This window comes from Myotis myotis, unplaced genomic scaffold, assembly GCF_014108235.1.
Source record: "Myotis myotis isolate mMyoMyo1 unplaced genomic scaffold, mMyoMyo1.p scaffold_m19_p_6, whole genome shotgun sequence".
Taxonomy (NCBI): Eukaryota; Metazoa; Chordata; class Mammalia; order Chiroptera; family Vespertilionidae; genus Myotis; species Myotis myotis.
In genome coordinates, this window is record NW_023416368.1 from 98,096,770 (window position 1) to 98,239,426 (window position 142,657).

The 142,657-nt window shown below is 47.6% G+C and overlaps 3 protein-coding genes and 2 pseudogenes across 21 annotated transcripts; 2 read left to right on the forward strand and 3 right to left on the reverse strand.

Annotated features, from left to right (window-relative positions):
• The first annotated feature begins 6,140 nt into the window (after positions 1-6,140).
• Positions 6,141-61,863, forward strand: RUFY1 (RUN and FYVE domain containing 1). 2 transcript variants are annotated; one of them, XM_036313266.1, is made up of 18 exons: positions 6,141-6,418; positions 14,183-14,356; positions 15,855-15,972; positions 18,463-18,564; positions 20,113-20,236; positions 26,820-26,881; positions 30,885-30,950; positions 33,410-33,479; positions 36,544-36,645; positions 38,538-38,654; positions 40,363-40,530; positions 47,512-47,609; positions 51,390-51,509; positions 51,994-52,123; positions 55,764-55,858; positions 58,462-58,510; positions 59,603-59,680; positions 61,335-61,863. In XM_036313266.1, exons 1-18 carry the CDS (start codon positions 6,154-6,156, stop codon positions 61,479-61,481), a joined length of 2,085 nt encoding a protein of 694 aa, XP_036169159.1. In that variant the 5' UTR covers positions 6,141-6,153; the 3' UTR covers positions 61,482-61,863. The 2 variants fall into 2 exon arrangements, with proteins under 2 accessions (XP_036169159.1, XP_036169160.1); XM_036313267.1 differs by lacking the exon at positions 51,390-51,509 and having other exon boundaries at positions 6,142-6,418.
• Positions 61,864-67,998: 6,135 nt separating this feature from the next.
• Positions 67,999-77,241, reverse strand: HNRNPH1 (heterogeneous nuclear ribonucleoprotein H1). 18 transcript variants are annotated; one of them, XM_036312441.1, is made up of 14 exons: positions 77,105-77,240; positions 76,514-76,642; positions 74,912-75,067; positions 74,564-74,707; positions 72,962-73,100; positions 71,848-72,026; positions 71,698-71,769; positions 71,509-71,621; positions 71,227-71,362; positions 70,773-70,832; positions 70,590-70,679; positions 69,843-69,935; positions 69,342-69,391; positions 67,999-68,758 (listed from the first exon to the last, which is right to left on the reverse strand). In XM_036312441.1, the coding sequence occupies exons 2-13, from the start codon at positions 76,608-76,610 to the stop codon at positions 69,342-69,344; spliced, it is 1,329 nt and encodes a 442-aa protein (XP_036168334.1). In that variant the 5' UTR covers positions 76,611-76,642; positions 77,105-77,240; the 3' UTR covers positions 67,999-68,758. The 18 variants fall into 18 exon arrangements, with proteins under 18 accessions (XP_036168334.1, XP_036168336.1, XP_036168332.1 ...); XM_036312443.1 differs by having other exon boundaries at positions 70,620-70,679; positions 71,509-71,642; XM_036312439.1 differs by having other exon boundaries at positions 71,509-71,642.
• A 32,661-nt stretch (positions 77,242-109,902) lies between these two features.
• On the forward strand, positions 109,903-110,886 carry LOC118658927 (annotated as a pseudogene).
• A 14,643-nt stretch (positions 110,887-125,529) lies between these two features.
• CBY3 (chibby family member 3) lies at positions 125,530-127,595 on the reverse strand. The gene is made up of 3 exons (XM_036314078.1): positions 127,573-127,595; positions 126,542-127,285; positions 125,530-125,979 (listed from the first exon to the last, which is right to left on the reverse strand). Exons 1-2 carry the CDS (start codon positions 127,593-127,595, stop codon positions 126,658-126,660), a joined length of 651 nt encoding a protein of 216 aa, XP_036169971.1. The 3' UTR covers positions 125,530-125,979; positions 126,542-126,657.
• Positions 127,596-141,288: 13,693 nt separating this feature from the next.
• Positions 141,289-141,457, reverse strand: LOC118657666 (annotated as a pseudogene).
• Positions 141,458-142,657: the final 1,200 nt, after the last annotated feature.

The following is a 142,657-nucleotide window of genomic DNA, read 5'->3' on the forward strand; positions in this document are numbered from 1 at the left end:
TGCATAGAGCGTTGGCCTGCAGACCAAAGGGTCCTGGGTTTGATTGCGGTCAAGGGCATGTACCTCGGTTGCAGGCTCCTCTCTGGCCTGGGCCCTGATTGGGGCTCGTGCAGGAGACAATTAATCGATGTGTTTTTCTCTCATATTAATGTTTCTCTCTGTCTTTCCCTCTCTTCCACTCTCTCTAAAAACTCAATGAAAAAAACATCCTTGTGTGAGGATTAAAAGAAACACACACACACACACACACACACACACACACACACACAAACCCCTACAAAAATAAAAGTAAAATTATATTAAAAGGAAGAAAAGAAACTCTACAGGCCAGAAGGGAATGGCATGAAGTACTCAAGGTAATGGAAAGCAAGGATCTGAAAGCAAGATTACTATATCCAAGCAAGGCTATCAGTCAAAATAGATGGTCAAACAAAGAGCTTCCCAGACCAAAAAAACAAAACAAAAACAAAAAAGGCTAAAGGAGTACATCAGCACCAAGCCAACATTACAAGAAATGCTAAAGGGACTACTGTAATAAGAAGACGAAAGAGAGAGAGAAACCTAGCCATACAGAATTAAAATGGCAATCAACAAGTACCTATCAATAGTAAACTAAATGTCAATGGATTAAATGTTTCAATCAAAAGACATAGCGTAGCTGAATGGATACCAAAAAAAATGACCCAACTATATGCTGTCTACAAGAGACCTACCTCAGAACAAGAAGATACACACAGGATGAGAGTGAAGGGAAAAGAAAAAAAAAGCTGGAGTAGCAATACTCATATCTGGCAAAATAGACTTTCAACTTAGGAGCACCTAAATATATTTTTAAAACTTCTAGAAGACTTTAACGGAGAGATCAACAACAATACATAGTAGGGTTTTTTAACACCTCGCTGACTTCACTGGATAGATCTTCCAGACAAAAAATTAACAAGGAAACAGTGACTCTAAAGGACACACTGGATCAGATGGATTTCATTGACATTTATAGAACATTTCAGCCCAAAGCAGCAGAATATACATTCTTCTCAAGTGCACATGGGTCATTCTCAAAGATAGACCACATGTGAGGACACAAAACAAGTCTCTACAAGTTCAAGAAGATTGAAATCATATCAAGCATCTTCTCAGATCACAGTGGAATGAAATTAGAAATCAACTACAATAAAAACACCCCAAAATATTCAAACACATGGAGGTTAAATAGCATGTTATTAAACAATGAATGGGTTACCAATGAGATCAAGAAAGAAATAAAAAACTTCATGGAGCCCTGGCCGGTTTGGCTTAGTGGAGGGAGCATTGGCCTGCGGACTCAGGGGTCCTGGGTTTGATTCCGGTCAAGGGCATGTGCCTTGGTTGTGGGCACATGCCCAGTAGGGAGTGTGCAGGAGGCAGCTGATCGATGTTTCTCTCTCATTGATGTTTCTAACTCTCTATCCCTCTTCCTTCCTCTGTAAAAAAAAAAAATCAATAAAATATATTTTTTAAAAAACTTCCTGGAAACAAATGAAAATGAACACACAACAACCCCACATCTCTGGGACACAGCCAAAGCAGTCCTGAGAGGAAAGTTCATAGCACTATGGGCATACCTCAAAAAAAAAAAAAAGAAAAATCAGTAATAAACTATTTAACCCTACAATTTAAAGAACTAAGAAGAGAACAACAAGAAAATCCCAGTGTAAGTAGAAGGAAGAAAATCCCAGTGGAAGTAGAAGGAAGGAAATAGTAAAGATTAGAGCAGAAATAAATGACATAGAGACTAAAAAGACAATACAAAAAAAAAATCAATGAAACCTAGAGCTGGTTCTTTGAAAAGATAAACAAGATTGATGAACCGTTAGCCAGACTCATCAAGAAGCAAAGAGAGAGGACCCAAATAAAATCAGAAACGAAAGCAGAGATGTAACAACTGACACCACAGAAATACAAAGGATTGTAAGAAAATACTATGAATAACTATTGACAACAAGCTGGACAATGTGGAGGAAATGGACAAATTCCTAGAAAAATACAATCTCCCAAAACTGAATCAGGAAGAATCAGAAAACCTGAATAGGCCAATAACCACTGAGGCAATGGAAGCAGTAATGAAAAAACTCCCAGCAAACAAAAGCCCAGGTCCAGACGGCTTCACAGGGGAGTTTTACCAAACATTCAAAGAAGAAGTAACACCTGTACTCCTCAAACTATTTCAAAAATCAAGAAGGAACACTTCCAAACTCTTTATGAGGCCAGCATTATCCTACTTCCAAAACCAGATAAAGACACTACAAAGAAAGAGAAGGACAGGCCAAGATCCCTGATGAACATAGATGAAAATATTAGCAAATAGGATCCAGCAATATATTAAAAGATCATACACCATGACCACGTGGGATTTATCGAGGGATGCTAGGATGGTACAATATTCACAAATCAATAAACATGATACATCACATACACAAATTGAAAGACAAGAATCACATGATTATATCAATAGACACAGAAAAAGCATTTGACAAAATCTAAATGTGGTGAGAATCCACCAAAAGATTGGAAAGAAAGTCAAGAGTGGCAACGGGCTGAGGGTGGAATCACACGCGGGAGAGTGCAGCGAGCAGATGAAACCCGTAAGAAACAGGGCGCAAGCAGAGAGGAGAACAGAGCTGGGGACAACCACACAGGGAGATGGTATAAAAAAATGTTGGGGGTGGGCTCGGGAAAGGGGGCTTGGCCACATGTTTTTGGGGGAGGAATTTTTATTATAGAACATTTCAAGCATATGGGAAATTACAGAAAATAACATAAATATGTCAGAGTTTCTTCTAAATTTTACTGTTTGGACCTACAGTAAAACACACACATCCTCATTAGAATTGCATGTTTGTTGCCAGGAGAATTAAGATTATTATCAGCACACTCAATTACCTACCTTACCAGGAATACATATTTTATAATGCCCCATTTACAATTATGAAATAAAATTCACAGATAATAAACCTAACAAGTCTTAAAAAAAATTTTTAAAAAATAATCTGTCCTAACTGTAACATAAAAGAGAAATAAGTCTAGAATATGTATTGCAGTATGTAAATGAGTACTGCCACTAAAAGAAATACTGTATCCAGACATTTGCACCTTTATATAAAATCCCCATGATTGTGGCACCACAGGCACTGTCTTAACATCTCAAATACCAAAAGCAAGTGTTGTGGGTGATGAGATGTTCCGAAATGGTTAATCTCTCTCAGTTTCTGAACAAACCAGTTTAGTTGCATTCTGGGAAAATTCGGGCTCACAATACTCACAATTCTCCTTTTCCCAGGCACTCGTGGGGCTTACCCTTCCAACTCCCGTGAAGTTGGAGGTGGCGTGGGACTTGCTCTGGACAGTGGAATGTGTGTAAGTGAAGCCTGTCGCTTAAGTACCGGGGCAGGTAATGCTGCTGTGAAGCTCTGCTCCAAGCGAGGGACCCTCCAAAGCCCAGGGCCTCCAGTGAAGGGCGGTGAGAAGCCAACTTTGGTTATGCTACGCCCGGAGATTTGGGGCTGTTACTCGGTTCTCGCCCCTGCCCCCCAAAAAGAGTTTCTATTTTTATGCAAAATGGAATTAGATGCAGCTCTGGTCATTATAAACAAGCGTTTCACTTATGTGACTGTCCAGGGGCACTGGAGTCCTGATGGGTCCTGGACAAGACTCGGTACCATCCTGTCCATCCCAATCCTCAGCCACGTGACAGCTCCAACACTCCCACCATTTCCCACTCACTCCCCACCCCACTCCGAACACTGGCCTTCTGGAACCAGCCCAACCAGAACCAGCCAGATCTTGAAAACCAGTGAAGGGGCTAGTGTGCTAGGGGCAGGGGCCTGGCAGAGAAGAATTACTGAGTGGGCTGAGGGCAGGGACCATGGCAGAGAAAAATTGCTAATTGTCTCGCTAGAAAAGCAATGTGTTATGATTGAACCCAGCCAGGTGTGACCCTGCTCGTAAATTTTATGTGAGCTTTTTACCCTGCCAGCACCAGGAACGGCCAATGGACCGCTTTGCAGTTTGTTTTTTCTTTTTCTTTTTTTTTGAAATACTTGGTAGTGTTGCAGATAAAAAGCTTTGCTGTACCCTCGGTCAGGACTGCAGTGCAAGGCTCTCCCTATGAGAGGGACGTGCTGTAGTCAGCTGGCCAGCTTAATAAAGGCTCTTAAATTTAAATTCTGAGTCGGTGGTCTATCTCGCTGAGCTAACCCACAACACTAGTACCAGCTTGGCGTGTCAGCATTTTGAAAAACCCTAACTTAACTCTGGTGCCATGTCACATATAGAAATTTTTTGATATTTGCAACCATAGTAAAACAAAGACTTATATTTTTGATATTTATTTTATATATTTAAATGCCATTTAACAAAGAAAAATCAACCAAAAAAAATGAGTTCACGTGTCACCTCTGACACGCGTGTCATAGGTTCGCCATCACTGGTATAAGGGAATAAATGCTGAGAAAAAAATAAGTTACAATTTTAAAAGAAAAAATCAGTTTAAAAAGCCCAAATTTTTATGCAAAATCTCTTAATTTCTAAATATCTGCAACAATTTAAAATATTTGAGTTTAAGGCCCTGACTGGTAGCTCAGTTGGTTAGAGCCTGGCCAAGCACACCAGGGTTGTGGGATCGACCCCCAGACAGGGCACATGCAAGAATTGACCAATGAGTGCATATGGAGCTAGAACAACAAATCCCTTTTTCTCTCTCTAAAAAAATCAACCAATCGATCAATCAGTATTTTAAAGTTTAAGCACTCTGGCAGTCAGACCAAACAGTTCTGGTTTGATGAGGCCACACACAGCACTTTGCAAAAAAAGAAATGTCAAAAGCGAATGAAATTTGGGTTTCTATTTTGTCAACTTTTCTTCGTTTCCAAGTGACAAAATAGTCTAACTTCTTGCACGTGCAGAGCGCCCTGCCCAAGCCTCCTGGTGGGTGACGGTCATCACAATGGCGAACGCCCGCCGGCGCTCCTCCTGCAAAACCGTCTTTAATGAGGAGGTAGGTTCTGTTATTGCCCCACTTAGGTAATTAACAGCAGAACCGGAACCTCCAGATCCCGCCCACCAGTGTGCTCTTCCCCGCCAACCTGCTGTATTTAATTTTTTCTTAAATTCTGTTCCTTGCCTCTCCTCTCCGTGTCCTTTTGAAGCATGGTAGCAATCATCTCAGGTAGAAACTACAGTGTAACTCTAACCCTGCTGTTTGGCTTAACAATAGAGAAGTTATTTTGATTTTCTGAATTGTATAAATCATCCCATTCGATTGAATGCCTTATTGATTGTGATGTGAATAGCCCATTGGTTGTGATCTTACTGGTTTTAGAAAGCACATTCCTCTGTACCTGGGAACCAGGACAGCACAATTATCCCAGGACCTGAGGGTTCCAGGTAATGGTTCCCTGTCAGCTCAGTGGTCCCAAGACCAGGACGCACAATTACTCTAAATTGCCTGGATGGCTCCAGATAATAAGTTCCTGCCAACCCAGTGATCCCAGACCCCAAACTGTAATTAACATGCTCAATTCTGCTTCTGTAAAGGGCTTTTTGGGAACCAGGTTCCGCATTCCAAACCCTGGGATGTAACCAATGCCTGTGTGATCTTTGCCTATATAAGTCTGGTGTTGTGGCCATCTTATCACTATGCGATTTGGGAAATGGCCCCTCAACGGCCCGGATTTGCAATAAATGTGACTCTTTAACTCGACTTCTTGAGGCGTCCTTGTGTGACTCGCGGGGTACATTACAACACTTTCCCGCTTTCTGGGGCTTGTCCTGAGGCTGCTGCAGAAGGATGACCAAGTAGAGAAAGGAAAATAGGAGCTGAAAATAAAGGGGAACCAGCATCACAAAGAAAACCAAGTCCGGGGGCTGCGTTCCCGGCCCGGCGGGCCCCGAGGGGAGGAAGCCCGCGCACCCGGCCCCACGCAACCCCGCGGCGGGAAGGTGGGCGCCGCCTCGGTGATGACGGCCCCCAACCTGCCGGGAGGGGAGCAGGGAGCGAGCAAGACGCCGCCCAGGGAGAGCGGCGGCCAGGGCGCCAACCCTCACGCCCGCCCGCCCGCGGCGCCACCGCGCGCCACGTGACGCGCCCACATGACGCGCCCACGTGACGCGGCCAAGATGGCCGCCAGCAGGGGCGACGGCGGCCCGGCGGAGGGGGGGCCGGGGCCGGAGCCCGGAGAAGAGTTCGAGGTGGTGGACAGGAGCCAGCTGCCAGGCCCGGGGGACCTGCCGAGCTCGGCGAGGCGGCGGGCGGCGGCGGAGGGCTGGTCGGCGCCCATCCTGACCCTGGCGCGCCGGGCCACGGGCAACCTGTCGGCCAGCTTCGGGGGCGCGCTGCGCGCGGCCGAGGGGCCGGACGGCGCGGAGGGCGCGGCGCGCGCAGGTACGTCAGTGGTTGCGCTGCGGGTTCCGACGGGTGGGCCGTGGGTGGGGCGGGGCGGCCGGGCCTGGCTGGGCGCGGTCTCACGTCTGCCGTGTCCTGTTTTCTCTGCGCCGTGGCCGCGCCCGGATGAGCACGTGGGCTTGGGGGGCGGGTGTGGACGCCCCCGTGCGCCCCCCGTCCCCCCCGGTCCCGTGCGCCCCCCCCCGCCCCCGTGCGCCCCCCGTCCCCCCCGGTCCCCGTGCGCCCCCCCCCCGCCCCCGAGCGTCCCCCCGCCCCTCCCTCGTCGTGCGCTCCGCCCCTCGCCCCCGTGCGCTCACTCCCTCCCGCTCCCTGAAGTGTTAGTGCGCCTTGGACTTCCCGAGATTGTGTCCTACCCTCCGCAGCACGGACACCGGAATAGTGTGAGCATCTCAGTGGTTAAGAGAAACCGAGTAAAGTTTAAAATTGGACTTGAGATTCTGGCAACGAAGAGTAGTTCTGGAAGGTAATGAGAAAGCTGTTCGACCCGGATTCTGGTTCCCGCGAGCTTGCCAGCTTCGTGCAGCCCCTGGTGTTGGCGCACCCCACGCCCCGGCGGTCCTGAGAGCCAGGCCCGGGTCTGCCGGGGCCTCTGAGACGGTTCCTGGCGTGTAGTAAGCAAATAAAATTCGTCAGGGCCCAGCACACAGATGCATACAGGGCTGGGGAAAAGTAACTTACAGTTGTTCATACAGAAAATAATACAACGATTAATAAATAATACAAGAATAAACTAGTGTACTCACAACTGTAAACCTACTTTTGCCGCACACTGTATTTGAAAAGTACTTGTTTTCCATTTTTAGTAGGTGAATAATAGCCAACACTTATATTGTGCTTCCTAAGTGGCAGGCTTTATCTTAAATCTCTGCATACATTAATTTTATCTTCACAATACTACCTAATAGCAGGCCTGGCTTCCTGGTGTATAGCCAGTGCAGGCTGTGGTTAGCGTGGTCACCCAGGACTGCGCTCTGAGCAGTGCCCCATGCTTGAAATTCTCAGTAATTATATCTCTGAGTTTGTGTTTCTTAAGTGAAGTCCAGTGGAACAAGGGAGCACGTGGAGAAGCGGGGCCTGGAGGTGGGCTCCTGTGTGGTTCCACCTTCCACTGCCCCCTCGGGACAGGTCCTCAACCTCCCGGGCCACTAAGGACTGCCCTGGGGCTTGTCTCTACCCTCTCTGACGCCACTCCATGACCACTGCGGGGCTGGGATGGGGGTGAGGGGGCTCTGGGCTGGGGTGGGGGTGAGGGGGCTGGAGGTCACACCTTCTGCGGCTCAGGGCAGGGCAGTCAGGCTGGCAGCACCACAGCACACTAGGCAGGCATCTGGGCAGGGGCCTCACACCACCCCAGCCAGATACAGACTGTACCCCTGCAGGAAGTTGTGATGCCTTAGCCAGCCCTGGGCAAACTACAGCCGCGGGCCGGATCCAGCCCGTTTGAAATGAATAAAACTAAAAAAAAAAAAGACCGTATCCTTTTATGTAATGATGTTTACTTTGAATTTATATTAGTTCACACAAACACTCCATCAATGCTTTTGTTCCGGCCCTCCGGTCCAGTTTAAGAACCCATTGTGGCCCTCGAGTCAAAAAGTTTGCCCACCCCTGCTTTAGACCCTACGAAGGGGAGATTGACTTCCTCCTCTCTGCCCTGTAGCCAGCCCCACATAATAGGTACCATTATTCTCCCCATTTTTTAAAGAGACAAACTGAAAGAGAAGTAACTTGACCGGGTTGCTTAGACATGGCAGAGGCAGTACTGGAACCAAGACATCTGCCTCTCGAGACCATGCTCTCAGTCAGATACCTCAATGCCTCGAGGCTTCTAATTTTATAAGTAAATGAGTGGCCCAGTGCACGAATTCATGCACATTGAGAGGAAATTAATTAGAAGAAATATTTTAATATCGCTATTTGCCCTTTCTCTATGATACAAGTGTCAACCAAATTCACGATCAACAATGAGAGATGTGATTGGCGCCAACAAGAGCTTCATATGTATCACACATGCACGAGTCAACTTAGCCTTTTATAGATATAGAATAAACTTGCTTAATTAGACCTACTTTTTAAAAAATATATATTTTATTGATTTTTTAAAAATATATTTTTATTGATTTCAGAGAGGAAGGGAGAGGGAGAGAGAGATGGAAACATCAGTGATGAGAGAGAAACATCAATCAGCTACCTCCTGCACACCCCGTACTGGGGATGTGCCTGCAACCAAGGTGCATGCCCTTGACTGGAATCGAACCCTGGACTTTTCAGTCCACAGGCTGACGCTCTATCCACTGAGTGGAACCGGCTAGGGCTATTTTATTGATTTTTTTACAGAGAAGAAGGGAGAGGGATAGAGAGTTAGAAACATCGATATGAGAGAAACATCAATCAGCTGCCTCCTGCACACCCCCTACTGGGGATGTGCCCGCAACCAAGGTACATGCCCTTGACTGGAATCGAACCTGGGACCCTTCAGTCCACAGGCCGACGTTCTATCCACTGAACCAAACCGGTTAGGGCTAGACCTGCTTTCTGATGTAGCTAAACTTTTTCCAGCCCCGTGAAGCACTCCAACTTCTCTTTCGGGTAATTGACAGCAACACAGCAGTAAATATCAACACAAAGCTGATCATTATTGTAGATCACGCAGGGAGAACAATGGGAAAATTTTTAACTGCAGCAGTGTTTGTATTCTGTGCAGTGAGAAAACCTGAAGTCATTTTCAAGGTCCACCATTTCTTCTTTTCAGTCGGGTCAAGTTTCTAAGCTTTCTAAATCTCTGTTTTCTGGCTAATGAAAAGAAAATAGGATTCCATTGAGTCTCCTATCTACCTACTCCAGGACTCCTGTGAGGATCAAATGAGATGGGGCATGGGAAAACGCTTCACAGACATTTGGTTATAGTGTAAAGTGTTCCTGTGTTCCTGGGCTGCAGAAACTCCAAGGAGGCTAGTCGCTAGGAAGAGGAAGCAGGCATTGCTACGTGATGTCATTACCCAGAGCCCACAGCGACCATTTCCGGGCCGGGCTGGCCTGTGGGCTGCATTTTGCGCCATGGGGTCTTGGCAGCGTTGACTGCGATTTGGTGGGGTGTCACTCTGGGGTGGTGGCGGGCCTGTGTCCCACTTAGGGGAAGCCGAGTATTGGTTTGTGGTGCCGGCCAGTGTGTGTCATGGAAGCTCCTGCATTGAGCGTCTCCCCCCTGGTGGTCAGTGCGTGTCATAGTGAACGGTCGGACACTCAGTATATTAGCCGTAGTATATTAGCCTTTTATATATAGAGACTAGTGACCCGGTGCATGGATTCGTGCACATTGAAAGGAAATTAATTACAAGGTGGCCGGGAGGGCGGGACTGGGTGAGATGGGCTGGACATGCTCTGGAGCCAACCTCCCGCTGTCCCTCCTTGGCCGGCTGCACCTGGGCTGGAACTGTGGCTTGAAAGGCATCTGTGGAGTGAGCAGGAACCCTCTGGCACTTGGGGTCCCTCAGCCTGGCCTGTGGGGGTTGGGCTGAAACTGGCTCTCCGACATTCCCTGAGTGTTCCCAGAGTGCGAAAGGGCACTCTTCAAAGTTGCTGTGGTACAGGGTGTGGAATGCAAATATAAGTGTGCAGTAAACCAGATTTGGGGCCGATAGTGTCCCAGCAACAACATAACCCACGGCCGGAGGTGGAATCACGCGGTCCTGCGAGGAATCAGGTTCCCTCCTCTCTGGTTTCAGGGTGTGTCACCTGAGAACCACCGCTGCCAAGTCACTGCAGTTCAGCAGCTCCTGTGTTAAGTGTCTGCCCCCTGGTGGTCAATGCGTGTCATAACGACTGGTTGGACAGTTGGACACTTAGCATATTAGCCTTTTATATATATACTAGAGGCCCGGTGCACAAAAATTTGTGCACTCAGGGGGGTCCCTCAGCCAGGCCTGTGCCCTCTCGCAGAATGGGACCCCTCGGGGGATGTCCACCTGCTGGCTTAGGCCCGCTCCCTGTGGGGATCGGGCCTAAGCTGGCAGTCAGACATCCCTCTGGCAGCCCGGCAGCCCTCAGGGGATGTCCACTGGCCAGAGGGAACCAGGCCTAAGCTGCAGTCGGACATCCTTAGCGGGAGAGGCTCCCGCCATCACTGCTGTGCTGGCAGCCATCCGCCTGGCTTGTGGCTGAGCAGAGCTCCCCCTGTGGGAGCGCACTGACCACCAGGGGGCAGCTTCTGCATTGAGCGTCTGGCCCCTGGTGATCAGTGTGTGTCATAGCGACCAGTCATTCCCAGTCGTTCTGCTGTTAGGGTCAATTTGCATATTACCCTTTTATTATATGCCTGGTGCATGGGTGGGGGCTGGCTGGTTTGCCCTGAAGGGTGTCCCAGATCAGGGTGGGGGTCCCGCTGGGGTGCCTGGCCAGCCTGGGTGAGGGGCTGAGGACCGTTTTCAGGTTGGCCACACCCCCTTCAGGGAGGGGAGGTCCTGCTGGGGTGCCTGGCCAGCCTGGATGAGGGGCTGAGGGCTGTTTGCAGGCTGGTCAAGCCCCCCAGCAGGGACCCTCACCCCTTGAGGGTGTGGCCAGCCTGGATGAGGGGCTGATGGCTGTTTTCAGGCTGCCAAACCCCCTAGAGGTAGGGGTTCCTGCTGGGGTGCCTGGCCAGCCTGGGTTAGGGGCTGATGGCTGTTTGCAGGCTGGCCATGGCCCCCAGCCACCCAAGTTCCCAGTGGAGGCTGGCTGGAAGCAGGTTTCTGGGATTTATTTAGCTTCTATAATTGAAACTTTGTTGCCTTTAGTGGAGGCCACATCTCGGGCAACCAAGCCTCCTGCTCGCTTCAGCTCTGTGGCTGCTGGCCGCCATCTTGCTTGGGTTAATTTGCATATAGTTGCTCTAATTGGCTGGTGGGCATGGCTTGGGGCATGGCGAAGGTACAATTTGCATGTTTCTCTTACTCTCTACCAGATGTTACAACACACTGGCAGCCCTTTGCGCTGTTTGTGGCTGCTGGTTTGTATTTTTTTCTGTCTTGAAGGTATAAAAGCATTTTTAAAATGTTTTTTAGGCAATTAGCAGGTTTTACATAAAAATTCAGGACCCCAGTTTCTGAAACCTCTACTGACAGCATTCTTCCAGCAAGAGTGTCTGAAGCTCAGCCCCTCTCTGCCGTGCTCATTTAGGTCAAGGCCCGCCCCTCTGAAAGGGTCAAGGTTGAAATCCCTGATCAGACCACTTATTTGGCAATCCCATAAGTGTAGAATTTTGTGACATTCTGTATGTTGTGTTGAATTATTAATAATGAAGCTTAGAGATGTGAAAAGCATGGCCAAGGTCACAAACCTAGTAAAATTGAGAGATAGACCAGGTTGAAGATCCTCCCGCTTGAATTTTCTATAATTCTAAGTCGAGCATGAATGGGAATAGGTGACTCACCAACCAGGGGTGGATGAGTTGGCTGCAGTGCACTGCCCCATTCCCAGCAGCAGTGATGGGAGCCGCTGCCACCCCCAGCTCTGACCACCTAAAACACTAGTCTCCACGTTTTTGGCTCACATGACCTCCTAAAGCAGTGGTTCTCAACCTTCTGGCCCTTTAAATACAGTTCCTCATGTTGTGACCCAACCATAAAATTATTTTCGTTGCTACTTCATAACTGTAATGTTGCTACTGTTATGAATCGTAATGTAAATATCTGATATGCAGGATGGTCTTAGGCGACCCCTGTGAAAGGGTTGTTTGACCGCCAAAGGGGTCGCTACCCACAGGTTGAGAACCGCTGCCCTAAAGAAACTTCAACTTTTTAAAAATTACTTTAGAGAGAGAGAAACATTGATTTGTTGTTCCACTTATTTATTTATTGGTTGTTTCTTGTACATGCCCTGACCCAGGATTGAACCCACAACTTTGGTGTATCAGGATGATGCTGTAACCAACTGAGCTACCCAGTCAGGGCAAGAAACTCCAACTTTTAAAGTTGACATATAAAGTTCTTCATCATAATTTTAAAGTTTAGAATATATTTTCTGGCTCATTATAACTATTACCTTTTTGAAATAAAACTGTTACATCACTTTTAAGTGTGTCGAGTGATATGTAAATACCTTAATGATTTGATAAGCACTAGCATTCATCTTAAAAATAAACATGTTTTTTAATATTTAAAATTTTTACATTTTTCCCTTTTACCCCTTGAACTTGAATTCCCATTCCACTTCCATATGTTTTATAATTTTTTATTGGTCATCATATCATATATCTCAGCCAAAAATACATAAATAAAAAATTTAATAAACTTTTCTTGTGACTAAAGCTAAGTGTATAAAAAAAACCCCTTTCTTTTGGAATGTACCATTAAAAGTATTCGTGATGAATAAGTCGATAAAAGGAATTTAAATATAATTTTATAAGTAATCATACATATATTTTCCATGGAATTGCCTCTCTTTTAAAAAACATACATTTTTATTGATTTCAGAGAGGAAGGGAGAGATAGAAACATCAATGATAAGAGAGAATCATTGATTGGCTGCCTCCTGCACACCCCCTTACTGGGAATGGAGCCCACAACCCAAACATGTGCCCAGACTGGGAATTAAACCATGACCTCCTGGTTCATAGGTGAATGCTTAACAGCTGAGCCACACCAGGTAGGCAGGCGCAGTTGCCTCTGTTAAAATGAGCTAAATGATATTGATTTTTTCATGAGCATGTATCTGTGGATGAATATATATGATTTACTGATAAAATGTGATAGGACTCAGCATCAATTGTATTCCAAATTTTTTGTTTTTATGGATGTAATCCCCGAGAAACCTGGTTCATATAAATAAGAGTTATAGACAGTTTTGTTAGAGCAGTGTTGCTCAAGTCTTTGAACTCGTAAGTTATATGCTCCAAATCACATTGATATACTGTCAATAATTTTTTTTCAAAGCAAATCAAAATCATCTGACTTGCAAGAGAGGATACAACTTGTAAGTGTACCCCCCACCCCCTAGACCGGGTTTCCTTAACTAAGTGCAATAAAGCAGTGAGGGATTGAAAGCTCGTCCTGTTGTTGGTGACCTAATCATCACAGGCGGCTCCACCACCAGGCGGCGTGTGGGACTGTGTGGGGCTGTCTGCACCCAGGCCAGTGCGTGGAGAGGCTGGGGAGTGAACTGACACTCTTCTGTGGGATGGCAGAAGAAAAAGTGCCTGTGAAACAGGTCTGTTCATGGGCTTCCTTATTTTTAAACCTCAAAACAAAGCGACAAGGTTAATGGCATTGAAGTGGAAAGACAGCTGAGTTTCAGGGTTTTGTTAACAAAACTCATAACGGTCCACTCATTGTGGAAGAAAGGTGGGCAACACTTTGAATGTGAGTCTAGAACCGAGTGGCAGGCGCTTCCCAGGAGCAACTCGGATGGCCCCTCGCACCGAGGAGGGGGCTCCCGCGCCCGACCCGTGCGGGCTGTGCGGCTTCGCCCAATAGGCACGTCCGCGGGCGGAGCACGTTCCCAGCTTGGGGCGGGGCTTCCTGCGGTTTGCGCCTGTCGGGTGCGCGGAAAATAGGGCGCTGCGTGCGGAGAGGCCGCGCCTCTGCAGGCTGACCCCGGGCCAGGCGGTCCCGGTGCGGCTGTGACCTCCGGGGTCAGGTGACCGCGCACCGGTTATCCGCGCGTTTGCACCCCGCGCTGACCGCCTGCCGCCCACCCGGCTGGCCTGGCCATTGTTGCCCCGGAGCACACGCAGTCCACGGACAGAGCTGTCCCTGCTTCTGCCCCCAGCTTCCAAGTGCCAGATGATGGAGGAACGCGCCAACCTGATGCACATGATGAAGCTCAGCATCAAGGTCTTGCTGCAGTCCGCTCTGAGCCTGGGCCGCAGCCTGGATGCAGACCACGCCCCCTTGCAGCAGTTTTTCGTGGTGATGGAGCACTGCCTCAAACACGGGCTGAAAGGTGAGCCTGGGCGCCCGGTCACAGCATGTGCTCATCAGTGCGGAACACTGTTCTGGTGCCGGGATGACAGCAGTGTACAAGCACACCGCGTCCTGCCTGCAAGATGCGACTTCCCTGAGCAGTGCTGTCCGATAAAAAGTCATGCAAGCCAGATGGGCAATTTTAAAAATATATATATTTTTATTGATTTCAGAGAGGAAGGGAGAGGGAGAGAGAGCTAGAAACATCAATGATGAAAGGGAATCATTGATCGGCTGCTTCCTGCACGCCCGCCACTGGGGATGGGGCCTGTAACCCAGGCATATGCCTTTGACTGGAATTGAACCCCAGGACCCTTCAGTCTGCAGGCCGAACCAGCCAAACTGAGCCAAACCAGCTAGGGCCAATTTTTAATGTTCTAGTACACATTTTTTTAAATTAAAAGAAACAAGTAAAATTAGTTTTAATGATATATTTTATTGAAATGAATATATCCAAAATATCATCGTGATACATAATCAGTATTTAAAAGCCTTATTAATGAGATATTTTGCCTTCTTTTTTATACTTAGGCTTAAAAATCCGCTGTTTTACATTTATAGCATGCTTCAATTGCACTAGCATTTGAACAAGTGTTCAGTAGCACATGTGACTAGTGATAACCTTGGACAGCACAGTTCCAGACCAGGAGGTGGATGATAAACGCAGCAACAAACCAACATAATTATAAAATGCTACAAATTCAAGGAAGCAAAATGGGTTAAATGATAGAGAATCAAAGAGAAAACCTTTCAGCTGGGGTAAAAGGGGACAGTTTTTCTGGGGAGGTGAAACGTCAACTGAGACATACAGGATGGAGCAGTCAATCATGTAAAGATTAGGGGAAAGCAAAAATCAGAAACAAAAAACAGGTTAAGGGTCCTGCGTGGGACCACCCTTGGCTGGAGGAAGCGGTCAGGTAGCTATGGGTGCTGAGAGGAAAGGAGGACGGCTTGAACATGTAGGCCTTTACGGGTGAAGACCGGGGTTTGTTCTAAGAGGATGTGGAAGACTGTAGTAAGCCCGGGGAAAACATGACCTGACTTCCACTCATAAAAGACCCCAGCAATGTGGAGTGCGGATTGAAGGGTGACAGTATTAGGAGCAGGGAGGCTCATTAGGAGATTTTTGCAGCAGTTCAGGTGAGGCGGGTGGTGATATCCATTCAAAATTAAGTATTGATTTTGGCATCAGGTAGGAAGGAGAAAGGGGAAGGATTTCACAAGGGATCACGTTTTATCTCAAGGGCAGTAAACAACTTGGAGGAAGAGCACAGTAGGTGCATCAGGGAATCCCTGTTTCCAGAGAAGGGAGAGCTCATCTGCTACTTGGCCTCGCCCATCCCCAAGGCTAAATCTGAAGAATTAAGCAGAAGGATTAAATCTGGAGCATTTATTTGGCTTTTGGAAGAGAGACCACAGACCCCTGAAGACATTTTGCCACCTATTCTTATGACTAACACTTTTGTTTTCCCTTTTAGTTAAGAAGAGTTTTATTGGCCAAAATAAATCTTTCTTTGGTCCTTTGGAGCTGGTGGAGAAACTTTGTCCAGAGGCATCAGATATAGCCACTAGTGTCAGAAATCTACCAGAATTAAAGTGAGTAAGAAGTCATTACACTGATTTGATATTTAGAAAAACTTACCCATTTCTCAATTCCTTGATGATAAAACATTTTCTAATTTAAAACAAAGTGCATGAGCCACATTCAGGGACAGTGTCTGGCTGGCATGGCTCAGTGGTTGAGTGTCGACCCATAAACCAGGAGGTCATGGTTGGATTTCCAATCAGGGCACACACCCAGATTGCAGGCTCGATGCCCGGGTGGGGGGGGGAGGGTGGGGAGGGCATGCAGGAGGCAGCCAATCAATCGATGATTCTCATTCATCATTGATGTTTCTCTCTCTCCCTCTTCCTTCCTCTCTCTGAAATCAATTTTAAAAAAAGAAAAGGAAGAAAAATTTAAGTATTAAACTGTACATACTGTTCTGTAGGCTTTTTTCCATTTCATATTAGATTGTAGACCTCTTTCCACGTCAGATCCTCATCCACATCACTTTTGAAATGGGCATAGCTTTATGTTCTCTAGCTCATATGCTTAACGCCCCTTTGGGCTTCGTAGCTGTCTTCCAGTGCTCATTCTCCAAATAGTGCAGTGGTGACCATCCCCAATCATCCCCTTGTACATTCTGGTCACTTCCTGAGGCTGTGTTCCTAGATGTAGGATTTGGGTAGCCAGCCATCACCAAGCTGCCTGCTGGAAGCGTTGTGGCAGTTACACCCCCACTGAGCAGCCTGTGTTAGTGTCCATTTTCCTAACATTAAATCCCAACATTAAATCCCTCCCCCCACATTATTTTCTTTCCTTTTTACTCTGGTTCTTTTTTCCCCTCATCATTTACTTGTGGGGTGGTGGTGGTGGAGTTACGGGGTGTTCAGAGCCTTTTGTATTGATGAAGGGAGATGAGCCCTGAGATCCCTGGGGTGCACAGCCAGGCTGTGGCCCTAAGAGCGCCCTTGGGTGCAAACACTGATGACAGCAGTGCCTCTGTACTCCTGAGTCTGTCACAAATGCACTTACTCTGCTTAAAGAGAATCTCGTTTTCCTTAAACAGTGTGAGGTCTATAGCAGGGAGGCTTTTTTTCCTTCTTTAATGTTTAAAACAGGCCTTTCCAAGTTTGCATCTTTGAGATTGGTTGCACAACAATGTGAATGCACTTAGCATTACCAACCAATACACTTAAAAAGATATATTTTATTTTATATGTTTTCTACCACAATTATTTTTTAAAATATATTTTTATTGATTTCAGAGAGGAAGGGAGAGGGAGAGAGAGATAGAAACGTCAATGATGAGAGAGAATCATCAATTGGCTGCCTCACCCTAGCTAGTTTGAGACAACCAGCCTAACCTAGGGGCCCTCTATGCCCAGCCTAGGCGACCCCTAGCCTAGCCTGAGGACTGAAGGGTTTGGGTTCGATTCAAGGGCACATGCCCGGGTTGTGGGCTTGATCCCCAATGGGGAGCATGTAGGAGGCAGCTGGTCAATGATTCTCTCTCATCATTATTGTTTCTATCTCTCTCTCCCTCTCCCTTCCTCTCTGAAATCAATAAAAATATATTTTTTAAAAAATTGGCTGCCTCCTGCATGCCCCACATGGCGATTGAGCCTACAGCCCAGGCATGTGCACTGACCAGGAATCGAACCGTGACCTCCTAGCTCATAGGTCAACACTCAACCATTGAGCCATGCTGGCCAGGCCAGAAATTATTTTTTAATTGCATCTTTAAGCTAATGCCTCAGAAACCTTGTGAGACTTCAGCACTTTAACAAGCACTGACGATCTTGTGTATTAATCTTTGAAAGAATATTTATCTATTCTACAAAGCCAACCTAATATTTCCTGGTTCCTGTGAAATTTTATCAATATACACAAAGTTTTATCTGATTATATTTGTTTCAGGAATCAAATTTTGTGGCTTAAGATTTTTTTCCTCTTTTGTCAAAATAAAGAAACACACATGCCCATGATACAAAATTCAAACAGCACCCAGAGGTATATAGTGCCTTCCCTGACATTGTGCTCCCTTGACCCCCAAAGCAGCTATTCTTACAGAGTTTTCTGTATTCACAAGCAAGGAATGTGTGTATCTCTTGAGCTAACTTGTCTTTTTGTTTTGTTTTATTGTTATTATCCTATATAATAAAAGGCTAATATGCAAATCAACCAAACTGCAGAACAACCGGTTGCTATGATGCGCGCTGACCACAAGGGGGCAGACGCTGAACACAGGAGCTGCCCCTGGTGGTCAGTGTGCTCCCACAGGGGGAGCACTGCTCAGCCAGAAGCCGGGTTCACAGCTGGTGGTGGCAGGAGCATCTCCCGCCTCCATGGCAGCACGAGGAGCTGGCCTAAGCCATCAGTTGGACATCCCCCAAGGGCTCCCGGGCTGTGAGAGGGCACAGGCCGGGATGAGGGTCCCATTACCCCCGCCTTCCTACCCCCCTTCCCCCACAAGTGCACGAATTTCGTGCACCGGGCCTCTAGTTATGCCATAACAGTTTGATTCTCTGTTTGAATTCTAGGACAGCTGTGGGAAGAGGCAGAGCTTGGCTTTATCTTGCACTCATGCAAAAGAAACTGGCAGATTATCTGAAAGTGCTGATAGACAATAAACATCTCTTAAGGTAGTTCATCACCTATCTTTGCTTGTGTTGCTTAAATTAAAATAAGAGTCTATAATGTGTAGAGCTTTTATTCAAATTATTATTAATCATAAATATTCTCTGACTTAGTTTAAAAATAGTTCTGTTTTATTTTTTTGAGCACTGATATCTGAAAGTTGATATGAATGACTGAAGATTTATATTACTTTTCATTTTTAAAAGTCATTTTAAAGATAATTCTTCAAAAATACCTAAGATTAGGTAGTTGACAGTATATTCCATTAAATTTCAGCAAAATTGTATTTATTAGATTGGATAATAACAGGGAAAAATTACTTTAGAACTAAATGCTTTTTGTAATATCTTACCTATTTTAGGATTCCATATCCAATTTATAAAATTTTATCTCTTAGCATCAGTAAAGACTGACTGGCTATTTCTGAAATTTGACTGTTTCATATATTTTTATATATTTTTTATTGATTTCAGAGAGGAAGGGAGAGGGAGAGAGAGATAGAAACATCAATGATGAGTCAGAATCATTGATTGACTGCCTTCTACCCACTCCCTACTGGGGATCGAGCCTGCAACCCGGATATGTGCCCTTGACTGGAATCGAACCTGGGACCCTTCAGTCTGCAGGCCGATGCTCTATCCACTGAGCCAAACCAAGTAGGGCTGACTGTTTCATATTTGATATTTATAACTAAAAGCAAAAATAATCATTATGAAAAGAATTTTCTCTAGAATATGAGAATTCATAAGGGAAGAATCTCTCTAGAGTTAATTCTCTTATCTAATTGAGATAAAAATTATTTTACAGTATGGCCTGCTACTCCAAATTTTTCATTGTTTTCAAGTCATGGTTTATTGTTGAATATTCTTTACATGATAAATACTGATTTCAAGTATGTCATGTCCTTTGTACTCTGAGCACAGTTACGCTGAGTAACTTTGAGTTACAGATTTTGTCTAAAAAAACTGATTCTTAAGATAGTAAGTTCTCGTGCGCGCGCGCACGCACACACACACACACACACACACACACACACACACACACAATGGTAAATTAGCAGATCAATGATGACCAGAAGCAGTCAGAGACAGGGGCTGAAGTCCCACTGCAAATAGCTGTGGTGGCTGCTGTCAGGAAGTAGGAGCAGCCAGTGTTGCGCCATGGGACATGTGGGAGAGGGAAGAATTTTATTCTTGGGTGCGGGAGTTGTTCTCAGCAATATGGAAAGGAGCCTGTAGGGACAGGGGGCAGAGTGATGGGCAGGAATGTAGGAGCCGAGAGGAGATGAGAAGGGCTGGGGTCCAGGGTCCAAATGGCGGAGTTCACCATAGACCAGAGGCAGGAGGAGCCCTCTCTAAGCCATAAGGGAAGAGAGGCCAGAGGAGAAGCAGCGACTGGCAGCAAGAGAGGGAATGAAAGGTGGAAGGAACTTCACACAAGGGAGCTGCTGGCAGTCAGGCCATGAGCTGAGAGGTGGAAAGGCAGGTTGGGGTGGGGAGAAGGGGTGGTGAGGACGTTCCTGAATGGCTCCCCTGGCCACCAATCTCTTGCAGTGAGTTTTATGAGCCAGAGGCATTAATGATGGAGGAAGAGGGGATGGTGATCGTCGGTCTGCTGGTGGGACTCAATGTTCTTGATGCCAATCTCTGCTTGAAAGGAGAAGACTTGGATTCTCAGGTAAAGCGGGGATTTGGATCCTGACGGAATAACTTCTCTAGGCCAGGGATTGTATGTAGGATCTGCAGATGGTGCTGACCCTCAGACCGGCACAGGGGGTGTCTGACCGAAGGCTGTGCTGGGGTAGGCAGGGAAGCGCTGGGGAAGGTGAAGAGCGCTGGGCTGGGGCTCACAGAAAGCACCCATGTTTGTGAGCAGGACGAGCTCTCCAAGGCTGGAGCCCAGATGCCCACAAGGAGGTGAAGGTGAAGGCTGGGTTCAGATGCTGGGCCACCAGTGCCAGGCTAAAGGCTTTCACGTGGTCCTTTGAGTTTTGAGAAGCTCTTGGAGGTTTTTAGCCAGTGAAATGGTCAGGTCAGAGCTTGAGAACAACCAGTCTCACATCCAGGCCATGAGTTAGAAGTGGCCAAGAAGAGACACAGCGGAACATTGAGCGGACAAGCCTGCAAGTCCCAGAAGGTTGGATGAGGAGTGGGGAGAGAGAGTCAGGAGAGGTTTGGGAAGTCAGGTTAAGAAAATGGGGCACAAATGAAAGTAGTAAGTAAGGTACAGAGAGGCGGGGCAGCCGCTTCGGCTGGGAGCAGGTGACCAGGGCTGAGGACCGGACTCCTGGTGTCTGAGCGGGACAGGCACCCTGGCCCGGCCCGCCCTTGACCCTCTTCAGGGCAAGAAGGGCCTTCGCCCAGCACATGTTTGGACCTGAAGGCTTTACAGCTTCCCTAATCCCTCCACGCCCAGGTCAGCTTTTTTTTCCTCCATATTTTTGTTGTTTTTGCATATTGAACAAATTATTTTAAATGGAGAGGTATATTTTTACCCTAGCTGGTTTGGCTCAGTGGATAGAGCATTGGCCCACAGGCTGCAGGGTCCTGGGTTCGATTCCAGTGAAGATCTGGCCGTGGTCGGGTGGGTGCGGGAGACAGCCTGTCAGTGTGTACCTCTGACATCAGTGTGTCTCTCTCTGGGTCTCTCCCCCTCCCTCCCACTCCTCTAAAAATTAGTGGAAAAATACCCTCAGGTGAGGATTAACAAAAAAATACAATAAATAAATAAATACAGAGGTGTATTTTTTAAAAGAAACTAAATATCGCACATAATCCCATTACTCAGCGATACCTAATTCAGTGTTACATTTTGGTATATATTCTTCCAGTCCCCGAATAAGCAGGATGTGTGTATGTATGTGTGTGTGTATTTTATCAAAATATGGTTATTTAAAGCACACTACGGTAATTTTTTTAAAGAACATATCCCACATAGCCCCCAGTGTCACTGATGATGTAAGGCATTTTAAGTGGCTGCATAGTATTCCATTTTATGATGTACCATATTTATGTAAGCAATGCTTATTAACTTAGGTTGGTTCCATTTTTTAACAATATTATAAACAGCCTCATACCTCTTTGTACTCTTGTCCAATTATTTCCCTAGGATAAATTTGGGGATTGTTTGTCGAAGTATGCACATTTTGGTGTCACGATGAACACCAGCAAAACATTTTTTTAATAAGATTTTCATGTTTCTGGAAGAATTGAATCATGGGCATATATTGAACCAGTGCTACACATTTGGGAATCTATCCATCTATTTTCTTTTTCTTTTTTAAAATATATTTTTATTGATTTTTGAGAGGAAGGAGAGGGAGAGGGATGAGAATGAATCATGTATCAGCTGGCTCCTGCATGCCCCCTACTGGGGATGGGGCCCAAAACCCAAGCATGTGCCCTTGACGGGAATTGAACCCAGCCCGAGTCTGCAAGCCGATGCTCTGTGCACTGAGCCAAACCAGCTTGGTCTTTTTCAATCTGATAGACAAAGCAACTATTCTCAAGTTTACAGTTTTGAGAACTAGGGAGGTCAAGTATTTTTTCTTTTTCTTTTTTTATTGATTGATTTGAGGAGAGAGAGAGAGAGAGAGAGAGAGAGAGAGAGAGAGAGAGAGAGAGAGAGAGATTGATTTGTTGTTCCACTTATTGATGCGTTCATTGGTTGATTCTTGTGTGCGCCCTGACTGGGGACAGAATCCACGGCCTCAGCATCTTGGGGACGACACTCTCACTAACAGTTACCAGGCCAGGTCAAGTATTTTTTTCATGTTTTATTTGCCATTGATGGTTCAGCTTTTGACTACCTGTTTATTTTCTTTTCCCATTTCTCTGAGTTTTTCATCCTTTTTTTCCCCCCAATTTCTCAGAGCGGATTTTCTCTGTAGAAATTTTTGGGGGCAATCAATTTTAATGGACTTTTCCTTTATACTTTTTAAGGTATTGTGCTTAGAAAGTCCTTCCCCACCTAAAAATTATTTTTTAAATCAACTGCGTATTTTTTACATTTAAATAATCTCCTTGTCATTTGTTTTAACATAGTGTGCAGTATGAGTCTAGATTTCTTTACTAGTGGTAAACCAATTTTCTGAATATCATGTATATTATTTTTCTACTAATTTGAAATTCCATGAGGACCAGGATTCTTCACACTTTCAGGGTTTCTTTTTTCCTACAAATTTTGGACCAAAGTTTTCTATTTTTCGTCTGCCTCTTACGGTGGGACAGCAGCCCTCGAGTCTCAGCTGTCTCCTTTACCTTGTGCAGTCCTGCATTCACGGGTGCTAGGGGCTTCTCTCTGCATAGGCCAGACTTCATGCTGGCTGGCCCCGCCCTCTTCTCTGTGCCTGGAACCCTGAGCTTCCATGTCTGGGTGGAGACAAGGGTATAAACATTTATTTTATTTTATTTATTTTTTTAGGGTACAAATATTTATAATTTTTTAAATTTCTTTATTGATTAAGTTATTACATATATGTCCTTATCCCCACATTACCCTCAATTCCCCCCACTTATGCCCTCACCCCCCTGTTGTCTGTGTTAGGCCTATATGCATGCATATAAGTTTACACATTTTTATACGTTACAAGACATGAGGGGCAGCAAATGTAGTTTTTTATGGTGACGTGGATGTATATTTTGATACCAGCTTTTACAGGCTCAGTATTGTTAATGTGGAGGGAAGATGGCACATTCCACTGCCCACCTGATGACTTATAATGTGGAAAGAACTGAATTCCAGTGATTTTATAACAACTTTGCCTTTTCCCCAGGCTTTCTGTTCATGTTGTTGAAGGTAGTTTGGCCAGTCTGTCCTGGATTTTGAATAAACTCTGTATCCTGAAAAAAATAAAATAAAGAAAATCTATCTTTATCATGTGTGAAATATCTAATACACTGAAGTTTATTTCTGGACTCTCTGTTAGTCTCTGGATCTCTTCATTCCTACGCCAGAAGCACAGTCTTTTAACTTCTAGAGCCATATGTGTTGTTGTTGTTGTTTTGCTTTTGGTTTTTATTTTAATCGTCACCTGAGGACGTTTTTCCCGTTGCTTTTCGGAGAGAGTAGAAGGAAGGGATGGAGGAGGGGAGAGAAACATCAACGTGAGAGAGATACACTGACTGGTTGCCTCCTGCTCGTGCCCCAATCTGGGGCAGGGAGTGAACCCGCATCCGGGTTCATGCCCTTGACTGGGAATTGAACCCGCAACCCTCCAGCACACAGGCCAATGCTCTAACCATTGAGCACACCAGCCAGGGCCTACACGGTTTGTTTTATACTCTGGTAGATCACCTCTTGCCCACTTTTTTATACTTTTTTCAATAGAGTTCAGGCTGTCCATTCTGCCAGCTCAACTTGAACATCATTTTGTCAAATTCCAAAATAAAGATTGGGAATTGTATTAAATAATGGATGTGATTGAGCCCCTGCTCTGTTCTTTAACACGGTGCCTCTCATCTGTCACCAGAAAGTGTGAGTGTTTGCTGTTGATGTCTGAGGAGTCCTCCATCTCATGTTTAGAAAGTATTGTTTTATTCTAATTTACTTTGTGTTTTTATGAAAAGTGAACATTAAATGCTAATCAAATACTGTTTTTGCCATCCATTAAAATGTCATATTTGCTTTTAATTCATAAATATAATTGAATTAATTCACTGGTTTCCTGTGTGATATTATGCCTGCTTTCCTAAAATAAGTCTCCATGCATTATTCTCTGAGTATGTTTCTGGATTTCATATGCCTCTGGTTTATTTGGAATTTTTGTGTTTCCAGGTATTAGTGACACTGTTCTGAATTTCCCTTCCTATACTGTCTTTGTCACTGTCCAGGGTAAGGATTGTATTAACCTCATAAATAAGCTAGACAGTCTCCTTTTTCTTGTTTTCTACAGCAGTTTATTAGAGCAGGAATTATTTTTCTCTGAAGGCTTGCTGGTATGACCACTCCTAATACCTTTGTTGGTCCTAGTTCTTTTATCACATTAAGTTTTTTCTTGGCCTTTGGTTAATGTATCGGTTTCTTAACTCTTAGAACTATTTTTTTAGTCATTTACATTTTTCCATCAGTCATTTGTTTCATTCAGATCAATTATTATATGAGCATATTTTCTTACAGCATCATAAAATCCCACCTTCCTCACATGTAATATCGTGCACTTGCCAAATACTGATCATACTTGGTAGAGGTTAGTCTACTTTGTTGAACTCGAAGAAGCAGCTATTGTTTGTATTAATTCTGCTTTGGGAGGAGGATTTTATTTGCTTTCTTATCCATTCATTTCTACTTTGGATATTCTCTCTCATTCTTTCTGTTGGTTTTTTTCATTTGAATATATTTTTTTCAGTTATTTTTTTATTTCAAAAGTACATGCTTCTTGGGAAAAAAAACATTAATTAATACAAAAGCATGAAACGTGAAATTCAAACTGTCCTTCTCCCCTCCATCTCCTACTCTCATCCCACAGTTAACGGTAAAAGTTGGCCGGGGAGGGAGGGGTGTCTTTCTTGAACTTTCTACTTTTTTAATGCACTTCTGTATACATAGGTTTTGGTTCAAATTCAGTCTCTTCTGGTTTTCTCTTTCTGTGTAACAAGTCAACAGGCACATGAACAATAACACCACTGTATCTCACAGCTGGGGGTTTGGGCTCAGCAGGGCCCTTCCTTCTTGGGTGCTGGGCAGGCAGCACGAAGGCTTGCTCTCGCTGGCTGGGAGAGGCCGAGGAGGCGCCACGCGCTGCCTGGGACAGCAGGGCTTCTTGGCCTCTCTGTCCCCAGGTGGTCTTCCCATTTGGTGTGCAGCATGATGGCTTCAGCTTGGCCAGACTTTTCATGGCAGCCCAGAATTCAAAGGTCTGTGCCCCGAGAGAAAGTGCTGGGAAGAAGCTGGTATTGCCCTCAGTAACCTGCTGCAGAAGTCAGAGCCATCGTTTCTGCTGCTTGCTCAAGCACATCATTTTCTTTTTAACCCATGCTCTTCTTCTGCCGTGTGTACGTGCCCTGACCAGGGGTCGAACCTGCAATCTGGGTATGTGCCCTGACCGGGAATCGAACCTGCTGCATTTTGGTCTACAGGACAGTGCTCTAACCAACAGCCACCTCGCCAGGGCCTATTTCTGCTGTTTTCTAACTCATCAAGACCGGCAGGAAGGCTGCCCAGGATCAAGGATCAGGAATATGGATTAGTGGGAGGTGCTACAGAGAAGTTGCAAAAACCATCCTGCATAGCTTTGGCTTTAACACAAGTGGAATTATGAGAAGGAGTTTAATGCTGTACATGTTATTTTTTTAAAAAATATATTTAATTATTATTTTTATAGAGAGGAAGGGAGAGGGATAGAGAGTTAGAAACATCAATGAGAGAGAAACATCCATCAGCTGCCTCCTACATACCCCCAACTGGGGATGTGCCCGCAACCAAGGTACATGCCCTTGACGGGAATCGAACCTGGGACCCTTCAGTCCACAGGCCAATGCTCCATCCACTGAGCCAAACCAGCCAGGGCTACATGTTATTTTTTGACTTAAAATCTTATCCTGGAACTTCCTTTGTGTAAATACATTTCCATCGGCTGCATTCTTTGGTATGGTTGCCTAGGGTTCTGTGATATGGCTATAAAATGACTTTAAACATTTCTCTATCAGTGGACCCAATATTCTTATATTTCAAATAGGAATAGTTTCACATATACTGCAGTGGACGATGGCAGACAAGGACCCTCACTCACTCTCTCTCAGGTGCTTTATTTCTGGACAAAACCCTTGACCTTGAGACATGTGAGGGGTCTTCATCTTCTCTAGGTGCCCGCAGCGGCAGATAATTTTCCTGGAATACCGATGGGCAATTTCCCCACAGTCCCGGAGCAAGGGATCAGAGTCTTAGTGAAGGTCACCGTTTTTGTCTAAAGCCTAGGTCTCTCCCTTTTTTATTACTTGGTACCCAAAGAACTTGGTTGATCTTTTGTCAACAACTTGATTATTGAATAAATACATAAAACTAATCTTAACTGGGTGGTAAAATTTCAGAATATTTCTTTAAATTCTGATTTTTAGTAAGTTTTTCTTCTACAAGGGTGTGGTGGGGTAATTTTTTTTTTACTTGTTTGTTTGATTGATTGCTATTTTATAGAGCTGCTTAACGTAAGTATTTGTAGGAAAGAGACAGGGAAGTAAATACCAGAATTCTAAAGAGTGTAAGGTTTGTGTGGAAAGTGAGAAGGTGATTTTTTACTTAAACGTGTGTGTTTTATTTTGAACAGGTTGGAGTGATCGATTTTTCCCTCTACCTTAAGGATATGCAGGATCTTGATGGTGGCAAAGAGTAAGTACTGGATTGTATGCTGTTGTTCACATTATTAATGAAATCCCAGCAAGAATGCTACACTTGTTTTAGCTTTGTTTGAAATTCTAGTTCTTCTTTGTCTGTTTTGAATTACAGAGGTGATACATTAATTTTCCCTTTGTTTGAGGAATTGTGCACTACAGAATGCAGAGTACCAGTGGAATTTCTCCGCTCCTGCTGCCCCCTGTCTCCCTGCCCTGCCCCTCCCGCTCCCCCTCAGAGGAGTCTGCTCATGTCTCCTGTCAAGCCTTTTATTAATGCCCCACACATACAGCTTTGTTAGTCATGATTTTTTTTTAATACTCACCGAGGAGTGAGGATATCTTTTCCATGGATTTTTAGAGAGAGTGGAAGGGAGGGGAGAAGGGAAGAAAGAGAAACATGGATGTGAGAGAGACACATTGATTGGTTGCCTCACACTGTATCCCAGCTGGGGCCGGCAATTGAACCTATAACCAAGGTATGTGCCATTGACCAGGATTCGAACCTGAAGACTGAACCCGACACTCTATCCACTGAGCAAAACCAGCCAGGGCTGCGTTTATAAAGATTTTTTGTTGGTTTTTAGAGAGAGAGGGAAGGAGAGGGAGAGAGAGAGAAAGCAAGCATCAATTGGCTGTCTCCTACGCACTCTCTACCAGGGATTGAGCCCGCAACCTGGGCATGTGCCTTGACTGGGACTCGAACCAGCAACCTTTCAGTGCTGGGATGAGGCCCACTGAACCACACTGGCTGGTGCTTTGTTTGTTTTTTTAATGGATTTGAGCGAGAGGAAGGGAGATAGAGAGAAACATGGATTTGTTGTTCCGTTTATTTATGCTTTCATTGGATGATTCTTGTATGTGCCCTGATCAGGGCTTGAACCTGCAACCTTGATGTATCCTCACTCCTCGGTGAGTATTAAAAAAAAGTCATGACTAACAAAGCTGTATGTGTGGGGCATTAATAAAAGGCTTGACAGGAGACATGAGCAGACTCCTCTGAGGGGGAGCGGGAGGGGCAGGGCAGGGAGACAGGGGGCAGCAGGAGCGGAGAAATTCCACTGGTACTCTGCATTCTGTAGTGCACAATTCCTCAAACAAAGGGAAAATATCACTTTAACCAACTGAGATACCTGGCCAGGGCCATTGGTCATGTATTTTGCTATGCAGTTTGTTTGAAGGTAAATGGGATGGTACTATTATATAAGGAAGTTGCCCATGGAACTGTTCTTTGATTCTAATGTTATCTTTGATGTCTTTCATGCCATGTGGAACTCTCCCTCATCCTTGTTAACAAAAGCATTCTTCTAAAGAAAGTTATCTTGGCCCAGCTGGTGTGGCTCAGTGGTTGAGCGTCGACCCATGAACCAAGAGGTCACTGGTTTGATTTCCGGTCAGGGCAGACGCCTGGGTTTTCTGGCTTGAACCCCAGTAAGTTTTGTGCAGGAAGCAGCCGATTGATGATATTTTTCTCTCATTGATGTTTCTCTCTATATATCCCTCTTCCTTCCTCTTTCTTCCTCTCTCTAAAAATCAATAAAAATACTTTAAAAAATTACTTTAAAAAGTTATCCTGGACACTCAGCTGGTTTGGCTCAGTGTTTGAACATTGACCTATGAACCAGGAAGTCAGGGTTCAATTCCAGTCAGAGCACATGCCTGGGTTTCGGGCTCCATCTCCAGTGGAGGCCGCACAGGAGGCAGCCAATCAATAAGTCTCTCTCACCATTGATGTTTCTATCTCTCTCTCCTTCTCCCTTACTCTCTGGAATCAATAAAAACATCTGTGTATGTAAAAGCCTAAGCGATCATTACGACAGTCAACCTAATGACTGGTTGACCGGTCGCTATGATGACGCACTGACCACCAGGGGGCAGACGCTCAATGAAGGAGCTGCCCCCCGCCGGTGGTCAGTGCACACCCACAGCCAACCCCCTGCAGCTGGCCAACCTCCTGCGGTTTCTCTTCCGGGCCAGCCAACCTCCCGATTGCTGGCCAGGCCGAGGGACCCCACCCGTGCACGAATTTGTGCACCGGGACTCTAATATATTTTTTAAAAATATATATATTTTTATTGATTTTTTACAGAGAGGAAGGGAGAGAGATAGAGAATTAGAAACATCAATGAGAGAGAAACATCGCTCAGCTGCCTCCTGCACATCTCCCACTGGGGATGTGCCCACAACCAAGGTACATGCCCTTGACCGGAATCGAACCTGGGACCTTTCAGTCCGCAGGCCGACGCTCCATCCACTGAGCCAAACCGGTTTCGGCTCTAATATATTTTTTTAAAAAAGAAGAAGAAAACAAACAACATGTAAAACCTGATACCATTTATGTTATGATAAAAAAGAAAACACTATATATGTTGCACCTCCGTACCCATGGACTGTTCTAGAGTGGCACGTAGACTTGGTAGCCAAGCTGCTGGAGGAAAGAAAACAGAAGGGAGGTACACTGTAAACCCTTGGGTCGTGTTTGACTGTTTTACTATGTGCGTCTGTTACCTGTTATTCAATCTTCTTTCCAACAAAGACACTCCCTCCCCCTATTCTCAGCACCTTGGCCGCACACCTTACCAAGAAAGGGGCCAGAGGGAACCCCATTAATGCTTAATGTACCCTAAATACAAGGATTCACCTACTTTACACTTAAAATATATTCTTTGTATTTTAAAAAACTGGAAATAAACAGGTTATCCATCAGTAAGGGAATAATTGAATGAATGAATTATAGAACATCCATAATATTCCATGAAGACCTAAAAAAATGAGCTACTAGTATAGTTGACTTAGACTGCAGTGGTTCTCAACCTTCCGAATGCCATGACCCTTTAATACAGTTCCTCATGTTGTGGTGGCCCCCAATTTCATTGTTACAAATTGAAGATAATTAAAGTATAGTGATTAATCACAAAACAATATGTAATTATATATGTGTTTTCTGATGGTCTTAGGCGACCCCTGTGAAAGGGTCGTTTGACCCCCAAAGGGGTCGCGACCCACAGGGTGAGAACCGCTGACTTAGAGGGATTTCCACAAGGTATTATTAAGTGAGAAAAGTATGATACTGAGAAGTATATGAATACCATTTTTTAAAATCCCTAGTCCATATTTTATATTTTAATTGCATAGTATACACACACGATCGATAGCTGATTATATGCACATAGTATATATCCCACAGGATTAGGGTAACCTGGGAGAGTTATGTAAAGTGAAGAACGGGTAAAAGGAAAAAAGTGACAGCATTGGAAAACAAACCCAGTCCAGTGGAATGAGCCTGTGTGGAAGGATCCTACTTATGTGCATATGTGTGTATGAATGTAAAGGAATGTGAGGGGCTAACTTTAAAACACTAAAGTTTCTTTAAAATACACTTTTATTGATTTCAGAGAGGCAGGGAGAGGGAGAGGGAGATAGAAATATCAATGATGAGAGAGAATCATTGATTGGCTGCCTCCTGCACGCCCTCTACTGGGGTTGAAGCCCGCAACCCAGACATGTGCCCTTGACCGGGAATCGAGCTGTGACCTCCTGGTTCATAGGTCAGTGCTCAACCTGAGCCATGCCGGCCAGGGAAAGTCTTTTTTTAATGCAGACCCATCAGCTTTGTGTTTCGAAGTCGTGTGGTCTTCTTTTCTAAGCCAGCCTCCTTCCTTCAGCATAGCAAGGTGTCTTCATCTGCCACCGTGGGAGCCATTTGCACGTGGCTATTGGTGTTTCCCAAATACCCAGCCAGTTGCAGGGGCGGTGGGAAGAGTTGGGGGGGTCTGCAGGAGCCTGCTCTCCAGGCGTGTTTCCATGTCTTCCAAGGCCCCAGCTGCTGTCTCCCCCATGGCCTTGCTCTCTGTTCCCTCGGGCCACGTAGACAGCACTAAGCTCTCTCTCTTGGTTTCCTGGTAACATTGTTACCCCAACCAGGTGATTCGAAGGTTGAGGGACAGTTACACAGTGTCAATCCTTAGTAAAAAGAATTTCTTCTTGTGCTCTTTTAAAAGGCATGAAAGAATTACTGATGTCCTTGATCAGAAAAATTATGTGGAAGAACTGAACCGGCACTTAAGGTAAGGCTCACCCCTTCTCAGGGTTACAGTCCGTTCTCAGTGCCCGATAATTGTTTCGTGGAACTTGTTTGAGTTGCCGTGTATTTCTAACTCACTTTCTTTCCACACCAGGAAGAAAGGTTATCGTGCCATGCTCACAGCTACAGGCTGGAGCAGTACGATGTCTTGGTAAAGAGCTTTTGGGGCTTCTTCAGGTCTTCGTTCTGTGCAGTTACACAGTTTAGAGCCAGTAAATAAAACCTTGAGTCTCCACCCCTCCCCACAGCCACTTAGTTGAAAATCGCTGCCCTGGGGGTCAGCACACCTCCCTCAGGTTTGGGAGCAGGAGGAAAAGGATTGCAAACCACTGGGCGAGATCTTCGAGAGCATTCAGTAGCCACTGCCGGCGTCTTTATCTTGATTTTTCATTTTAATTGTAAAGCCGCTGCTGCCTATCTCATGAAACAGCAGTCGCTGGAGGTATTGATGGGAGTGGAGAGGTGGAGCTTCCCCGTGGCCTGTGCTGGGAGAGCGTGCGCAGTCTCACTTCGCAGGGGCGGCCTCCGGCCCAGGGGCAGGTGAGGCAGGCGAAGGAGCTGCCGCATCCCTCAGGATGGACCTGGGGAACTGCTGCTCTAAGCTCACCTGATGCTGGCTGTTACTTTGAAAGAAATTCTTGATCATTTCCTAGTTTATTGAGAGTTTTTTTTAATAAGGAATGGGTGTTGAGTTTTTAGCATCCAATAAGATAATTGTGACTTTTCTCCCTTAACCTGTTGATGTGATCTATTTGATTCATAGATTTCTTCATACTGAGCTATTCCTGGATCATAGAAATAAACTCTTCTTGATCCTAGCTTTAAAATTTAATTGTTCTCTTACCAGGGAACTTGACCTAACTGTCCTATAGTTCTTGCCCTCTCGCCTACCGGTGGTCCACAGACCGCTGGCGGTCCCTGAGTCCGAAAGGTTGGCGACCGCTGCTCTAGCGAGTTAGTGAGGTTGTGCAGCTTCACGAAGCAAACCGGAAGCTCTGCGTTGGCTCTGTGCCTGGGAACTGGACGCCTCCTAGTCCATGAGCGTTAGTTGCTCTCGGATGCTGGAAGCTCAGAGCCTGGACGCAGACAGCACTGTGCCACTGTATCAATTTCCCTTAGTTGGTAGTTCATCTAGGTTTTCTTCTCTGGAGGATGTGTCTGTTTGGGTAATTTATATTTCCTAAGAAAAATGTAAATGTTATTAATATTTTCTAAGCTATATAATCGGTATAGAATTGACAGTTGTCGACTCTTAAACTTTTAGTTCCCTTTATATCATTTGCTTTGTTCCCTTTTCATTTTGTGTCCTTGTATTTTTATTTTTCTTCCACCCAGTTCTTTTTGGGGTGGGGATGAATCAAACCCTTTTATTGGGGGACTTCAGGGGGCGGTCAAAGGGCCAGAAGGACAGTCAGGTCCGCCATCCTCAGCCTGGCGGGATCTCCCCTGCTTCCCTGTTGCTGAAAAGCTCCCTCCCAGTTCTTGAGCCCTGGTTCTCTAGCCTTGTTGGGAGTGTGGCTCGTCCCCGCACAGGCACAAGCAGCAGGTTGGAGTAGGGCCCGTTGTCTACAAGTGCACGCTCTGAGGCCAGACGGCCTGGCTTCAGGCGCGGTGCCCCTTCATAGGGGCATGAACTTGAGTAAGTCTTTATAAAGTTATGGTTTTCTTGTCTGTAAAATAGGTTAATAAAATTTACCTCACACAATTGTGGGAGGATTATATGCATTTAAAGTGCTTATAGCAAACAGGCCTGGCACATTGTCCAAACAGAAAGAAGCTACTATGATTTCTGTGGTGGTTATTAGTATTGTCTATCAGGTCTTCTTTAGCTCTTTACATGTTTTTCAGTAGAAAAGTAGTACATAGTACTTAAAGAATATTTGAAAAATGGGGCAAAGTATTACAAGATTTGCCCGGCCAGCGTGGCTCAGTGGTTGAACGTCAGTCTATGAACCAGGAGATCACAGTTCAGTTCCAGTCAGGGCACTTGCCTGGGTTGTGGGTTTGATCCCCAGTAGGGGGCGTTCTGGAGGCAGCCGATCAATTATTCTTTTTCATCATGGATGTTTCTCTCTCTTTCTCTCCCCCTTCCTGCCTGAAATCAATAAAAATATGTATTTTTTAAGTATTACAATATTTATTATAAATGACCTTTGATCCTACTACCCAAAGTACCAGTGTCTTGTTACAAATATTACATTAGATATATGACTGCCAATGCTTTTAGTTCCCATTTATTGTGTTGGGAAGAAAACATGGGACACTTTTTAGCAAGTGTACAGCACACACACACACGTGTACCTAGAACTGTCACCCAAATTCATTGGAGGCCCTTTGACTCCACTTCCTGCAGGAAATCTAGGAACCTCTGTTCTTGTTCACGGGTTGGGAAGGCAGTCAGCCTTTGTAAGTTCACATTTCTTGATATTGTGTTTCCCATAGCTGCACAGTTGGGGATCTTCAGACCAAGATAGATGGCTTGGAAAAGACTAATTCGAAGCTTCAAGAAGAGGTTGGTAACTTACTGAAATTCTTAAAGCAGAATGGCCTGAGGTTAAGGAAATGGTGTAGTCCGTGCCCCCGACCAGAGCTGCTGGCTGGTGGCACTGAATTGCTGACCTGGGTTGAGCTGCACGTGGGACAGGCATTCTCAGATTTCACATCCTCAGAATGTGCTCTGCCCTGACGGCTCCCGTGAGCCAGTCCTCACAGCACTCGGCCTGGAAAAGCTCAGCTCCTGTGAGCCAGTCCTCACAGCACTCGGCCTGGAAAAGCTCAGCTCCCGTGAGCCAGTCCTCACAGCACTCGGCCTGGAAAAGCTCAGCGCCCGTGAGCCAGTCCTCACAGCACTCGGCCTGGAAAAGCTCAGCTCCCGTGAGCCAGTCCTCACAGCACTCGGCCTGGAAAAGCTCAGCTCCTGTGAGCGGCTCTCCTCCTCTTGCACGTTTCCTGGGATGCGGTTCATCTCCCTGCTGCCCAGCCGGCACGGACCCTTCCGAGATAGACCGCAGCCCGCCCACTCCTGTGTGTCGGCCTCAGAAGCACGGAACCGCCTTCCCACAGTGTGGCCTTTCCCGGCTTTCTCACCAGGAAGAGAGAGGATGAGAGGACAGGACGAAGGAGGGCTGACCGAGGAGGCCAGCTGGCTGCCAACTGCCTGGCAGGCTCCGGGTGGACACACGTCTCCTGTTAGCAGGAGGGGGTGGCTCAGCCTTTCTGAGGCTTCCCACAGGGAGCGTCCCGGCTGCTCCCATGTCCCCACCAGGTCTCCCTGAGGAGGAGCAGGGCTGTGCGGGAGCCGCAGCGCGGACCCCCACACGGTGGAGGCAAGTCACAGCCAAAATGAGAGTCGCAGGCACGCCTTTGCGTGGAGGTCCCAGTGCCAGCTCCGTGGAGACGGGCCAGCTCTCCTGAGGGGCAGCTGAGACCCTTTCAGGGAGCAGCCGTCTGTGAGGGGGAGATCCAAGCGGCCCTCACAGCAGGCCTCGCAGGAGAGACCGGCCGTGCCTGGAACAGGCTCGCCTTCCCCCGGGTGGCTGGGCCTTCGGGCCTCCGCTGCGGGGCAGGTGTGTGAGTTCTCATCGCCACCCTGGAGGGTAATCACACCTCACACTGTGGTACAGAGCACGTTGGATTAACAGCGTGCGAATGTGGCTCCTTCGGCCGCGGCCTGTGGAGGGCACCGGAGACGGTCGCCATAGCACAGCCCAGAGCCGGTCGTTCTCCCAGACGAGGGCCTGCCTGGCAGGACGGTCTGACTTACCTTTTGAAACTAAATGACTGGGTGTGTTTTTTTCAAAGGCAAACAATTGTATTAGAAAATGTCCTTTAGGAAAAGCGTACCTCTCAACATGGTGTGCTCTCTGCATCTTCAGAGAGTGGAACGGGCATCAGCTCATGGCTTTTGCCTGTGTCCTCCCTTCTAGCAACTGGCACCTCCTTCAGAGCCTTAAAGTTTCCCATGTGGGCACAGCCGTTGTGTTTACAAACCCCAGTTCTGGATTTTGAGTCCGAGTGAACTTAGATGCTCTTGACGAAGAGACGAAGAGCTCAGTGCTTCCAGGCCCCCAGGAGTTAATGATGCTAAGAGCACAGCCAAGGACCAAGCGCAGACGCCTCGCTCCTTCTCCTCCAGCCTCACCGCCTCCCTCCAGGCTGTGTTCACACGTTGGATAAGGAGGGCTCCGTGGGTGTACCTCTAAACGCCAAGTCGTTCCAGGCGAGGAAGGTGCCTTCCGCAGGTGTGGCGGTGATGCCTGCCCCCGAGTGCTTTAATCCCCCTCTCATTGGCTAGAGAAACTGAAAAGAACAAAGAATTAGGGAAAAAACTTAATCCCTTGGCTAAGTGACAGCTATTTTTATCATGTGGTATATATATATATATATATATATATATATATATATATATATATATGTATGTATTTTTAACACAGTAGATTTTTTTAATTAAGTGGTGAGAAAATACTGTATGACTTATTTTATTTCCATGTTGGTTTTATAAGTATGTTCTCAAATTATTAACAGCTTTTGTAAACATTTCAGTCATGACATATTTCTACTGTATGCTTCCATTTTAATTTATTAAACTATATCTTTAATGTTCAAACTATTTCTAATGTCTTGTATCCATAAATCTTTGGCCCCATATGCAGTATGCTATTACTTTTATAAAACAAGAAAATTGGGAGAGGGCAGAGATGGCTAGAGGCAGGAGTGGGAGAGATTTTTATCATACATATTTTTATATCTTTGAAATTTTGTACCATGTGAATGTATTACCTATTACCTATTCCAGTGGTTCTCCACCTTCTGGCCCTTTAAATATGGGCCATATTCCTCATGTGACCCAACCATAAAATTATTTTCGTTGCTACTTCATAACTGTAATGTTGCTACTGTTATGAATCGTAATGTAAATATCTGATATGCAGGATGGTCTTAGGCAACCCCTGTGAAAGGGTCATTCGACCGCCAAAGGGGTTGCAACCCACAGGTTGAGAACCACTGACCTATTCAAAATAAGGAAATAAAATAAAAAATAAACGATCAACCCTGGCCGGTGCTATGCAGTGATTAGAGCATCAGCCTGCCGACCGAAGAGTGGCAAGTTCGATTCCCGGTCAAGGACACATACCTGGGTTGCAGGTTCAATCCCAACCCCAATCAGGGCACTTGTGTCTCTCACATCACCATTTCTCTCTCTCTCTCTCCCTCTCTCTCTCTCTCTCTCTCTCTCTCTCCCCTCCCTCTCCCTCTCCCTCTCCCTCTCCCTCTCCCTCTCCCTCTCCCTCTCCCTCTCCCTCTCCCTCTCCCTCTCCCTCTCCCTCTCCCTCTCCCTCTCCCTCTCCCTCTCTCTTCTCCCCCCACCCTCCCTTCCACTCTCTCTGAAAGTCAGTGGAAGAAATATCCTCGGTTGAAGATTAACCAAAAATAGATGATAGATAGATAGATATAGCGATAAAATATCTGATATGTGAAAATAAATTGTCAGTTGTGAAGATGGCAAATGTTAGACTTTAATTTGAACAGTAAGATTCATTTTGATGTTAAGAAATATAAAAATCTTTCTTAATCAGCTTTCAGCTGCAACAGACCGGATTTTTTCACTTCAAGAAGAACAGCAACAGTTAAGAGAACAAAATGAATTAATTCGTGAAAGAAGTGAGAAGAGCGTAGAGGTGAGAACCTGACCGGGCAGTTGGCATGTTTCTCACTCGGACGTGTCCATCACAATCTCAAGCTCAGACAGCGCCGCCTGCCACCGCCTCCTTTGTCACGCTCAGGCCTGTTGAACCACCTGGGTTTCCCACGCACCCTGCTCCCTCCCTCTGGGCCTTTTGCACACGGAAGTTCCTATTCACTCCTCTTCAGCTCCCACTCCTGAGCTGGGTCCCTGTGATGCCATCCCTAGTGCCATCCCCAGCGCCCATAGGGGGCTTGGGCCCTCCTCCGTGTCCCCACAGCTCTTTGCGCCTCCCTCCTCTGAAGAATCTCTTGTTTGGTAGAGCTGCTGGCTTGCTCACTTGATCATTTGAAGGTAGAGATCATATCTGATTCTTCTCAAAATTCATCCAGTGCTAAAAACATGCTCAGAGCAATAAACACAGAATGGTGAGTTGAATGGGGCCTTCCCCACTCGGAATGATTGTTCTGTTTTAAAGAAAAGTAAATTTCACCCTAGCTGGTGTGGCTCAGTGGATAGAGCGTTGCCTGCAGACCAAAGGGTCTCAGGTTCGATTTTAGTCAAGGGAACGTACCTTGGTTACAAGCTATTCCCTGGCCCTGGCCCTAGTTGGGGCACATGCAGGAGGCAACCAATCGATGTGTTTCTCTCACACAGATGTTTCTCTCTGTCTTTCCCTCTCCTACTCTCTCTAAAAAAATAATCAATGGAAACATATCCTCTGATGAGGATTAACAACAAAAAAAAAGAAAGAAAAGTAAATTTGTTTTCTGAACCTAAATTTTCTTTTTTAAAAAATGTATTGACTTGCCCTAGCTGGTTTGTCTCAGTAGATAGAGCATCGGTCTGCAGACTGAAGGGTCCCAGGTTTGATTCCAGTCAGGGGCACATGCCTGGTTGCAGGCTCGATCCCAGAGTGGGGGTGCAGGAGGCAGCCGATCAATGATTCTCTCTCATCTTTGATGTTTCTATCTCTCTCCCTCTCCCTTCCTCTCTGAAATCAATCCTATATAATAAAGAGCAAATATGCAAATGGTCATCACACCCTCAGGCCGTCACACCCAGACACTCAACACTGGGGAGAGAGGATTGGGTGCCAACCAAGCACAAGTGAGCTCGCGAGAAAGGCATGGGGACCAGCCAGGCTGCAGCCCAGGAGAGGGACAAGCCGCACGCCCCACGGTCCTGGGTGCCCGCGGCTGCGCCTGTTGCCTGGGAGAAGGACAAACTGCCTGCCCCGCGGTCCTGGACGCCAGTGACTGGGGCTGCAGCCAGGGAGAGGGACAAGCCGCCTGCCCCGTGGTCCCGGGCGCCTGCAGCTGCAGCCCAGGTGAAACCGCCTGCCCACGGTCCCCTGCGGCTGCAGCCGGCCCGAGTGAAGCCGGCTCGGGTCCTGGGTGTGGGGTGAGGCAGAGGCAGTTAGGGGCAATCAGGCCAGCAGGGGAGCAGTTAGGGGCGATCAGGCAGGCAGGCAGAGGTGGTTAGGAGCGATCAGGCAGGCAGGCAGAGGGATTAGGGGCGATCAGGCAGGCGAGCGGTTAGGAGCCAGTGGTCCCAGATTGCGAGAGACAGTCGGACATCCCCCAAGGGGCCCCAGATTGGAGAGGGTGCAAGCTGGGCTGAGGGACCCCCCCCCTTCACAAATTTCATGCACCGGGCCTCTAGTAAAAGTATATTTTAAAAAAGATTTTTTTAAATGTATTGACTTGTTCTCATACTCAAGTTTAAAGATACTTCAAAATAGCTTTAAATTTTTAACCTTTCTTTATTATACTTAAGGAATAGAAATTGTTCTACATTTTTTAAAATTATGGTGTATTTTTAAATACTTTGTAGTGGGCTTGCTTCCCATAAAACCTGTTCTTTCGGTACTCTTGGTGGATACAGATAACAAAACAGGACACAAAAGTTGAGCTGGAGACTTACAAGCAGACTCGGCAGGGTCTGGACAAAATGTACAGTGACGTGTGGAAGCAGCTGAAGGAGGAGAAGAAAGCCCATTTGGTGAGTGTGCGAGTGTGCGAGTGGTGTCTTCAGAAAGGTTCCCCAAAAGCTGTGCCAGGGATTTCCTCGCACTTCCCACAGGCATGCTGACCCCGCGGGCACCCACAGACAGCCCACAGTCATCCCTTAAAAGAGAATAAAAGGTCATGTTTACCACTCAGGTCTGCACTGTCACATTTTTCCAATTTTACAAGCCTTTTTCAGGGATCGCTGTGAAATTGGATGTGTGGTCTCTGACCATACACTTCCCTCAGTCAGAGCCTTGGTCTGTTTATTCCCACCCCACCTGTGAGTCAGTAGCCTGTGTTTTTTATTTGTTACTAGAGGCCCGATGCACGAAGAGATTCGTGCAATAGGCCTTCGCTTCCCCTGGCTGCTGACACCGGTTTTCCTCTGGAACCCGGGACCCAGGCCTTCGCTCCAGCTGGAGCCTCCAGTCTTCGCTCCACCGCTTCACGCCTACGTATGCAAATTAACCACCATCTTTTTGGGGTTAATTTGCATACTCTCCTGATTGGCTGGTGAGCATAGCAGAGAGACGGTCAATTTACATGTTTGTCTACTGTTAGGTAAGGTTATTTTTTTATTGATTGATTTTTTGAGAGAGAGAGAGAGACATTGATTGGCTGTTCCACTTATTTATGCTGTCATTGGTTGATTCTTATATGTCCCCTGACCAGGGATCGAACCTGCAATCTTGGCATATCAAGACGATGCTCTAACCTACTGAGCCACTCAGTCAGGGCCTCATGTTTTTTATTAAGTACAGTTCTTGCACCTGCTTCTTTGCATGGATGTGGAGAACATATGTCCTGAGTTACCCAGGACAGAACCATTTCAAAATGGTTTCCTTTTGCCATAAACCAGTAAATCATTCCAGAAGTTCTAACACTGCAACATCAAATTGCTTTAGCACTGAAATACAAGACACGTTCTTTCAGACCATATATTCTGATCTTGCAATTTGAAGAACATGGTTGCAGGAACTCCAGGCTCATATTGCCACCTACTAGCTTTCCATTGACTTGATACAAAGCCATTTTTCATTGTAAAATAAGAAAAGGGGGAAAACATAATCTAGTTATACTCTAGACCAGTGGTTCTCCACTTTCCTAATGCCGAGACCCTTTAATACAGTTCCTCATGTTGTGGTGACCCCCAACCATAAAATTATTTTCGTTGCTACTTCATAACTCTAATTTTGCTACTGTTATGAATCGTAATGTAAATATCTGATATGCAGGATGTATTTTCATTGTTACAAATTGAACATAATTAAAGCATAGTGATTCATCACAAAAACAATATGTAATTATATGTGTTTCCTGATGGTCTTTGGCGACCCCTGTGAAAGGGTCGTTCGACCCCCAAAGGTGTTGCGATCAACAGGTTGAGAACCATTGCTCTAGACAGACTTTTCAAAAATCTCCCTAACCTATTCTGGCTTTCAGCTTATCTATAATAATAAAAGTGTAATATGCTCATTAGACCGGACGTCCTTCTGGACGAAGCCAGGGTTGCAAGGGAAGCCTGGGTCCCAGGTGCCGGAGGGAAGCTGGTGCTAGCAGCCAGGGGAAGGAAGGCCTACTCTTGCACAAATTTCGTGCATCGGGCCTCTAGTATTTTACATATTGCCCAAGACAGCCTCAGTTAAATTTATTTTTTTGTTCTACTTTAGTAACATTTTCCTTGTTCCTATCCTTTTAAGGAACTAGAAAAAGAACTGGAATTACAAATTGGGATGAAAACGGAAATGGAAATTGCAATGAAGTTACTAGAAAAGGACACCCATGAGAAGCAGGACACACTCGTCGCCCTCCGCCAGCAGCTGGAAGAAGTCAAAGCGATCAATTTGCAAATGTTCCACAAAGTTCAGGTGGGAGCTGGCTCTGTGTCCCCATCCCCGCCTGGGTTCCTGCTGCTGCCTGCAGCAGGGAGCTGTGGCGCACTGCCTCTCCGCCCTCTCGCGTCCGTCCTGCAGAGGGAGAGAATCGGCACCCCCGGGAGGTCCCGGTGTCCTAGGCCCTGTTACCTGCCACGGCATTTATTTTATTTGAGTCGCCCAGCAAATCCCTAGGAAAGTTTACGAAATGGGGAAAGCGCCAGCGACAAAACAGAACCGAGAGGGTAAACCATGTGCCCTGGTGGCACGCTGTGCCTGTGGCCCCTCACTGTCTCCCTGCTGCCCGTCCCTCACTTCGGAGGGCGATTGCTTGAGAAGTGGTTTGAGGATAGAAGTTTGTATTGTCTTTTCAAGGTTTGCCAAGTCTGCGGGCCACACCGCGAGCAGTCTGCTGCTCGCCTCGCCTGTCATTTCAGAGTGGTGAAGGGAGCCCGCCCACAAAGAATCCATCGGGCCAGGGTCTGGAAGCCACCATTCTGTGTCCTTCTCAAAACTTGGCTTTTTGAAATTCTGTTTCCTGTTTTATTACCACAACAGTCCTACTCCACCTCCTTGTCTGTGGATGTGGTTTCAGCTTCACTGTCAAAGACAGTGTGAGAGCAGACAGTACAAATAAACTGTTATTTTGTCCTTTTTTTTTTTTTTTTTTAAATATATTTTATTGATTTTTTACAGAGAGGAAGGGAGAGAGATAGAGATAGAGAGTTAGAAACATCGATGAGAGAGAAACATCGATCAGCTGCCTCCTGCACACCCTCTACTGGGGATGTGCCCGCAACCCAGGTACATGCCCTCGACCGGAATCGAACCCGGGACCCTCCAGTCCGCAGGCCGACGCTCTATCCACTGAGCCAAACCGGTTTCGGCTATTTTGTCCTTTTTAAAGCGATCGCCTCATCATCGTAACAGCAATAGTGAAAATCAAAGCAAAAAGAGAAAAAAACAATTTCACCTTCCTAACAAACTATCTGTTTTAATGTTTTGTGTGTTTATCTGGTTTGAATGAGTGTGTAGACATAACGTGACATGTGTTTTAGAGGAAACTAAGCCACTGTAAAAACTTGGCAGGCCCTAAAGTGGAGTGGCTGGAAAATACGGACGTTTGCATCTTAGTTACTCAGAGTCATTTCCAAGGAGAGCATTTCAGACCCGCTTTGTTCCGCAGTCACTCAGGGACCAGGCTGACGGCGGCCCCAGCTCTCGGGCTGCTCTGGATGTCACCGTTCTTGCCGGTGGACGGTGAGGAAGAAACGCAGGTCAGCACTGGGGTCCTTCTCTCCAGCTGGAGGCATGAGCGGCAGCCACCCTTCCATCGAGTCCATGGAGAAGGGCCGCTCAGCATGGCTGCTCGGCGGCAGGAGCGCCTGCACTGTCCTTAGCCACACGTCATAGGAAGTAGAGGATGCGTGTTTGGCAGACATAGTTGTTCCTGCCACACAGGCCATCCGGTCCTTGCATCCTCAAGTCCGCAGCCCCTGGGCGGTGGCAGCACTCCAACGAGTTGCATGCCTGCACCAGAAGACCCGCTGTCTTTCTCACGTTAACCGTCCCTCCCAGCATCCATGGCAGAGCAGGAAGATAACCAAGAGGAAGGCCTGTCCGGAAGGGGAAACAGGGAAGTGGCCGGTGGCAGTCATACATTTTCTGGGTAGCAATTGTGAAGGATGCCCGGGGGCAGGGGGCACCATCTCTTAGCATGTCTGCTACCCCGCTTCTGCCTTCTGAAGAATTTGTCAGCCTCCCTCCGTGGCTCCTGAGAAGTCCACCGTCTGTGGCTCTTGGGGAACGTGGCCTCCCTGGCGACTACACAGCTTTCCTGGCCAGCTGCGTGTGGTGTCAGTGTGCCAGCCTGGAGGTTGTACTGGGGATCAGTTACAGATACTGTTCAGGTCTGACTCATGTCGCTGACAATGCAGTGCCCTCCGGCATGGCCTCAGATCTGTTTATTTCCACTCAGCCCGTGTCAGTGGCCAGTGTGTTGTTTTATTTATTAAACACGTTCTTGTGGCTGCTTCGTTTCTTTGTTCGTTCTCTCTCTCTCTCTCTCTCTCTCTCTCTCTCTCTCTCTCTTTCTCATTAGTGGCCAGTCGCCTGAAACAGCTGATTGAGCCGTGAAGAAATCCCCCTATCCTGACCTTTCCTGCAGAACGCCCCAGGGCCTCTGCTGCCTAGTCTTCCGTCTTCTCTGACTTAGGTCAGGGTCGGAGCAGCTGCTTTTCTAACCCGCGAGGCCCCAACATTTGGCCCCTCTGTTTCTACCCTCTCTCTGCAAACTCAGACCTGCCACACACACCAGCATCCCTGCTCTTTATACCACGTCCCCTGCAGCCACCGCATGGCTGGCAGGGATTCGCGTTCCAAGCTTGGGCAAGTGGCAGCTATAACTGTTTTCCATAACTAACAAGGGTCACCAGCTTTCCAGCTGTGACACCTGTTGGACAGTGCCAAGCCCCTGCCTGCTGGGTCAGTGCTGCAGCACCAGGCCCCATGTCTCTGGTGGCCAGTTTCCACTTCTACCCTTACCCTCTGGCCACAAGTACCAGAGTCCACCATATCCCTCTGTTTGGGACACACTGTAATCAGACACCTCTCTGATGGTCTTCGTTCCTTTTATAACCCTCTCCCCTACTCCCATCCTCTTTCCTCTGTGCTAACATTCTAAATGTTTACTTTTTGGCCCTAACCGGTTTGGCTCAGTGGATAGAGCATCAGCCTGCGGACTCAAGGGTCCCAGGTTCTATTCCGGCCAAGGACATGTACCTGGGTTGCGGGCACATCCCCAGTAGGGAGTGTGCAGGAGGCAGCTGATCGATGTTTCTCTCTCATCGATGTTTCTAACTCTCTATCCCTCTCCCTTCCTCTCTGTAAAAAAATCAATAAAATATATTTTTAAAAAAATGTTTACTTTTTGGGTTTTTTTTGTCATCTAAGATATGTTTAATTATTTTGAGTACATGAATTTTTTTACTTTTTTCTGTTCTGCTTGCTTGTTTATTTTGTTTTTTAGATTCAATTTTTCAAAATTATATATTTTTTATTATTGATTTTAGAGGCAGAGGAAAGGGGGAGGGAGGGAGAAAGAAGCGTCAGTTATTGTACCACTTATTTGTGTACTCACTGGTTGGTTCTTGTGTGTGCCCTGACCGGGGTCAAGCCTGCAACCCTGGCACGTCCGGACAACGCTCTAACCGACTGAGCTACCGGCCGGGGCTGGTTTCAATTGTTGGTAGATAGTATTTATTGCCATTTTATTGTTCATATTTTTTATCTTTTTTCTTCTTCTTAAAGATGACCCTTTAAAATTTTATATAATACTAGTTTGCTGGTGATAAACCCCTTTGGCTTTTCCTGGGCTGGAAAGCTCTTTATCTGTCCTTCAATTCGAAATGACAGCTTTGTTGGGTTGAGTAATCTTGGTTGTAGGTCCTTGCTTTTCATCACTTTGAATATTTCTTGCCACTCCCTTCTGACCTGCATAGTTTCTGTTGAGAAATCAGCTGACAGTTGTATGGGTACTCCTTTGTAGGTAACTGTTTTTTTCTTGCTGCTTTTAAAATTCTTTCTTTGTCTCTAACCTTTGGCATTTTAATCATGATGTGTCTTTGTGTGGGCCTAATTGGGTCCATCATGTTTGGGACTCTCTGCACTTCCTAGACTTATATATCTATTTCCTTCACCAGGTTAGGAAAGTGTTTTTGTTTTGTTTTTTAACTGTTTAAAATGTTCTTATTGGTTTTAGAAAGAGAGGAAGAGGAGGGAGAGAGAAACATCAATCGCTGCCTCCTGCACACGCCCTAGTAGGGATTGAGCCCACACCCCAGGCATGGGCCCTCACCAGAAACTGGCGACCTCTTGGTGCAAGGGACAGTGCTGAACCAGCTGAGCCACACTGGCTAGGCAACCAGGTTTGGGAAGTTTACCACCATTATTTTTTTACGCAGCTTTCAATTCCTTGCTTTCTCTCTTCTGGGACCCCCATGATGCGATTATTGATATACTTGAAGTTGTGCCCCAGGCTCCTTACACTACCCTCACTTTCTAAATTCTTTTTTTCTTTCCATCGTTCTGATTGGGTGTTTTCTGCTTCCTTATGTTCCAAGTGTCTGATTGATCCTCGGCTTCATCTGTCCTACCGTTGACTCCCTGTAATGGAGTCTCCATCTCTGACTGGTTCTTTCTTGTTTTCTAGTTCTGTTTGTATGCCTCCTCTCTTTGTTCAATTTCTCATAAAATCATCTACTCTTCCCCTAAGTTCATTAAGCATTCTTATGACCAGTGTTTTGAATTCTGCATCTAGTAGATTGCCCATCTCCTTTACTGGATTTTTATTTTGTTCTTTAATTTGGGACATGTTTCTTTTATCTCCTCATTTTGGCAGCCTCGCTGTGCTTCTGTCTATGTGTTAGGTATGGCTGCTGCATCTCCCGGCCTTATGTAGTGGGTGTTCTGTAGGGTCCAGTGGCACAGTTGGACAATCCAGATGCACTGCTGCCACCCAGCCCTCCGCCCCATGTGTGTGTACACTCTCCTGTTGTAGTTGAGCCTTGATTGTGTTGATATATTTTTCTCTTGTTCCCCAAAATGTATCTCATTTTTGTTTAGGTTTTCAAATGTTTTAGCTTATAGCTGTTCATAATATTCTTCTACAAAATTTTTTAATCTCTTTCATTCACCATTTTTATTTGCATTTTCTTTTTTTTTCTTATTCAATCTTGTCATAGATGTGTTTGTTCTAATAATCTTTTCAGAGAACCTTTTTTTTTCAATATTCTTTATTGTTGTTTTTCCTTATTTCATTGATTGCTATCCACACTTATACTATATTCTTTTTATTTCTTTGGGTTTGCTCTCTAGCTCATTTTTAACTTCTGAAATACATGCTTGACTCATCAGTTTTATTAACTTTTTTATTTCCTAAAAGTTTTTACTTGAAGTTAACAATTTCATAGTGGCTGCACTAATTACATTCCCATCAACAGTGTACAAGGGTTCTCTTTTCTCCACAACCTCTCCAATATTTAGTTCTTATCTTATTAATAAGTAGAGGCCCGGTGCATGAAATTTGTGCACGGGTGAGGTCCCTAGGCCTGGCTGACGATCAAAGTGCGAGCTTCTGGCATGGAAGGGCAGGTCCCAGCTGACCTCTGGGCCCTGGGCAGTACCTGGGCCCTCGCTCGCACCTACCTTGGCCTGGCGCCACCCGCTCACCTGCTCCACCATCCCACCGCGGTCCCACTCTCATTGGGGCCTATCAGGGCTGGCAACACCTCCACTGCCTCCCCGCTGCCAGCTCCGCGTTGCTGACGCCCACCATGATCTGCGCTGCCCCCTGGTGGTCAGCGAATGTCATAGTGAGCAGTTGAACTCCCAGTCTCCCGGTCGAACGACCGCCCAAGGGGACAATTTGCATATTAGGCTTTTATCATATAGGACTAGAGGCCTTTTGCACGAAAAGATTCGTACAATAGGCCTTCCCTTCCCCTGGCTGCTGGCACCGGTTTTTCTCCAGCACCCGGGACCCAGGCCTTCGCTCCGGCCGGAGCTGCCATCAGTCTTCGCTCTGCTGCTTCGCGCCTACGTATGCAAATTAACCGCCATCTTTGTTAGCGGTTAATTTGCATATCTCGCTGATTAGCCAATGGGAGGAGTAGCGAAGGTACGGTCAATTACCATGCTATCCTATTATTAGATATGATAGCCATTCTAACAGGTGTGAGGTGGTATCTCATTGTGGTTTTGATTTTCATTTCCCTTATGACTAGTGATATTGAGCATCTCTTCATATGTCTGTTGCCCATTTGTGTGTATTCTTTGGGAAAATGTCTATTCATGTCCTCTGCCCCCCACCCCCTTTATTTGGCCCATTTCTTAATCAGATTGTTGTTGTTGTTGAGTTGTGTGAGTTCTTTATATATTTTGGATATTAGCCTCTTATCAGAGGTACCCTTTGCAAATATCTTCTCCCACTCGATTGGTTGCCTCAAACAAACTAACAGAACAAACATAGATACACACAACAGAATGGTGGTTACCAGAGGGAAGGGGAGGGGGAAGAAAAGGGTAAAGGCGGTTGAGTATATGGTGACAGAAGGAAACTGGACTTTGGGTGGGGAGCATGCAATAGAGTATACAGATGTTAAATTATAATCTTGTACCCCTGAAAGTTACATAATATTATTAATCACTGTTACCCCAATAAATTTAATTTTTAAAATGTGAAAAATTACCCAGAAGTACTGCTTTAGCTGTGGCCCTCAAGTTTTGACAAAGATATTTCATCTCAAGCATGTTTTTCACATTTTAACATCTCTGGAATTGAGATTGCATCTTATAGTCAGCGGCATGACGTGTTTCCAGTAGCAGTGTTTTCTCTCCTAGTGTAGGTAAGATCAGGGTGCAGTTATGCTCAGTGGCATCTTCAGTGTAGTAATACACTGCACTGTGTTTTCACTGTCTTCTAGCTCTGAGTATTTCATAATTTCTCTTCTGTGTATTTTCTTAAGCTCATGTTTAGTAATATGAAACTACTAAATAGTTTTCTGATATGAGGTGTTTTTAGTTATTACTTTGTTGTTAGTGTCTGATTTTATTACATTAAGGTCAGAGAATACAGTTTTTGTATTATTTCCTAAGAATTTATTAGGACTTCCTTCTGCCCTTAGCCTTTCTGTGTCCTTTCATTTTAAAAATGTCTCTTGTAGACACACAAAAACACAGTGCTTTTTGTTTGTTTGTTTGTTTGTTTGTTTTTGCCCCTCCTTGTCCCACAGCATCTGCCATGGTTAAATGCCTGGGCTCAGAAAGCCACACTTGAGTAATACTTCCAGGGCTCTGGGGAAGAGCAGCAGTGAGTGAAATGCTCTTGCAAGTGCTATGATGGTACCAAGTGAACAGCCAAACCCTGCTAAACTCGGGGTGAGAGAGAGGCGTCTGACCCTGGCCTTGCTTTTGTAGGATACAGAGAGCAGTTTGCAGCAAAAGGATGAAGCCATCGCATCTTTTGAAGAAAAAATCAATCAAGTCATGTCCAGCATGAAACAGATGGAAGAAAGGTAATCCCTCCCCTGGAGATACTCCCTGGAATGGGCGAGGCATTCTCCGCACCTGAGTCTCTCCCGGAAGAGCAGGCAGGTGGGCTGGCTGCCCTTAGCCCGGGGCCTGTATTCACTCCAGTCCTCACAGGGCAGCAGGGCTTTCTGGGGCTCGATGTCACTGTCACAGTAAGACATCAGGTCAGTATCGGATCAGAATAGAATCTGAAAATAGACCCACAAACATGGGCAACTAATTTTCTACAAAAGTGCAAAGGCAGTTCCATGGAGACAGGATTGTGTTTTCAGTAAATGATGTTGGAACAACTAGACATCGCTAAGCAAGAAAATAACCTCAATCTATATCTCACACCTTTATATAAAAAAACTAGAGGCCTGGTGCACAAAAATTTGTGCACTCGGCGGGAGGGTGGGGGGGGGGGTCCCTCAGCCCGGCCTGTGCCCTCTCGCAGTCTGGGACCCCTCGGGAGATAACGACCTGCTGGCTTAGGCCTGCTCCCGGGTGGCAGAGGGCAGGCCCAATCCCTAGGTGCAGCCCCTGGTCAGGCTCAGAGCAGGGCCGATTGGGGAGTTGGGGCGCCGCCCCCTGTCACACTCAAGGCAGGGTTGATGGGGAGGTTGCAGCACCACCCCCTGTCACGCACAAAGCAGGGCCAGTCAGGGGGTTGGGGCGCTGCCCCCTGTCACTCATAGAGCAGGGCCCATAAGGGGGGTTGGGGCTCCGTACCCTGTCACACACAGAGCAGGGTCGATCAGGGGGTTGGGGAGCTCCCCCCTGTCATGCACAGAGCAGGGCCCATCGGGGTTGGGGAGCTCCCCCCTGTCACGCACAGAGCAGGGCCGATCAGGGGGTTGAGGAGCTCCCCCTGTCACAGAGTAGGGCCGATAGGGGAGTTGGGGCACCGCCCCCTGTCACACACAGAGCAGGGCTGATGGGGAGGTTATGGCTCTACCCCGTCACACACAGAGCAGGGCCCATAGTGGGGGGTTGGGGCGCCGCCCTCTATCACCCACAGAGCAGGGCCGATCAGGGGGTTGAGGCGCCGCCACTGTCACACTCAGGGTAGGGCTCATGGGGAGGTTATGGCTCTACCCCGTCACACACAGAGCAGGGCCCGTGGGGGGGGCGGGGGCGGGGGGAGCGCCGCACCCTGTCACACACAGAGCAGGGCTGATCAGGGGATAGGGGCACCGCACCTTGTCACACACAGAGCCACAGGGCAATCAGGGCGTTTGGGTGCTGCCCCCTGTCACGCTGATCCCGGTGCCGGGAGGCCTCGCGGCTCCGCTGATCCCAGTGCTGGGAGGCATATTACCCTTTTACTATATAGGATAGAGGCCTGGTGCATGGGTGGGGGCCGGCTGGTTTGCCCTGAAGGGTGTCCTGGCTCAGGGTGGGGGTCCCCACTGGGGTGCCTGGCCAGCCTGGGTGAGGGGCTGATGGCTGTTTGCAGCTGGTTACACACCCTTCAGGGTGAGGGTCCCCACTGGGGTGCCTGGCCAGCCTGGATGAGGGGATGATGGCTGTTTGCAGCTGGTCACACCCCCTTCAGGGTGGGGGTCCCCACTGAGGTGCCTGGCCAGTCTGGGTGAGGGGCTGAGGGCCGTTTTCAGGCTAGCGGGTGACTGAAGCTCCCAACCGCTCCTTTTTTTCTTTTTTTTTTCATTCTGGGCCAGCTTTAGCTCTGGCTCCAGCTCTGAGGCCTCTGCCGCTGAAAGCAGGTATCTGGTTTGTTTGGGTTCTATAATTGAAACACTGTATCAACTCCAGCTCTGAGATCCCGGCTGGCTGAAAGCAGGTTTCTGGGGTTTTGGTTAGCTTCTATATTTGTAACGATGTTTCAAACTGCAAACTCAGAGGCCGGCAAGGCAGGCGGGGAACGTTGGTTTCCTCCGTCACTGAAGCAAGCAAGCCTCATGTTAACTTCAAGCTGCCTGGCTTCTGGCCGCCATCTTGGCTGGCAGTTAATTTGCATATCACCCTGATTAGCCAATGGGAAGGGTAGCTGATGTAGGGCTAATTACCATGTTTCTCTTTTATTAGATAGGATGAACTCAAAATGGATCATAAGTCTAAATATAAAAATTTAAACTATAAAACTTTTAGAATACCTAGAAAGTCTTTGTGACCTTGGGTTGTACAAAGAGAGTTTAGACATGATATAAAAGCATGATCCATGAAAGAAAAACTTGACAAGTTGTACTTCATCATAATTTAGAACCTTTATTCTGTGAAAGACACGGCTAAAAGAATAAAGCCCGAGCCGGTGTGGCTCACTGGATAAAGCGTCGGCCTGTAGATCGAAGGGTCCCGGGTTCGATTCTGGTCTAGGGCACGTACCTCAGCTGCAGGCTCCTCCCCGGCCCTGGGCAGGGTGCATGCAGGGGGCACCAAACGACGTGTTTCTCTCACATCAGTGTTTCTCTCTGTCTTTTCTGTCTCTCTTTCACTCTCTCTAAAAATCGATGGAAAAATATCCTCCCGTTGAGGATTAAAAAAAATAATAAAAAACAAGTTGCAGATTGGGAGAAAATGTGTAAAACACATATAGGGTGGGGCAAAAGTAGATTTACAGTTGCTCATATGGAAAATAATACAATAATTAATAAAGTATAATAAACTATGTTCCATGTCCTCACAGCTGTAAGCCTACTATTGCCTTCCCCTGTATCTGACAAAAGATTTGCATCCAGTATTTAACACTTTCAACTCAGCAAACAGTTCCAGTTAAAAAGGACAAAAGACTTGGACAGAACTTCCCGAAGAGGGTGTTTAGATGGCAAGGGAGCAGTTAGGGAAGTGCATGCTGAAACCATGCTGAGAGGCCTCTACACACAGCTGGGTGTTTTTAATGGCAACGCCCAGTATTCGATGAGGCTGTGGAACTACTGGAACCCTCGTTTATTGCTGGTGGGAATGGAAAATGGTACAGCCACTTTGGGAAAAGTTTCTTAAAATAAACTGAACAGCCCCAGCCAGTGTGGCTCCGTGGATGGAGTGTCGGCCTGCACACTAAAGGGTCCCGGGTTCGAAGCACATGCCAGGCTGTGGGCTCGATCCCCTGTAGGGGGCGTGCAGGAGGCAGCCAATCGTCATTGATGTTTCTATCTCCCTCGCTCTCTTTGAAATCAATAAAATTATTTTAAAAAATAATAGTAATAAAGCAGAGCATACTCTTAATATGACCCAAAAGTACCACTTTTGGCTATTTGCCCAAGAGAATAAAAACTTATGTTCATACAAAAGCCTTTACACAAATGTATAGCAGCTCTATTCATAATTGCCAAAAACTGGAAGCAACCCAGATATCTCTCATGAGGGAATGGATGACCATACTGGCCCTGAAATACTGTACTACTCAGCCACAGAAACATGGACCGGTCTCGAAGATACTGTGCTGAGAGAAAGAAGCTAGTCTCCGAGGGGTATATGAGTAATAATTCCATTTCTCTGATGTTATCAAAAAGACAAAGCCATGGCGTCAGAGTTGCCAGGGGTCAGGGATGGGAAGGGGGGTTGCAGGGGACCCCACTAGAGCGTTTTCTCAGGCGGGGGGGTGGGGGGCGGGGGGCGGGACTGCTCTGTTTCCTGGTGGCCGTGGTGATTACACGGTCTGGAGACATGCGTGCTGAAACTCATGGAACTGGACACACACGAATCAGTTTTACTGTCTATTAATTAAAAATGAAAGAAAAAACTGCAGCAGGAATATGAAAAATTGCTCCGTTGAATCGGAGCCCTGATCCTGTCCTTAAAACGCTGTGGTTCTTCTGGCCCAGGTTGCAGCACTCCGAAAGCGCGCGGCAGGGCGCGGAGGAGCGGAGCCGCCGGCTGCAGCGGGAGCTGGGCTGCCGGAGCGGCGCGCTGCAGGAGCAGCTCTCCCAGCTGCAGGCCCAGTGGTGGGTGCCCCCTGCAGGGCTGGAATGGGGTGAGGGCAGGGGTGCTGAGGAGAAGTGCAAAGCCAATGAGGAGAGAAGAGACGTGTGTGTACCCCATTTCACAAGTGAGGAAACGGGGCACAAACTCCTAACCCTCACAGCTCCCCCCACAGGATCCTCCGTCGTTAGGATCCATCTCGGTGGAGGGCTCTGCTGTGCGCCCCTGAGTGTCAGAGCCAGTCCCTTCCTCTGCGTGCGTGCGAGGACTGTCGGGTGCATGCCACGCCCGCCCTCCTGCATGCTCCTGGCCTGGGCTGTGGTGTGCAGGCAGCTGGGGGGGGGGGGGGGGGCAGCCATGTTTCCATGCTTTGCTGAAGGGTCTAAGGCTCAAATGGAATTCAGTCTCCTGTGAATTCCATTTCCTCTGTGGTGTCTTGGGTTGGATTGTAGATTTACCATGAAAATCTCCCTCAGAGACTAACTCACATTTGTTTTGGGAAAATAGCTCAAGTCTTGAGAAAGAATTGAAATCAGAAAAAGAGCAAAGACAGGCTCTTCAACGGGAGTTGCAGTGTGAGAAGGACACCTCGTCGCTCCTCCGGGCAGAGCTGCAGCAAGTGGAAGGGCTGAAGAGGGTGAGTGGCACTGTCCTGGGGCAGAGAGCGGCCAGCATGGGGGGTGGGGGTGCTGCTCTCTGCTTCCCCGGCTGGGAGGCACCGGCCCCCACTTCCTAGCTTCTGCTCTCGGAGGAAAGGGCAAGGCTGAGCGAAAGCCGGTGAGCAAACCAGAGACTCGGTGGTGAGTGCTGTGAAGAGACTGGAGTAGGAGACGGTCCCCAGTGTGGCGGGTGGTCTGGGAACAATCACCGGAGACGGGAAGGGCCAGCCAGGGCCCCCAGGCGGTGTGAGGTGTGTCGCGGTGAAGAAGCAGGAAGAAGGCTGCGGCTGAGGAGTGACCAGCGGAGGGAGGAGGCGCTTGAGCCGAGGTCTCGAGCGGGGCCCTCCCAGCTGTGAATTTGGGTTTTATTCTGAGCACGACCAGAAGCTGTTGGAGGGGCCTAATCCACTTCGTTTGAAGGCCATCGCCAGCTACTGTGTGGAGAATGGGTAGTGAGTTTGCAAGAGAGAAAACAGTAACCACTAAACATCATCACTCTGCGGAGGGCCTGCGCTCGGCCAGGGAGGTGACCTGCCTCCCGAGGCCCGCCTGGCCCGTGGTCATCCCCAGGACGCCGCTGGCCCAGGGCCTCCGTCTGCCCTATCCAGACCCGAGTCTGTCCCGGGGTCGCCTCCTTCCTCTGGAGGGTCGGCCTGGACCCTGCAGTGCAGTCCCCGTGCGGGGACGTGGGGGGCCAGCACAGACTGTCATCTGGCTGGACCGGGCCCTCCTGGCCCTGGGCAGCCCACAGTGAATTGCCATGTCTCCCCAGCAGGGACATTCTGGTCAGAGCTGCCATCCAGGGACCTGGGTGCATCCCTGGCTTCTCCGGGCGGGGCTGGTGCCGGGCTCAGGGTCTGCAAGCCACAGGTGGCCTTCCCACACCTCCCCTCTGGACGAGGGTCCTGGGCGGGGCAGCCTCCAGGCCTGGATTTTGTTGTTTAACGTGGTGATGGGTGCCGCCGCGCAACTCAAACGAGCCGCGAAAGGCCCTGTTGATTTCTGTCGGAAAGTGCCTACCGCCTCCTGTGAGAGCGCCCACCAGGCCAGGGTGGGGGTCACTGAGGAGGAGAGAGCTTCCTCAGCCGCCACTCAGCTCGCAGAAGGGAGGGAAGCAACAGAGGGGGCAGAGGACTTCTAGAAAGCTCTGCTGTCATAGAACGTACGCCCATACTCCACTTCAGAACTCTGGTGTAAGTTTTGAATTCCACACCCACCGCTCCCCACACACACAGAAACAAAACAACGTGTTTGGCGTTGCCCACAAGCCTGTTTTAACAGGCTCTGGGGGAGTGCCCACAACTCAGGCTGAGGCCCCACGGCGCCCAGGGTCAGCCCTGGACCCCAAGTTATTTTTCTGGGTCTTCGTTTGGCCCTCATCAGCCCACGTCCTCCAGGTGGAGAGGCCTAAGCCAGCACTCGGACATCCTTAGCACTGCCAAGGAGGCAGGAGAGGCTCACAGCTGTGAGCCTGGCTTCTGGCTGAGCGGAGCTCCCCCTGTGGGAGCGCACTGACCACCAGGGGGCAGTTCCTGCATTGAGCGTCTGCCCCCTGGTGGTCAGTGCACATCATAGTGACCAGTTGTTCGCAGTCATTCCGCTGTTAGGGTCAATTTGCATATTGCCATTTTAGTATAGGATATCCTATATAATAAAATAGAAACATGTAAATTGACCGTCCCTCCACTAGGCTCACCAGCCAATCAGGAGAGTATGCAAATTAACCCGACAAAGATGGGAAGCCTGCAGCCACGGGAAGTCTCCCTCTCCCCAGAGTTAGGAGCACCAGCCCAGGTCCAACCAGTGGCCTGGTCCTGACTGCCGGGGTGAGTTCCTGCAGGCTGGGGTTTGATCCCTGGGCATTAGCAGTAGGAGACCAGTGCCTTTGTTATTGCTGTGTGTCCAGGTTTTAATTGGCTAAATGCCCGGTGGTCCTGGGCACCAGCTTAGCAAAATCTTTTAGGACGAGAATTCTGTCTGGGTTTCCTCAAATCCCCTCAGACACTACTCACCCCTCTGTAAAGGCACAGAACAAGTGAGGCCCCTTAAATAAAAATCAGAGGTCTCCAGCAATGGTGGGCCTCTCTCATCACAGTCATTTGGACTGGATGGCATTTGAGTATTTATCTAGGCACCATGACAGGGAACACACAAGCTCAAGTCATGATCTCTGCCCTTAAATAATTCACAATCTTATTAGAGCGAGTGGCTGATAAAAGCACAGTAATGACATCAGAATGTAAGTCAACAATACAGAGAGGAAGAGGCAATTGCTAGGGTGATTTTCCAACAATTAGTACAAAGAGTATGTGCTGTGAATTAAATTAAAAAATATGTGTGGAAGTAGCTGCTTTATGAATATGGGATCCCTTCCTATTTTAAAGGAAACTGAGTTCCATGTGAACTGTGTAATATGCTATGATATCTGAGGCACAGGACAAGGGAGGCCCTAAGGGCACTATGCTTTGATATTTGAGTCATTCTTTATTGTTCAATGTGATTTCTTTCTGCACGCCTCAGTTTTGTAATGTTAAATTACTAGAATAATATATCTTCCTATAAAATATTACTAGAAGATCAAATGATCAGGTGACATTTATTGTTATTTTCTATAAATGAACACAATCTCTGATATGCTAAAGTGATAGGTATTATAGAAATATTCAGATAGGGAGACCTACAGGCTTGATTATAAGTGAGGCTTACTATCACAACCCAAATTTATTGCTTAAAAAAAAAGCAGAGAGCCAACTAGAAACTGAACCAAATATATGCCCTTGAAGGGCAAGTGTAATTGGATAAGCTTTGCTATTACAAGAGCAAGAAGAAAAAATCAGATGCAAGAATGAGAAGCAGATGGCATCCACTCTAAGCTGCTGTTAAAGAAAAAGGATGATATACTATAAAATACTTGAAGCAGATTGTAAAGAGATTTGTTCAGAGAGGATTTCCGAGAGTAGGTGGTATTTCAGTTAATTTTTTTAATTGTGAAGAGGTTAGCTAGATAAGAAAAAGGTGTAGGGGTCCTGGATTGCAGAGGGTGCAGGCGTGGCTGAAGGACCCCCCCATCCCCACCCCTGTGCACAAATTTCATGCACCGGGCCTCTAATTAGATAGATGATAGATAGATAGATAGATAGATAGATATTTTAAAAGAAACTCAGACAGGTAAAGCCTTATTTGCCCTGCAAGGGTGACTGCTTTGAATGTCCCTGATGAATGCAGCTGCTTCCTATCCCATGTCACCGTCCGCTGCAGAGCTACTCCCCTGCACTCACCTGTTCTGGAGAAGCAAGCTAGTGATTACTCTTTTTTAAATATATTGTTATTGATTTCAGAGAGGGGAGGGAGAGAGAAACATCAATGACGAGAGAATCATTGATCAGCTGCCTCCTGCATGCCCTCCTATGAGGGATCAAGTCTGCAACCCGGGCATGTGCCCTGACCGGAATCCAACCGTGACCTCCTGGTTCATGGGTCAGAACTCAGCCACTGAACCACGCCAGCTGGCTGCCTTTTACTCTTAAAAAACATTCTGACCTGCTTGTTGCTATGATTACTAAACCTTATAAAAAGGACTTTCAGTTCTGTGTCAAGTATCTGGTTTGTTCATTTTAGGAGCTGCGAGCGCTCCAGGACGAGAAGGCAGAGTTACAGAAGGTTTGTGACGAGCAGGAACAAGCCCTCCAGGAAATGGGACTGCACCTCAGCCAGTAAGAACCTGCTCCCCTCCCTCCCCGTGAAGAGTCTGGCCACTGCATGACTCAAGTCCCAAACCTATGTCCTGCTGTCAGAGGAGGGGGAGCCAGTCAGGGAGGCTTGCCAGCTACTCAGGGGTGCCCCCAAGAAGTGAGACCTCATGGGCATAGAGCCCTCCTGTTCACTAACACAGCATCTGGTCCCAAGGGAGCCAGAGGGCTGCTGAGAGGGTTGCCCGAGGTTGGAGCACCGGGAGCCCTGGAGCTGAGAATTGGCCTGCGGCGAGCGCCTGCCTTTCCCCGGGGAACACTCGCCCCGCCAGCCCCATCTCCGCTGGGCGGTGCTGCAGCCAAGCAGACCCTGGGAGTTTGTCTCCCTCTTGACTGGACAGCCCCCTGGTGTCCTGCCCTGCCAGGCACTCAGATGGGTCACACTGCAAATCGTGCAGCTTGTCCATGTGTGTGATCATTGCAGTTCCAAACCAGCTTTGTCCCTTATGAGTCAGGACCCTTGGTGGCAAGTGACAGAAATCCAGCTCCAACTGGCTTAAGCAAAAGAAGCCATAGGATCCGTCCCTGCCCCACCCTGCTGTCCTGTCTGTTGCTTACCTCCTAGGCAGTCTGGCGCCCTTGGGGGCAGAATGGCGCCCGGCAGGGTCTGTGAGACGAGTTCTCTTTCTGCGGCTCTCCCAGACCCCTGGCTGACTCACTGCCCCCACCTGGGTCCTCACACAAGCGCAGTGACCAGAGAGATGGGGCTCTTGTGACCAGCACAGCCTGTGCTCAGGCCCAGTGCTGAATACAATGGGACCAGGAAGGTCCAGAGGTGGGACCAACATGAGAATCAGCTATAAACACACACCCAGGACACAGATCTGCACCCCTAGGGTTTCTCAGGCTGGAAAATCGGAACATTTAGGTAAAGCAGTGCAGGAGGCTGGTCCACAAAAGCAGTAAGAAAGGAGATGGTATGGCTCTGGTGGGAATGTGAGGTGAGGGTGCCAGCCCCCTCGCTGTATCTTTCTAGACCAGCTCAGGGCTACCGACCACCCTTCCACCCTGAGGCCCGCCGGCCGCCTTGCCTGCTGAGTGCCCGGCACTGCTCTCTTCTGGCCGGTACTTGCCCCGCCCCCACCCTGGGGGGCTCCTGGGCGGTGGGCAAGGCTGGGTACCTGCCCCTCGCTTGGAGCACAGGGAGCTCTGAGGGTGTCCATGAGACCAAGGAGCACCAGGTGTGGGGCTGGCATACAGCTGGCTCCTGGGGGTGCAGTGGTGGTGAGGGAGGGAGGGAAGGACGCCTTGGCACGGTCCGCTGTGCCCCGGTGCACCCCCTTCTCAGGGACCAGCACCATTCTCCTGCCTGGACAGCCCGCAGGCGGTCGAGAGCACCTTCCTGTTCTAGGGGCTTCAGCCTGAAATGTGGCTGGGCCTGGTCTGGAGACAGCCCTGCACTCGGCAGCCTTGCCCTGCTGCCGCCTGACTCGCAGCCGGGCTGTGCAGTCCGAGCAGGGCTGCGTGCTGTCTCCCCTTCCTTCTCCTTGCAAGCCCACACCACACGGGGGATAGAGAGGGGAAGCCTGTCCTCCCCTCCGCCCCCTGCAGACATCAGCTGTGCTGTGGCTCCGAAGTCGGCACATCCCGGGCAGCCTCGGGCCCATCAATCTGCTGGCCTATTTCTGCGGGGGCCGGTGGGGGGGGGGGGGGGGCGCGGGCGTGATCTTTCCTGAAAGCCATGGGGTTTTCTAAAGGCCCTGATGCTCAGAGCACTGACACTTTGACCCTTAGATTAGATAGCTTTGGTGGTGGAGGTGGTTGGGGGGCGTTGAGGGATTGAGGGGAAAAAGGGAACTCATGGACATGGACAGCAGTGTGCTGATTGCAGGGTGGAGGGGGTGGGGTGGAAGAGAGCATAGAGGATGCATGGTGATGGAAAAAATGATCATAATTTACCATAATTAAAATAGGGGCTCAGAATCGTTTGCCCTTGCAGTTGTGTTAATTTACATTTCAGTGACAGGTATGAGAGGAAAGGCCGGCCGGCCTCCCCTGGACAGACCAGCACCATCTCACGCAGCTTGTGCAAATAACGCTTGTGTGGTGGTCAGAGAAAGAAAAGAAAAGAAGAGAAAGGGCTCAGACCATTCTCCCCACAAATGAGTGTGTTGTGTTTTCTAGCTTAACTCTGCCCGTTTGACCACTGTCCTTTTATGTGGCTAAATGCTCTTACACTAGCAACACGGAGCAAGGACCAGCGGCCGTGCGCTCCCCTGCCCCGCGGTCAGCAGGAGGCCGGACCCTGCGGGTGTGGGTGCCTGGAACAGGAGCCTCCCCGCACCGAGCAGTCACGTGCAGGAATGTTTGCCCAGAGACCCAGAACCCTGGGCTTTTGTGAGAGAATTCTCAAACGATTGCAGTATTTCAGTCATTTTCGATCCTGGCAGGCTAAACGGTCTGTTTGGGGGCCAGATTCAGTCCACAGGCTCGGCTCAGCCCTCGACATGGGAGCCGGTGGATGAGGCGATTCTGGGATTATAAAAAAGTGGGAAACATTTTAGAACGACTCATATTATACTCCTAAGTTATTACCCCACAAACCTGCTCTCTCTCCTTTTTTAAAGGTCAAAGCTGAAGATGGAAGACATCAAGGAAGTCAATAAAGCGCTGAAGGTACTGAGTTATTCCTGTTATTAGCATAAAAGCCGCTCTGTGACTATTGGTCAGCTCATGCTAATACCCTGCGTGCGCCTGGGTCTTCTCCCCAGAAGTCAGGTGAGACCTGAGCAGCAGTGCCGCTGCGCTGGCCGTGCTGGTGAGCGGCAGGCCCACGGGAACCGTCTCCTGACTTGTTCCCCTGCCACCAGCTGGAGTGACACAGGCCTCGATGCAGGTGCCCTGGTGAAGGAAGCGAAAGGCGGCAGAAAGAGGCCGGGGGTGTTTTTCATAGTGAGAGTGAGGCCTTTCCTCCGAGTGAGACCAGAGCCCTCCCTGCCCCTGTGGGGCCTGCGCTGTTTCAGGGGCCACTGACACCCTGAGGGGGCAGGAGGCTGGGTCATTTTGGGAAGAGCAGCGTGACACCCCCGAGCAGGGACGTGTGGCCAGGTGGCCCAGGGCAGTTCAGCAGAAGGGACAGCCCGCCGGTGGTGGTGACAGCAGGGCCAGCTGCTCCCCCAAGTATACGCTGGAGCAGAGACCTGATGATGGGGCATCTCCCCTCCAGCGCACACAGGTCAGAGGCAGCAAAGGGTCGCAGCACCTACCAGCACTGGGCTTGGAACAACTGTCTGTTTGTCTACCCTCCCTGTAGAGGGAAAGCTCCTTCCATGTCACGGCCGGGCTGCTGGGCTGTGTGTGCCCTGCAGGGCACACAGATAGACATCATGCTTCTAGGGCCCCTTTCAGAGCCTCAGGTGCCTCCCCCACGGTGCTTCCCGTGACAGGGACCACTGTGGCGGATGGTTTCTGTCTGGCTAAAGGGCTGACCTTTCTCCCTCCTGCCAGTTCAAGAGACACTTCAGAGTGCCTCATCCAGGGTTGGAGCTGCAACCCTGACTCTCAGGACTCAGCCAGAGGCCTCTATTGGAAGGTAGTGAACAGGGCCTGGAGAATCCGGCTTAAGGCCCAGGGGACAGCGTGCTTAGGCTGAAAACCAGAGCCACAGGCCAGGCCAGGTCTGTCCCTGGAGAGGAACGAGGCCGTTGGGGAACTGGGTACTGAGCAGCCAGAACACAGGAGCCGGCCATCAATGTGCTTTCCTCCCAGGGCCACACTTGGCTGAAAGATGACGAAGCTACCCACTGTAAGCAGTGTGAGAAGGAGTTCTCCATCTCCCGGAGAAAGGTATGTGTGCCCAGGGGCTGGGTTGGTACCCAGCTGGGCTCCCCTTCCTCTGGTTCTGGGACGAGCCCTTGGGACAAGCCAAGTACTGTGGTCACGCCTGGTGTGCTGGCCCATGCAGGGTGCCCCCAGTCAGTCACAGGCCTTGTCCCCAGCACAGTCCTTTCAGTGATTGGCAGTTTCTTTGGGAGTTGGGCTGCTTGTGTACAGAACTGGTCTAAGTGAATGTATCATTGAAAAGCCTTCATAAGCAACAGAAACAAAATCTGCCCAAATTGGTCAAGAAAAAAGGATCAGTGGGCAACCGATGGGCAGCGGGTTTTGGGACAGGCATCCAAGTAGCACCCAAAGCTCACAGGTCACCTGGGCAGGGCACTTGGTTCTGCTGCCCTGCTCCCAGCCTGCTTTTCTGCCTGGATAGCCCGCCTCCAGGTCTTGAGAACAGGTCCTGGACCCAGCCTTTGGTCCAGGATTGAGGACCATGGTTGGCCAGTTAAGAGGACAGCCAGAGGCTAGATTCCCAAGCAAAATAGGGAGTCCTCACCAAAAGGGGAATGCTTGCCACCCTGGCACCACCACCCCATTGCCATATAGATGCACATTCTCGCGTGTCCCGTTAAAACCCTCTGTGGAAAAGAGGAAGCAAAACTTCCAAATTCTAAAGAGAACAGCAGCAGCCCAGGCGAGGCTGCCTTTGAGACCAGCTGTTCACAAGGCCTGCTAGCGGCGGGGCTCCACACGCCTGGCTCTCCCTACACTAGTTTGAGGTCCAGCTTCCAGCCTGATGGGCGTGGCAGTGGCAGCAGTGATGTAGAGCCCGGAGGAGCAGATGCCACACAGGTCCGGGTCTTGGCGTCTGCTCTGTGCCCGCCCAACACGTGTGGCAGCTCAGCTTACAAAGCAAGACACCGTCACCCCCCAAGACGGACCAGTAAAGGAGCCATAAATGCAGCTGTCACTGATGATCCGGGCCCAAGTCCAGTAAAACGCATTTTAAAGAAAAAGAACCTTAGTCCTAGCGCACACCACTCCACCCGCACTCCATGGGTTGTTCAGGAACATAAATGTAGAAATAAAGGTCTAGAGCAGGGGTGGGGACCGCGGCCCACGGGCCATATAAGGCCCATGAAATCATTTGGCCTGGCCAGGCCAGGGCATTAGGGGTGAGTTAATTACATGTTTAACCAAAGATAGCAGGCTACTTTTTTTTTTTTTTTAATATATCTTTATTGATTTCAGAGAGGAAGGGAGTGGAAGAGATAGATAGAAACATCAATGATGAGAGAGAATCATTGATTGGCTGCCTCCTGCACGCCCCCTACTGGGGATCAAGCCTGCATCCCGGGCATGTGCCCCTGGCCGGAATCGAACCTGGGACCCTTCAGTCCTCAGGCTGACACTCTATCCACTGAGCCAAACCAGCCAGGGCCGCAGGCTACTTTTTTAAGTTGATAATTTTGCATGTAAAATTATAAATTTTGTTATAAATAGCCAAAAGTTTCCCCACCCCTGGTCTAGAAGAACTCCTTCCAAATTGGCATGTCTCTGGGGGAGGGACCTGGAATTAGTAAATGAACTCTGAAAGGCTGCAAGCCTAGCCTGGGTGTGGACCAGGGAGCACATCCTGTCCTGTGACTGCCTCTCTTCTGTCCTCTAGCACCACTGCCGAAACTGCGGCCACATCTTCTGCAACACGTGCTCCAGTAACGAGCTGGCCCTGCCCTCCTACCCCAAGCCCGTGCGCGTGTGTGACAGCTGCCACACCCTGCTCCTGCAGCGCTGCTCCTCCTCCACAGGCTCCTGAGGCCTCAGAACAGCGCCAACTGCAGGGGTTCGAGGCTCGGAGCTGCTTCCCAAGGGAATCTAAGGAAAGAGCCGTTCCTGGGCCGGCTGCCAGCGCTTTCAGAGTTGTATGGAACGAACTCTGGATGGAAGCTTCCTTCTCAGTTGGCTGCATCACCGGTTTAGGGTCAGAAGTAACTTCATGGTTTTGCTACTGTCATTTTCACTTTTTCAAGAACTAACCTATTTTGCAGCAGTTGTACTAGTGTAGTGAGTAATCAGTTCCTCTCCCCCGCACTGCCCTATGTGCCTTCCCTGCTTGAGTCAAGAAATGGGCCCTTTCACACCCTTGTAAGTCACTTCTCACTCTCGTGCAGGGAATAAAGGAGCTTGTGTCAACCTGAGTTAGCCTCTGAAGACCCCTCAGACAAGCTCCGTTTCGGGACAATAGACCCTTTGGGGGCCGTGTTTGGGGTGAAGCCTGCTGGGTTCTGGGGTATAGGCTGTGCTCTGCCCAGTGAGCCAAGGACAACTTGGGCCGTTAAATCCATTGGTGGGATTGGGAAGTGACCTGTCGTCCAAGCTCATGGAGACACCTGAGGGGAAGCACCTTGGGGTTTGCATTTCAGAAGCAGAGTCAGGACAGGTGTTAGCTGTGGGCTGTGAAAACTGGCGCAGAGACTTCCTCCTCTGAGCACATGCATTTCCCTCCCCCAGTCGGTCAATGGCCTCAAAAGTCAGTCCATTTGTGGACCGGGCTTCAGCCTTCTCCACCCTCAGTGCACTCACCTTACTGCCCGTCTGTACCTCCCACCAGTCCTTCTGCACTGCTTCCAGCTGGCCAGCCCCTGCTGGAGGCCCTGACTCTTCCTTCTCAGGAGGGCTCTTCCACAGCCTGGCTCAAGGTTCCCAGCTACTCCCTTAAATACACTTTTATGTTATGGATGGGAAACAGAGGCTCCGTGAAGTTAGGTCCCAGCATGCAGTGCAGCCAGCCTCTAAAACCATGCCTAACTCCAAAGCCATGTTTTATCCAAGCTGCAGGGTTTCAAACCTTACCCTGAGCTTTTTAAATATTCACTCTTCCCCAGACATTTGCATCCTGCTGCCTCGAACTGGTCTGGCATTAGATGCATGTACCTTGTCTTCAAGGCACCCAATTTGAACTGCGGCTTGCTGAGGACCTTAGGCAGGTCACATCACTTCGGCTTCGGAGCCTTAGCTCTCATTGCACGTACAAAAGGTAGCAGGGTAACACCTCCCCACTGAGGGACTGTTCTGAAGGCTCAGTGAGTACATGGCATGCCCACCACTGTGCCACGCTTAGTGCTCTTCCCTTAATCACACTTATTTTCTCCTCCAACCTCATCCCCCCTCCTAACCCTCAAGCAACAAATGGTCAAGCACTATTCACAAAGAATGCTTGGGCCAGTTACCAATATCTAGCTGCATGGAAAACTTTCCACTCAGACATCAGATATACACCTGACCTTTGGGACCCTCTGGTCTGGAACCCTCGAACCTGGGCAGTGACAGACAGATGGCCGAAGGCAGCGCTCCTCAAGCTGCCGTGCACAGGCTGATGGGGCGGCATGGAGGTTTGTGTTCAATGCAGACAGTGTCTGGAGGTTCTGGTCGTTCCCAACAAGCTCCAGGATGCTGGCCCACGGAACGTAAGATTCCTAAGAACCAGAATGTTCTTACTCACTAGCTTTACTCCATGTTTCTAGTTCTTTCCCTTCCTTAATGTTTTCAACAAAAATGTTCTTTATGTAAAACAAATTAACTGAAGAACTCAAGGATGGACCCCTCCTTGAGCCTTCTCAACACCAGGTATCTCCAATCCACACACTTTTAATAACTCAGCCAATGCTAGTTTTATTTAGACTGTAGGTGAACACCAGTGCTCACACTGAAAATTAATCATCTCTAAACCTGCTGGACAAGCGACAGGATACATTCCAAGTGCAACACCTGTGTATCCATAGCCCTTTCCCAACGTGTAGAGCAACACCAACAGCCAGCAGAGAGCATGCAGCAGGGCAGGGGGGTCTGCAGGGCCCCACGCACATCTTCGTGCATTGCTGCCACCTACAGACTTAAACTTGAGTAGACCCACCAAACTAATCTCACCCAGGAAGAAAGGAGAATATCTTCAGCACTTGTCAGAGCAAAATGTACACATCAGGCTCCAAAGAGTACAAGCCTTTATCTGCAGCTAATCAATACAACTAATGAGTCTGGAGCAAGCAGCAACTTCCAACCGGTGTGCTGCAAGCATTTTTAAAACATGCAATACCTGACAATTTCAGTCAAGGGCACTGACCTCTCTTCCCGACTGTCAAATTTAAAAAATGACAACAGCCGTCTGGTATGAATATGATAGAATTGCATCTGATTGGTCAGTCCTTGGTACCAGAAATCTATAATAATATAAGTATAATATGCTAATTAGACCGGATGTCCTTCCGGACAAAGCCGGGGCTGCAGCCATGGGATGGAGGCAGCCACTACAGCTGTGAGGGATGGATCCAGGCAGCCAGACTGCAGCTGTGAAGGCCTACTCTTGCATGAATTTTGTGCATCAGGCCTCTAGTACTTATGCACAGATTTTCATGCATCGGGCCTCTAGTACTTATGCCCAATGCACGAAATTCATGCAAGAGTAGGCCTTCCTTCGCCCGGCTGCCTGCACCAGCTTCCCACAGGCACCTGGGACCCGGCTGCTTCCCTCCTCCAGCCGCCTGCAGGCACCCGGGGCCCAGGCTGGCTTCCCTCCGGCCCCATCAGGAAGGACATCATGAAGATGTCATCTAATTAGCATATTACCTTTTATTATTATAGACTAGAGGCCCGTTGCACAAAAATTTGTGCACTCGGGGGGGAGGGGGTGTCCCTCAGTCCGGCCTGTGCCCTCTCGCAGTCTGGGACCCCTCAGGAGATAACGACCTGCTGGCTTAGGCCTGCTCCCAGGTGGCAGAGGGCAGGCCCAATCCCTAGGTGCAACCCCTGGTCGGACTCAGAGCAGGGCCGATTGGGGAGTTGGGGCGCCGCCCCATCATGCACAGAGCACGGCAAATTGGGAGGTTGTGATGCCACCCTCAGTCACGCTCAAGGTAGGGCCAATTGGGGGGTTGGGGCACCGTCCCGTCACACTCAAGGCAAGGTTGATGGGGAGGTTGCGGCGCCACCCCCTGTCACGCACAGAGCAGGGCCAATCAGGCAGGGGGTTGGGGCGCTGCCCCCTTCACACACAGAGCAGGGCCCATCAGGGGGTTGGGGCGCTGCCACTCTCACACTCAGGGCAGGGCCGATGGGGAGGTTATGGCTCTACCCCATCACACACAGAGCAGGGCCCGTGGGGGGGGGGTGGTGGTTGGGGAGCTCCCCCCTATCAGGCACAGAGCAGGGCTGCTCAGGGGGTTGGGGCCACGCCCCCTGTCTCACACACAGAGCCGCAGGGCGATCAGGGGGTTTGGGCGCTGCCCCGTCACGCTGATCCCGGTGCCGGGAGGCATATTACCCTTTTACTATATAGGGTAGAGACCTGGTGCATGGGTGGGGGCCGGCTGGTTTGCCCTGAAGGGTGTCCTGGATCAGGGTGGGGGTCCCCATTGGGGTGCCTGGCCAGCCTGAGTGAGGGGATGATGGCTGTTTGCAGCTGGTCACACACCCTTCAGGGTGGGGGTCCCCACTGGGGTGCCTGGCCAGTCTGGGTGAGGGGCTGAGGGCTGTTTTCAGGCTGGGAGTGACTGAAGCTCCCAACCGCTCCTTTTTTTCTTTTTATTCTGGGCCAGCTTTACCTTGAGGCTTGGCTCCAGCTCTTAGGCCTCCACGGCTGAAAGTAGGTTTCTGGCCTTTGCTTACAATGTTGCGAATCTGCTGGCTGAAGTCCGGCGGTATTTGTTACAATGTTTCTTAAACTGCCTGCTCAGAGGCCTGCAGCCGCAGGCGGGGAACGTTGGTTTCCTCCAATGATCCTCCGTCACTGAGGCAAGCAAGCCTCATGTTAGTTTCTAGCTGCCTGGCTGCCGGCCGCCATCTTGGCTGACAGTTAATTTGCATATCTCGCTGATTAGCCAATGAAAAGGGTAGCGGTTGTATGCCAATTACCATGTTTCTCTTTTATTAGTGTAGATAGGCACCTGATTTTTTAGTCACTTTAGAACAAAAGTAGTAGGCAATTACTACTGTTTTGTTTTGTAAATCTATCAAAATCATACCTATTTTATCAGATTGGCAAAAACACACACAAATCTATTCTTTGGTGTACTGCAGATTTTAGTTTGTATGCCATTAGATGAAAATGGTTAAAAATTACTAGTCTAGAGGGATGGTGAATGAGTGGTAGTTTCCAAATTGCAGTCTAAGTATCCACTGAAGGAACTTCTGGAACTATACTTTAAATTCCTAATGTTAGAGCATTTTCTAGCAAATGTCAAATTTTAGCCCTAATCTAGTCTACCAGACTTTAAATAATGATTTAATTTCAGAAATATGTGGTCTTGCCCTAGCTGGTTTGGCTCAGTGGGTAGAGCCTCGGCCTGCAGACTGGAGGGTCCTGGGTTTGATTCAAGGGCACATGCTCAGATTGCGGGCTCAATCCCCAGTAGGGGGTGTGCAGGAGGCAGCCGATCAATGATTCTTTCTCATTGATGTTTCTGTCTCCCTCTCCCTTCCTCTCTGAAATCAATTTTAAAAAAAGATGTGGTCTTCTCCTTCAGGAGCTTTAAAGGAAATGAATTTTGCTCGTTAAGTCAAGCATGTCAAATTCGTGGCCCACCTGTGGCCAACAATGAATATTTTTGCGGCCCAGCCAATATAACAGTTATGTAAGAAACGTTTTAATAAAAATTTCGTAACTTTTACAATATCGTTATAACGAACTACGACGTTCACTGATTACTATAATCGTGTTGCATTTATTTCCCTTATGCACAGGTGCACCATTTCTCTCCACTAATACTAAAGTGAATACTTTAGCAGCCGATTTCCACATTAGTCTTGGACTAGTTTGGTATGTGCAAACAGGAAATATTTCGCTTTCAGAGAACAAGAAAAATAGGTTTATTTGCATTATGCTTATTAATTTGTGCAGTTATTGTCTGATAAATTAATGTTCAAGAAAAAAATATCAAAATGTTCTATTTTATGTCAATGATTACTCATTTATTTCAGCCCTTTATGTTCAACACCTCTATCAAAATAAACCTACATTTCTATGAAAATTGAAGCTTTTGGGGTTTTTTTGCTGCCCACATAACCTTATTTGGCCCGTGTTAAGCCTTTGAGTTTGACATGCTTGTCGTAAGTGGTCTTGGATCTTTGGGAATGAGGCAAAAATGAAGATTAAAACCTCAATTTCAAAAAGAAAACTTGAGTTCTCCCTACTAGGAGCACACCTGCACCTCCCCCCCACCACCACCCTCCCTCCCAGGCATTTACCCCCCTTTTTTTTAACCTCTGTAACTTGTTTCCTAAACCCATTTCTACAGTTTACTTCACCTCTGGAATTTTTCTAAACAAATGTTCTAGTTTGGGGGGAGGGGGCACTTCATATAAAAACTCAGTCCTGCCCTGGCTGGTTTGGCTCAGTGGATAGACCGTTGGCCTATGGACTGGGAGGTCCCAGGTTCTATTCAGGTCAAGGGCATGTACCTTGGTTGCTGGCACGTCCCCAGTGGGGGAGGGGGGGGGCGTGCAGGAGGCAGCTGATCAATGTTTCTATCCCTCTCCCTTCCTCTCTGTAAAAAATCAATGAAATATATTAAAAAAAAAAAAAAAAAACTCAGCCCTAGCCAGTTTGGCTCAATGGATAGAGCGTCAGCCTGCAGACCAAAGGGTCCTGGGTTCAATTTTGGCCAAGGCTGCAGGCTCCTCCCTGGCCCAGGCCCTGTCAGGGGTCATGCAGGAAGCAACCAATCAATGTGTTTCTCACGTCAATGTTTCTTCCCTCTCTCCTAAAAGCCGATGGAAAAATATCCTCGGGTAATGATTAACAAAAAGCAAAGCCCTGGCTGGGTAGCTTAGTTGGTTCAAGTGTTGTCCTTATACACCAAGGTTTGCAGGTTCAGTCCCTGGTCAGGGCACATACAAGAATCAACCGATGAACACAAAAATTAGTGGAACAACAAATCAATGTTTTTCTCTCCCTTCCTCTAAAATCCATATAAAATAAACTTGGAAGAGATGCCATCCAATTATGAAGGACAGCTCCAGCCACCCTTTGCCGTATGCTTCCTCCTCAGCCATGCCTGAAGGCCCCTGTGGACATGCAGCATGCAGTGAGGGCACTTCTGCTTCTGCTTTGTGCAAGTGCTTAGCAAGTCAAAGACAGCACACAAACACAGAGCCCGTCCACAAGGGGCCCAAAGCCATGATTACCTTGTACTGGAGGGAAGTCTGAAGACCTCTACACAACAGCCTCAACTGGGGAGCCTCTATCACAGCCAGAGACATGGGCCACTGTCACCTATGCCCAGGCAGGCATAGAGCCCAACAAACAGGCCACGTGACACTGAAGCACAGACAAGACAAAGTGCAGTTTTTAAAAGGAAAATTTATTTTGACAAGTTTCACTTAGCGCAATACACCTAAAAGGAAATCACAATACAATGAAAGATTTAAATCAAGGCCTCGGAATTTCATACAAACACCAAGACCAAAATCCTAAAGTACTGGTATTGCGTCTCAAAATTTTCCCATTAACTTAAAAAAAGCTTCAACTTACATGCCTTGGAAGTTATTAAATGAAACTAGAATTAACAAACATGCCAAATGTTTCACTTTTAATTGTAGACACAGCTCCTATATTTTTACAAAAAAGCATGTTTTTTCAACATGCTTCCATGAAGTGTTCGATGTGATGTGATGTAAGAGCAACATTTAACATAATTCAACTTCTTTAACCTAAATATACTTACTGCTTAAGTACATCCTACAATAGAACTAACTTGAGAAAAGCTAAAAATTGTTTAACAGTTATAGTTTACTCAACTTAGTTGTTACATCCTAGATGAATATTTGTGTTCAAAAATAATGAACCTTTAAGTCTTTAATTCAATCCTGATTTCCACTTAGAGTAAGCATAAATCACAAGCTGGTATTGCAAAACTGTTAAGTTTTGTTTGTTTTTTCTTCTTTAAAATAATGTTGACCAAGAGTCAGTGATAAGGGTCAATTACATTCCCCATCCACCACTCATACTAGACATGCTAGACACCCCTCCCATTCCGTTCACTCCCACAGATGCACGGCTTCCACTACTGTAGTAGCTGCTGCTCACTGCTCCTTGGCTGCCTGCAGAGAGATCAATTTGACAAGTCAGGAGAAGTATCACATTGTCAGTCAAGTAAAATATCGCATTCCAGGAAAAAGTTTGAAAAGAATACGAGTACAAATGGCTGCTGTCCAAGTGGCGAGAAGCATGTTTGGGAAAAGGGACTCCCGACTCCAAACAAGTCTCAATGAACCCTTTTCTCTGCAGTACCAAATCTTGCCAGACTCTCGTGCTACCATTTAAAAAGCAGGTGCTTCAGGATCAACATGGAAAATTAAGTTTAAAGGAAAACTAGTGTTTTTCAAAAATTGCAAAATTACTTCATGTTTCTAAAACTAAACAAGGCATTTTTAAAAATTTTACCATAAACAACAATGTGTCCATCGAATGGCATATATGAATAGGGAGCACAGGGGCAGTCTTGCTTTTCCTATTCATGGTGGGCAGGAGTGAGACTGGGACTAAAGGCAACTCACTGTGCCCAAAATGGCAGCCTCCATGGAGTTAAGTCAGAGCCATTGACTGCTATAGAAAAAGTATCAGCACAACATATCAGTATTTGCTATTGGGAATTTAAATTATATTTTTTGAGAAAATATTTACCTATGCAATGTTTGATTGAAAATCACTGGAGTTTTCCTGTAAAACTTGGTCTGCAAAAGGATTTTGTAGGGTAAGACTATAATACCAAAATCACCATTCTTTAGACCAATTGAAAAAAATAAAACCAATCCTAGGTTAACTGACTAGTAAATACGGTCCTGAACCCAACCCCCATTTTACTATTTTCAATTCTCCCTCCATCTAAAATGAATTTAGTACGCTAACCAAAAGACAGAGAAAGTGAACTGTTTTTAATGTTTTAATACATGGAGGCAGATGTTTTCTGACTACATTATTCCAAGTTGCATATTTAATTTATAGAACACTCCCCCCTCCACCACATTAAATTGGGCCTGCAAATTAAGTTATTAAAAACTGTTTTAACAGGAAACAAAAGCATATATTTAATAACCCAATTTCGCCAAAAGAGGAGCCTGCATATTCCCCCAACTAAAAAAACCTACCTAAAACTTACTGCAAGCATATTAAAAACACACTTACCATATCCACTCATGCTGCTCTGGCCGCCATAGCCACCTCCATAACCACCACTCAGCTGCTGGCTGGTTGGGCCACCATAACTGGACTGGTTTGCTGTTAAGTTAAGAGACCATTAGAACCTTGTTCCCTATGTAATGTGGTACCTGGTGGTACCGGGCTTGTAACTAAATCTATGATTTCGAGTCTTGATCTTACATTACTGTAACCCTTTGCCTATTTTCTATGAACAGACTACCTTTCTATCCTTTGAGCTAGTCAAACACTTATAAACCAACTGGCCAAAAGCATACACGTCAGCAGGACTAAATCCACATGATTCCATAGAAGCATTTTGAGAAAAACTTATGAAACTGTTTAACTGAAATCAGTGGGGTTGTTCCCCATAACTTGATATAGTAAGGCTATTGTCATTACATAGGTATCACTGAACACCTAATTATACCCAATAAATTTTGTCCAAAAATTTAAGTTATTTTGATCCTATGCTTTTTGCTGTCATTCACTTTAGATTTATACTATATAAACAATTCCACTTGTTTTTTTAATGCCCCCCCCACAAAGTACTTAAAATTAGTTATCTCTTCTAAGTAGTTTTACATAACTCAAGGATTTAAGTCAGACCCAAAATTAAAAGCTTTTTCCTTTGCCTAACTTAATACGCTAAACTCATGAAATGTAAATTAACTTATATAATTGACTTATACAGATATAAACGTTTTGGTTTTTAAAAAAACTAACGATATTTACACAAGCCCATGCCTCCCATCATTTGGCTACCATAAGCACCACCGCTTGCTCCTGCTGTAGAATTCAAGAAGAGTTCTACATATCTGTGTTCTGAAATGAGAGAAAAGGCATACAAGGTTAGCTTTAAAAAAAAGACACTAAAGCGATATTTACACAAACCCATGCCTCCTAGCATTTGGCTACCGTAAGCACCACCGCTTGCTCCTGCTGTAGAATTCAAGAAGAGTTCTACATATCTGTGTTCTGAAATGAGAAAAAAAAAAAAATTGAAATGTTTGTTGGTGAAAGAATACTAAGTTCTTAAACAAAGATCTGAACTTCAAATATTTTTTGGTATAAAAAAATTCTAGCTGCTTCTCAGTTGATTTAATTATGCAGCTTTCCAAAACTAGTCTTTTATCTTAAAATATTCACCTAAATTGCCTTACGTTTATTGGACATATTTCAAAGTCGATGTTTGTACCACAAATCCTTTGTCACAATTTTTAAAACCCACAAAATTTTAACATCCCCAAGAGTTAACCTACCATCAGCAAACCCATTTCTCATACATCCTTTCTATTCCATTCCTCTAGCATGTCAGTGTCACCACCACCTGTAAAGACTCCCCAAGACAGTGAAGTGAAATCACACTTACGCATATTTGCTTTGTCTTTCGACATAGCTGCCACAGCATCTTCATGAGTTGCAAACTCAACATCTGCTTCACCAGTTACTCTGCCATCAGGACCAATTTCAATATGTACTCTCACAGGGTTGAGCGGTGAAAAAAACTAAATACAAGGTATTCAGAGAATCAAGTCAACTTTCTAATGTTACGAAGAATTTATAACATCCCGTTTCACTTAGGCAGAATTAAGACCCCAGGTTTTTACTGCTCTACTGAAAGGGCTGACTTATGAATTCATCTCACACTTACATTATAAATGTCATTCTCCGTAGCTCTGTAAGGTAATCCCCGCATGTGTACACAGTGTCCAGTTGTGCTCTGGAAAGTAGAGCCACCATCCCCATATCTGTGGTCAGACATTCCTGAAAAACAGTAATTGAGGTCTAGATGGACAAAGTGTAAGTAGCCTTTGGTTGAGAAATTCAATTCTTACCTTACCTCTTCCAAATCTATCTGACCCAAAACCATAGCCATCATTATAGCCATTATAATCATCATAGCCTCCATAACCTAAAAGACAAAAAGTACAATCAATCAAATGACAACACACAAGAACCACCCTCCTCACACCTGCATATTCTCACATACCTCCACCGTAAGCTCCACGCCTCATCCTTTCAAAGCCAGCTCCCCTGCCAATGCTGTTATACCCTCTGCCGGCCCCAGGTCTGTCATAGGGACCTGGCCGCTGCATGGCCATAAGCTTTCGTGGTGGATCATAGTGAGTTCTGACTTCTGCTCGACTGCTCTTAAAAATTTCAATATACCTAAAGCGTTGTTCATGAAGAAGGGAACGGGGAGGGGAGAGGAAAAATTAGTTCATGTCATACAGGTATTTAGTTACACAAGAAAACAATGTAGTCATAGCCATGAAACTGACTAATATTTAAAGCCAGATTTCTTATACTTGCATAGGCAATGACCAGAAATTCACTCAATTGTATTATTTCATGTAAACTTTATAGAAAACTCACTCCTCTAGAGCAGAGAAGCCCACCTTTAGGGGTGGAGAGGAGTACTATAAACAAATGTTTTAGGAGGGAAAAGATTCCACTCAACTTTCAACATTTCATGTCTTAAATCCTTTGGCAGCACGTATAGCAAGTGGGCTAAAAAGCCAGCCTCCACCAACAGTCTAGCCCACACTACACATTTTCTTTCGCCAATAAATACCCCAGCCTATGCTTTTAGTAGGAATCAGCATAGGTAAGCGCATGCTTCAATGAAAAATAGTCACAAGCGAAGAGAATAAAACCTTTTGTGACAATTTCTTGAAAGCTATGCTTATTAATATATATGCAGAATATTTATACAGCAAGAAAGTTTGTTGCATTTCAACTTTAAAAACAAGATCAGAAAGTATCACATTTTCTTATGGTAATATTAATTTACTATGTGGGTGTTACAGCTAAAGTCAGGTTTGCACTACATTTTTTAAAAAGCCATAGTCTCTCAACTCAATTGATTGGGGTTAAATAGATCTTACAAAATTATATAGTAGACCAAATTAAGAACAATTTTAAAATCTAAAATTTAATCAGAATGCATTATGGGACTTTGGCATAGTGTAAAGTTTGAAAATTGTGGCCAAACATCAATTAATTGGGACTAGAAAATATTTATTATTCCTAAGCAGAGAGAATATGGATTTAATGTTTTACCATAAGAAAAGTGACAAATCCAACCAACCATCCATCCCCACCTGTGCCCTATTCTTTCCTTGTGTTTCTTTAGAGCCTTTTCAGCTATTTCCTGTGAAGCAAACTGCACGAAGGCCTCCCCCGTACTCCTCCCCTGGAAGTCCACCGGCAATGTTATCCCATTTGGCACGATTTCCAACCCTTCAACCCAAGGACAAATAACCCCAGTAGGGGGGCAATATTAACATCACAAGCCCAGAAATGATTCTTCTTACAGCTTTAAATAAACCAGAATTTTAACTTTAGGTGAATGGTATGCTTTCAACAAGTACTCTTTAAATATGCATTGCAGTAATATGAAGTTCCATTATAACAATTCTTAACACACCCATGGCACAAAGAAAAAACTTGCCGAGCACAGGATGAATTAAGAATTCAACAAATAACAAATACTCTTATCTACTCAATGTTGAAAATTACACAATTTAATAAAAGTTTCAAGCATTAAATACAACAGTTTTACTAAATTCAAGAAACACCTTTTGCCTCATTTTTATAGTTCAATGTTTTACGTTAGTGGAACTTCAAGTTTTAAAAATTTACACATTTAAACATTTTATATACAAATTGAAACATTGCTTAAGTATATCATTGACAAACATACAATCTAAACTTTCAGCAAACAAATAAACTGATCTAGACAGCACAATCATGCATTTTATGTTCTAACAGTAGTATGATTCACTTCTGGAAATTCCGTCTATGAAAAATCCTTTCCGTGGATACATTCCCAAGCTTACAAAAAGGGCTTAAAGCACTTTCCTAGAAGATATGAAATTATGTTCATATTTAACGTTGACAGCATTGAATTCTCACCAGTTTAGATAAAACAATAAAAACAGACTTGATCTAAAAAATTCTGGCAAAATATTAGGACTTGATACATATCTAACAGTCAGGATTTTAATTTATACTACCCTAAACCATGAGAGGATTTCTTGTTCTTAATTCCAGTTTATGACACCATGAATATCAAGTAATAGTATTTTAGATATAGGATCAAACATTCTACTAAACATGCAATTTTATCAGCTCTTCAGCATAAAAACATTCAAATACTTTAAGCCCAGAACAACTTTAAAACATTCTCTGTATTTCAGATACTAAGACTATAACATTCAATTATTCTTTGACTTTTAGTAAATTTAGAATTTCTTGGCTAAATCAGTTTTTCTGCATAAAGAGAATTAGAGCGTTAAGAGACATTTCTGGTCCCAAGACCCAACGTGTCTTACAACATATACACCTGCCATAAATTACAACCACCTAACTCACACTGATCTAATGCTTAGGGATCTTACCTTTAACTTGAAGTACTTTGCTGAACAGCATTGTGAGGAAAGTAGTTAAAGTTGTTGAGGACAATCCTCAAAGATCTACTCTGAACTACAATACTAAATACAGGCAAGTTAGCATTTTCAAAATACTTAATGTCCACCATTAAGATGGGTCTAAATTATATGAAGGTCTCCAGGAAGAAAATATTAATTCATCTGCATATAAGTATGTTTAAATATCTCAGTTGCTCAACTTTAAGGTCTATTAAGTCATGTTGCCAGGAGCTAGCCAAAACTCACTGCTCAGCAACAAACACGACTACATACCTGAGAAGAACTGAACAATTTCTTCCTTGCTACATCCAAAGGGGAGTCCTCTAAGCCGTACAAAGCCATCATTGGCCGTGTCAGGACTATTTGGACCAGTATGCTTCAACACCCAATCCATTTCAACGTTGTTTGACTTGAATACTGAAAGAGGTGCTTAGAATTAGTCAATTTTGGAAAGTTAGAGAACTAAGTTCAGACTTCCTGGGTCTTTAGATAATCTAGGAAGCGCTGCCACAAACCCTTAGGTGACCATTTCCATGCGGTCAAATACCTAAAGTTCAGGAGGGATAAAATAGATCTCTGTTTAATGTTTATTTACTGTTACTAGGGCAACATAAATCAAACCTTCAACATATCTGTGTCCCATAGTTTCTCTGTCTTTTTTCAGGGCCAATTTGACTTCATCTTCTGATTCAAGTTCAACAAAAGCCTCGCCACTCGGTCTGCCTTCTCTGGTGTAGATGAAACGTATACCTTGAGCCCCATTTTGTATTTTGCAGTCTGGAAAGAAAACAACCGTTAATACAGAATTTAAAATTTAAAATCACCTCTGGGTGATACTGATGAAATGCCTATTCACGCCCCAACAAAGTAGATCACATGCAAAGCCTAAAATGACCAAGATACTGCCGACTCCTAGAGTCTCTTCGCGGTAATTAAGCTGTTATCCCCTCCAGATCAAACTTTATTCTCAATCCATCAATAAAAGCCAATATTGAAAGTTTCTTAACAAAAATCTCTAAATGCTCACTACCCAAATGTCTCCATTAACATCATTTGTAACTTCTCAGTAAGTTAATTCTGAACCTTATTATTTTAATGCATTTCCTGAATATATCTGTTTCAACTTTTGGTCTGGGACCTCTGATCATTTTAAACCTTATTAGCAGTGACATTACAATCCAAATTGCAGGGCCAATACTCACCTGAAGGGGATCAATGTTACAAAGCTAAAATGCTCCAAGCTGAACAGCTGAAGCCAAACCCAGTCTTGCCCACTGCAAGGTGGCTTCCAGTGTACTTGGTTCTTGTTTTACAGGTTGCATTCCGTTAAATTCAGATAGTCAATACTACAAGTGTCCTTCCAAAACCTGCAGACTTCTTCCAAGTCAATGTGTATCAGTCTACTCTTACACTAATGGAAACAAGGATATTTTGGCAGAAATTATACAGGAAACCTACATTACTTGGGGAAAAACTACTAGGCAACTGAACTTGCCTGGGCTTCAGTGTCCTCAACTGTGAAAGGAGCCAGATCAAGAACTAGGTAAGAACTTAATTACCAAATCTTGATCAGGAGAACTGTCTAAGATTTAAAAATGACAGTTTTTAAACGCCGCCTTTTCAAGGACATGCCAAAATTGTAAAGTTGTTATACTTTAAGGTTTTCAAAATATTACTGTTTGCCCAGCCACTAGGCAATTTCCTTAGGGTTGAGGGGGAAATCCAATTTATCCTTTCGAAGGCATCACAGCAAGGCTAGTGCTTAACGGTAGGTAAAGGGGAAAAAAAATCCCGCCCTGGCCCGTGCGCTCAGGGTTAGAACGACGCCCACGCACGGAAGGTTCATTCCCGAATTGCAGGTTCCATCCACAGCGAAGTTGCGGCGCGTGTAGGAGGCAATCAATAGATGTCTCTCCCTCCCATCCTCTCTCCAAATATCGATGGAAGAAGCATCCTTGGGTGAGGATCACCAAAACAAAGGGAAAAAAATCCGCCAGAGAGGCCGCAGCAGAGGGCCCAGAAGGCGGGAGGGCGGGGCTTTTGCTGTTTCCATTGCGTAACAGCGGACGCCGGGGCGCGAGCAGCCCTGCGGGAACGGCCGCGCCACCGCCCGCGCCCCGCCAGGGGGCGCCCCTAGCCGGGCCGGGCCCTCTGCGACCCTCCCCGGCCCGCCGCCCGCCCCGCAGCCCTGACCGCGATCTCCCGCCTCCGCTTCAAACTCACCAGAAAAAAAACGCTGCACTTCGTCCGCCGAGCAAGACCAGGGCAAGCCGCGGACCTTCACCACGAAGCCCTCTCCGCCTTCGGTACCCAACATCATCGTCTCTCAGTGGATCCTGGCGTCGAGGCAGACTGCACGGAGGGATGAGGGTCAGCCCTGGAAATTGTTCAAATTGAACTGCCCTCCCCCGCGAGGCACCCCGCGGGCCCGCGGCGCCTCAATAACAACCAAGTCCCGGCACAAGTCCCAACCCCGGCGACTCCAACACCAAACACCCTCTTAAAAGCCGGTGGGCGGGCCGCCCAAGCCGCCCGGGCTCTAGTTACCGGAGGACCAAGCCGCAGGGGGCCCGGCCTGGCGCCAGCGTGGAGGCAAGGAAATGGCGGCCGCGCTTCCGCTCCGCCTCCTCCGACATCTCACACAATAGAGTCGGCGCGGCCTGCAGGCCCCAGCGGCCCTGGCGGCAGCCCGTACCTTGAGAAGGATCCCCCCATCCCACCCCAGGCTCTACAGGGACCTGGGGCAAGCAATCCTCGCAAAATCGGCATCCTCAGGGGCCACTGGACGGCTCACATCGAGCAACAAACACTCACCTAATCACACAACTTCTGCGTGGCTGAGCGAAATGGCCAGCGGGCGCCTGCGCAACCTAAATAAGGCCCTTTGAACAAGCTCTGCGCACGCGCAGCCAGGCGCCGCCCGCCCCCTGCGTCACACAGCGCTCTGACGCAGGCGCACTGCCAAGAGCCGGCCCCCTCGGAACAGCCAGTGGTGACGCCCTAGCGCCGGTGGCTCAGCCCCGCCCACCCGCACAAAGCCGACGGGCTTTTTGGCGCCTGCGTATTGTCGCGGTTATTGAACAAGCTTCCCCGAGTTAGGATTCAGTTTCCTGCGCATGCGCCTTCCTTCAACCCGCTCGCGCCTTACCCGCCAGCGGGGGGAGGGGAATGGCGGCAGTCGGCTCCCTACGGGGCTCGTCGGGCGGTCTCCGGCTGTGCGTTGGGCCGAGGTGGCCGTCTTCCTATTCCTGCCTCCAGCCTATTAATCGCGCTGCTGGCCGACCCGACATGACACCCTCGCTCTCCCCAGAGCCGCCCGTGACCACCAGGGCCTCTCGGGGGGCAGCGGAGCTGCGCGCTCTCCCAGCCCGAGGCCACCCCCGCGGCGCCGGGAGCTGGTCCCCGCAAGTGGGCCTCCCCTTCCCCTTACCTGCCGCCGGCGGGCCTGGAGCCCCGCCCGCGCGGGGTCCCCGAGCCTGTATCTCAGGCCCGTACCCCGCTTTTGTCCTAACGACCGCGGGCCCTGCGCCCCCCTGCCCCGCCCTAGGGTCGGCGGGCCCTGAACGCGCGGGCCGCTCCCACGCGGTGGGGCCGGGAGGCCGCGCCACGCGAGCGCGGGCGGAGCCGCAGGTGCGCGCCGGGCTGTTTCCCGAGTGGAATCCGGCCTGAGCCCCGAGAAGGTTAGGTCGGCTCGCCGGGGAAGGGCCTGGGTTCTGCGGGACCCTGGGTCACCGTGTGCGCCCCTGGCACGAGATGTCGTGACTCCCAGCAGCACCGCAAGTGGCGGGGGAAGCCCGCGGGGGCCCGGGCCTGCCCTTGTCTGGTCCTGGAACCCTCACCCCACCTCGGCTTGGCGATACGGACAATAAAAACCACAAGGCAGGGCTGGGCACGGCACAGGGTGGCCACGGGGAGGAAAGGAGAGACGCTGCCAGGGTCTGGAGGCCAAGTCCGTTTTGACAGGTTTGAGAAAGCTGGAGCGGCATGAAGGAGAGGGGACCCCCGATGGGATCCTGGGGTCGGCAGGCCCTGGTCTTGAAAGGCACGCCGCCTGGGCCAGGGTGTGCGCTCCAGGCGCGCGGGGGCGTGGGCAGGTCCGCAGCTGCCACGGGCGTTGTTTGTAAGGGACAGTGTGGGGGGCGCAGGTGGGACGGGCGGGGCGAGGGTGCTGCCTGCCCTCCGCTGCTCCGGGCGAGAGGAAATGAAAGGCATTTTTGCCGAAGTCGCCAAGATGTGGGGCTCCCGAGTGTCCAGAAAGCAGGTCTGTGTCCGGGTGATTCGTAAGCAAGGAGAGCACTGCGTGTTCTTAGGCACTCGCCCAGAGCATCACAAACACATTCTGGTCCTGTTAAATGACCAACAACACTGGCTTCTGATTAGATGAGGGGGAAATCCTGATCCCCTTGGTAGTGCATTAAAAACAAAAATCATGTTTTTACCTGTTAATAATATGGCCACACTTCGGGAGTTTCTTCCTATTTTTTTTTTCTATCGTTTTCTTATTACTCTGTAATAAGAGTAAATGTAAAATCATCGTAGAAAAATTAGATAATTTCCTCAGCATAGATTTCTATAAGAAAAATTATTTGATGAAATTATCCGAACCCCGTCAGTGGATGGCATCATGTCTTGCCCTGGCTGAGTTGCTCGGTTGGTTAGAGCAGCGGTCGCCAACCTTTCGGACCTCAGGGACCACCAGTGGTCCGCAGACACCGGTTGGCGCCCACTGGGTTAGAGCATCCGCCAGCTACGCCAAGGTTTTGGGTTGGATCCCCCATCCAGTCAAGGCACATACAAGAATCAACCAATGAATGCATAAATAAGTGAAAAAATAAATCGATGTTTCTCAAAAAAAGCAATATTTGCTTTTTATTTTCTAACTTCCTAAAATGCATGTGCATACTTGCATAATCATAAAAGGATCTGAGTATTTTTAGGGCTACTAATAAAGGAAAGGGTGTATCACCACTCTTCTCTGGTGTGTGAGGGTTGCATGTTTTGTTGGAAATAAAAATTTCCTTTAATCTTTGCTAATTTCATACCAAGAGAAAAAAATATCTCGAACTTGTATCTGTTTGATGACTAGTGAGGTACAATATTATACATCTATAGCCAATTCCCTCATATAAATTGTCAGTTTGACTTCTTTCTCCAGTGATCTTTTTTTTTTTTTTTAATATATTTTATTGATTTTTTACAGAGAGGAAGGGAGAGAGATAGTTAGAAACATGGATGAGAGAGAAACATCGATCAGCTGCCTCCTGCACATCCCCCACTGGGGAAGTGCCTGCAACCCAGGTACATGCCCTTGACCGGAATCGAACCTGGGACCTTTCAGTCTGCAGGCCGACGCTCTATCCGCTGAGCCAAACCGGCTTTGGCTATCTCCAGTGATCTTTTGTTACTAAGGCTATTTCACCCATGGCCTTAGCTGCTATAAACATTTTTCCGTCTATTTACTTTTTCATTGTTGTTGATTTTTTAGATATACTAAAGTTTTTCATTTAATGAAGTCAAAGCCAGGGATACTTTCCTTTTAGTTTATTGGTATTTAAAAAAAAAGAATTTATTTCAGGAGAGAGAGAGAGAGAGAGAGAGAGAAACATCAATGTTGAGAGAGAATCATTGATCAGCTGCCTCCTGCACATCCCACACTGGAGATCGAGCTCACAACCCCAGGCATGTGCCCTGACCAGGAATGGAACTGTGACCATCTGAGTGGCTCAACCACTGAGCTACGCCAGCTGGGCTATTCATTTATCTTTTTCATCAATTCTAAAACACATCTTTTTCACAGTTTAACCTCTCTAAAATAGAGATGTGTCTTAAAGACCAAAGCAAGTCATAGTTTAATGGGCAGCATTTTTTTCTTAGTGGGACCAAAAATAATGGTATATCTTAAAATTGACATCTTAGACTTGGAAACTGGCATATTCTACTTTTTTCATTGTGATGACACATCACATCTATTAAAAGTATCTACACTAATAAAAGACAAAGATGCTAATTGACCATACTTTTGCTGCACCCAAGCCACACCAACCAGCCAATCAGAGTGACTATATGCAAATTAACCCAACCAAGATGGCAGCCAGCAGCCACAGAGCTGGAGCAAGCAGGAGGCTTGGTTGCCCCAGCAACAGACGAAGCCAAGCTTCCCACCTGCTCTGGCCGGCTGTGGCCTCAGCAAAAGGCAGCAAAGTTTCAATTATAGAAGCTAAATAAATCCAAAATACCTGCTTCCAGTCAGCCTCCACTGGGAGCTTGGGTGGCTGGGAGCCATGGCCAGCCTGCAAACAGCCATCAGCCCCTCACCCAGGCTGGCCAGGCACCCCAGTGAGGACACCCACCTTGAAGAGGTTTGGCCAGCCTGCAAACAGCCATCAGCCCCTCACCCAGGATGGCCAGGCACCCCAGCGAGGACCCCCACCCTGAAGAGGCTGTGGCCAGCCTGCAAACAGTCATCAGCCACTCACCCAGGCTGGCCAGGCACCCCAGCGGGACCCCCACCCTGATCCGGGCAAACCAGCCAGCCTCCACCCGTGCACCAGGCATCTATCCTATATAATATAAGGGTAATATGCAAATTGACCCTAACAGCAGAGCGACTGGGAATCACTGGTCACTATGACACACACTGACCACCAGGGGGCAGACGCTCAATGCAGGAGCTGCCCTCTGGTGGTCAGTGTGCTCCCACAGGGGAAACTCTGCTCAGCCACAAGCCAGGCTGATGGCTGCCAGTACAGCGGTGGTGGTGGGAGCCTCTCCCACCTCCTCAGCAGCGCTAAGGATGTCCGACTGCAGCTAGGCCTGCTCCCCACTGGCAAGTGGGCATCCCCCGAGGACTCCCAGGCTGCCAGAGGGATGTCTGACTGCCAGCTTAGGCCCAATCCCCCGGGGAGCGGGCCTAAGCCAGCAGGTGGGCATCCCCTGAGGGGTCCCAGACAGTGAGAGGGCACAGGCCGGGCTAGGGACCCTCCCGAGTGCACAAATTTTTGTGCTCTGGGCCTCTAGTCTATATATATATAGATAGATAGATAGATAGATAGATAGCCAGCAACTTTAACACCATCATGACCTCATGACCATAACGACCAGGGACCAAAACATCACAGCCCCTTTCCTAGGCCAGCCCCACCCCCAGTGGGGACCCTCACCCCAATCAGGGGTGTGGCCAGCCTGCAAACCACTGGCGGCCCCTCACCCAGGCTGGCTCCACCCCCAGTGGGGACCCCAACCCCAATTGGGGGCATGGATGGCCTGCAAACCACCCACAGCCCCTCACCCCAGCCTGCTCTGCCCCCCAGCGGGGACCCCCCACCCAGATCCGGGGGCCCCATCAGCCAGTCCCCAGGCCCCATGCACCAGGCCTCTATTCTTATATAATAAAAGGGTAATATGCAACTTGACCCTAAAGGCGGAACAACCGCTGGACCAATCACTATGAGGCACACTGACCTCACCTCTTGGTCCCTTTCCCCGGCCAGCAGGCTCCAATTGCCTGATGGCAAACGGGGAACCTGGGGTGGGTGGCAGGGGATGTGGGTGGCTCCAGGCCAAGGCCCCCGCCCCACCGCTTGCCCCACACACAGAGACCCATGGTGGGGGCAGGGCCAGCAAGCGGGTGGGAACAGCCAACCTGTCAGTCCCTTCCCTCGGCTGTCAGGCACCCATCACCCAATGGCGAAAGGGGAAATAGGGGTGGATGGTGGTGGGGGGCGGGGCCAGCTGTGGGCAGCCAAGGAAGATGGCCCTGATTGCAGGCCAGGCCTAGGAACTGTACTTGTGTACAAATTTCGTGTGCTGGGCATCTAGTGTTTATATAGATTCTTAATATTGTGAGAAATGTTTGTGATATAGTATGTGGGAATGTGGGAAAATAAGATATAAAATTAATAAGTGGTGTATTAAACATGTAAAATTATATTTATGATCTGTCTCTAGGAATTTGCCTAGTCTAGGTACCTAACATAAATAGAATTGTACAATGTTTGAACTTTTGTGTGTGATTTATTTTATTTGACACAACGTTTTCAAGGTCTATCCATGTTGTAGCAGGTGCCAGAATTTCATCATTTTATTTTATTTTTTATTATATATTTTTAGAATTTCATTATTTTTAGAGCTGAATAATATTCTGTTGTTCACATATACCCCATTTCCCCATTTTTAAAATACATCTATTGATGGACATTTGGGTTGGTTCCACCTTATAGCTATTGTGAATATGCTATGAACTTTGGTATACAAGATCTGTTTGACTCCCTGCTTTCCATTCTTCAGTTACATAACTAGAAGTGGAATTGCTTGTTCATATGGTAATTTTATGTTTAACTTTTTGAAGAACTGTCCAACTGTTTTCCACAGAGGCTGAATGTTCTACATTCCCATCAGCAATGCACAAAGCTTCCAATTTCTTGCCCTGACTGGGGTATCTTGATTAGAGCATTGTCCCAACACACCAAGGTTGCGGGTTCAATCCCAGGTCAGGACACATACAAGAATCAACCAATGAATGAATGCATAAATAACTGGAACAACAAATCGGTATTTCTCTCTTTCTCCCTCCTTCTCTCTCTAAAATCAATCAACCAATAATTAAATAAAAACACTCTGGCACCAGCACAGAAAGAGAGCACTGAATGGGGCAAAATCTAGAAACAGGTCCAAGATGTATTTGGGAATCCGACATACAGTAAGGTGACATTTCATATCAGAATGGGAATAATTTTCAATACGTGGTTTTAAACCCAATTGCCTGTTTGTGAGAAACGTTTGTGATATAGTTGTGGGGATGTGGGAAATGTGATACTATATCACAAACATTTCTCACAACAATTCTATTTATATTAGGTATCTAGAATAGGCAAATTCCTAGGGACAGATTATAGATGAATATAATTTTACATGTTTCATACAACACTTATTCATTTTATATCCTGCTATTTTCCCACATTCCATTTTCCCACATTTCCCACATTCCCACATACTATATCACAAACATTTCTCACATTATTAAGAATCTATATAAACACTAGCAATTTGGGGGAAAATAGCATTAGAGCTCTATCTCATACCATACATCAAAATAAACTGAAGACATTTTAAAAAAGAAACAAAAATAAGAAACAAACTAAATAGATTAAATCTTAGAGTTTAAAATTATGCAAAGCTAAAATAAATGTTATGTATGTATTTGTAAATGTTTCAAGTGAGGAAGGCATTTCTAAGCATGAAATCAAAGACATAACCACAAAGGGAAAGACTAGTATATTTGACTACATACAAATAAGTTTATTTTTTAAATTTTGAGGCCCTGCCCCACCCAACTTTCAGGCCCACCCATGCTATTTCCAGTGACTTTTTCATATGAATGGCCTGTCTTGGCTCATGCTTCAGATTTTTCTAAATTCTTTCAAACAAGAAGCATATGGCCTCAGCATGCCTCAGACTTCAGGCCCTGCACTAGCAGCAGTGGGCCTTGCTTCACAGCTTGGCCTGTCCTGGGCACTTCCAAGCCCAACACAAGTAGCAGCCATCTGCAAATTGTCCTGTAGTTTATGCCAGTGGCCCGGGCTGACTTTGCACTTCCCAGGAGGTCCCAGAGCCAGTGCACTCAGTGGACAGCTTCAGACCACACCAGGTTACAATTCTACACATCCATAAACAACACACTCAAGGGACAGACTCAGTGAGCACCAAAGCCCCACTGAAGCAAGTCCTGCTCCATAAGGGCATCTCCTGAACAGCAGCTCTAGCTGTAGTTGCAGCTGGTCCTCACAACCAATTGGCCTGGAGGTCAATTCCTCTGAGTGAAGCCAACAGCAATCAAGGCTCAACTACAATAAGACTGTGCACACAGACCACACAGGGACACACCTAAAATGCTCAGCTCAGGTGACTGGGGAGGCTGAGCCAGTGGGCCCTACAGGACACCTACTACACAAGGCCACTCTACCAATTCCAGGAAACATAGAAGTTCTAACTAATATGTAGAAACAAACAAAGGAAGCAACCAAAATTCGGGGACAAAGAAATATGTCACAAATGAAAGAACAAGAAATCAGAAGAGCAAAAGGAAAAAAGAATCCAAAAACATGAAGATAGTGTAAGGAGCTGCTGGGACAACTTCAAACACACCAACATTCACATTATGGGGTGCCAGAAGGAGAAGAAAGAGAGCAAGATATTGAAAACCTATTTGAAGAAATAATGACAGAAAATGTTCCTTACCTGGTAAGAAATAGATTTACAAGTTCAGAAGTTCAGAGAGTCCCAAACAAGAGGAACCCAAAGAGGCCCACACCAAGACACATCATAATTAAAATGCCAAGGGTTAAAGGCAAAGAGATAACTTTAAAAGCAGTAAGAGAAAAACAGTCAGTTACCTACTAGGGAGCACCCATAAAATTGTCCCCTGATTTCTCAACAGAAACTTTGCAGGCCAGAAGGGAGTGGCAAGAAATATTCAAAATGATGAATAGCAAGATTATTCTATCCAGCAAAGCTATCATTTAGAATTGAAGGTCAGATAAAGAGCTTCACAGGCAAAAACAAAAACAAAAACAAAAAGAAACTATAGAAGTTTATCACCACCAAATCAATATTATATAAAATGTTGAAGGATATTTTTTAATAATAGATTTTTTAAAATCTCTATAGTTGCTGAAACCGGTTTGGCTCAGTGGATAGAGCGTCGGTCTGTGGACTGGAAGGCCCTAGGTTCGATTCCGGACAAGGGCATGTACCTGGGTTGCGGGCACATCCCCAGTAGGAGATGTGCAGGAGGCAGCTGATCGATGTTTCTCTCTCATCGATGTTTCTAACTCTCTATCTCTCTCCCTTCCTCTCTGTAAAAAATCAATAAAATATATATATTTTAAAAATCTTTATTGTTGAAAGTATTATAGATGTAACCATTTTAACCCCATTGCCCCCTCCACCCAGTTCCCACCACACCTCAGGCCTTCACCACCCTACTGTCTGTGTCCATAAGAAAGATCTTTGGTTAAACTTTTCCCGCTCCCTCCCTCCCTCCCTCCCTCCCCCCCTTCCCTATGAGATTCGTCAGTCTTTTCATGCTTCCATGCCTCTGATTCTATTTTATTCACCAGTTTATTTTGCTCATTAGATTTCTTGTTCATTTATTTTGATTTTTAGATTCAATTGTTGCTAGATATGTATTTGTTTACATTTTATTATTCATATTTTTTATTTCTTCTTCTTCTTCTTCTTCTTCTTCTTCTTCTTCTTCTTCTTCTTCTTCTTCTTCTTCTTCTTCTTCTTCTTCCTCTTCTTCTTCTTCTTCTTCCTCTTCTTTCTCTTGTTAAGGAGAGAAACATTGATGTGAGAGAAACATTGATGGCTACCTCCTGCATACGCCCCAACAGGGGATCAAATCTGTAACCTGTGCATACGTCCTGACTTGGAATCAAACCCCCCACCCTTTGTTGCATGGGAAGACACTCCAATCAACTGAGCCACACCTGCCAGGGTGCATACAATTATTTTTAACTAGAGGACCAGTACACAAAAATTTGTGCACTCGGGGGGGGGGGTGCGCCCCTCAGCCCAGCCTGTGCCCTCTTGCAGTCTGGGACCCCTCAGGGGATAACCACCTGCTGGCTTAGGCCCGCTCCCCGCGAGATTGGGCCTAAGCTGGCAATCAGACATCCCTCTGGCAGGCCTTGGGGGATGCCCACTTGCCAGTGGGGAGCAGGCCTAAGCTGCAGTCAGACATTCTTAGCGCTTCTGAGGAGGCGGGAGAGGCTCCCACCACCACCGCTGTACTGGCAGCCATCAGCCTGGCTTGTGACTGAGCAGAGCTCCCCCTGTGGGAGCACACTGACCACCAGGGGGCAGCTCCTGCATTGAGCGTCTGCCCCCTAGTGGTCAGTGTGTGTCATAGTGACCAGTGATTCCCAGTCGCTCTGCTGTTAGGGTCAATTTGCATATTACCCTTATATTATATAGGATAGATGCCTGGTGCATGGGTGGGGGGTGGCTAGTTTGCCCTGAAGAGTGTCCCGGATCAGGGTGGGGGTCCCGCTGGGGTGCCTGGCCAGCCTGGGTGAGGGGCTGAGGGCCGTTTTCAGGTTGGCCACACCCCCTTCAGGGAAAGGGGTCCTGCTGGGGTGCCTGGCCAGCCTGGGTGAGTGGCTCATGGCTGTTTGCAGGCTGGCCACAGCCCCTTCAGGTTAGGGGTCCCCCCTGGGGTGCCTGGCCATCCTGGGTGTGGGGCTGATGGCTGTTTGCAGGCTGGCCACAGCCCCTTCAGGTTAGGGGTCCCCCCTGGGGTGCCTGGCCATCCTGCTGAGGGGCTGATGGCTGTTTGCCAGCTGGCCTCAGCCCCTTCAGTGTGGGGGTCACCACTGGTGTGCCTGGCCAGACTGGGTGAGGGGCTGATGGCCGTTTTCAGACTGGCCACAGCACCTTCAAGGTGGGGGGTCCTGCTGGAGTGCCTGGGTAGTCTGGGTGAGGGGCTGATGGCTGTTTGCAGGCTGCCCACAGCCCCTTCAGTGTGGGGGTCCCACTGGGGTGCCTGCCCAGGCTGGGTGAGGGGCTGAGGGCCGTTTTCAGACTGGCCACACCCCCTTCAAGATGGGGGTCCCCGCTGGAGTGCTTGGCCAGCCTGGGCGAGGGGCTGATGGCTATTTGAAGGCTGGCCAAGCCCCCCAGCGCGGACCCTCACCCCATGAGGGTGTGGCCAGCCTGGGTGAGGGGCTGATGGCTGTTTGCAGGCTAGCCACAGCCCCTTTAGTGTGGGGGTCCCACTGGGGTGCCTGGCCAGGCTGGGTGAGGGGCTGACGGCCGTTTGCAGGCTGGTCACAGCCCCTTCAGGGTGGGGGTCCCCACTGGGGTGCCTGGCCAGCCTGGGTGAGGGGCTGATGGCTGTTTGAAGGCTGGCCAAGCCCCCCAGCAGGGACCCTCACCCCATGAGGGTGTGGCCAGCCTGGGTGAGGGGCTGATGGCCGTTTTCAGACTGGCCACAGCCCCTTCAGGTTGGGGGTCTCCACTGGGGTGTCTGGCCAGGCAGGGTGTGGGGCTGATGGCTGTTTGCAGGCTGGCCATGGCTCCCAGCCACCCAAGCTCCCAGTGGAGGCTGGCTGGAAGCAGGTATCTGGGATTTATTTATCTTCTCTAATTTGAAACTTTGTTGTCATTAGCAGAGGCCACAGCCGGCCAGAGCAGGTGGGAAGCTTGACTTCCTCCATTGCCAGGGCAACCAAGCCTCCTGCTTACTCCAGCTCTATGGCTGCCGGCAGCCATCTTGGTTGGGTTACTTTGCATATAGTCGCTCTGATTGGCTGGTGGGCGTGGCTTGGGGCATAGCGAAGGTATGGTCAATTTGCATGCTTCTATTTTATTAGATTAGACTAGAGGCCTGGTGCACAAAAATTTGTGCACTTGGGGGGGTGTCCCTCAGCCCAGCCTGCGCCCATTCACAGTCCAGGACCCCTTGGGGGATGTCCACCTGTCGACTTAGGCCCACTCCCTAGGAGATCAGGCATAAGCTTGCAGTCAGACATCCTTCTAGCAGCCAGGGAGCCCTTGGGGATGTCCAACTAAAGGCTTAGGCCCCCAAGGGATCAGGTCTAAACCGTTAGTTGGACATTCTTAGTGCTGCCACGGAAGTGGGAGAGGATCCTGGCACCACCACTGCACTGACTAGTCATGAACCAGCTTCTGGCTGAGTGGCACTCCCCATATGGAAGTGCACTGACCACCAGGGGGCAGCTCCTGCATTGAGCATCTGCCCCCTGGTGGCCAGTGTGCATCATAGCAACTGGTCATTCTGCCGTTCAGTCAATGTGCGTATTAGCCTTTTATTAGTAGTAGTAGAGGCCCGGTGCACAAAAATTTGTGCACTCAGGGGGAAGGGGGGTCCCTCAGCCCGGCCTGTGCCCTCTCGCAGTCTGGGACCCCTTGGGAGATAACAACCTGCTGGCTTAGGCCTGCTCCCGGGTGGCAGAGGGCAGGCCCAATCCCTAGGTGCAGCCCCTGGTCGGGCTCAGAGCAGGGCTGATTGGGGAGTTGGGGTGCCGCCCCCTGTCATGCACAGTGCAGGGCGGATCGGGAGGTTGCGATGCCATCCTCAGTCATGCTCAGGGTAGGGCCGATTGTGGGTTTGGGGCACCGCCCCCTGTCACACTCAAGGCAGGGTCGATGGGGAGGTTGCGGCACCACCCCCTGTCATGCACAGAGCAGGGCCAATCAGGGGGGTTGGGGCTCCGTACCCTGTCATGCACAGAGCAGGGCCAATCAGGGGATTGTGGCACAGCCACTCTCACACTCAGGGCAGGGCCGATGGGGAGGTTATGGCTCTACCCTGTCACACACAGAGCAGGGCTGATCAGGGGGTTGGGGAGCTCCCCCCTATCAGGCACAGAGCAGGGATGATCAGGGGGTTGGGGTGCCTTCCCCTGTCATGAACAGAGCAGGGCGGATAGGGAGGTTGTGGCCCCGGCCCCTGTCACACACAGAGCCGCAGGGTGATCAGGGGGTTTGGGTGCTGCCCCCTGTCACACTGATCCCAGTGCCAGGAGGCTTCTCAGCTCCGCTGATCCCGGTGCTGGGAGGCATATTACCCTTTTACTATATAGGATAGAGGCCTGGTGCATGGGTGGGGGCCGGCTGGTTTGCCCTGAAGGGTGTCCTGGCTCAGGGTGGGGGTCCCCACTGGGGTGCCTGGCCAGCCTGGGTGAGGGGATGATGGCTGTTTGCAGCTGGTCACACACCCTTCAGGGTGGGGGGTCCCACTGGGGTGCCTGGCCAGCCTGAATGAGGGGATGATGGCTGTTTGCAGCTGGTCACACACCCTTCAGGGTGGGGGTCCCCACTGGGGTGCCTGGCCAGTCTGGGTGAGGGGCTGAGGGCTGTTTTCAGGCTGGCAGGTGACTGAAGCTCCCACCTGCTCCTTTTTTTCTTTTTTTTTTAATTCTGGGCCAGCTTTAGCTCTGGCTCCAGCTCTGAGGCCTCTGCTGCTGAAAGCAGATATCTGGTTTGTTTCGGTTCTATAATCGAAACACTGTTTCAACTCCAGCTCTGAGATCCCAGGCCAGCTGAAAGCAGGTTTCTGGGGTTTTGGTTAGCTTCTATATTTGTAACAATATTTCAAACTGCAAGCTCAGAGGCCGGCAGCGGCAGGCGGGGAACGTTGGAGTCTTCCGTCACTGAAGCAAGCAAGCCTCATGTTAACTTCAAGCTGCCTGGCTGCCGGCCGCCATCTTGGCTGGCAGTTAATTTGCATATCACCCTGATTAGCCAATGGGAAGGGTAGCGGATACAGGGTTAATTACCATGTTTCTCTTTTATTAGATAGGATATAGGATGTCCCTATTTTCCCCCTTTTCCCCCCTCTACCCAGCTCCTGCCCCCCACTTCTCTCTGGCCATCACCATACTGTTGTCTGGGTCCATGGGTTGTGCATATATTTTCTTTGGCTAATCCCTTCTTTAAGTTCATTTCTTTAAATTTGTATTTTCAGATAAGTGCTTATAACTGCACTATTATATATTTTCTATTATATCATTTAGAATCAAGATATTTTTTAATTGAACCCTTGTAAATTATAGTGCAATTTAATAAATTATGCTAGAAGCAATTAGGAGATTTTTCATGTAATGCAGATACATTTCAATTAATATTTTAATTGGAAATAATATCATACATCTAAAAAAACTATAAAATACTACAGCATATTATATGTACCCTTCACCCAATTTCTTGGGTGTTAATAATTTAAACATAACCATTACACAACTAACAGAATTTGGAATATATTTTTCTTATAACCTCTTTAATGTTACTTAATCCATTTACTTTGTTTATGTTAATCTTCACCAAGGATATTTTTCCATTGAATTTTAGAGAGAGTGAAGGGAAAGGGAGAGACACATTGATTGGTTGCCTCCTGCACATGCTTTGATAGGGACTGGGGATCAAGCCAGCAACTGAGGTACATGCCCTTGACTGGAATCGAACTTGGGACCCTTCAGTCCATGGGCTAATGCTCTATCCACTGAGCAAAACAGGCTGCAGCTTAATTCATTCACTTTTAATCTATATGTGTCTTTATATTTAAAGTGGGTTTTGTTTTTGATTCACCCTCATAATCTGTCCTTTAATTGGTGCATTTATGCCACTGACTTTCAGAGTGCTTACTGATAGAGTTACTGCCATATCAGGCGGCTTCTGGGTCTTCTGGGTCCCGCCCTGCCTTGCCTTTTTTTCTTCTTTTTTTCTAAGACATTTCAATTCATTTAAAAGAAGCCAATATACAGGATATAAAGGGTATGATATTTACAACAGTACAGTAAATAGGTTGGTTTCCCAGTAGGATCAGTAGTCTTTCAGTGAGTATTAACCCCCTTTCCCCTTGATGCTCGACCCAGCTGGCAGACAAACAGCAACAGTGGGGTGGGATGGGACGGCAAGATAGAAAGTCTCCCTGAAGGGATTAAAAATCATGTAGATGCTAAAATGTCCACGAAGGGGTCTTGGGGGTGAGGGGTGCCTCTGCCTCATTCCTTTGAGGGCTTGGCAGCAGGAATGCTGAGGGATTTGCCCCAACTAACACACGGCCCACCCTGAGCCTGTAAATCTTTCACCCATGGAATATTCCCTTCCTGAGAGAATCAGCCCTAATCCTTCAGCCAGTGCCTGGAGGAACCGCCCAGGCCGTGGGCACAGCCAGGACTGTGGACATTTCATGGCCTTTCCACTCCCACTCCAGCTGCCTAACAACTCTGCACTGCTCCCCTCGCCCACCTCCCCCGTCACTCCATCAGGACACCGTGCACAGGAGGGGACACTGGTTTTCCCATGCACATTGGGAACTGGCTGTTTCTGTTTTCTGGAGTAAGAAGGTTCCTGTGGGTCGGGTAAGCTCTCTGCTTGGCAAGAAGTTCTGAACCAGAGCCACTGACCACACCCACCTCCTCTGGGCATGGAGCAGCTCCGGCCCTCAGAGCTCATCTCTCCAGCAGAACTGAAGGGAAGACCATGTGTACCCTTCTGTCCCTCACCCTTCACATGCCCAGAACCATCAGTGTCACACTTCCTAATTCCTATCACTGTATTTCATTAGTTCCATACTGTTTTACTAATCATGAATCTAAACAGATTGGTTCAAAAGGAGATCCTTCTATTTTTAAAGTAGCTGGGGCTTCTGGGGGCAGGCCTTGCCTTGCAGCGCCCACCCGCTGATGGGCAGTTCCCAGGCCACAAAGCAAGACCAGCTGCTGAGGCTTCTGGGGGCGGTCCCCACTGGGGTGCCTGGCCAGCCTGGGTGAGGGGCTGAGGGCTGTTTTTAGGCTGCCCGCACCCCCTTTAGGGTGAGGGGCTGAGGGCCGTTTTCAGGCTGGCGGGTGACTGAAGCTCCCAACCTCTCCTTTTTTTCTTTTTTTTTTTTAATTCTGGGATTTATTTACCTTCGAAGGCTGTCACTGGAGCTGAGAGCTGGCTTTAGCTCTGAGGCCGGCTCCAGCTTGAGGCCTTTGCTGCTGAAAGCAGCTATCTGGGCTTTGTTTAGCTTCTATAATTGCAACATTGTTGCATCTGGAGTTCAGAGCTGGGCTGCCGCAGGCCGGGAACATTGGCTTCTTCCGTCACTGGAGCAAGCAAGCTTCCTGTTTGCTTCAGCTGCCTGGCTGCTGGCCGCCGTCTTGGTTAGAAGTTAATTTGCATATCCTGCTGATTAGCCAATGGGAAGCGTTCAGGGGTATGGTCAATTTGCATCTTTCCCTTTTATTAGTGTAGATGTAGTAAAACTGTTACCAGAGAGCTGCCCAAGTAGGAGGGGGCTCTCCCCTCCTTGGCTCTTATCACACTCATAAGAAAGAATTCAGACGAGCGACAGAAAGCAGTTTAAAGCAAAGCAAGTGAATTTATTAAGGAAGCAAAGCACGCAAATTTATTACAAATACACTTGGCATAAAGCACAAGTGGGCAACTCAGCTAGTCTGAGTATGAGTTCAAGGGTTTTATTTTATTTTTTTAATATATTTTATTGATTTTTTACAGAGAGGAGGGGAGAGGGATAGTTAGAAACATCGATCAGCTGACTCTTGCACACCCCCTACTGGGAATGTGCCCGCTACCAAGGTACGTGCCCTTGACTGGAATCGAACCTGGGACCCTTGAGTCCGCAGGGCTATGCTCCTTCCACTGAGCCAAACTGGTTAGGGAGTTAAAGGGTTTTATACTTTTCCTTCCATAGTTTTCAAAATCCCCTGCCAGATAGACTAGATTTTAAGGTCCCCCTTGTTTCAGCTTTTCCCAGAATTTATGAGAACATCTGGCAATTTCATCTTGGCAAGTCCCAAGACTGCTGATTTCTTTGTTCAGTGGGTAAGATAAACTCTCCCTTTTCCCTCCTTCCCCTCTTCCTGCCCTTGCAGCTATCTTTTCTGCCTAATATTCCCCCCTCAAATGCTTTGGGGGTTTTTGTTATTTGTCCCCAGACGTCATCTGTCCCTGGGTTTAGCTGGCACAAATGGCATTAATTGTGTCTTTGTTCTCTATTTTGCCACGCCAGGGTGATTTAAACTATATACTCTTTGGTTAGGGAAGAGAATATAAACTATTTGCTCTCAAGTGTCTTTGGTTGGGGAAGATAAGGTCTTGAAATTCACAAGCTAGCTGCAAGCTGCCCAAACTGTTAGCCTTGTTTAATTTTCTTTTCTCAGTTTCCCCATTCCACTTGACCAGGAATTATCCTAGCTTCTTACTATCCTGCCACACAACCATCAGTACATTCTACGTTTAGATTTTTGTCACCCACAAAAAGCCCCTTGCTCAGTATCAGTTCAGAGTGCTCTTTCAAAACTGCAAATTACTAGATCACAGAATCCTGCTTTAAGTCCTTCAGAAGTTAATACTGCACTTCTAATTAAATAATTTCTTTGTCATGCCCATAAGGTCCTGCATGATGTAACTCCTGTGTGCCTCCCATCTTCTTCTCATTACTTTCCTACTCCCTTCTCACTCTTGCCATACTGAGCTCCTTTCTTCTCTTCCACCCCCACACCCGGCCTTTGCAAATGGCGTTTCCTCTGCCTGGAGCACTTTCCCCTAAATGCTGGTCAGGTCTCTCTCTGTCAAATTCCTTTGTTTATTTCCTCACACTCTTTCTACACTCCATGATTGTCTTATTTATCTATGGGCTTACACTTCTTTTTTTTTTTAACTATAGTTGACCTACAATATTCCAGGTATAAATTGTAGTGATTATATATTTATACTAGAGGCCCAATGCACGAGATTCATGCAAGAGTAGGCCTTCCTTACCCCGGCTGCCGGCACTGGCTTCACTCTGGTATCCGGGACCCAGGCTTCCCTCGGCTTCCCTCCAGCTGCCAGCAGGCACCTGGGATCTGGGCTTCCCTCTGGCCCCAGCTTCATCCAGAAGGATGTCTGGAATGATGTCTGGTCTAATTATCATATTACCCTTTAATTATTATAGGCTAGAGGCCCGGTGCATGAAATCCGTGCGGGAGGGGGGGTGGTCCCTCAGCCTGGCCTGCACCCTCTCCAATCCGGGACTACTCGGGGGATGTCCAACTGCATCTTGCCATCCGGGACCGCTGGCTCCTGCCTGATCACCCCTAACCCCTCTGCCTGCCTGCCTGATTGCCCCTAACCACTCACCTGCCTCCCTGATAGCCCCTAACTGCTCCCCTGAAGGCCTGATTGCCCCTAACCACCTCTGCCTTGGCCCTGCAGCTGGGACCCAGGATTCCCTCCACTGCAGGCGCCCTGGACCGTGGGGCGGGCGGATTCTCCCTTCCCAGGCCACAGGCACAGGCACAGGCACAGGCATTGGTGCCCAGGACCGCAGCGTGGGGCAGGCAGCTTTTCTCTCTCTCCTGGGCTGCAGCCACCGCAGGAGATGGCGCCCAGGACGATGGGGCAGGCGGCTTTGCTCAGGCCCGGCTTTGTCAGGATGGACGTCCAGAAGGTCGTCTGGAAGACGTCTGCTCTAATTAGCATATTACCCTTTTATTAGTATAGATACTGTATGAAGTGATCACCCTAATATGTCTAGTACCCACCTGGCATCATAAATAGTTATTACTGTGGATAAAAAGGGGCCACAGCCCTGCCCGGTTTGGCTCAGTGGATAGAGCGTCGGCCTGCGGACTGAAGGGTCCCAGGTTCGATTCCAGTCAGGGGCATGTGCCTTGGTTGCAGGCACATCCCCAGTTTGAGGTGTGCAAGAGGCAGCTGATCGATGTTTCTCTCTCATCGATGTTTCTAACTCTCTATACCTCTCCCTTCCTCTCTGTAAAAGATCGATAAAATATATTTTTAAAAAAACGAAACAAAACAAAACAAAACAGGGGGGCACAGACTAAACCTGACAAGCTCAGGGAAGGCCTATATGGTGGCCTAAAGTAACCACAAATAATGATCTGAAATGAAAACTTTTTAACTTAAAGTGGTTCATGGTGAGTAGTCATGTTCTAAAACAATATTTTTCCCTAACAAAGGTTAATCTTCACCTTAACTAAGGAAGGCTCTCTGTTGTCTTTTTACATCTAGGATGACAATACTGTTGTAATTGACTAGTTACTAACAATAGGAAAGGCACAAAGGGGGAAGTCAGGCATTACAGGCACATAATTTGGGCAGCTTTGCCAGGAAGCTAGTTTCACACTCCCCAGGGATCCAACGAAGGGGATATAGATGTATGCCCATAAAGTGGGAGGAACCAACTTTAACTTGTTGTCAGTCACACCTGGGAACAGAGGGTATTGGCCAGAATGGGCATGGCCACTGCAAGTGCATGGGAATTTGGAGATATATAATCCCCTAAGCAAAAGTTCACTCTCATGGAACTCTTTTTTATTTAATATATATTTTTTATTGATTTCAGAGAGGAAGGGAGATGGAGAGATAGAAACATCAATGATGAGAGAATCATTGATCACCTGCCTCCTATAAGCCCTACATTAGGGATTGAGTCTGGAATCAATCTGTGACCTCCTGGTTCATAGATCGATGCTCAACCACTGAGCCACGCTGGCTAGGCATCTCTTGGGACTCTTGTTGCTTGTGTGGCACTTGGCTCTTGGCTCCCTTGCATTTTCCCCTGTGGCCCAGGGCCATGCGGACCCCCACATGCAATGACTGTTAGCTATCCTATACCTACCATAGTTAAAAGCAATGGACTGAGGGACTAGTTAGCCTGATGTTGACCTGGCTCCAGCATGGAATGGAAACTCTGGACACTGACTGCTTTTAGCTCTACTGAAACCCCAGCTACACTTCTTCTATGACTGGATTGAGGGAAATGGGACTTTGGAAAGCCAGAGATATAATTCCACAGAAATAAAACTTTCTACTATATCACATCCTCCCTTGGGGGCCTCCAAAAATACTTATTCCAGCAATATTCCAAGGATTCCACCTCCAGCAGCAACCAGGGGAGACGAGGTCCTCTCCTCTCCCACAACTCACACTTGTTATAGATTGGGGGGTTGTGTCAATAAAACAAATGAGAGAATGCATAGACGAAAAGGGGGCCACATACTAAACCTGACTAAACCCCAGGGGCCTTCAAGTGGCCTCACAAACTCAGAGACCTAAAATAACCACAAAGGGTGGTCTGAAATTAATTTTTTTTTAACCTAAGAGCGGTTTATGGTGGGTAGTCATGTCCTAAGCCAGTATCTTACCTGACAAAGATCAATCTTTACCTTAAGTGAGCCTTTCTATTGTCTTTTTGCATCTATGATAACATATCTTTGGAATGTCAAAGAAATTTTGTGGTAGGCAGATAGACAGACAAGAGCAGAGCAAGGATGATGGGCCAGGTACAGAAGATCACCAGGGCACAAAGCCCTGGGTGCCTCACAAAGGACAATTATGGATGGGACCTCACCCCCAGGGTGACCATTCTTCCCCCAGCATATTGCTGGTCATGTGATTTGGACGCTCTGACCTTCCCTCTCTAGACAATATTTAGGCCTTAGATATATTTCAGCTCCAGGCTCAGAAAAGCAGCAAAACCAGACAAGCGACCCCACAGCTGACCACAGGACCAGCTGCATTGGATAATGACCCTCTGCCCTGGCGCCAACCAATCAGTCAGTGGAGACCTAGACCCTGAAAGGACACACCTTGGAAAGCTCTGAATATTCTATTGAGATCGTCCCCTGGAACCTCCCCTAAAAATCCACCCTTAAAACCCTTAGGATGGAGGATCTAGTGTGCTTTCCCTTCCAGGAGCATGCCCCCCACAACAAAAAAATTATCTGGCCCCAAATGTTAATAGTTTCATGATTAAGAAACCCTGCTCTAAAATAACACAAAATAATTTTTAATGTATTCAAGATTTCATAATAAATATTTGAATATAAAACAAATTAAGGTAGTAGAAGAAAAGAACAAAAGAATATTTATATAACTTTGGGGTGGGGGAAAAACTCCCTAAATAACTCTGGAAACCAAGAAGCTAAATGAAATATATATTTGACTACACACAAATCTTAAATTTTTCTAGAAAAAGATATAAGAAACTATAGAAGCAAATGATAGGCTAAGAAAATATTTATAAAATAGGTGAAAGACAAAGAGCCAAAAGCCTCACTATATACAATAGTACCTACAATTTTACAGATCAGTAAAAAAATAGAACATGCCCTGACCAGGCATCTCAGTTGGTTAGAGAGCCATCCGATATGCCAAGATTGAGAGTTCCCTAGTCAAGGTGCATGCAAGAAGCAATCTACACTAATAAAAAAGAAACATGCAAATTAATAGTCCCTCTGTGATGCCCACAAGCCACGCCTGCAGCCAATGAGGAGTGGGTATGCAAATTAACCCTGCAAAGATGGCTGGCTAATTTGCATACACAGGCACCAGGCAGCCAGGGGCAAGGCAGGTAATTCCCCCATGTTGCCATGGTGATTCGGGGGAAGTTCCGGCCCCACGGCCGCTTGTGCGCACGCGGGTGCCAGGGAGCCATGGTTGGGGCAGGAGCTTCCCCTGTGTTGCCATGGTGATGCTGGGGAAGTTCTGGCCCTGCAGCCGTTTGCACGTGCATGGGCACCGCGGAGCCAGGGTCGGGGCAGCGTGCATGGACGCCGGGGAGCCGGGGGAGGGGCGGGGTGGCGCACACGGACACCAGGGAAGCTCCCTCCCCACTGGAGTGTGTGCGCGGGTGCCATCGCCAAAAGGCCTGTGTCCCCAGGACAGGCATCCTCGGGAGCCAGGCCACCCCGAGCCTGTAGGCCCACGCCTAAGCCCGGAGCGACTGGGGTCCCGGAACGTAACAGAGGGTGCACGTCAGACTGAGGGGGACTCCCCCCCCACCCTGTGCACAAATTTCATGCACCAGGCCCCTAGTCTGTCTACACTAATAAAACAGAAACATGCAAATTGGTGTCACTTTGCTACACCCTCCAGCCAATCAGGATGAGTATGCAAATTAACCCCCCAAAAAGATGGTGGTTGATTTGCATATGCAGGCATGGAGCGAAGACTGATGACGACTGAAGACTGAAGAGGCTTGGCTTCTCCACTGCAGGTGGAGCGGAGAAGCCAAGCCTCACTGCTGCAGCCCAAGCGGAGGAGCCAAGCCTCGCTGCTGCAGCCCGAGCAGAGAAGCCAAGCCTCACTGCTGCGGGTGGACCAAAGGCCTGGGTCCCGGGTGCCAGAGGAAAACCGGTGTTGGCAGCCAGGGGAAGGAAGACCTATTGCACAAATCTTCGTGCAACAGGCCTCTAGTCTACACTAATAAAAGAGAAAAATGGTAATTGGTGTACGGCGCTACCCTTTTCATTGGCTAATCAGGGCTATATGCAAATTAACTGCCAACTAAGATTGGCAGTTAACTGCCAACAAGATGGCGGTTAATTTGCATATGTAGGCACAATGCAGGGAGGCGAAAGGGAAAGCAGGAAGAAGCCCCCTGCCACTGACAGTGATCACAAACCCAGGGGGGAGCTAAGAGCTGGGGGGCAGGGCAAAGGTGGCCCTGGGGCCGCCTTTGCCCTGCCCCCCAGCCATGATCGGAGAATCAGGAGCCCTTGCCGCCCTGGCCAGTGATAGCAAGAAGTAGGGGTGGAGCCAGTGATGGGAGCTGGGCACAGTCGAAGCTGGCAGTCCCGGGAGCTAGGGGTCCCTTGCCTGGGCCTAAAGAGGAGCCCACGATCGCGGGGCCACTGCAGCTGCGGATCCCCGCTGCCCGGGCCGGACACCTCAGCCAGAGGCGTTAGGCCTGGGCAGGGGCGGAGCCTGCAACCGCGGGGAGCTGGGGATCCCCTGCCCAGGCCTGACACCTCTGCCGGAGGCCTCAGGCCTGGTCAAGGGGCCGATCCGGTGATTGGTGATCGGAGGGTGATGAGGGTCAACTCCTCTGGCCGAGGCATCAGGCCTGGGTGGGGGGCGGAGCCAGGGATTGGAGGGATATGATGGTCCCCTTGCCCAGGCCTGAAGCCTGGGTCAGAGGCGTCAGGCTTGGGCGGGGCGTGGAGCAAGCGATCAAAGGGAGATGGGGGTCCCCTGCCCAGGCATGATTCCTTTGCCAGAGGCCTCAGGCCTGGGCGGGGGTCAGAGCCAGTGATCGGGGGGGAGATGGGGGTCCCCTGTCCAAGCCTGACACCTCTGGCAGAGGCGTCAGGCCTGGGCAAGGGGCCGATCAGGCGATCGGATGGTGATGGGGGTCTACGCCTCTGGCCGAGGCATCAGGCCTGGGCAAGGGGCAGAGCCAGCAATCGGAGGGGTCTGGGGGTCCCCTGCCCAGGCCTGACGCCTGGGCCAGAGGCATCAGGCCTGGGCTGGGGGCAGAACCAGTGATGGGGGGAAATGAGGGTCCCCTGCCCAGGCCTGACACCTCTGTCAGAGGCGTCAGGCCTGGGCAAGGGGCCGATCCTGCGATTGGAGGGTGATGGGGGTCAACGCCTGAGGGCTCCCAGTATGTGAGAGGGGGCAGGCTGGGCTGAGGGACACCCCCCCCCACACACACCCAGTGCACGAATTTCGTGCACCGGGCCCCTAGTATATATATAAAAAGCCAGTGACTGTAACACCGTAACAAACATAACGACCATAACGACCAGTCGCTTTGACACCCACTGTAGCCAGCGAACCAGCAGATCAGGTATATATGTCTCCTTTTTTTCCCACTGACCCAAGAGCTCTCTATGTGGTTTGCTGAGGCTGATCCCTGGCCAGCATTGCAGCTTTACTTCTGCTCAAACCTGCACTTTTCCCATTCTTCCCAATTACTGTTCTCAAAAGTATCATTTAATAGTAAGTACTGCCCACTACGGGACTCTTCCACCCCCATCAAGGGCATGGCTGGCCTGCCAAATGCCCCCCCCCCTTCCCCAATCCCCTCCCCGGGCCAGCCCTGCCCCCATCAGCCCTCCCCACCACAATAGGCCCAAAGCCCCTCCCCTTGGCCAGCCCAACCCCTGATCACCGCCCCCACCCCAATAGGGGTCAGGGCTGGCCACCCAACCTCCTGCAGCCCCTCCCTCTGGCAGCCCCACCCCTAATCTCACCTCCCACCCCAATAGGGGATGGGACTGGCTGCCCAACCTTCTGCAGCCCCTCCCCCCAGCCGGCCCTGCCCTCTATGGGCTCCCAACACCCTGATTGGCCCACAGCCCCTTCCCCTTCCCAGCCCCACCCTAGATCAGCCCCCTCACCCCAATCGGGGGCAGGGCAGGCCGGCCAACCTCCCATGGCCCCTCCCTCAGGCCCCTGGCCCCCCGACCGGCAGCCAGGCCACTGCCCACAGCCCCTCCCCATGGCCAGCCACGCCTCCAATCAGCCCCCCAACCCCAATTGGGGGCAGGCCATCCAACCAACCTCCCGCCATCTCCTCCTCCCAACAGGCTCAGCCCTGATCCGTCCCAATTGGGTCCAGGCCAGCCAGACCCCACCTGTGCACAAATTCATGCACTGGGCCTCTAGTGAATGTATAAATAAGTGGAACAACAAATCAATGTTTATCTATTTTCCTTGCTCTCTCTCTAAAATCAATCAATCAATCAATCAATCAATAAGACAAAAAAAAGGAAACAGGACCTAAGTGACCTAAAACTTATGAATAGTGGTTCAGCCTCACAAGTACTCAAGGAAATGCAAATTAAAGCAGTCGCAGGATTGAGTCATGTCCATAGTCCTTTATCCCCAATCCAAAATTCACAGTTCTCAAAATCAGAAAGCTTTATTGGATTTTGTTAAATTTGCGTGCTCAGCCCCAGCCAACCAAGGCCAGGGAGTGGCTCTGCTGTGAAGAATGCAAGTTAGGATTTGGATTTATCCCCGAACCCACCTGCAATTCTGTTGGCAAAGAAGCAGAAGCAGTTGGCCCTGGCTGGTTTGGCTCATGGACAGAGCGTCAGCCTGCAGACTAAAGGGTCCCAGGTTCGATTCCGGCCAAGGGCACATGCCCAGGTTGCAGGCTTGATCCCCAGTAGGGGGTGTGCAGGAGGCAGCCAATCAATGATTCTCTCTCATCATTGATGTTTCTATCTGTCTCTCCCTCTTTCTTCCTCTCTGAAATCAATAAATTTTAAAAAATTTTAAATTAAAATAAAAAAAGAAGCAGAAGCAGAGAATAGTGTTACACAGGCAGCCCAATGTTGGCTACACAATGAGAAGGGAGAAAGGAAGAACATTTGAAAGATGGAAAAATTACCCAAAAGACTAAATTAAATCCAGATTGTCACTATTAGAGAACAAGTTTGCCCTGTTTCCTTCCAATATGAGTGGGGCTCAGAGCTCATAAGTCGAAAACAGCTTCATAGCACCCCTAAATTTCATTTAGTCTTTGAAGGAATCACCTCAGTCAACAGCCACCCAATCAATCAACCAATCAGCCAGGAGGCAGGCAGCATCCCACCCATGCTGCACTGAAGCCCCGGCCTTCCTCACCTTCCACACCTTTCCCCCTGGTGTTTCCCCACTCGGGGCTGAGTCTGTTGACTGATAAGACAGAGTGTTTGGTCCCGGAATTCAGTATTTATTTTAGAGTTGAATTATTACTGAGTCAAATGAGTCTGTGAAATGTAAGGCTTCCCCAAGACCCTGGGCCAGTACAGCAGGTAAAGGACCGCTTCTTGTCAAGCCCCAAGGCGGTGCAAAGTCACTGGACGTGTGTGGGGCGGAGCGGGTTGAAGGCACCTTCCAGCTCAGCAACAGGAACCAAAAGTCACACGTCACAAGGAGGGAACCAGATTGGGGGGGAGAGGAGGGAGTTCAGGCAGTTGGGTCAATGACTCTTTCAGGGCCAGACCTCAATGCTGGGTGCTTCACCAGCTGTCCCACGGGGCCTCTCAGCAATCCCAAACCTCCCAGAAGCAGGCTCGGAGGCGTGCGCAGGCAGAGGTCAGCCACCCGGCGGAGCAGAACCGGACTCCAGGCCACGTCCAAACCCAGAGCCCCTTTCATTACTCCAGCCGGTTCGATGGCCAAGGGCAACCGGCCAAAGGGAACAATAGAAGAGCTGCGATCTGGGGGAGAAGCCCTGGGCTCCTGGCTACTGAGGCACCCAAGGGAGACGAGTCACCCAGAATCTCAAAGCAGCCCTAGGGGCACATAGGAACAAATAAATCCAATGCCCGGCCCGCCCACCCACCTCAAGGAAGGTGCTGCCCCTACAGGAGGCGCAACGCGGCCCAGGCTCCGCATTACCAGCAGGGGGCGCTCTGTCCCCGCGCTCCAGTCCCGGCGTGGGGAAGGCTGTGCGTGGCGGGGCCGGGGAGGTGACTCAGCCCCGCGAAGTCCTTCCCTTGTTTGTGCAGTGAAAGTGGTTTAACCCTATGACTACTGATTCCCATGTGGAATCAGAATAGGGCAGGTGAGGATTTTTGCTTTTCGTTTTAAGCTCTGCTGTTTAAATACTAAACATACTGCTTGGCAAGTTTGTGAGGTCGTATTAACGTGGCGGAGTGACTATTCCGTGCCTGACTTGGCCTCCGTTCTCCGGACAGCAGAGCCTGTGAGGAGTTGACTTGGGAGGTGACAGTAGGAAGTGTAAGCGGCCAGGAGAGGAGCGAGAGCCAGCACAAGCCCGTGCTACCAAGGTGATGTCCTCGCAGCCCCCCACAGGCTCTGGGGGACCTGATGAATGCCCAGAACGCCCTCCGGGTGGAAGAGGAGGAATTTAGCCACTTTCCACTCCAGCACCGGTCGGAAGGCACATTGTGTCCAGTGGCACCTGGGCAAAGTCTGCCCAGTTTGGTCTCCCAGGGGCGTTGGAAATGAGAACAGGTGCACTGACCTCCCAACTCCCGCGGGAAAGGGACCTAAAGGGAGCAGGGGGCCTAAGAAACCGTTCACCATTGAGGCAGAGCTCGTCCGGCAGGGCTGTGGGTCTGCGAGGGATTCAGGGAAGTGGGATGGCTCGGCTAGAGGGCACCTGCAACTTGGATGCATGTTGTCAAATTTTCATAAACAGCAGGTTGTACCATTTAAATATATATATGTATGTATATATACACACACATATATACATATATATATTATTTTTTTAATATATTTTATTGATTTTTTACAGAGAGGAAGGGAGAGGGATTGAGAGTTAGAAACATCGATGAGAGAGAAACATCGATCAGCTGCCTCCTGCACACCCCTCACTGGGGATGTACCCGCAACCAAGGTACATGCCCTTGACTGGAATCGAACCTGGGACCCTTCAGTCCGCAGGCCGACGCTCCATCCACTGAGCCAAACCGGTTAGGGCCATATATATATTATTGATTTCAGAGAGGGAGAGAGAGATAGAAACATCAATGATGAGAATCATTGATCGGCTGCCTCCTGCACGCCCCCCACTGGGGCAGAGCCCGCAACCCAGACATATACCCTGACCTGGAATCGAACCATAACCTCCTGGTTCATAGGTCGAAGCTCAACCACTGAGTGACACCAGCTGGGCAGGTTGTACCATTTTGCATTTCCCCTATCAACTCATGTGAATGCCAGCTTCCCCACAGCCTTGCCCACAGAGTATGTTGCAAACCCTTAGGTTTTAGCTGAGCAATGACAACTTAGTGCATTTTTATTTTGCATTTCTGTTATTAAAAGCAAAATTGAGCATCCCACCTTATTCACAAGGCTTTTCATTGAAATATTAATTGTATTGCAAATTATAGGAAACACAAAACCACAATGAGATACCATCTCAGACCCATTAGGATGGCTACTATTTAAAAAAACAAGTGTTGGTAAGGATGTGGATAAGTTAGAACCCTTGTGCACTGTTGGTGGGAATGTAAAATGATGCAGCCACTATGGAAAACAGTATGGAGGTTCCTAAAAAAATACTATAGAATTCCCATGTGATCCAGCAATTTCACTCGCTCCCTACAGAATTGGAAGCAGGGTCTCAAAGAAATATTTGCACACTCATGTTTGTAGCAGCACTATACATAACGGCCAAAAGGTGAAAGAAACCCCGGTGCCCACTAACATGAATGGATAAACAAAACATGGGACATTCAGACACATGTTACGGCTTGAAGGAAGCTGGAGGACATTGTGCTAAGTGAAAGGAGCCAGATACAAAAAGAAAAGTGCCGTGAGATTCCACTCGCATGCGGTACTTAGTCAAATGCTTAGAGACAGAAAGTGGAGTGGTGGCTACCAGGAGCGGAGGAAGGAGAAGTGAGAAGCTGCCGTTCAGTGGGAATGGAATGTCAGTTTTGCAAGTTCTGGAGACGGATGGTGGTGATGGCTGCACAACAATGTGAATACACTTCATGCTATTGAACTGTACACCTAAAAATGGCTAAGATGGTAAATTTGTATTATGTATATTGCACCATAATTTTTTAAAATATACTTTTTATCGATTTCAGAGAGAGGAAGAGAGGGGATCAATGATAAGAGAGCATGATCGATCGGCTGTCCCCTACTGAGGATTGAGCCCAAAGCCCAGGCCTGTGCCCTAACTGGGAACTGAACCATAACCTCCTGGTTCATGGGTCCACACTGGCCGGACCACCATAATTTTTAAAAAAGAAATAATCCAAACATTGAATAAATGGTGGGATAGATTATGCTGCACTCACCCGGTAGATTACAATACAGCTATGAAAAAGAATGAAGAGTATCTGTCCATCCTCCTGAAATGTGACTAAGGGAAACAGCAAGGGCCTTTTCAGTTTTCAGATATGGTACAGTATCTGAGAAAGGGAGTAAATACAAATATATATGCTCACATTTTCAAATAGAAACAATGAAAGGATAAATAAAAATTAATATAGATACTTACCTAGAACAGCGATTTTCTTTTTCTTTTTTTTACAATATTTTTATTAATTTTAGAGAGGAAGGGAATGGGAAAGATAGAAACATCAATGATGACAGAGAACCATTGATTGGCTGCTTCCTGCCTGCCCCCTACTGGGGATCAAGCCCACAACCCAGGCATGTGCCCTGACCTCCTGGTTCATAACCACTGAGGTACACCAGCCAACTAGAGCAGCAGTTTTCAATCGTTTTTATCTCATGGCTCACATAAACTAATTACTAAAATTCTGCAGCACACCAGAAAGTAGATAATTATTTTTTTTATCTGATTCCCCCCCCCCAAAAAAAGGTATAATTTTGATTTATTCACATTGGATGGCTATTATTGTGTTGGCTGTTGTCATTTTTTTTACTTGACAGATCTAAAGGAAAAGAGGTCAGTGCCTCTGACTAAATAGTCAGTTGTTGCATGTTTTCAACTGGCACACTGGTTGGACACCGCCGACCTAGAGGGAGAAGGAGATCGGGGCAGAGCGGCAGCGTAGAGTGTGCACACAGTATTTGAGAAACTTAATCAATATCCAGTTAGTTGGATTGGCTGCTCTGCAATCTCGATAAGCAGAGCCTGAGAGGGGTGTGGGTGGCGGGTTTTGAGATTTGTCCCACTGGGATGGATATAATTTTTAAGAAAGGAAACAAGTATTGTTGAGGGTGTGGAGAAATTGGACCTATTAAAAAAAGAAAAAGGGGCCAGAGGTCACATGTCTTTACCTGAGATAAGAGGGGTTTTTCCCTCAAGGAGGGGCTTCCCCACCAAGGGGGCGGTTGCCCCAGTTGCCAGCACATTGATCTTGCATCTCCCTGTGCCTGTGGACTGGTTTGGTTAGCCACTGGGTGTCGGGATTCCATCTGATAGCTTAATGGGATGGATAGAAATAACCTCAGAGAATTTGTGCGTGGAATCTTCACCAAGCAGGAAGAATTGAGGGCTCTCGGAGCCCCACAGTGGAACCCAGCTCGCGCCTCGCGCCTCGCTCTTCGGCAGCAGACCGAAGGCTTCTAGCAAACTTTAGCTGGTCAACGCCACGAATAACAGGTTCACCATAGGACGCACTCTTAGGAACTGGGTGTCCGTCCTCTCACTTTATAAATGGGGCAGTTAAACCAATCAGTCTTATTTGACCTATTAGATTACATAGGAAGCACTGTCAAATAAATTATGCTAAACCTTTGATTATTTTGATAGGTTGTTCATATAAATGTTCTAGAAATTATATAAAATTCTGACATTTTGGTAAATTAAAAAAAAACCACTTAGTCTTTCTCTGTCTCTTAAAGTTATAACTCTTGAGGAGAAACTAAGATGGCGGCATAGGTAAACACCGGGAAATTGTCGCCTCCCACAACAATTGAAAATTACCGCAAAGGACTGAGCAAACATCATCCAGAACAACAGAAAGGCTGGCTGAGTGTAAATTCTACAACTAGAAGGAAAGAGAAGAACGCTGAGAGCCAGAGGCGCTGCGGAGGTGAAGTGCAGAGGTACGGCGGCTCGCGCGCACGAGGAAAGGGGGTGGCACCTGAGGACGCGGCTGTCTTTTTGAATCACAAACTCCCGACTGCTCTGAACTCCGGTTCCGGGAAGTCTCTGGGGACCCAGGTCTCATACGGGGAGAAGCTGGTCTGTCCGGCAGCGGGCGAACTTGAAGGCGGCTTTCCCTCAGAGGTGCTTGCAGCAATTAGCGGGTCACTGAGACCCATGACTCCGGGCGGAGAATCAGCCATAGCTCCCTGATCCGCCCTTTGATTCCCTGAGACCCCGCCCCACCCAGGCTGCGGCAGAGGCTTTTGCATGTGAATGTACCTAACTGCAGCCCAGCCAGGCAGACCCGGAACTTCCAAGAGAAGGCCCAAGGCCCCGCAGCGGCTTGCATTGCTTCACAGCTGAGCCTCTTTGTGGCTCCTGCTGTGTGGCCTCAGGCAGAGGCTGAATTAGCACCTCCTTAGATCCAGGAGCCACTGTACCCAGTGGTCAGAGGGGGACCATCCAGATTGCAACTCCTCAGATCCATAAGGGACACACTCAGGGAGCAGACTCAGTGAGCACCAAAGCCCCACTGAAGCAAGTCTTGCCCCAGAAGGGTGTCTTCAGCACAGAAGTTCTCCCACTTTAGACACAGCTGATTCTCACAGCCAATTGGCCTGGAGGTCAATTCCTCCCAGTGATTCTACAACAACCAAGGCACCAAGAGTGCACCAAGAGTGTCCACCCCAGGTAACTGGGGAGGCTGAGCTACTGGGCCCTACAGGACACCTGGCGCGCAGGGCCACTCTATCAACACAGGGAAGCTGCCAAAATGCGGAGACAAAGAAACAGGTCACAAATGGCAGAAATGGAGGAAAGCAAACGATTGGATATAGAGTTCAAGGCCACGTTTATAAGATTTTTCAAGAATTTTATGGAAACCGCCGATAAATTTAATGAATCCCTCAATAAGTATAGGGAGACCATGGAGGACATGAAAAAGGACCAACTAGAAATTAAGCATACACTGACTGAAATAAAGAATAATTTACAGAGATCCAGCAGCAGACAAGAGGATCCCAAGAATCAAGTCAAAGATTTGAAATACAAAGAAACAAAAAATACCCAACCGAAAAAGAAAAAAGAAAAGAGATTCCAAAAATATGAAGATAGTGTAAGGAACCTCTGGGACAACTTCAAGCGTACCAACATCAGAATTATAGGGGTACCAGAAGGAGAGAGAGGGCAAGATATTGAAAACCTTTTTGAAGAAATAATGACAGAAAACTTCCCATACCTGGTGAAAGAAATGAACTTACAAGTCCAGGAAGCGCAGAGAACCCCAAACAAAAGGAATCCAAAGAGGACCACACCAAGACACATCATAATTAAAATGCCAAGAGCAAAAGATAAAGAGAGAATCTTAAAAGCAGCAAGAGAAAGACAGTCAGTTACCTACAAGGGAGTACCCATACGAATGTCAGCTGATTTCTCAACAGAAACCATGCAGGCCAGAAGAGAGTGGCAAGAAATATTCAAAGTGATGAATAGCAAGAATCTGCAACCAAGATTACTTTATTCAGCAAAGCTATCATTCAGAATAGAAGGTCAGATAAAGAGCTTCACGGATAAGAAAAAGCTAAAGGAGTTCATCACCACCAAACCAGCATTATATGAAATGCTGAAAGGTATTCTTTAAGAAGAGGAAGAAGAAAAAGGAACTCTGACCATTTGCCACAGCATGGATGGAACTGGAGAGCGGATAAATACCACATGATCTCACTCATTTGTGGAATATAATGAAAAACATAAGCTGATGACTGTCGGGGCTTGGAGGGAAGGTAGGGGAGGGTGGGGGTAAGGGGGAAAGATCAACCAAAGGACTTATATGCAAGCATATAGGCCTAATCAATGGACATGGACAACGGGGGGGGTGAGGGCATGAGCGGGGGGGGGGAGGGCGGGTAGAGGGTAACGTGGGGACAAGGACACATATGTAATATCTTAATCAATAAAAAATATATTAAAAAAAAATAAAGTTATAACTCTTATCATGTCTTTAACATGTAAACACCTAAGAACTAACTATAACATTGTCCACAGAGACTGAAGGGGGGAAAAATAAAAAGGTCCTTTTTTAATCCTCACCTGAGGATATTTTTTCCCATCGATTTTTAGAGAGTGGAAAGGAGGGAAGAAGGTGGGGCAGGGGGAGTGAGACACTTCAGTGTGAGAAAGACACATGGACTGGTTACCTCCTGCACACTCCCCAACCTGGCCGGGAATGGAACCTACAACCCAGGTATGTGGCCTTTGGTTCTCCAGCCGACGCTCTAACCACTTAGCATACCAGCCAAGGCAAGGCCTTTTATTTATTTATTTATTTATTTATTTATTTTTAATATATTTCACTGATTCTCCAGAGAGGAAGGGAGAGAGACAGAGAGCCAGAAACATCGATGAGAGAGAAACACTGATCAGCTGCCTCCTGCACATCCCCCACTGGGGATATGCCCGCAACCCAGGTACATGCCCCTGACCGGAATCGAACCCGCAACCCCCCAGTCTGCAGGCCGACGCTCCATCCACTGAGCCAAACCGGCCTCAGATATTTATTTATTAAAAAATAACAAAACATGTTCTCTCACAGTTCTAGAAGCCAAAATCCAAAGTCAGTATCACTGGGCCCAAATCAAGGTGATGGTAGGGCTGGAGGATCGAGAAAGAATCTATTCCGTGCCTCTTCTAACTTCTGGTGGTTGTTGGCATTCCTTGGCTTATGTCTGCATTGCTCCAGCCAAGGGCAAGGCGGAGAGGCTCAGATGACTGGGCGTCTTTCCATGCACAGAAACGTTGCCGGCTTGATTCCTGGTCAGGGCCCATGCTGGGGTTAGTGGGCTTGGTCCTCTGTAGGGGGTGTGCAGGAGGTAGCTGATTGATATTCGCTCTCACATTGATGTTTCTCTCTCTCTCTTCCTCTCTCTCTAAAAATCAATTTTTAAAAATCTTTAAAACACACTGTAGACGCCTGCCAAAATTAATTTGTAAAACAGCTGTAGTGTTTACAAAACTACTAGAAAATAATAAGGCCCTAGCCAGTTTGACTTAGTGGACAGAGTGTCGGTCTGGGGACTGACGGGTCCTGGGTTCAATTCTGCACATGCTGGGGTTCCGGGCTCAATCCCCAGTGTGGGGTGTGCAGGAGGCAGCAGATCAATGATTCTCTCTTATCATTGATGTTTCTATCTCTCCCTCTCCCTTTCTCTCTGAAATAAAAATATTTTTTTAAAAAAGAATATAATGATGAAACGAAATGACTGTATATGAAAAATAGGACATGTTTTCAGTAGATAAAGGTATAAAGTATAGAGATGCACTGTTGTTGAGGGAAAGGAAAATAGAATGTATTCTTTTAATAAGGATATAAAGGATATGGGTGGTTTTTGGTTTGGTTTGATTTTGGATTTTTGTTTTTGTATAAAAAGAAATAGAAAAGTAATTTTGTCCTAAAGTAAAATCATTGTTGTTGTCCATGGACCTTCTGCAGCTTCCACAAAATTTCTGCAACTTATATATAACTTTCAGTTGTCGACAAAAACTTGAAGTTATATATAAGTTGCAGAAATTTTGTGGAAGCTGCAGAAGGTCCATGGAGGAGGGATCTTGAGAAAAGAGTTTTATAGATGGTCAAAGTAAGTAAAGTTGGAATCGATAGCTAAGACAATTGCATTCTTTATATGTATGTATGCGAATTGACCAGCTCTTCAACCGCAGCCATTAAAAATAAAAAATACCTGGCTCTCTGCTCCTCCTGTTCGTCAGACACCTCTCCTCCTGCGCTGTGCCAGCAGCCACACCCTGAGACACGATGGTGGAGGTCGGAGTGAACGGATCTGGCCGCATCGGGCGCCTGGTCAGCAGGGCTGCTTTTAACTCTGGCAAAGTGGATATTGTCACCATCAATGACCTGTTCATTGACCTCAAGTACATGGTCTACATGTTCCAGTAGGATTCTACTCATGGCAAGTTCAAAGGCACAGTCAAGGCTGAGAATGCGAAGCTTGTGGGAAGTCCATCTCCGTCTTCCAGGAGCGAGATCCCGCCAACATCAGGTGGGGAGATGCTGGTGCTGAGGATGTTGTGGGGTCAGTGGTGTCTTCACTCCCATGGAGAAGGCCGGGGCTCACTTGAAGGGGCAGCCAAGAGGGTCATCATCTCTGCCCCTTCTGCGGCTGCCCCCATGTTTGTGATGGGTGTGAGCCATGACAAGTATGACAACTCCCTGGAGATTGTCAGCAATGCCTCCTGCACCACCCACTGCCTGGCCCCCCTGGCCAAGTCATCCATGACAGCTTCAGCATCCTGGAGGGACTCATGACCACAGTCCATGCCGTCACCGCCACCCAGAAGACCCTGGATGGCCCCTCAGGGAAGCTGCGGTGTGATGGCCGAGGGGCTGCCCAGAACATCATCCCTGCTTCTACCGGCACTGCCAAGGCTGTGGGCTAGGTCATCCCTGAGCTGAAGGGAAGCTCACTGGCATGGCCTTCCATGTCCCACCCACACTGTCGATTTTTGATCTGACCTGCCGCCTGAGAAAGCTGCCAAATATGTGACATGAAGAAGGGAGTGAAGCAGGCATCAGAGGGCCCCTCAAGGGCATCCTGGGCTGTACTGAGGACCAGGGGGTCTCCTGTGACTTTAACATGATACCCACTCCTCCACCTTTGATGCTGGTGCTGGCTTTGCCCTCAATGACCACTTTGTCAAGCTCGTTTCCTGGTCTGACAATGAATTTGGCTACAGCAACAGGGTGGTGGACCTTATGGTGCCCACGGCCTCCGAGGAGTAAGAACCCCCTGGACCACCAGCCCCAGCGAGGGGAAGAGAGCCCTCAGCGGCTGGGGAGTCCTGGCCCCAGATCAATCCCCCAACACAATGAGAATCTCCTAACCTCCAGTTTCCACCCCAGACTCCTGAAGAGGGGGAGGGGCGTAGGGAGCCCTACTTTGTCGTGCACGATCAAAAAAGTTCACTGCACCCAGAAAAAAATAAAAATAAAAATAAATTACTTTCATTGTTGAGAGTCCCCTTTAACATGGCTATTTTAAAGTTTGGTTTGTTTTTTTTTTAATCATTTACAGACAATTGTTTGATGCTTTGGCAAAAAGAAACAAAATGTTTCTACAAATATTTTTCATCTTCAAAGATTCATTTTTTAAAAACCTGACAAGAAAAAAACCCCTAATAAGTACTCTAAAATATAGGTTTCTGATAAATTTAAAAACATAACACTAAACTGGGTAAAGATTTACAGAACTCTGAGGAAAACTCAGTCATAAAAATGCTAACAAGAAGGTCAATTAGAATTATTAACATGGGGCCCTGGCCTGATAGATATACTGGTTAGAGTGTCATCCCAATACAACAAGGTTGTGGGTTCAATTCCCAGTCAGGGCACCTACAAGACGACCAGTGAATGCATAAGTGGAACAACAAATCGACGTCTCTCTCTCTCTCTCTCTCTCTCTCTCTCTCTCTCTCTCTCTCTCTAAAATAAACTTAAAAAAATCCCAAACAATTGATAACATGGGACTAAATAAACTTATGGGGATAATTATCTATACTAATAAAAGGGTAATATGCTAGTTAGACCAGGAGACCTTCCAGACAAAGTCATGGTGGCGGGGCCGAGGCAGAGGCGGTTAGGGGTGATCAGGCCAGGAGGGGAGGGCAGTTGGGGGAGAGTAGGCCGACAGGGGGGCCAGTTGGGGGTGAACAGGCTGGCAAGGGGGGGCAGTTGGGGGTAATCAGGCTGGCAGGGGGTGCAGTTGGGGGCAAGCAGGCTGGCCGGGGAGGGCAGTTGGGGGCCATGAGGCCAGCGGGGTGGGCAGTTGGGGGCGAGCAGGCCAGCAGGGGGGGTGCAGTTGGGGGTGAGAAGGCCAACAAAGGGGGCAGTTGGGGGCAAGCAGGCCAGCAGACAGAGTGGTTAGGGGTGATTGGGCAGGCAGGCAGGTGAGCTGTTAGGAGCCAGTGGTCCCGGATTGCGAGAGGGATGTCCAACTGCCACAGGGATCCGTCCTAAACCGGCAGTCGGACATCCCCCAAGGGGTTCCAGATTGGAGAGGGTGCAGGCTGGGCTGAGGGACACCCCCTTGTGTACTAATTTCATGCACCAGGCCACTAGTCTTATATATAAAAGCCTAAGTGACATGTAGATCAGTTGACTGTTTGACAGGTCAACTGGTTACTATGAAGTGCCCTGACCACCAGGGGGCATACGCTCAACACAGGAGCTGTCCCCTAGTGGTCAGTGTGCTCCCACAGCAAGAGTGCTGCTCAGCTGACCAACAGGTGCCAGATGCCAGCTCACAGCTGGCAAGCTGTGGTGGAGTGAGCCTCTCTCACAGACACTCCCCCTGTGCGCCCCTCCCCCATCCAAACCAGGACCAGGATGGGGACCAGCATCGGGACTGACTGGGCATGAGCCCATGGCCGCTTCTCCGTCATGGGCATGTCAGTATCACCCTAGGAGGAGTGCGTGGAGACCGCAGTGGAGTGGCAACAAGCCTACTGTGTGGCAGCAGTGGCAGATGCAGCGGGGCCGGGATGAGCTGGAGAGGCATGGTACCCGCCCAGGCTCAGGCTCCTCCCTGGCCGCCTATGGCTTCGCGCACTACTACATCCCTTGGGGAATGTTAAATGCCAGTTTCGGCCCTATCCCCACAGGTCATGCTGAGGGACCCCACCGGTGACAAACCCGTGCATCAGGCCTCTAGTAATTTTTATAACTCTTTATGTAAAATGTTATTGTTTTTTTCTTTTTTTATTGTTGACAGTATTACAGATGTTCTGCATTTCCCCCCCACTTTGCCCCCCTCCACTTGGCTCCCACCCACGCCAGGTCTTCACCACTCTGTTGTCTGTGTCCCTGGCCTATGCATATCCTATCTAATAAAAGCCCAGCAGCCAAAACAGTGGAACGACCAGAATGACCAGAACGACCATGGCCCCTTGCTCCAGCCAGCCCTGCCCCACAGCAGGGACCCCCACCCCGACTGGGGCATGACCGGCCTGCAAACCTCCCATGGCCCCTCGCCCCGGCCGGCCTGCCCCCCAATGGGGACCCCCACCCCGATCAGGGGCCCCCATCAGGGCAGGCTGGCCAGTCCCCACCCATGCACTGGGCCTCTATAGAAATATAAAACCCTATCCTGCCACCACTCCAACCCAACCCACCAAAGGCTCCTGAAAACACAAAATTCGATCACTGATTCAGGCTAGCAGTTCAAAGTGTAAAGCCTCATTCACGCGTGAGGAATTTACACCTTTCTCCTTCCCCTTGGACACCGCGTCTCAGAGGAGGCACGCACGGTATGGACGCGCAAATGAAAGCTCAGAGAAGTCACTCTTTGGGGGCCCTGTGGCGCAACCAGGCAGAGACAAACTGATCACCAAATGCCAAGCACCAGACTGTCCCTTCCTCATCCAGCAGCCTCAGCTCCAGACAGGCACTCCCCATGGCAGGATACAAGGAGAGCCCCGTCTGGAATCTTGAACCTTTGCAGAGATGGGAATGCTCAGGAGGCCAAGATAATAGAAACCTAAGGACCCAAATGCTGGGGCCTACGCAGCCAGGGCCTGCTCAGCACAAGGCCAAGGGGACCTCGGACCAAGTTCTGGTCCAATTCCTAACCTGGTCGCAACCTGCCATCCCAGGCTGCAGCGTGCCCTGGAGTGTGTAATCGCGGGGGGGGCATTCTGGGGGCAGAGGGCTCACCCCAACTCCTGGGCCCCAGGGGCTCTCCAGATGCTCACCCTTCCGCCAGGTGCTCAGCCCCAGCTGCGCCAGCAAAGCCCCTTTGCTGGGGTGGGATCACAGGGGGAAGGCTGGGGGAGGGGTGGCTGGCCAGTGGCCTCCACTGAGGCTGTTTGTATACATGTAATTAGCTCTAATTATCCAGGGCTTTCAGTTCACCGACTCCGACTCTGGACTGGGAGCTGCGCCTGGGGTGAACGTGCCCATGGAGCCACTGCTTCGCGAGCCCTCTCACCAGGCCGGGAAGCTCTATCCCCATTCACAGCACCCTGTGTGGTATGTCTGTCTCACCCTGTGCATCTCTCTCCGTTCCTTGCTCTCTGATCCTGTTTACGGATTCCCCATGTCTCACTGGGCCTTTTGTCTCTGTGTCTCATTGGATCTCTGCTCGTGGAGAATACCCCTGCTGCCCCCGCAAAGGAACACACACCCGTAGAATCCACCTTTTCAATAAAAAACAAGTGGGAAACAGAGTGAATTAAAAAGCATTAACTTAAAAACAATCCATGTGTCTGCAAATGCGTTCCAAATGGCAGCACTTCAGTGGGGGTGGCAGGGATGGGGCGTGTTGGCCACTTGTTCTGGAGCCTTAGACACAAAGTGCAGGGGGCTCAGCACCTCGCTATGGACCCCTCCCCCTAGCCAGCTGGGATGGCAGGGTCTGGGGAAGGAACTTAGTCTATACTCACCCTCGCGGACCCCCACCTGATTCCGTAGACCCTTTCCCCTATTCTGGCATCTGCTGGTCCCTCTTACTCCCCCAGTACCTCCAAACCTTCCTATGCTGACCCCAACTCTCCTTCTGCACCAGCCTTCCCCACCACACACACACACACACACACACACACACACACACACTTCACCTCTCCCTCCCACACCCTCAGTCTTCTACCCCATACTTCTTCCTGCCCTGCCCTGCCCACCTCCATTCTGCCCTCCTGCCCCAGACCACCCAGCAGCCCTGGCTAGAGGAGATATGGTTAGAACAAAGCTTCCCTTGGCCAGAACAGACTCTCCAGGGAGCTGCATGCAGAAAGGCACTCCCAGTCCTGTACCTGCAACTGCTCTGTCCTGCCAGATGCCAATCAGAAATTGTGTCTCTGGAGACAGAGGGTAGCAGAAATAGGCTGCTGTCCTTTGAAGCCCCTCATCAGGAGGAAACTCTCCCCCCCCCACACACAAAAAAAGTTCACCCTGCTGCCTCCTCTGTCACTTTCAGCAACCTTCCTTTGCCCCTTTCCCTGGAAGTGGACGGATCGGAGCACATCTGTATATATAAAAGAGTAATATGCAAATCGACTGAATGGTGGAACAACCAGAATGACCACTCGACAAGTCACTGTGAGACACACTGACCACCTCTCAGTCCCTCCCCCTGGCCTGCAGGCTCTGATCCCCTGATAGCGAACTGGGGGGTGAGGGGGGGTGGCGGCAGGGGGCAGGGCCAGCTGCCAGCAGCTGGGGAAGATGGCCCTGATCACAGGCCAGGCCTAGGGACCATACCTGTGCATGAATTTTGTGGGCTAGGCCTCTAGTATGCATATAAATTCTTTGGTTATTCTCTCCCTCACTCTCCCCCACTGGTCTCCCCTCTGAGATCTGTCAGTATGTTCCCATGCTTCCATGCCTCTGGACCTATTTTGTTCATCAGTTTATTTGTTCATTAGATTCCACAAATAGGTGAGATAATGTAATATTTGTTTGTCTCTGGCCGAAACCGGTTTGGCTCAGTGGATGGAGCGTCGGCCTGCGGACTGAAGGGTCCCAGGTTCGATTCCGGTCAGGGGCATGTACCTGGGTTGCGGGCACATCCCCAGTAGGAGATGTGCAGGAGGCAGCTGATCGATGTTTCTCTCTCATTGATGTTTCTAACTCTCTATCTCTATCTCTCTACCTTCCTCTCTGTAAAAAAATCAATAAAATATATTTAAAAAAATATATATTTGTCTGTCTCTGATTGGCTTATTTCACTTAGCATAATAATCTCCAGATCCATCCATGCTGTCGAAAAGGGTAAGAGATACTTCTCTTTTACAGACCCATAGTGTTCCATTGTGTAAATGTACCACAGCTGTTTTATCTACTCATCTATTGATGGGCACTTGGGCTGTTTCCAGATCTTAGCTATTATAAACTAGAGGCCCGTTGCATGAAGAGATTTGTGCAATAGGCCTTCCTTCCCCTGGCTGCCGGCACCGGCTTTCCTCCGACACCCGGGACCCAGCCCTTCGCTCCGGCTGCAGCGGAGAAGCCAAGCCTCTTCAGTTTTCAGTCGTCTTCAGTCTTCAGTTGTCTTCAGTCTTCACTTGAGCCGGAGCCTTCAGTCTTTGCTCCGCGCCTGTATATGCAAATTAACCACTGTCTTTGTTGGGTTAATTTGCACTCTGATCCTGATTGGCTGGTGGATGTAGTGGAGTGACACCAATTTGCGTGTTTCTCTTTTATTAGTGGAGATAGTGCTGCTATCAACATAGGGGTGTATATATAATTTCTGGTAGGTGTTTCTGGATTCTTAGGATATATTCCCAGAAGTGAGATCACTAGGTGAAATGGCAGTTCCATACTTAATTTTTTGCAGAAACTTGATACCATTTTCTATAGTGGCTGCACCAGTCTGCATTCCCACCAGCCGTGCACTAGGGTTCCCTTTTCTCCACATCCTCATCAGCACTTGTTGTTTGTTGATTTATTGATGGTAGCCATTCAGGCAATACCTCATTGTAGTTTTAATTTTGACCTCTGTGATGGTTAGTGATGTTGAGCATTTTTTCATACATCTCTTGGCCATCTGTATGTCCTCTTTGGAGAAGTGTCTATTCAGGTCCTTTGCCTATTTTTTAATTAGATTGTTTGTTTTCCTGGAAATTAACCTCTTATCATTGAATCTATGCATTGCTTTGGGTGGTATGGACATTTTAATAATGTTGATTCTACCCATCCATGAACACGGTATATTTTCCCTCTTATTTATATCTTCCTCTATCTCTTTTCTCAACGTCCTGTAGTTTTCTGAGTACAGGCCTTTTACCTCCTTAGTAAAGTTTATTCCTAGGTATGATAATTTTTTTGTTGTAATGGTAAATGGGCTTGTTTTTTTAGTTTCTCTTTCTGTGAGTTCATTATTGTATAAAAATGCCATAGACTTCTGGGTGTTAATTTTGTATCCTGCTATATTGCTGAATTTATATATTAAATATAGCAGTTTTTTTTTATAGAGTCTTTAAGGTTTTCTATGTACAATATCATGTCATCTGAGAATAATGACAGTTTTACTTCTTCTTTTTCAATTTGGATGCCTTTTATTTCTTCTTCTTGTCTGATTGCTATGCCTAGCACATCCAATACTATGCTGAACAGGAGTGTGAAAGTGGGAATCCCTGTCTTGTTCCTGTTCTTAGGGGAAATGGTTTTAGTATTTGCCAATTGAGTATGATGTTGGCTATAGGTTTGTCGTATAAGGCTTTTATTACGTTGAGGTATGATCCCTCTATTCCCACTTTGCTGAGAGTATTTTTATCAAAAAAGGGTGTTGGATTTTGTCAGACGTTTTTTCTGCATCAATTGATATGATCATGTGGTTTTTTCCTTAGGTGTGCTGTAGCACATTTATTGATTTGTGAATATTGTACCAACCTTGCATCACCAGAATAAATCCCATTTGATCTTTTCAATGTATTGTTGGATGCAATTTGCCAATATTTTGTTGAGGATTTTAGCATTTATGTTCATCAGGGACATAGGCCTATAATTTTCTTTCTTTGTGGTTACTTTATCTGGTTTTGGAATTATGATAATGCTGACCTTGTAAAAAGAGCTTGGAAGTCCTCTTGAACTTTTTGCAATAGTGTGAGGATAGATGTTAGTTCTTCTTCGAATGTTTTGTAAAACTCACTTGTGAAGCCCTCTGGTCCAGGACTTTTGTTTGCTGGGAGTTTTTATTTTTTTATTACTGCTTTAATTTCATTAGTTGTTATTGGCATATTCAGGTTTTCTGATTCTTCCTGATGGAGTTTTGGAAGGTTGTATGTTTCTAGGTATTTCTTCATTTCACCTAGGTTGTCCAATTTTTTGGCATATAGTTAATAATATTTTCTTTAATATACTTTGATTTCATAGAAGAAGGGAGATATAGAAACATCAATGATGAGAGAGAATCATTAATTGGTTGCCTCCTGCATGGCCCCCACTGGGGATTGAGCCTGCAACCCAGGAATGTGCCCTGACCGGGAATTGAACCATAACCTCATGGTTTGTAGGTCGACCCTCAACCACTGAGCCACATCAGCTGGAATCTATTTTTGTTGTTGTTAATCCTCACCCAAGGATATATTTTTGTTTTTCCACTGATTTTTAGAGAGAGTGGAAGGGAAGGGGAGAGACAGAGTGAAATATTGATGTGAGAGAGACACATCGATTGGTTGCCTGCTGCCCGGGCCCTTATCTAGGGCAGGGGATCAAACCTCCAATTGAGATAGGTGCCCTTGATCAGAATCAAATCAGACAATCTTCAGTCCATGGGCCAATGCTCTAACCACTGAACAAACCAGCTACATCCATAATATTTTTTACAATCCTTTGTACTTCTGTGATGTCAGTTGTTACTTCGCCTACTTTCATTTCTGGTTTTATTCATGTGGGTCCTCTCTCTTTATGAAATATTACTGTATTTTAATCTTTGTCTTTGAGATATAAGATATTTTTCTACTGAACTACCTATAACCTACAGCAATTTGGTAAGTTATACCTCTGTAAGCAAAATCAAACACTTACCTTTTTCTATCTTATTCCTCCAAAATATCAGGTACTCTTAACTAATCCATGTGTTACCAAATTTTTAAAAAAATATATTTTATTGACTTTTTTACAGGGAGGAAGGGAGAGGAATAGAGAGAAACATCAATGAGAGAGAAACATTTTTTAAAATATATTTTATTGATTTTTTACAGAGAGGAAGAGAGAGGGATGGAGAGTTAGAAACATAGATGAGAGAGAAACATCGATCAGCTGCCTCCTGAACACCCCCTACTGGGGATGTGCATGCAACCAAGATACATGCCCTTGACCAGAATCGAACCTGGGACCCTTCAGTCTGCAGGCCGACGCTCTACCCACTGAGCCAAACCGGTTAGGGTCCAAATTTTAAAATGTTGACTCTTAGATTCATGTTTCTCAATTTAATATATTTTTACTGATTTCAGAGAGGGAGAAATAGAAACATCAATGATGAGAGAAACTCACTGATCTGCTGTCTCCTGCATGCCCCCCATGGGGATGGAGCCCACAACTTGGGCATGTGCCCTGACCGGGAATTGAACTGGGACCTCCTGGTTCATAGGTCGATGCTCAACCACTGAGCCATGTTGGCTGGAGTTATCTCTTCCTTGCAGGTGGAAATCTTAGGGGAGGTTTCAGGGGAGGGTTTCAGCAGAATAGTCATCAGTTTTCTGGTGTGTTCCTTAAGGATCGTGGCAGTCACTGATTGGTCAGTGTCAGGGCAGGGGGGTATTATTGCAGCTGGTCCTGGTGTTGCCCACTTGGTTTTGTTGCTTTTCTAAGTCTGGAACTGAAATATAACTGAGGCCTAGATGTTATCTTTAGGCCTAGATATATCTGTCTCAGTTTCCCTCTTCACTTGTCCTGGCTTACTGGTCACCATCATCTCCAAATAACACTAGAAAGCCCAGTTCCATAGCAGTATCTCCTGCTGTCAACCGTGGCCAACAGGGGACAGCCACCAACAGCTTCTCAATGACTCAATGACCACATCACTGTTGTATTCCCTAGTGCCTTAGCAAAGACAGCATCCTCTTGGGAGCTCCCAGAAAACAGAATCAAATGGCAAATCTTGTTTTCACGGAATAAGCCCATTCTCACATTCCCACTTTCTTGAGCCTTCAGGCCCCTAATTGATTGATTTTAAGAGAATAGTTTATTGATTTTTAGAGAGAGGGGAGAAAGAGAAACATCAATGTGAGAGTATAACATCCATCAGATGCCTCCTGCATGCCTTCTAGCAGGGATTAAGCCCACAACCAGGCATGTGTCCTGACCCACAACATTTCTGTGCACAGGACATGCCCAAACAACTGAGCCGCGACAGCCAGGGCTTTAAGCCCCTTCTTTATAACTCGGCCAAGGCAGTTCTGGCATCTCCACTTCATTCACTGGGACCTCAAGTCTCTTATGTATATTCACCCAAACTTCCCCATTCCAGGCCACAGGGTCCCATTTCTTCCCTTTAAAAGCCCTGACTCTAGTACAGGAAAACTGTTGAGGATGCATGGTCTCCTTTGCAGTTTTGCTGCCTTTGTGATTAAATCAGGGGCCTCCCATAATTTCAGTGCATTGCCTCCTGGCTGCAGAAATGAGCATTTTTCTTTTTTGATGTGTTGCATTAGGACAGCGGTCGCCAACCGGCGGTCCGTGGACCACTGGGGGTCCGTGAGGTCTGAAAGGTTGGTGACTGCCGCCCTAGGAGACTTTCTGACTTGCACAGCATGCTCTGAGTGGGATAACTTCAGTCATTCTTTCTTCAAAGTTTCTAAGGCAGTTTTGAAAAGCTAGCCAACTCCATAATCCTTGTAATTCCAGCTGCCTCCACATCTTTCAAGTGCCAAAGTTACTGCCTAAACAAAGGTTTCCCTTCAGCTTCTCGTTGCATCCACCAGATGTTAGAGGCTTGTGCTTCAGGACACTACAGGTATCACCACCCCACTCACTCACCATTCGTGGGGAGGCCTTTGTTGCCTCCAAAGGGTGGGTGATCTAGTTCTAGCTTCCCATCCCTACAGCTTGCCTTCCAGTGCCACTTCCTTAGCTTGAATCCTCATAAAAGCAGAGCCTCAGCCCAAACCGGTTTGGCTCAGTGGATAGAGCGTCGGCCTGTGGACTCAACGGTCCCAGGTTTGATTCCGGTCTAGGGCATGGACCTTGGTTGCTGACACATGTCCAGTAGGGGGTGTGCAGGAGGCAGCTGATTGATGTTTCTAACTCTCTATCTCTCTCCCTTCCTCTCTGTAAAAAATCAATATATTTTTTAAAAAAGAATAATCTTGAAAAAAAAGAACAACAACAACAAAAAAGCAGAGCCTCAGGCATGCTCTCCCGGGGGCTCACCCTGCTTTCCTCCCCCACAGGCATGCTCTCCCGGGGGCTCACCCTGCTTTCCTCCCCCACAGGCATGCTCTCCCGGGGGCTCACCCTGCTTTCCTCCCCCACAGGCATGCTCTCCCGGGGGCTCACCCTGCTTTCCTCCCCCACAGGCATGCTCTCCCGGGGCTCACCCTGCTTTCCTCCCCCACAGGCATGCTCTCCCGGGGGCTCACCCTGCTTTCCTCCCCCACTGGCATGCTCTCCCGGGGGCTCACCCTGCTTTCCTCCCCCACAGGCATGCTCTCCCGGGGGCTCACCCTGCTTTCCTCCCCCACAGGCATGCTCTCCCGGGGGCTCACCCTGCTTTCCTCCCCCACAGGCATGCTCTCCCGGGGGCTCACCCTGCTTTCCTCCCCCACAGGCATGCATCTCCTACCTAAGGGATGTCCCCCCACAGCCCCCACCCCCAGACTCGCAATCTAGAAAGCAATGGTCAGTGTCAGCTTGTCCTGGCTAAACCCCTGAGCCGATCTCCAAGGACCCTTTTCCCTAACTTTCCAGTGAGCCAAAGCAGCCCGCCCCACCTAGGCTCTATCCTGTTGCTTCTATTTTTTTTCAAAATATATTTTATTGATTTTTTACAGGAAGGGAGAGAGATAGAGAGCTAGAAACATCGATCAGCTGCCTCCTGCACATCTCCTGCTGGGGATGTGCCTGCAACCCAGGTACATGCCCTTGACCGGAATCGAACCCGGGACCCTTCAGTCCGCAGGCTGACGCTCTATCCACCGAGCCAAACAGGTTTCGGTTGTTACTTCTATTCTAAGCCCTTCCTTCTTTCACTGTTCCCACCTTTGATGCATGTATTCTCAAATTTATTTTTTTTAAAAAGAAAAGAAAAAAAAGCAGAGCCTGAGCCTAGAACTTGGGTGCCGTTTATCTGATAACTGATTCCAGGAAATGAGAGGAGTGAGGAGAATGACAAAGGCAGACGGAAAATCCAGCAAAGTGGTCCCTTCCTGGTTGAAGGCTGCCCAGAAGGCACTCCCAGGCTGCACCTGTGGGTTGAGAGCGCTTGAGGCTTAGGGGAAAGCCTTGAAGCGGAAAAGCAGACACTCGAAATGAGGCGCTGACTGTGTACACAGCCATCCACTACAGTCGCAGCTAAAATCAGAGGTGGGTGATCAGAGGTAACCAGAAGCCCCGAAGCCCCTGGTACACCTTCCCCACCTCTAGAGGATTGGAAATCTGTGACAATGTCAAAAGCCAAACACTTTCTACTCCCTGGGACTCCGGTACCCATCTTTTGTGGACCTTTGTTCATTCCAGAAATATTTGGAGGGGGGCTAATAAGTGTTGAGCACTTTTCTATATTGAGATACAGGAAACAACAGAATAAAAAGCCCCATGGAGCTTACATTCTAGTGTGTGAGTGTGTGGGGGGAGGGGAAGTAGGCTGATGATAAAGAAAATATACAGCATATCAAATAGTGACAGATGTTAGAAAACAAAGCAGGAAAAAAGGATAATTTGTGCTAGTTTGTTGGGGGTGGAGAGGAGGCATGCTTTTTTATTTAACTTCAAGCATCAATTTGTTGTTCCCCTTATTTATGCATTCATTGGTTAATTCTTTTTTTTAATCTTCACCAGAGAATATGTTTTTTTTTTAATTGATTTTTAGAGCGGGAGGAATGGGGAGAGAAACACGGATATGAGTGAGAAGCATCAATTGGTTACCTCCTATACTCCAGTATGCACCCCGACTGGGAATCAAACCCACAACCTAGATATATGCCCTGACCGGGAATCAAACTGGCAACCTTTTGGTGTATGGGACGACACTCCAACCAAATGAGCCACCACCATCGATTCTTTTTTTTATTTAAAATTATTTTTAAAATTTGTTTTTATTGATTTTAGAGAGAGGGAGAGGGAGGGATAGAAACATTAATCAGTTGCTTCCTGCACGTTCCCTATTGAGGATCAGGCCCACCACTCGGTATTGCCCTGACCGGGAATCGAACCAGTAACCAGTGACCTCTTGGTGCATGGTTACGGAAGAGTGTGGTGTCGTAGAAGCCAAGTGAAGACACATGTTTCAAGGAGGAGGAGGGATCGACTGCTGATGGATAGGCCAAGATGAGGATGGGGAATGGCCGAAGGACTCAACAAGGCTGGAGGTAATGCATCCTGGACAAGAGCAGGCTAGACAGAGTGTGGTAGTGGCGGTGGTGGGGAGGGGGAGGGGGGGGGGTGAGAAGTTTGAAATTGAGGGGGATTAAGAGCAAAGAAGGAGGGGAGGAACTGAAGACAGAATATAAGTCGCTTTTTGGAGTTTTGTTATAAAAGGAAGTAGAGAAATGGGGCAGCAGCTGGAAGCTAACGGAGAATCAAGAAAGGTTTTTTAGAAACACCGACCTGGAGTTAAAGTAACAGGGAGAACCAAGATGGCGGCATAGGTTAACGCCGAGTTTGCTGCCTTGAACAACTACTTCAAAAGTGAAACTAAAAAACGGAACGGACATCACCCAGAACCACAGGAACGCCGGCTGAGTGGAAGTCCTACAACTAGGAGGAAAGAGAAACGCATACAGACACTCAGAGGAGGCGCAGTGCTGAAGTCAAATTCTGAGGTGCGGAGTGCGAGGAGCGGGCTGGCGGCGGAGGGCGCGGTTGGCGTTTTCAATCGGGAGGGAGTCGCAGACTCTGAGCTCCAGATACAGGCAAGTCTTTAGGGACCCAGACTCAAACGGGAGAAGCGGGACTGTCTGGCTTTGGTCAGAGCGAGTGCAGCTTTCTCTACGAGCTTTGCAGCGGGTGCTGGGACTCAGAGAGGCAGAGCCCTTGGGGACAGGACTGAGAGCCGCCATAACTGCTCTCTCCGGCCTACCCTGTTGATCCTGTGCGACCCGCCCCGCCCAAGCCCTGCACACAGGCATTTGCCGGATAGCCTCAGGCAAAGGCTAGATTAGCACCTCCCTAGAGGACAGAAGTTCTCTCACTGCAGACACAGCTGATTCTCATAGCCACCTGGCCTGGAGGTCAAACCCTCCCTGGTATTAGCTACAACAATCAAGGTTTAACTATAAGACTGCGAACAAAGACCACTAGGGGGTGCACCAAGGAAGCATAACAAAATGCGGAGACAAAGAAACAGGACAAAATTGTCAATGGAAGATATAGAGTTCAGAACCACACTTTTAAGGTCTCTCAAGAACTGTTTAGAAGCCACCAATAAACTTAATGAGATCTACAAGAAAACTAATGAGACCCTCGATGTTATATTGGGGAACCAACTAGAAATTAAGCATACACGGACTGAAATAACGAATATTATACAGACTCCCGACAGAAACACTGACCTGATACACCAAGGTCAGCGGTTCTCAACCTGTGGGTCGCGACCCCTTTGGCGGTCAAACGACCCTTTCACAGGGGTCACCTAAGACCACCCTGCATATCAGATATTTACATTACGATTCACAACAGTAGCAACATTACAGTTATGAAGTAGCAATGAAAATAATTTTATGGTTGGGTCACAACATGAGGAACTGTATTTAAAGGGCCAGAAGGTTGAGAACCACTGACCAAGGTGTTAGTTTGATCCCGTCAGGCAACATACAAAAACCAACCAATGAATGCAATAAATAAAACAACAAATTGATGTTTCTCGCTCTCTAACATCAATTTTAAAAACTAAAAAAAAAGTTTTTTCCAAGATGGGAGACCAATCAGGATCTCAACTCCTATTTCTCATCTTTTCTCTCTTTTTTTTAAAATATATTTTATTGATTTTTTTACAGAGAGGAAGAGAGAGGGATAGAGAGTTATAAACATCAATGAGAGAGAAACAGCGATCAGCTGCCTCCTGCACACTCCCCACTGGGGATGTACCCGCAACCAAGGTACATGCCCTTGACCGGAATCGAACCTGGGACCCTTCAGTCCGCAGGCCGATGCTCCATCCACTGAGCCGAACCGATTAGGGCTCATCTTTTCTCTTGCTGTAGGCAAATCTACAGCCTTTTTCACCTCCCTCCTCAAGCCCAAAAATATTTTTGCAAAGCTTAACCTCCAGAGGGTTCCGAGCTGTAGGGAGTGGAAGTCAGAGTCCTTTGTTCCTGCTTTTTGCTTTCACGTCCCTCCCCAGGGCAACGAGCTTGGCCAGCTCAGTCAGCGTGTGGGGCTCCAGAGCAGAAAGGACAAAGATGTCTCCTGGGCCCTCACACAGGAAGTGAGCAGGAACACCCAGGTCCCCGGCCCTGTCTCCCGCCCATGAGGCTTCACGGCTGAGCTGTTTTCGCTGAATAAAGTCTCTCCCTTCACTGGAGAACATGTGAACATGGCCCTAAGGCAGTGGTTCTCAACCTGTGGGTCGCGACCCCTTTGGGGGTCGAACGACCCTTTCACAGGGGTCGCCTGAGACCATCGGAAAACACATATATAATTACATATTGTTTTTGTGATGAATCACTATGCTTTAATTATGTTCAATTTGTAACAATGAAAATACATCCTGCATATCAGATATTTACATGACAATTCGTAACAGTAGCAACATTACAGTTATGAAGTAGCAATGAAAATAATTTTATGGGTGAGGGTCACCACAACATGAGGAACTGTATTAAAGGGCCGCGGCATTAGGAAGGTGGAGAACCACTGCTCTAGGGAAATGGGCCAGACTCCTAGGACTCAGATTTCTGGAGGAAACCAAAACAGCCCGTCCCTGTTCCAGGAGAGAGGCTGCAGATTGCAAGGACCAGTGTCATCACCTTCGTTGCACTGCGACGTCACTCACAAGTGCAATTCACTCCATGCAGCGCCTTATATAATGTGTGTGTGTGTTGGGGGAGTGGACTCCCCCACATCCTGGGAGAGAACACGGTCTAACAACGGCTCCAGAGCAAGATCCAAATCAGAGCGACTGAAGGGAAAGGAGTGCAGCTGACCAGGAGGCGACGGCACATTCGGCTCCACACAGCTGCTGCTGGACATGAAGGTCCCGGGAGGCCAAGTCTCCCCGATTTTCTGGAGAACACAGAAAATCTGGATTTTTAACGTGAAATCATCCAAATTCTTAAATGTTGGCAACTAACGCAAAATTTTAAAATAAGGTGAGTTGGTCAAATCCAAGAAAAGGAGGCTTGCAACGGAGAAGCGATTCGCCAAAACCCAAACAGACAGGCGAGGAGGCGGAGTCCAGTCTCCTGAAAGCTTCTTTCGGGCACAGCTTCCTGGTCGTAAAATGCACTCACGCTGGGCTCAGGCTGAACCCCTCCCGCGCTCGGGGCGGGAGAGCCACGTGCAAGGTCGCCCACCCCGCCGGCAGCGCCCGCCTCACCGCGCCCTCCATCCCAGAGCGCCCAAGGCTCCCGGACTCCGGACTTCGCCCTGCGTCCCCCGGGCGAGAAGGTCACTATCTGTCCCCCTGCGCCCCCCCATTTCCACACACTCACCCCCCTCCCCACCTTACCCCCCCCCCCCCCCCCCCCCCGCTGCAAGCCCGACTGCCACCCCGTCCCCAGCGGGCCACACACGACTGTCCTGCTCGGCCCTCCCGCCCCGTCCCGAGACTGCCTGCGGCGGCCACCTGTCCACCCCGGGCTCCAGAGGCCGGTCCGCGGGCGCCCGGGCCCCTCGCGCGGGGCTCCACAAACGCGCCGGGCGGCTGGGAGGGGAGGCGCGCGGGAGCCGCCCGCACCGGCTTTATTGTGTCGCCAGGACTCGCGGGTGAGGCCGCCGCCCGCCCCCTCGCGCCTGCGCCGCGTCCTGGGCCGGGCGCGCGGCCGGCTGGCGGGCCTCGTCCGCCTGCTCCAGCAGGTGCATGCGCGCCGTGGTCTCGGTGAGCATGTCCATGAGCACCTCCTGCTGCAGCCGCAGGTAGTTGTTCTCCTCCAGCAGCACCTGGCTGCCGGGCTGCACCTGCGCCTTCCGGCCCGCCGAGGCCGGCGAGGGCAGCACCGGCCTCAGCCGCCCCGGCGGGCCCTCGGCGGCCCAGCGGCCGCTGCGGAACACGAACGCCCGGTCGCCGAGGCGCGTGCGCGGCGCGCCGTAGCCGAGCCCCAGCTCCGCGTGGCGCGTGCGGTGGTCCAGCAGGTAGAAGGTGGACATGGAGGACACGCGGCGCAGCGGCGGGCGCCGGGGCGAGAAGCGCTGCGAGAAGTGGTCGGCCCAGAACTGCCGCAGCCGCTCCCGCAGGCCGCTGGCGAGGTCCATGGCCGGGCACCCGGAGGCCTTCGGGTCGAGGACCAGGTGGGCCCCGGCCGGCGTGTGGGCGCCCGGAGTGGAGAAGCGAGGACGCTGGAGGACGCGCAGCCTTGGGGCCCCTGGTGTTCTGAATGATGAAAGCAAGTCAGGGGCACTGCCGGGGGAGGGCGTCCATCCGCACAGCCCGAGATGGGAATTTGTTCTAGGGGAGTGAACAAGATGAAGCTAATATTAAAAAAAAAAAAAAAAAAGAAAAGATGAAGCTAATATAGGGCGTCATGGGTCGGAGTCCCTAGAAGCAGAGCCCGAGGTGAGAATTGTTGAGCAGCCTGCTCGGTGACGCCTGCCCCCTCAAATCGCGTGGCCTGGTGGACAGGCCTTGGCCACTGAGAGCCCATCCCTGCACAGTCCTACTCGCAGCAGTCCCCCGAAACCATCTTCCCAAAGGCCGCCCTGGGTTAGGCCCTGGGGACAGAAATGCCAATGAAGAACCAGACCCCTGCTCTCTGAGCCCTGGGTGGCTGCTGGGAGGGCTCCCGGGTGGGGGAGGAGGGAATAATACCAGAGACAGGTACTTCAAAGATGTGCGGGATTGTGCCAGGAGGGTTGCGGGTGGATAAGGGCGAGTGAAGAGCCAGGCAAGGCTTGCATGTTTCAGAGCGAGGAGGAACTTGGGGTGGGGTTGGTGCCCAATACTTAGTGGGGAATAGCAGGAGAGGGAGCTGGACAGGGGCAGGAGTGCACAGACTTCCCTCTGAGGGGAAGAGGGCACTGCTGAAGGCTGACAACGCCAGGGCCAGGTCTGGACCAGCACAGTATTTGGTAGGATGCCTAGCACAACCAGCAGCATGATTGCCCTCATCACTGAGTTATTCTGCAACCTCGAACTAGCACCTGCTCTGTGCCAGGCCCTGGTCGGGGCCGGGGGTTGCAGCCTGTGTCTGCCTTCAAGATGCTGCTGGTTTGGCTGGGAAGCCAGACGTGTTTGTGGAGAGTTCACAGCCCAGCGTGCACAGTGTCATCCGGGGGCATGTGCCTGGGCGAGGACCTATGCTTAGGGCTTGAGGTAACGGTTCTGCAGACTACACCTGGCTTTGGTCCCAAGCAGACCACATCCTCAAGGAAGCTAAAGTCCAAAAGCAGACACGTCCCATTTTCCTTCTCCCCCTTCCCCACCCCTTATCTCCCTGTAAGTGCTGATTCTGTTGTATGTGAGAAGAGGACTATATGCTCTCTTAAGTTCCTCTTCTCCCCATGAAGTGTGAAAAAGGGAAAGAACCCTGGGGCGGGGGTCCCTCTGTCATGCCTTCATTAGTTCAACACACGCTTATTCCTCACAGATAGCTGGGTAGAGGCTGGGTGGTGCTATGTACTCGCTGTGGCTCAGGGACACATCTTTGAAAGCCTACAGAGGACCCAAGAGGTACAACCAGGCTCACACTTGAGGTTGCATCTTTCCAGAGAACCCTTCCCTGAGAATCCTCACTGCGTGTTGTCCCGCACCTGGAGGCTGCGCTGGAGGTGCTGAGCTGCTGCCCCAGGCTTGGCGCCTCTCTGAACCACTCAGCTGATGTCCACCTGTTATGACTCACAATGCCTCCAGGCCAGATCAGCCGCAACAAAAGAGGTGTTGCCTGCCAAGCCATCAAACAGACCCTGGGCTCTCCTGTTTTTATTCAGCACATTCACTGAGGGCCTACTGTGTTGGAGGGGCTCCTCTAGGGGTGTGTGGAAGCCATCCTTCTTGTGGGGAGGTCAGCACAGCCTGAGAGAGGACTTTGTTCTAGGGGAGTGAACAGGTGAGGTTAATACAGGGTGTCTTGGGTCAGAGTCCCTAGAAGCAGAGCCTGAGGTGAGAATTCTTTGATTTATTGGAGAAGTGCTCTTGGAAGAAGGGAGTGAGGAAAGCAGGACAGGGTAGGGAAAACAGCTGCAGGGAAGTTAAAGTGTGCCCTCAAGTGGCGATAAGCTTCAGCCCAATCCCACAGGAAGCTGCAGAAATTGCACCTCAGAATTAGGCCTCTTTACCAGGGTCAGACCCAGCTCCAGGGGAGCTCACACCTCGGCAGAGCCAGGTGGCTGTGTCACCACCTGGACAATTTTTTTTTTCTAGAACATTTACTGAGTTATAGTTGACAATAAAATACAAATATTTGTAATGCACAATTTGATATGTTCTGATAATGTATGAAATCAGGATATGGAGGTATCCATTATCCGAAGTTTCCTCTGTCCTATCACTATAGATTCATTTACATTTTCTAGAATTGTATATAAGTGCAATTTAGTATGCACTTTTTTGCACTATCTTCTTACTGTTACAGAATTTACCAGGCGACTGGAAAATACACATACAGGAGTATTTGGAGATACAGGAAAAACCCATTTATTTCCAGATGTACTAGTACCGTGACTCAGGGGAGCTTGTTTCCAAATCCTGAGCAACCAATATGGAGGAAGCTTTCTCTTTATACCCTTTGGTTTCTTTGTCCCCTGTATGTGGATCAGACTTCCGGACCTTTCATGGGCTTTGCAAAAATCCCCGTGTGTTGGGATGGGGGCCATGAGACCACACCTAAACGCCTGGCTTGGTACCAGCGCTGAAAACCCCAGAGGGGTGTCTTGCTCATGGTTTATGGCCTCTGTAAAATGTGAGTATTTAGGTAAACAGGTCTTGCAAGACCAGATAATTAAGGAAGGGGCAGTGACTAGGCTATAGGCTAACAGGAATGTGCATTAGGGATACTAATTAACTAGGTACAGAGTCAGGCTGCTGGTCTCCCCCCGCCCCCAAAATGTCTTATTTTCCTCATCATTACAGCGTAATTATTTTGAGATTCATTCATGCTGCATTTATCAACAATTCATTCCCTTTATTGATGAGTAGTATTCCATTGTTGGAAATACCATAATTTGTTTTTCTATCTATCTGTTGATGGAAATTTGGGTTGTTTCCAGTTTGGGGGCTATTATAAGTACAGCTGATATGAACACCTGTGTACAAGCCTTTGGGTGTCCATGTACATTCATTTCTCTTGAATGAGTACTCAGGGGTGGAATGACTGGGTCATATGGTAGGCACATGTTTACTTCTCTGTGAAGTTACGAAACTTCCCAGAATGGTTGACCAAATCCCCATCACCAGTGAAAGAGTTTCTGTTCCTCCACATACTTGACAACACTTTGTATAGTAAATCTTTTTAAAAAAAAAAATATATATATATATATTTATTGATTTCATGGAGGAAGGGAGAGGGAGAGAGAGATAGAAACATCAATGATGAGAGAGAATCATTGATCGGTTGCCTCCTGCATACCCCCTACTAAGGATCGAGCCCACAATCTGGGCATGTACCCTTGACCGGAATCGAACCCGGGACCCTTCAGTCCACAGGCCAATGCTCTATCCACTGAGCCAAACCGGCTAGGGCATAGTAAATCTTTTTAATTGTAGTCATTTTAGTGGGTGTATCTAAATTGTGGTTTTAATTTAATTTCTCACAGCTAATGATGTTGGGTGTCTTTTCATGTGCTATTTGTTACCCTCCTTGGTGAGGTTGTTCAAGTCTTGTCCATTTATTTTGTATTAGATAGTTTTCATTGAGTATAAGGAGTTATTTAATGCTATATATTTGTCGGATATATTTTTTTCCAGACTGGCTTGCCTTTCTTTCCTTTTACCTTTTTTTTGAATCTTAAAATAATACTTATTGTTGAGAGTATTACAGATGTACCCCCCCCCCCCGCCATTGTCCTCCTCCACCTGGTTCCCACTCTACCTCAGGCCTTCACCACCCTATTGTCTGTGTCCATAGGTAAATGTATATATGCATATAAGATACTTGGTTAATCTCCCCCCCCCCCCCGCTTTCCCTCTGAGATTAGTCAGTTTGTTCCATGTTTCCATGCCTCTGATTCTATCTTATTCATCAGTTTATTTTGTTCATTAGATTTCTTGTTCTTTCATTCTGATTTTTAGATTCAGTTGTTGATAGATATGCATTTATTGCCATGTTATGTTTTTGTTGTTGCTGTTGTCCCCCCCCCCCTCCTCCTGCTTCTTCTCCTTCTCCTTCTCTTCTCTTTCTCTTTCTCCCTCTTAAAGAATACCCTTAAACATTTCATATAATCCTGGTTTGGTGGTGATGAGCTCCTTTAGCTTTTTCTTGTCTGTGAAGCTCTATCTGACCTTCCATTCTAAATGATAGCTTTGCTGGGTAGAGTAATCTTGTTTGTAGGTCCTTGCTATTTATCACTTCGAATATTTCTTGCCACTCCCTTCTGGCCTGCATAGTTCTGTTGAGAAATAGATGACAGTCATATAGGTATTCCCTTGTAAGTAACTAACTGCTTTTCTCTTGCTGCTTTTAACACATTGCAGACAGATCATGAGAATTTTCGTATTTTCTGTTCTAAGGCTTGTGGTCAATCACGAGAATTTTTTAAAAAGATAATAACTTGTAAGAACATGTAATAAATAACTTCAAAATGCAATGGGTATTTAATTTTAAAGCATGTCTTTAACATTAATGTAAAACGTTTTTTTTGTACTCGTTCAATAGAAACTTATCTGGCCACTGGGTAAAGCTAGCAATAAAACTACTGGTCCCCAGTGTGTTAAGATTCTCTCTTTGTCTTTATACCTTGGGATTTTAATTATGATGTGTCTTGGTGTGGGCCTCTTTGGGTTCCTCTTGTTTAGTACTCTCTGTGCTTCCTATACTTGTAAGTCTATTTCTTTCACCAGGTAGGGGAAGGTTTTTTTTTTATTTTTTTTATTTTTATTAGTTAAGGTATTACAGATGTGTCCTCATCCCCCCCATTAACCCCAGCCTCTCCCTCCCCCCCCCCCCCCGCCCCGCACACTCATGCTCCCATCCCCCTGTTGTCCATGTCCATTGGTTTGGCTTATATACATGTATACAAGTCCTTCGGTTGATCTCTTCCCCTTACCCCCGCCCTCCCCTACTTTCCTTCTGGGGATTGATAGCCTGATCGCTGTTTCTCAGTCTTTGAGTCTGTCCCTTTTCATCAGTCTATGTTGTTCTCTATAATCCACAAATGAGTGAGATCATGTGGTATTTATCTTTCTCTGACTGGCTTATTTCACTTAGCATAATGCTCTCCAGTTCCATCCATGCTGTTGCAAAAGGCAAGAGTTCCTTTTTTTTTTTACCGCAGCATAGTATTCCATTGTGTATATGTACCACAGTTTTCTAATCCACTCATCTGCTGATGGGCACTTAGGCTGTTTCCAAATCTTAGCTATGGTGAATTGTGCTGCTATGAACATAGGGGTGCATATATCCTTTCTGATTGGCGTTTCTGGTTTCTTGGGATATATTCCTAGTAGTGGGATCACTGGGTCAAATGGGAGTTCCATTTTTAGTTTTTTGAGGTAGCTCCATACTGTTTTCCACAGTGGCTGCACCAGTCTGCATTCCCACCAGCAGTGCAGAAGAGTTCCTTTTTCTCCACATCCTCTCCAACAGTTGTTGTTTGTTGATTTGTTGATGATAGCCATTCTGACAGGTGTGAGATGATAGCGCATTGTCGTTTTGATTTGCATCTCTCATGTAATTAGTGACTTTGAGCATGTTTTCATATGTCTTTCGGCCTTCTGTATGTCCTCTTTTGAAAAGTGTCTATCTAGGTCCGTTGCCCATTTTTTTATTGGATTGTTTATCTTCCTTTTGTTAAGTTTCATGAGATCCCTGTAAATGTTGGAAATTAAACCCTTATCGGTGGTATCATTGGCAAATATGTTCTCCCATGTAGTGGGTCTTCTTGTTGTTTTGTTGATGGTTTCCGTTGCTGTGCAAAAGCTTTTTATTTTGATATAGTCCCATTTGTTTATTTTCTCTTTAGTTTCCATTGCCCTAGGAGCATTATCAGAGAAGAAATTCCTTCGGCATATGTTTGCGATTTCGCTGCCTGTGGATTCCTCTAGTATTTTTATGGTTTCCCGTCTTACGTTTAAGTCTTTTATCCATTTTGAGTTTATTTTTGTGTATGCTGTGAGTTGGTGGTCTAGTTTCATCTTTTTGCATGTATCTGTCCAATTTTCCCAACACCATTTATTGAAGAGACTGTCTTGACTCCATTGTATGCTCTTGCCTCCTTTGTCGAATATTAATTGGGCATAGTGGTTTGGGTCGATTTCTGGGGTCTCTATTCTATTCTATTGATCTATATGTCTGTTCTTGTGCCAGTACCAAGCTGTTTTAATAACAGTGGCTTTGTAATACAGTTTGATATCTGGTATTGGGATCCCACCTACTTTGTTCTTTCTCAGGATTGCTGCAGCTATTCGGGGTCTTTTTTTATTCCAGATGAATTTTTGGAACGTTCGTTCTAGATTTGTGAAATATGCTGTTGGTAATTTAATGGGGATTGCATTGAATCTATAAATTGCTTTGGGTAGTATGGACATTTTGATGATGTTGATTCTACCAATCCATGAACACAGTATATTCTTCCATCTGTTTATGTCTTCCTCTATCTCTTTTTCCAGTGTCCTGTAGTTTTTTGCATATAAGTCTTTTACCTCCTTAGTTAAGTTTATTCCTAGGTATTTTAATTTTTTTGGTGCAATGGTAAATGGGATTGCTTCTGTAGTTTCACTTTCTGTAAGTTCACTATTGGTGTAAAGAAATGCCATGGATTTCTTAGCATTAATTTTGTATCCTGCTACATTGCCGAATTCATTTATTAAGTCTAATAGTTTTTTGATGGAGTCTTTAGGGTTCTGTATGTACAGTATCATGTCATCTGCAAATAAGGACAGTTTTACTTCTTCTTTTCCAATATGGATGCCTTTTATTTCTTCTTCTTCTCTGATCGCAACGACTAGTACTTCCAGTACTATGTTGAACAGGAGTGGTGAGAGGGGGCATCCCTGTCTTGTTCCTGTTTTTAGGGGGAATGGTTTTAGTTTTTGCCCATTGAGTATGATGTTGGCTGTGGGTTTGTCATATATGGCTTTTATTATGTTGAGGTATGATCCCTCAATTCCTATCTTGCTGAAAGTTTTTATCAAGAAAGGGTGATGGATTTTGTCAAATGCTTTCTCCGCATCAATTGATATGACTATGTGGTTTTTTTCTCTCAATTTGTTTATGTGATGTATCACATTTATTGATTTGTGGATATTGTACCATCCTTGCATCCCTGGGATAAATCCTACTTGGTCATGGTGTATGATCTTTTTGATGTACTGCTGGATCCGATTTGCTAGGATTTTGTTGAGGATTTTGGCATCTATGTTCATGAGGGATATTGGCCTATAATTCTCTTTCATTGTATTGTCTTTATCTGGTTTTGGGATTAGGGTGATGTTGGCTTCATAGAATGAGCTGGGAAGTGTTCCTTCCTCTTGGATCTTTTGACATAGTCTGAGGAGGATAGGTTTTAGGTCTTCCTTTAATGTTTGGTAAAACTCCCCTGTGAAGCTATCTGGCCCCGGGCTTTTGTTTGCTGGAAGCTTTTTGATTACTGCTTCGATTTCCTCCATAGTTATTGGCCTATTGAGATTTTTAGATTCTTCCTGGTTAAGTTTTGGAAGGTTGTATTTTTCTAGGAATATGTCCATTTCCTCCAGGTTGTCTAGTGTGTTGGAGTAGAGTTGTTCATAGTATTTTCTAACAATCCTTTGTATTTCTATGGGGTCTATTGTTATTTCTCCTCTTTCATTTCTGATTTTGTTTATTTGGGTCCTCTCTCTTTGTTTCTTGGTGAGCCTGGCTAGAGGTGTATCAATCTTGTTTATCCTTTCAAAGAACCAGCTCTTGGTTTTGTTGATCTTTTGTATTGTTTTTTTGGTCTCTATGTTATTTATCTCCGCTCTGATCTTTGTTATTTCCTTCCTTCTGCTTACAGTGGGCTTTTTTTGTTGCTCTCTTTCTAACTCTTTGAGTTGTAGGGTTAGGTCATTTATTCTCATTGTTTCTTGCAGTAGGCTTGTAGAGCTATGAACTTCCCTCTCAAGACTGCTTTTGCTGTGTCCCATAGGTTTTGGATTGTTGTGTTTTCATTGTCATTTGTTGCCATGATGCTTTTTATTTCTTCTTTGATCTCACTGGTAACCCAGTCGTTGTTTAATAGCATGCTATTTAGTCTCCATGTGTTTGATTTTTCTAGATTGTTTTTGTTGTAGTTGATTTCCAGTTTTATGGCTTTGTGGTCTGAGAAGATGCTTGATATGATTTCAATTTTCTTGAATTTGAAGAGACTTTGTCTGTGACCCAATATATGGTCTATCTTTGAAGATGACAAATGTGCACTTGAGGAGAATGTATATTCTGTGGCTTTGGGGTGAAATGTTCTGAAGATGTCAATTAATTCCATCTGATCTAGTGAGTCATTTAGGAGTGATGTTTCTTTGCTGAGTTTCTGTTTAGAGGATTTGTCCAGTGGTGATAATGGGGTGTTAAGGTCCCCTACTATGATTGTATTGCTGTCAATCTCTCCCTTGATCTTCTCCAGAAGATTTCTTACATATTTGGGTGCTCCTATATTGGGTGCATATATATTTACCAGAGTTATTTCTTCTTGTTTGACTGCTCCCTTTAGTATTATGAAGTGGCCTTCTTGATCTCTTTTTATGTCCTTCACTTTGAGATCTAATTTGTCAGATATAAGTATTGCTACCCTGGCTTTTTTTTCACTTCCATTGGCCTGAAAAACCTTTTTCCATCCCTTCACCATCAGTCTGTGTGCGTCTTTTTTTCTGAGGTGGGTTTCCTGTAGACAGCAGATATATGGGTCATGTTTTCTTACCCACTCATTTACCCTATGCCTTTTGACTGGGGAATTTAATCCATTTACATTTAAAGTTATTATTGATAGAAACTTGTTAGTCGCCATTTTTGTTCTTTACCGCTGCGTTCCTTCTTTGTTTCCTATTTTTTCTATTTACAGCAGACCCTTTAGCATTTCTTGCATTGCTGGCTTGGTTGTAATAAACTCCCGTAGACCGTTTTTGTCTGTGAAGCTCCTGATTTGACCCTCAATTTTGATTGATAGCCTCGCTGGGTACAGTATTCTTGGATTCAGACCCTTCCTTTGCATGACTTTGGATATTTCATTCCATTCCCTTCTTGCCTGATGTGTTTCTGTTGAGAAATCGGTCGCTAGTCTGATGGGGGATCCTTTGTAGGTAACTTTCTGTCTCTCTCTGGCTGCTTTTAAGATTCTTGCTTTGTCGTTGGTGTTTGCCAATTTAATTATTATGTGCCTTGGTGTCGGTCTTTTCGGGTTCATTTTGTTTGGGACTCTGTGAGCTTCTTGGATTTGTGTGAGTTTTTTCTTCCCTATATCAGGGAAATTTTCTGTTACTATTTTTTCAAACAGGTTTTCTATTCCTTGCTCAGTTTCCTCTCCTTCTGGCACCCCTAATTATTCGGATGTTGTTTCGTTTAGCGTTGTCCCAGAGTTCTCTTAGGCTCTCCTCTTGCTTTTTAATTTTTTTTTTCTAGAAGCTGTTCTGTTTGGGTATTTTTTCCTACCTTGTCTTCTAGCTCGCTGATGCGGTCCTCTGCTTCTTCTAGTCTACTGTTGATGCTTTCTATTGAGTTCTTTACAGCAGTGATGTCATTTTTCATTTCTTCTTGGTTTCTCTTCATTTCCTCTTGGTTCTTCTTCATTTCCTCTTGGTTCCTACATATATTGTTGAATTTGTCTTCCATTTTTTTCATCCACCTTATGACCATTTCTCTGAATTCTTTCTCTGACAGGTTGCTTGCCTCCATTGCCTCCATTTCGTTTACTTCCTTTTCTGATGATGCCTGTTTTTCTTTCATATGTGGGTTGGTTCTTTGTTTCACCATGATCTCTCTTCTCCAGGTGTTTGGTTATGTAGTTCTCTCTCTGCTGCGTTGATTTAAAGGCACAAAATACAACACAACAAGGCACAACGTACAAGGCACTGAACAAAATGTATTCACGATATTAATAACCCCAAATAAAGGAGACCACCCGAGCGAAGAGAATTAGGGCATAAAGAAGAAAAAAGAGAAAAAGATTAAAGAGAAAAAGAAAAAACAAAAAGGAGTGCTGAAATGAGATTGGGAAAAGGGAGAGAAGAAAAAAACAGACCAAAAAAAAAGTAAGAGGGAGAATGACATAGAGGTGGGGAAGAGGCTATGTGTATGGGGAGAAAACTCTAAGAGAACCGCAACTAATCTCAATAAATTCCAGCAGCAGATCCCTGGAGATTAATGCAAACTACAAACAACCACTAATATCAAGCAAGGCAAGGGAAAACAGAAACACAAAAATAACCAGAGAAAGAAAAAATAAGCAAAACAGAAAAATGAAAATGAAAAACAAAACAATCTCCCAAACAAGCATAAAAAAACCTAATATACTCAAAATCAAGCAAACACTAGCAAAACGACAGAGAGAGAGAGAAAAAAAATTGGATAGTGAAGACAGATAAGAGAGAGGTGTATATGGATTTAGAGCAAGGGATTGGAAATTAGATATATAAGTAGGGTGAAATTTAGACAGTGGGTAAAAAGAAGGAATAGGGAAAATCTAAAGCAGGAATAGGGTAAGAGAAACAGGACAGCAAACGGGGAAAAGTGAGGAAGGGAGTTTTGGCTTAAGGGTAAATGTGAGATAGAGAGAAATGATGCTAAAGGAACAATGAAAATAGAGTGTAGAAGACTAATCCCAAAATAAAATAAAAATAAAAAAAATAAAAAATAAAATGACACTTGAAAAAATGGTAAAATGATAGCAACAATACTGGTTAAAAAAATGTGGTAATTAAAATGGTAAAATCAAGTGATGAAAAAAAAATAAAATAGGTTCTTAATGAAATGGTGAAAAAAGAATTAAAAAAATATAAAAATATGCAGTAGTGAAGGTGCTTCAGATCTTCTACTCTTCTTTTTGGCACGCCTTAGTCCTGCCAGGCATTCAGGAGAGTGTTGAATTTCCCTGAGATACACTGTCCCTCCGTGCCGTAAACCACAGTCCTGATTTTAAGGCAGGTTGTATTTGTTTACCAGACTACCTTTATTTGTGATCACAGAAGAGACAGTTCGTGGCTCTGCCTCTGGGTGGCAGTGTGTCTGGATTGACCTCCGAGGTTATAAGTCCTCTCTATCAGTAGGGATTTTTTTCTCTATGGTACTTGAGACTGATTTGGGAAAGTCTACTGCCCAGAGCTGGTTCTTTAATGGTTACTGCCCGCTCTGCTTCCCAGGCTCCCCAAAAAGAACTTTCCCCTACAGGCTCTGCGAATGACCCCAACTGGGGAATCCCATGCACTGGGTTTAATAATCAAATGCACGGATCTAAGGGGAACTGTAACAAGAGCCTGATACTCTGTGTGAATTCGCAAGCCTCCACCTTCCAGGTCTGTGCACAGTCTCCGCGCGCCCACTCGCCCCTGGCACCAAGCAGCCAGGACACTGGCAAAGTCCAAGGCTGCTTTTTTACATCCAGTCCAGCTATGGGCTTATTTTTAGCGTTCCCTTCTGCCAGCAGCCCTGTGGGGCCCCTTCCCCGCTCGCGGGTCACGCTGGTCCCAAAGGCTGCGGACTCTGTGGGGCACAGATTTCGCCCCGCGCACGCGCAAGCTCTGTCCTCTCTCCAACCCGAACTGCAAACTGCACTTTTAGGGGAAGTCTAACCTTTCCATGAGAAGAAGCAGTGCTCGTCTGAGTTCATGCAGTCACGCTGCTTGAGATCCCCTGTTTCCAGGTTAGAAGCTGATCTCTGGATGCCAGCAACAGCTACCCAAGATGGCGCAGTCTCCGCTGCTGAGCTGACGCACCGAGAGAGGTTTCAGCCGCAGTCTCCAACCGTCCTTTTTTTTTCTGGGAGTTCTCAGTCTTTCCCAGCTTCAGACAGTCTCTCAGCTGAAAATCCTCTGCCTATTCGGGCTGTATGTTACCCGTTTCAGCTGCTCACCCTTATCTGCTCCAGGACAAGGCACAGGACACGTCCGTTTATACCTCTGCCATTTTCTCCTGGTAGGGGAAGTTTTATGTCATTATTTCTTTAAATAAATTGTCAATATCTTGCTCTCTCTCTCTTCTCCTTCTGGCACCCCCATAATGCGAATGTTGGTGTGCTTGAAGTTGTCACAGGAGCTCCTTACCCTGTCTTCTTTTTTTTTTTTATTCTTTTTGCTCTTCTGGTTGGGTGTTTTTTGCTCCCTTACATTCCAAATTGTTGATATGATTTTCAGAATCCTCTACTCTATTGTTGAATCCCTGTAAATTATTCTTTATTTCAGTTAGTCTATACCCAGTTTCTCACTGGTCTTTTTCATGTCTTTGACATACTAAGATTTTTGAAAGTCTCAGTAGGTCTCTGAGGCTCTCATTAAGATCATTGACTAACTTTATAATCATTGTTTAGAACTCTGTATCCAGTAGTTTGCTTGCTTCCATTTCTTTCATTTGTAACATGTTTCTTTGTCTGCATTTTGGCTGCTTATTTCTTTGTATTTGGTAGAACTGTTATGTCTCCTGGAATTGGTAGAGTGGCCTTGTGTATTAGATATACTGTATGGCCCAGTGGCTCAGCCTCCCCAATCACCTGAGCTGGGTGGGCACTCTAGTTGCACCCCTGTGTGGGCTGTGTGCACAGTCTTTCTGTAGTTGAGCCTTGATTACTGTTGTCATTACTAGGAGGAATTGATCTCCAGGCCAATTGGCTGTGAGGACCATCTGCGACTACAGTGGAAGAGCTGCTGTGCAGGAGACACCCTTATGGAGCAGGACTTGCTTCAATTGGGCTTTCATGCTCACTGAGTCTGCCCCTTGAGTGTGTCTTTCATCGAGGTGGTAGGGTTGTAATCCAATGTCGTTGGAAGATGTCCACCAGGTGCACTGGCTCTGGGGCCTCTGGCGAGGTTCAAAGTCAGCCATTGCTTGGGGCCAACCAGCACAAGCTAAAGAGAAATCTGAAGATGGCTGCCACTTGTATTGGGCTAGGACAGGGGTGGGCAAACTTTTTGACTTGAGGGCCACAATGGGTTCTTAAACTGCACCAGAGGGCCGGAACAAAAGCATGGATGGAGTGTTTGTGTGAACTAATATAAATTAAAAGTAAACATCATTACATAAAAGGGTACGGTCTTTTTTTTTTTTTTAGTTTTATTCATTTCAAACGGGCCGGATTCGGCCTGCGGGCCGTAGTTTGCCCACTGCTAGGCTAGGAAGTGCCTAAAGGAGGCCCAGCTGTGAATCAAGGCGGGTGATCCTAGTGCCAGTTCTTGGGCCTTTTATTGATAGGTTTGGAGCATGTTGACTCCAGCTGCTGCTTGTTTAAGAGATTTTAGCAAAGTCTGAGCCCTGAGCCAGGACAAGCCATTCATATGAAGAAGCAACTGCAAACAGCTTGGGTGGGACTGCAAATTGGATGGTCCAGGGTCTCAGGGAGTCACTAGGATGGAACGAACAGTGTGAGGCAGGCTGATGGAAACTCAGAGATGGCTACTAGTCAGCTCTGGGATGGAGGAGGTCTCAGCACAGGAGTAGTGAGCCCTGCAAGCACTCTGTCTGGGAGAAAACCACCCCCAAGTTCTTGCTCTGATGCCAGACAATCCAGTTCCTCCCCATATGTCCCTGGTTCCTTTCAAGCTACTGCCCCAGTGCTGGAACTCAGAGGGAGTGAGTCTGAGTAATTCCATGCACAGGCCCTTTAACAGGATCTTCCTCAGACTCCAACAGCCTGCATCATTCTCAGATTCAATCCCCACTCATTTTTATAGCCTGAAATTATAAGGACTTCTCTTCCTGGCACTGGAAGCCTGGGCAGAAGGAGTCTAGTATGGGGTCGTGACCCCTTGCTTCTCAGGGGGGACTGCAGCAGCCAAGATATCCCTTCTGAATAAAAAAAAACAACAACAACAACAAAACACACACACACATAAGTGTGGGTGCAGCCTGTTCTGTGATTCTGCCACTCCTACCAGTCTTCATGTGGCTTCTTCTTTAATTCCCTAGTTGTAGGACTTCCATTCAGTCAGATTTCAAGTGGTTTTGAATGATGGTTGTTCTGAAGATTAATTGTATTTTTTTATATTTGAAGGTTTTAAAAATTATTTTATGTACAAAGTGCATTCTGTCATAAGATAGATGTCTTGAACTACCCATTCATGAAGTTCACTTAGTCCAACGTAATGAAGCCCATGTCCTTCACATACTGACGGAAATATTGGTGGCACAAATTGAGGCTGTACTTCCAGATCAGACTGGTGGTTTGAGCAGACACAACACAAATGAGTACCCTGACCGAATTTCCTCGGATGGCTCCAGTAGAGTTGCTGGTGACCCATCTCACTCTCTCTGTAGCAACAAGGCAAAGGCAGATTAGTTGTATTTTTTACGTGATTGTGGGAGGATTCAAGTACTGCATTTACCTATGCTGCCATCTTGACTGGAAGCCTCTATCTATTCTTGCACTGATACCATATTTTCTTTTTTTTTTTTTCTGGTTAATCCTAACCAAGGATATTTTCCACTGATGTTTTAGAGAGAAAGGAAGGAAGGGAGAGAGAAACATTGATGTGAGAGAGACACATTGATTGGTTGCCTCCCACATGTGCCCCAACATGAGCTTGCAACCGAGGTACATGTTCTTGACTGGAATCAAACCTGGGACTCTTCAGTCCATGGGCTGATGCTCTAGCCCAGGGGTGGGCAAACTTTTTGACTCAAGGGCCACAATGGGTTCTTAAACTGGACCGGAGGGCCGGAACAAAAGCATGGATGGAGTGTTTGTATGAACTAATATAAATTCAAAGTAAACATCATTACATAAAAGGGTACGGTTTGTTTTTTTTTTAGTTTTATTCATTTCAAATGGGCCGGATGTGGCCCGTGGGCTGTAGTTTGCCCACGGCTGCTCTAGCCACTAAGAAATACCAGCTAGAGCCATATTTTCTTAATTATTGTAGCTTATTATAAATCTTCATAGCTGTTAGTGCAAATCTTACCTAATAATAGACAAAGATGCAAATTGGCCATACCTTCGCTACGCTAACCAGCCAATCAGAGTGATATGCAAATTAACCACCAACAGATATGGCGGTTAATTTGCATACGCAGGCTCCAAGCGGTGGAGCGAAGCCTGACAGCCCCGGGGCCGGTGGAGCAGCGAAAGTCTCATGGCCACGGGCCCAGCAGAGCAGTGAAAGCCTCATGGTCGCGGGGCCCACAGAGCAGCAAAAGCCTCACGACCGCAGGCCCAGCTCCAGCCAGAGCCTAGAGATGAGCAAAGGCCTGGGTTCCAGGTGCCGGAGGGAAACCGGTGCCAGCAGCCAGGGGAAAGGAAGGCCTATTGCACTAATCTCTTCATGCAACAGGCCTCTACTAATCTATAATAATAAAAGCATAGCATGCTAATTAGACCAGACATACTTCAGGACATCCTTTCGTTCTTCTGGACAAAGCTGGGGCTGCTAGGGAAGCCCAGGTTCCAGGTGCCAGAGGGAAGCTGATGCTGGCAGCCAGGGGAAGGAAGGCCTACTCTTGCA

Coding starts and splice junctions, on each gene's coding strand:
- HNRNPH1 (XM_036312429.1), bottom strand. CDS start 76,610: ATGATGTTGGGTACCGAAGGCGGAGAGGGCTTCGTGGTGAAGGTCCGC. Junction 71,770..71,847: donor GCGTGGAGCTTACGGTGGAG/GTATGTGAGAAT, acceptor TTTGTCTTTTAG/GTTATGGAGGCTATGATGAT. Junction 71,363..71,508: donor CGGAGAATGACATTTATAAT/GTAAGTGTGAGA, acceptor CCTTGTATTTAG/TTTTTTTCACCGCTCAACCC.
- RUFY1 (XM_036313266.1), top strand. CDS start 6,154: ATGGCCGCCAGCAGGGGCGACGGCGGCCCGGCGGAGGGGGGGCCGGGG. Junction 40,531..47,511: donor AAATGTTCCACAAAGTTCAG/GTGGGAGCTGGC, acceptor TTGCTTTTGTAG/GATACAGAGAGCAGTTTGCA. Junction 47,610..51,389: donor ATGAAACAGATGGAAGAAAG/GTAATCCCTCCC, acceptor CTTCTGGCCCAG/GTTGCAGCACTCCGAAAGCG.
- CBY3 (XM_036314078.1), bottom strand. CDS start 127,595: ATGGTTTCGGGGGACTGCTGCGA. Junction 127,286..127,572: donor GTTTCGGGGGACTGCTGCGA/GTAGGACTGTGC, acceptor TTCATCATTCAG/AACACCAGGGGCCCCAAGGC.